The sequence below is a fragment of the Bidens hawaiensis genome, unplaced genomic scaffold (assembly GCF_021521415.1).
Source record: "Bidens hawaiensis isolate Kalapana, Puna unplaced genomic scaffold, B.hawaiensis_p1.1 tig00011901_1, whole genome shotgun sequence".
NCBI lineage: Eukaryota > Viridiplantae > Streptophyta > Magnoliopsida > Asterales > Asteraceae > Bidens > Bidens hawaiensis.
Window position 1 is genome coordinate 94090 of NW_027491954.1, and position 144179 is coordinate 238268.

The window sequence follows — 144179 nt, forward strand, 5'->3', positions numbered from 1 at the left end:
TAACATTATCTTTCCTAACACATCACACACAAACACTTAAATTAAACTCTCATGTTCTCTCTTGCTCCTTGCCGTTGTTCTTCCTCTGCCGTCTCCTCTCTCTTTGCATTCGTCTTCCTCCCTGTTCTGCCCTGCTTTTCCGGTAATATATAATATATAATATAATTTACTTATTAATTATGCTAACTTATAATCAAGACTTAAAACAAATCATTAAAACGATAATCTTTAATTATAGGTTAACTTTGCTTGTTTGGTTCTTGCCTTACCTATCTTCACATCGTTTATCAAGTGAGTAATCTCGTACCTAATCCCTTTTTATTTTTAATGTTTTGGGATGTTCATGTGTTCATACAAACTTAGAGTCTTAAACTTGTTTATAAACTTTAGTCGCGCAGTATCCCATGTGTTGAGGACGTTTACCTGGCTGTTTATTTTGTATGTGTATCATTAACCGCTTTGTTCGGCCTATTCCGAAGTTTTCATGGATCCATTGGATGAACACGGGAGACCTATCGTTTACGGTTTTCTTTGTTTACACTTGCACAGATGTTTTTCTTGTTTTTGTGCTCATTTGGGAGTACGGATTGAACTATGAACTATGATCTATTTAGGCTTGATTCACAATCTGATTACACCCTTGTTAAACACCAGACATACACGTGTTGCGCGCAGATTTTATTGTTATCTATGTATTAACTATTAAACTTGATTTCTCACCAACACGCAAGTGTTTGACGTTTATTTTAACGCATGTTCAGGTTTGCAGTAGCTGTTTTGGAGCTTGTGGACACGTAGGAAGTTTTCTTTATTTTGGACCTAGATTAAAATGTATCAAGACAAGTTATTGCTGTTTTATTTTTATGATTTATAATATATTGATTTATGATGATTTATGTTATCTTGTGTTTACTCTGCGCGTGCGCGAATGAATATATTTATTAAATATTGACACCCAATAGTGTCACGATTGATGAAACAATATGTGGCGCCCCGATGTATAATCCGCCTTTGGTCGGGGTGTTACAGATTGGTATCAGAGCTCGTTGACTTTAGGATAGGTGGTTAGACGTAACGGCCTAGAATACCTAAGAGTCCCTTCTCGCGCATGAGAGAAATCTCATGTTTGCGCGCTTATTGTTAATTACTCGTTATTTATAAATATGCTTGCGCAGACGCAGTATATGATTTTATGTTTTATCCTGCGATATTTCGATTTTTATTGATTTTACTTACATATTCGTTTGTTGGGATTGAAAATCCGAAAAGTCATGGTGATACATGAATTGTCAACCTCCAATACTCATTTTCTTGTATGTTTTATATTGAAGATTGAAAAGTCATGGTGATACATGAATCGTCAATCTCCAATACTCGTTTGCTCGTATATTTTAAATTGAGAATTTGGAAGGTCATGGTGATACATGAATTGTCGATTCTCGATTCGAATTTGTTACCTTTATTAAGTCTGCATTTAAAGTCATTTATTTTACTTTAACTCTTGATAGTATCTAACTCTGCGAAACCAAGCTTTATAAGATTATACTTTGCGCTGAAACCAAGATATTAACAAAACTAAAACTTTTATAGAATGCCTCCACTATCTCGCCGTCATCAGAGGAGAGAAGCCTCGCACAGGCGTAGACAGCAACGTTCCCAGGAAATGGCCACCGCAATAGCCCAAGCTTTGAGCCAAAACAATACCAACACCTCCGGTTACAACATTAAGTCCTTTAACGCGGGTAACCCTCCAAAGTTCACAGGTCTTGAAGGAGCCACCGTGATGCTCCAGTGGCTTGAGAAAATAGAAAACACTTTCCTCCATACCCAATGCCCCTCAGACAGACGAACCATATATGCCTCCAGTGTCCTGGAATCCAGAGCGCTTACATGGTGGAATGGAGTAGCCCATGCGCGTGGCGCAGAAGCTGCTTCCAGCATACTCTGGGAGGAATTTAAGGATCTCTTGACGCGAGAATTCTGCCCTCCCAACGAAGTAAAGCGTCTGGAGGAAGAATTTTGGAACCTGAAGCAATATAGTGGAGAAGCGCGCGAGTACGCGACGCGCTTCCACGAGTTAAGCTTACTGGTCCCTCACCTTGTTACCCCTTCCCGCCAAGCAATTGAGAAATTCCTTGGGGGTCTCCCCATGGAAATTCAAGATTCTGTATGGGCCAGAAACCCAGTAACCCTCCCTGACGCCATTGAGTTGGCCGCTGTGCTCAGCGACAACCATGTCAGAGCAGGAACCCTGTTCCTGCGGGGAACTGAGAAGACCAAACCCACCAAAACTGCCCCTGAACCAACACAAACCAAACCAGAACCCTCAAACCATAACCAGAAACGTAAGCGCAGACAAGCTTACGCGCTTACCAACTCGCCCATTGTCCAGCAACCCACCTACCCACACCCAGTTTATGCGCCTAACCCACTGTCAGCCTACCCGACACCTGTAGTCCACAACTATGCCTTAACCAATCCAGCACTCCTTGCCCCGCCAGTCAAGAAACCTTACACCGGAAACCAACCCTTTTGCCCAATCTGTAGACTTCATCACCCAACCCAAACCCCGTGTCGACAATGTAACCGTTGTGGCCGCGTTGGCCACTCTGCTGAGTACTGTAGAGTCCCTCTCGCTAACCCAATCGCGCAAAACCCTCAACCAACCTACCAAAACCCACGACCCAGATCGTGCTTTAACTGCGGTGATCCCAGTCATTTCCGGAACGCGTGCCCTAGACTACAAGTTCAGATTACGCAAGCGAATCCGGTGAACCAGATTTCGAACCAAGTGACGCGCGGACGAGCTTTTAATATAACCGCGCACCAAGCGCAAGCGAATAATGACGTAGTTAATGGTACATTTTTACTTAACGGAAATTATGCTTCTATACTTTTTGATACTGGCGCCGATCGAAGTTTTATCTCTCGCGCCTTTGAGCAGAAGCTTGCGCGACCGCGCGATAACTTAAAAGAAGATTTTTCAGTTGAATTGGCTAATGGTGAAACTATTTTAATAAACTCTGTGATCAAGGATTGCACGCTTAACCTTAACGAAAACGATTTTCTGATCGATCTCATCCCCATGCCTCTTGGAAGCTTTGATGTTATCATTGGTATGGACTGGCTTTCGAAGAATCGCGCCGAAGTTATTTGCGCCAAGAAGATGATTCGCATACCTCGAGAAAATGGTGATCTTCATATCTACGGCGAGAAACCCTTCTGCGGTCTTAAACTTATGTCTTGCGCCGAAGCCCAAAGACTCATGCGGAAGAAGTGTATTGCATTTTTAGCCCATGTGGTTAAACCTGCTGAAGAAAAGAAGCTTCGCGATATCCCTGTTGTGCGTGACTTCCCTGAAGTTTTTCCCGATGATCTTCCTGGTATCCCTCCCGCTCGTGAAGTCGAGTTTCGTGTTGATCTTGTCCCTGGTGCTTCCCCCGTAGCTAAATCTCCTTATCGTCTTGCGCCCGCTGAGATGCAAGAATTGGCCAGCCAACTTCAAGAGTTGACTGCTAAAGGATTCATTCGCCCTAGCTCTTCGCCCTGGGGTGCTCCGGTGTTGTTCGTTAAAAAGAAAGATGGATCGTTTCGCATGTGTATTGATTACCGCGAGTTGAACAAACTCACCATTAAAAACCGGTATCCCTTACCGCGTATTGACGACCTCTTTGATCAACTCCAAGGTGCCTCTTGTTTTTCCAAGATCGATCTCCGTTCGGGTTATCACCAGTTGCGAATCCGCGATGAAGATGTTCCGAAGACTGCTTTTCGAACTCGTTATGGCCATTTTGAATTCTTGGTCATGTCCTTCGGTTTGACCAACGCACCCGCCGTTTTCATGGATCTAATGAATCGGGTGTGTAGGCCTTTCTTGGATAAATTCGTGATCGTGTTTATCGATGATGTTCTGGTGTATTCTAAGACCAAGGCCGAGCATGAGCAACATCTTCGGTTGGTGTTGCAAAAGCTTGGAGCCAAGCAGCTATTTGCCAAGCTTTCCAAGTGTGAATTTTGGTCTGATGAAGTACAGTTTCTTGGTCATGTTGTAAACAAGATGGGTATTCATGTCGACCCATCCAAGATTGAAGCAATCAAGAACTGGATTACGCCATCTACTCCTACCGAAATCCGTTCCTTTCTGGGCTTAGCTGGTTATTACCGGCGCTTCATTTCGAACTTCTCGAATATCGCTTTGCCTTTAACAGCTCTAACGCACAAAGGTAAACCGTATATTTGGGGCTCGAAGCAAGAAGAAGCCTTTCTGACGCTCAAACGTTTGTTGTGTGAAGCTCCTGTCCTTGCGCTACCTGAGGGTAATGATGATTTTGTCGTGTATTGCGATGCATCCAACCAAGGTCTCGGTTGTGTTCTTATGCAACGAGGCAAGGTTATCGCTTACGCATCAAGGCAACTCAAGATTCATGAAAAGAATTATACAACTCACGATCTCGAACTTGGTGCAGTTGTTTTTGCCTTAAAGATCTGGAGACACTACCTTTATGGTACTAAGTGTATCCTTTACACCGACCATAAAAGCCTTCAGCATATCTTTGATCAGAAGGAACTTAACATGAGGCAACGCCGATGGAACGAACTCATCAGCGATTACGATTGTGAGATCCGGTATCATCCTGGTAAGGCTAATGTGGTGGCCGATGCGCTCAGCCGAAAACCCTGCCAGCTTAACTGTATCTTGCCGCGCACCCAGCTTCACTTTGCGCCGATTCAGAGCAATCTGGAATCACGCATTCGTGACGCGCAGCGCGCATCCATCAGTAATGGTAACCTTCGCGCCGAATTAGCGTGTGGCGCGGAAGCGCACTTTGTCCCTAATCTGAGTGGAATTCTCTGCTATCTTAATCGCATCTGGATCCCCTTTGATGAGAATCTTCGCGCTGATATCCTGAGTGAAGCGCATAAATCTCGGTATTCTATTCATCCTGGCGCTGATAAGATGTACAAGGATTTGCGCATTACTTATTGGTGGCCCGGTATGAAAAAGGATATTGCTGTGTTCGTAGCTAAATGCCTGACTTGTTCTAAGGTAAAAGCTGAACATCAACGCCCATCTGGTTTGCTCGAACAACCAGAAATTCCTACGTGGAAATGGGAAGGTATAGCGATGGACTTTATTACCAAGTTACCTTTGACAGCAAGCAAACATGATAGCATTTGGGTAATAGTGGATCGTTTGACTAAGTCTGCTCACTTTCTGCCCATTCGTGAAAACTACCGTGTTGAGCAACTCGCGCAGCTTTATGTCAAGGAAATTGTTTGCCGCCATGGTACTCCTTTGAGCATCATATCCGATCGCGATGGCCGTTTTATATCTCGCTTTTGGAAATCTCTCCAATCTGCGCTAGGAACTCGCTTGGACATGAGTACTGCATACCATCCTCAGACTGACGGACAGTCTGAGCGAACTATTCAAACTCTTGAGGATATGCTCCGATCTTGTGTTCTTGATTTTGGAGGTAATTGGGATTCACACCTACCTTTGATCGAGTTCTCTTATAATAACAGCTATCATTCCAGTATTGGTATGGCCCCATTTGAAGCACTTTACGGTCGTAAATGCCGCTCCCCGATTTGCTGGAGCGAAGTGGGTGAAGTTCAAATCACAGGACCCGAACTTGTTCAAGAGACAACCGATAAAATCGCCAAGATCCGTGATCATCTGCTGACTGCCAGAAGCCGACAGAAGAGTTACGCAGATCGCAGGCGAAAGCCTCTCGAATTCCAAGTTGGTGATCTCGTTCTCCTCAAAGTGTCGCCCTGGAAGGGTGTTGTCCGCTTTGGGAAGAAAGGTAAGCTTGCTCCTCGATATGTTGGACCATTTAAGATTCTCGCGCGTATAGGAAAAGTTGCTTACAGACTTGACCTACCGCCCGCGCTCAGTAATGTGCATCCAACGTTCCATGTATCCAATCTCAAGAAGTGTTTAGCTGACGAGAACCTTCACATTCCACTTGATGAAGTTCAAGTTGATGAATCTATGCATTTCGTTGAGAAGCCTGTTGAGATTATGGATCGCGAGGTTAAGCGAACCAAGCGCAGTCGTATCCCTATCGTGAAAGTTCGCTGGGAGTCCAAGCGCGGAGCCGAGTTTACATGGGAAAGGGAAGATCAAATGAAGATCAAGTACCCGCACCTGTTCTCTGCGCAGCCTACTTCGAGATAAATTTCGGGACGAAATTTCTTAAAGTAGGGGAGACTGTGACATCTGCCCCGATCCGACCCGACCCAGGTACCCGTTTCTCTGACCCGATCTCTTTCTTTTGTGATTTAATATTTATTTATACTTATATTTTACTTTTAATAATAATAATATATTTTCCTTCCCGCCTCTTTCTCTCTTCCTTTCCGCCGTCCCGTCCCTCTTCTTCTCTCTTTCCGCCTTCTTTTCCCTCTTGTCGCCGTCCCGCCCTTAAGCCTTGTTTCCCCCTTTTTCTTCTAACTCTTTCCTTGTCCTTTGTTTCTTCCCGCCTAAGGTTGTCTGCGCAGCTCCACGCGCCAGACTCCTTACAAGGAAGCCTGCGTGAAGACCACCTGTTACTACGATACGCGAGACGAACTGTCCCCGCAGCGCGCTAAGGATTTTAGTTCTTTCCGCGGCGCGCTATGGATACTGTTCTTCCCGCGACGCGCTAAGGAATATAGTTCTTCCCACGGCGCGCTTAGAAATGTAATTCTTCCCGTGACGCGTTAAGATTGGTTCTGTCTGCCTTCGCGCTCGCGCACTTTTGCCTTCGTGCTCGATGCCTTCTCGCGCTTAACCCTTGTGTATTTTCTTCTGTTTAACCTAGCCGTTTGCTTTTGTGTTATCTTATCTTCTGTGCTGTTGACCTAACCTATCTTATGTCTGAAAAGCCACTTTTGGCGCAGCATGCGCACCAACCCCATTGGTTGACAGGAAAAGTGACTGACATAATCTTTTGAGATCTGCTTTTCCATGCTTGACCAGTACCTTTATCTGACCCGCCCATGCCTGTTACTGTTACCTGTCAGCTTTTCCTTTGCCCCCTGCAGCTGCCATATCTTTTGATATCTTTTGCTTTTGGAATCTTTTACTTTTTGGAGATCTTTTTCTCTTTTCTAGGGATTGTGTTCCCTAGGGTTTTCCTATAAATAATAACATTATCTTTCCTAACACATCACACACAAACACTTAAATTAAACTCTCATGTTCTCTCTTGCTCCTTGCCGTTGTTCTTCCTCTGCCGTCTCATCTCTCTTTGCCTTCGTCTTCCTCCCTGTTCTGCCCTGCTTTTCCGGTAATATATAATATATAATATAATTTACTTATTAATTATGCTAACTTATAATCAAGACTTAAAACAAATCATTAAAACGATAATCTTTAATTATAGGTTAACTTTGCTTGTTTGGTTCTTGCCTTACCTATCTTCACATCGTTTATCAAGTGAGTAATCTCGTACCTAATCCCTTTTTATTTTTAATGTTTTGGGATGTTCATGTGTTCATACAAACTTAGAGTCTTAAACTTGTTTATAAACTTTAGTCGCGCAGTATCCCATGTGTTGAGGACGTTTACCTGGCTGTTTATTTTGTATGTGTATCATTAACCGCTTTGTTCGGCCTATTCCGAAGTTTTCATGGATCCATTGGATGAACACGGGAGACCTATCGTTTACGGTTTTCTTTGTTTACACTTGCACAGATGTTTTTCTTGTTTTTGTGCTCATTTGGGAGTACGGATTGAACTATGAACTATGATCTATTTAGGCTTGATTCACAATCTGATTACACCCTTGTTAAACACCAGACATACACGTGTTGCGCGCAGATTTTATTGTTATCTATGTATTAACTATTAAACTTGATTTCTCACCAACACGCAAGTGTTTGACGTTTATTTTAACGCATGTTCAGGTTTGCAGTAGCTGTTTTGGAGCTTGTGGACACGTAGGAAGTTTTCTTTATTTTGGACCTAGATTAAAATGTATCAAGACAAGTTATTGCTGTTTTATTTTTATGATTTATAATATATTGATTTATGATGATTTATGTTATCTTGTGTTTACTCTGCGCGTGCGCGAATGAATATATTTATTAAATATTGACACCCAATAGTGTCACGATTGATGAAACAATATGTGGCGCCCCGATGTATAATCCGCCTTTGGTCGGGGTGTTACAGTTAGTTTAAGGGTATTTTTGTTTTTCTCCTTTTAATTTTGAGTTAATGGTCATTTTAGTCCCTGTGGTTTGATATCTTTGCCAATTCAGTCCAAAGTTTGAAAATTTGTCAAATTAATGTTCAGTTTAATTCAGTTTTTTTTTATTTTTTATGTTTTTTGTTTATAACCCTGAAGAGCATAATTCAAGTCCAAACCCATCGAGCAACCTCAAATACTGGTATGCATTTACTCTGTTGACAACAGTAATCATAACCCCCCCCCCCTTATATTTAGTTTCTAGACATTTCCTAAAATCTTCTCCATGGTGGAATTCAATGGTAAAGTGGCCAAGATAATTCCCTGAAACCGAATTATACAGAAAAAACTAAAAATTATTTTGTAGATTAATGTATAATAGTTGATTACGACCCAGATTTTCGTTATGATATGTTAATCTCTAAACCCTAAATATTATGCATTCATCAAAGAAACGATTTTTAGTTTTTGCGTACAATTCGGTTTCACGGAATTGCTTTGACCACTTTACCATTGAATTCTACCATGGGGGAGAGTTTAGGAACCGTCTAGAAACTAAATACGAGAGGAGGGGGTGTGATTATTGCTGTAGATAGAGTAAATGCAGACTTGTTTTGGGCTTGGATAATGCTCTCTAGGGTTATAGAAAAAAACTGACTTAAATTGAAAAAAATTCAAACTTTGGACTGAATTGGCAAAAGTATCAAACCACATGGACGAAAATGACCAATAACTCAAAATAAAAAGGAGAAAGACAAAAATACCCTTAAACTAACGGCATAGCTGGATGCCGTTAGACGGATAGGACGTAATTGGCTAATATTTAAATCTATGAGGACTAAATTGACAAAAATACAAATTTTGGACTAAAGTGGCGAAAGTAGCAAACCACAGGGACGAAAATGGCCATTAACTCTATTTTTAATGAAAAAACTTATTTATGTCAGTGTAATCAAAACATATTAATCAATCATTTAATTAAATAATTAATTACCTAAATTATGGATATAAAAATTATGTGTGTATTTATGTCAGTATAATAAAATATTTATATATATAATGAGGTCATATCTACCCTTTTTTTATTAAATTAATTATAAACAATTTTCAATGTATGAGATGAATATGAATATGGTTAACATTAATTAACGATATTTACAGGTCTAAAGAGACAAATACAAGAATAAATTATGAATAAATAACAATTTTATTCTCACGTATTCATTTGACTTCCATGGATCAACGGAATTCTCATCCATTCCTTTCAAATATGTAATACAAAACGTGTTTTTATCATGCTAATTTTATATATAATGTTCTCTTTATATGTCATTTATATCTTATCATCTTTTTTAAGAATTCGCTATTCAACTAAAAAAATATAATTTAAAAAAATATAATTACAACTTATAAAATTATTAGATGCATCCTTTTCTTGAGTATTAAAAAATTGTGTAAGAATGCACCACGTATTTGTATGAATATTCCATTAGAAAATACAATTTGAACTTATTAAACTATTTAAAATATAAGTTTCTTTTTTTAATTTAATTATTAAATTTATATATATATATATATAAATTACTATTCTATGTGATGTTATTATTTGTTTTAAAATTCATATTATAATATCAAGAATTTTAATTTCTTTAATTTAAGTATAGAATTGTCATAATTAAAAAAGTGATTTTTTTTAAACGTCGATGCGGTCTACATGCATGCATATGTGTGAAATTATTAATCGGCATAATTATAAACACATATCGCGTAATTGTAAGCATGAGTTTGAGTCATATTTATTGGGTGAACTGTTTATATAAGTTGCAAGATATTTTGCACAATTAGGTACATGCATTGCATAATCTGTTCATAATTATGTAATATATGTCCAATGGCTTTGTACCTTTGTAGAATAAGAGGCGTTTCTATATACCACACACATGTATGTATTCTATCTATGGTAATTACGTACTAGCTAGAAGCCTAGAACAAGGATATAGCTGTTTTGCGTCATTAAGTGGACCCGGTTCTCTCAGCAACACCAACTCAAGCAAACTACTAGGTGTTGGCAACGTTGTTGAGTTCGAAATGGTTGTTTATACAAACCACTTCTTTCGTTGACCAAAAGTATGTAGGGTTTTAGTGGTGATGAGTCAAAATTTTATTTATTAAACCCGATTCAATAAATATGACAAATAATAATTAATCTTATTAATTAATAAATGCGCAGCGGAATATAAACGAATAATCAGCACCGAAACTAACCCGATAGGATCCGGTTACAAAACGCATACGAGCACGGTTATAAATATAATAATTATAATCTATCTAATATACCGATGAGATAGATATACCTTGCGGTTAATGAATAACTGTTCAAGACACCGAGGTTCAACGAACTTATGCTAGGTGACGAACTAATTAACGAGAACAAGCTGTTGGCGGTGGCGCGGAAGCGGCAGCGGCTACAGCAATAGCTTCCGGTTACTGGGAGGAAGCAGGTGGTGGCTCTGAGCGATTAGCGGAGACAGCTGCTAGCGCGGGACAGTAGCGGTGGCGTGCAGCAGCCGGGTAACAACGTCCGGAGGCTGGTGCGGGTTCACTCCAGCGGTGACCGATGGTTAGCTTCGTAACAGCGGTGACCGGTGGTCTGTTTGGTACGTAAAGCAGATGTGGCAAACCCCTTTATTCTTGGAGTGGCTGGTTCGTTTTTACGGAGGCAAACAGAGAGCACCATGATGTGATGATGGAGTGCTTATGGTGGCTCCTTTTTTCTTGGAGTATTCACCTAGAATTCGTTTTAGGGTATACATAATTAATTTTAAAAAATCATAATTATAATACTTGCTAAACAATATCCGGGCCTCAAACCCGACTCGATCTATCACGCGTTTAAAACCCAAGCCAGTTTATTTAATTAATAAATAAACATAATATGTATTTATTATTTATATTTAGTACAAATAATAAAAAAAACATATTTCGAGTATGTATATAATTATACCATATAATTATATAAACATAGTCCGTTCCGTTAATTGTTCGTCATTGTCAGTTAAGCGAGTTAAGCGAATTTTATGTTCGTTGCCCAAAGTATAACTCTTACGGGTCATACCTCGGTCGGCAACGCTAAATTAATCGGACCGGTCCATAATTTCCAACAAGTCACACCATAAAATGATAATAGTTTTACTCTTATGCCACTCACCCTACCAATCTACCATACCATGCAATAACCACATGATGGTAAATAATCATAATTTCACCTGATAAAAATTTCGTACCTTTTTCTATATATTAATCTTAAAACATGTGAAATGAGATTGATTAATTCTAGCAGTTTTGTTTCATTAGTACATGTTTGAACAAGACAAGCAAACTTTAAGATCTTTGAACTTTGAAGGTGACAAAATAAAAGATGTTACAGATTTAATTGCTTACTAGTAAAACAACTAATTAAGGTTTTTTTTTCAAAGTATAAAAATATGAATAAAGTCAGAAACCTTTCTAAGCATGCATTTAATCTTGTTTCTTTGGTTGTGCCATGTTACAGTCATCTAGGCAGTGGGTAATAGCTAATCAACCATTAGTTTAAACGTCATGGGTTATAACTAGGTTTAAATAGATTTCTTTAAAAAAGAATGGTAATTTGTGAGGTGTCGGATGGGGAGAGTTTGGCGCCGGAATAATTAATATTTGAAGTGTTGTTGTATGGCCCCTTGTTAATTGGTGAGGTGGTTGGATGACGCCTGCTTCGCCATACCTCAACGAACGGTCTTATTCATCTAACAAGATTATCCCTATAAACCTTTCTAAGCATGCATTTAAACTGGCTACTTGTTTATATTCTCTGCAAATATCCAAACACGTTAACTAATTACATCCATTCAAGCAAAAATAAATATCGAAATTAATCGAATCAATACGTTAAATAGAACAATATACTTATCATGTTATTAATACATATATATTATACAAGCCATTAAAACAAAATCACAGTTTACTGCAAGGTTTAATGTGCTGATCAAGTCATATCCAATTATCCATAACTCTTCCAGAAGGACATATATAGTCACATAACACTACATGGTTGAACTAACTAAATAACCTAGCCGGCATTTTACCATGCAAACTATATATTATACTATAAATAACATAAAGACTTTTTCAAGTTGACCAAGCTGTTTGGCTTCTTCAATACCTTTACTCCCACAAGTATCATATATAAACAAATGCTCACTAGATAATTAATTTGCACATATCAAGAGAATCAAAGATCCAAATATAAACGTCGAACATGACTACCGCTACCGCCACCATTGCCGCCACAAAGTTGCAAGGAATGAAGGGCTCAAATCCCTCACCTTTGATAATAAACAAGAACTCCTCAAAGGTTATCAAGAAAAGTAACATCAATAATCGGAACCATAAGCAAGTAAGTAGACGTGAAGACCCTAAACCTCCGGTGATTATTTATCTGAACTCACCGGAGGTCGTTCATGTGCATCCCCATGAGTTCATGGCCACCGTTCAAAAACTCACCGGAAAACTGACCGCCCCGTCTTCACATGTTCCAGCTGGTACTATCTAGTATATGTAGCATTCACATCGATCAGACTTCATAGTTTTTGAAGCTTGAACATTGAAGTTAAACGGTTCAGGCTTATTATTATTGTTATTTGTAAACAGTCAAACATCAAAATTGGTTTTTAATATTTGTTAGAAACTTAGAAGATAGAATAGAAACAAAATCCTAATCAAATGAACAAAAGATGTATCGATTTACTTTTGTCTCTATCATATAACTTGTGATTAATTATGATGATTTACTTATTTTCTGAGAATTTTGTAAAATATTTTACATAATAAAAAAGTACTTCTTGTGAATAACTTGAAGGTTGTAACTTGTAAAATGAAATCCTGGAAGTTATGTCACTTATAATAATTTATAAGGATTTGGTGAATTTTACCTATAATAATAAATTTTAATAGTTGGAGCGAATGCTAACCATCCCATCCTGTATTACAGACTTACAGTATTACTCTTTGATTCTTCAATAGTTCAATCCAAAATTCTTCACTATCTTTCACGTAAATGAGTATAGATCACCATTTACTATCTTATCATGCATGATATGTCAGCCAAGATATATGTAATCAATGAGTCAAATATATGTAATTAATACGTACTCATTACACACGTGTATAAAATATGAAGGTTTGGCTGGAGGACGAAAACGATAATGAAAACGAACAAACATTTCTAGTTGTGATTTAATAAAGATTACCATTGCGGGGAGGATTATTTCGCTATTTATAGACAATAAGATTAAGGGATTTAAAACGAGCAGTTCCTCGGTAATGGGCACACCCCGACAATCACCTATAAAAGCATGTGTAGTGGGAATCTTGAGAAGATTATATTACCGACGTGTTACCAAGAAAATTACGAGTCAATATTCCTTGGTGATATGACTCTCATAGAAAGTGAACCAAAAAGCTTGGGTGAAAATCTTATCAAAAATCCAACCCAAATTTAGTGACGAATTACTTAGGGATCTACCGCTGGCAGGAAAATGTCACCAAAATCAACAAAACCCAAGTTGTTGGCGGACTTTTTTAGTCTTATTTTGTTCCCCGAGTGATCACCCACTTATTACTGGCGGAATTATATCATTAGTAATTTCCCGTCCATGTAAATAATTTGTTTATTAGTGTGGTTGTGGTGACCGACAACCGACGGTGGTAGGTAATGGAGGCTCTTAGTGGCAGTGGCTATGATGGTGAATGAGTAGTTGTGCTTGTACATAATGGTTGGTTAATTGGCTGCACGGTGTTGTTTAGTGACAACTTTGGTCATGGTAATTGTCTTGTTATTTGAATCACCAACATCGGGAAGCCAAAACAATACAACAACAACCATAGCAAATACATGTAACAAATAATTAGTTATTCATAAGAGAATAATGAGATATAAATAAACCTTAGTTCTATCCCTGAGAATAGATAAACTACTTCTAGAGTGACTCGGCTCCTAAAACACAAATGAACAGACAAATTATAAACATAACTAAAGATATATAAAAAAAAACTACCAATAACAAAGAAGTGATAAAAGAACAACAAAGTAAATGCCTATATATGTAAATAACATTAGAATATAGTCTACACAAAACTAAAAACATATCTAAAATATATATAAACGAAAACACAAAAATTCTATGTGTCGCGATGTGGTCGTTCTCACATTTTATGAAAGCCACCATATTTCTTGATTTTTAAATGGAGACCTCTCATTGATTTAACCCAAATTCACGAGTATGGGTCTTACCAAAACCAGATAGCTCTTAAACAGGTTATAACATCTCATTAAACTAAAAATTAATCTTACCAATTATTTGATATGAAAATCCTACAAAATAGGAATATACTAAAATTTAATATCCAATTTAAAAAGAAAAATATATTATTTATAATTAATAAATAATTTTATAGTAAAAAACATAAGCTGGTCATGGGTCACCAAATCCAAATTGTTTTTAAACAGGTTATAACATATCATTTATTTATGAAACCCTTTCATCATCAAACCTTAAGCATATTATATTATTAACTTTCTTACAATAAAGAAAATTAAAATCCAAAAAATAAATATTAAAAAACGAAAAATGTAGAACAACAATTTTCTCAAGCCATCATATTGCTTTATTTGTAAATGAAGGCTTCTCACGCATTTAACCCGAATTCACGGGTAAAGGTCTCACCAAACGCAGATAGCTCTTAAACGGGTTATAATATCTCATTATATTAAAAATTAATCTAATCAAATATTTGATATGAAAATCCTATAAAATAGGGATATACTAAAAATTAATATCCTATTTTATTTAAAAAAATATACATTATTTATAATTAATAAGTAATTTTATAATAAAGAAAATAAACGGGTACTAGGTATCACCAAACCCAGATAATTTTTAAACCGGATTATAATATATCATTTATTTGCGAAACCAATTCATAATCAAACCTCAAGTATATTACTTATTAACTTTATTACAATAAATAAAATTAAAATCCAAATACACATATATAAATATTAAAAACGAATAATGTAAAACAACCCCCGTAATACGGGGGATAAAATCTAGTACCCAATAATCTAAATCTATTATGTTTGTTTTATGGTAGAACCAATATAGTGATGCTTGTTGGTATAATAACCATTGAAACAAATGGGGTGAAATTGAACAAGTTTATTATGTGCATTAGGTAATAAATGTCACGTTACTGAGATAAAGAAAATTAGTAGACGAGTGGGTTTCTATGATCACCGGGTGTCACTTTAAATAAACAATTTTTAATATTACACTTGCAATAGATGAACATGTATCGAGCTAGGATCGGTTTAAGCTCAAACATACAGTAGTTTCTAATCACAAAATAATTATATATAAACAATTTTGGTTTCCTCGTGCCTGAAGCTGTGGAGCTACTTACCCGTGTTCAGCGGGTCATGCATAGTAATGTTAAGACTCCAAGATCAGCAAATATAGTTTTTAAAATATTGGGTTTTGCGATTCAAAAAGGAGTAGCGGCGCAGCTTGTTGCCCGCTTGCCTTCTGTTTCGATGTAATCCAATAAACAATCATATATATAAAATATTAGAGGAAATATAGTCTATTTACTTCAAAAAAAATTACATATACAAAATGAGTATTTTATACAATACCCGTGCTAACTAAAGAATATAAACAAATCCTATGTAACGGGCTAGTATGTGTGTACTTATCTAGTGTGATAATTGAAGACTAATTTCCACTTAATTTCTTAATATATATGTTTTTTTTTAATATAAAGATATCTCTAGGAGATATATGACTACAAAATAAAATCACAGTTTTACTGCAAGGTTGAATTTGTTGATCCAGTCATTTTCGAGAAGGACATAACACGACATGGTAAATAACCGAGCAAGCATTTTATCATGCAAGCTATATATTATTTATTATAAATTATAATTATAATAACTCGCATAAAGACTTTGACTTGGCTACACCTGGTCTGGCTTCTTCAACACCTTTACCTCCCACAAGTATCATATATAAGCACATGCTCACTAGATTTTTAACTACCAAGAGAATCAAAGTTCGATAAATGTCGGACATGACCACCACCGCAGCCACCAGCACCACCAGCGCTGTCGCCGCCACGACGTTTCAAGGACTGCAGGGTCCAAAGCCCTCACCTTTGATGATAAACAAGACCTCCTCAAAGGTTATCAAGAAAAGTAACATCAATAATCGAAACAATAAGCAAGTAAGTAGACGTGAAGGCGCTAAACCTCCGGTGATTATTTATCTGAAATCACCGGAGGTCGTTCATGTGCATCCCCATGAGTTCATGGCCACGGTTCAACGACTAACCGGAAAACCGACTACTTCATCTTCGCATGGTCCAAATGATACTATGGAGTATAACATTGACATGAGTATGTGATAGGCATAGAATTGGTTCGTTGTGTTTGAAACTTGAACATTTAGTCAGGCAGTTTAATTAGTGTATTTTTTTTATTTGTAATTAAAGAGTAGTAAACAACATCAGAAATTTTATTTAAGTAACATAGGATGTTTTATGTTTATGTTAGAAATTTTTTTTTTTTGGTGTTGGGATTTTGTAATCTTTTTTTATTTAAGTAAATTTATATACATACATCTATATATATGATTGTTTGAAAATGAGATTATAAAATAATATGAAGACAACAAAAGGAAATATCGAATGTAAAAGTGTGTTATATATAAATCTTTAGTTGTTGCTGGTTTTTTGTTCTAGTTAGGTTAACAGCTTCTTGCTGGCTCTGTTCTATGTTTATATAGATTCATCATTCATCTTCCGCCTTTCTTTTTTTGAAAAAAGAAGAAAGTATATCAATCTTTAGTAAGAAAAAAATATATACTTATGGTATAAAGATGTAATCACTAAAGAGAGATCACACCCCGTTTTTGTCTTTTTTTTTGTTTTGTCATTCACGACGATTGACGAAAACTGGCTAAACCTTAAATAATTCACAGGGTGTTCGATATTGTGAGGCATAATTCACCGAGGCTTAACCTGGGAATATGGCACAGAGTGGGATTTGGATCCGCAACGTTGAACAGAAGGAAGCCGTTAGATGAACTCAGGTATCATATTTCACACCTAAAAACATGTGTTGTGATGGTATGTATGGTGGTAGGATAAGGTGAGGATACATGGATTATATACGATTTAATATTAAAAAAAAACACATCCGCTAGTTGCTTTGCGCACCCTCCCCCTCCTTGTGTCTGTCGTGTGGCGGCGTTTCATGCCTCAGTTTCCTGCATGGCTGGGCTTCACGCCCCTTTCACGATAATAACCATTCATCCCTAAAACGCTAAATCCCAACCTGTGTTTCTAATTTCATTAGATAACTATGAAGATATTATCTAACAATAAAATATATTCGTATGATTTAATCATATCTAAAAAGGTATTTCAAGTATATGAAATAGAAGTCGGTCTTGTTCAAATACAGAAGTCCAACTAAATTAAATGTGATCCATTTAATTTTGATAGCAAATAGCCAAATAACGTATACCACTATACCACAATTACAATCTCATGAACACCCTCAATGATTTAACTTTCTTACAGATATATATTATATATATATATAGGGTAAGTTTAAAAAGAAAACTCGTGAAAACCCTATGTAACATCGTTTTTTTTTGTTACATGTAATATATGTTGTAACATTTAATACAAAACATTGAAACATAAAAAAAAATGTTTTGCTATTTTTTAACATTTTTTTACAAATTTTTATATATGTTTTCAGGAGAGAGAAAAAGTTATATTTATATTTACATTTTTTATTAACTTTAATTGTGGACCACAAGATTTAATCTTTAATTAAAAACATGTGATTGAGAATGAGTTTCTAGAGTTTTCACAACTCAAATGAGTTTTCATTTTATATTTAAGTATAAAATGAAAACCCATTTGAGTTGTGAAAACTCTAGAAACCCATTTTTTTTATGTTTCAATGTTTTGTATTAAATGTTACAACATATATTACATGTAACAAAAAAAAAAAAACAAAAACGATGTTACATAAGGTTTTCACAACTCAAGTGGGTTTTCATTTTAACCTTACCCTATATATATGTATATATAAATAAGCAATTCAACAGATTTTTATTTGTTATTGTTCTCTTAGAGTAATTTAATATCTTACTAATATATTAAAGCAAGATGATTCTCTCCACATGTCCTTATTTTAACCTATCCACATAGGATTCCATGTAATCACATTTCCATATATTCATAATTATTTTTAATCCACTAAATTAAAATAAGCATTCCAATTTAATTCAATTAATTCTGTAATTAAATCTATTTATTTAAATTAATGCAATTAACTCCATGATTAAGTCTATTTATTCCAATTAATAACCACCTTGTCAACGATTTAATTTATTCTTGAGGAAAGAAGAAGAGCCGGTGAATGGTGATCAAACCGAATGTTCTTTAAGTTTTATTTATTTATTAAGAAATGACATGAAAAATGCTATAAAAATATAGATATCTCTGAAAATTATTTATAAAAAACACTCTAAAAGAAAAAAGAAAAAAACGTTATTTAGAACAATTATGAACATTTAAAAAAATTAAATAAAGCTGTTTACAAAGAGATTTCCGAAAACTTAATGTGATACAGTTTAAAGTTGATATGTATTTGTAAACTTAGTTTTCAATTAATATTACAAAATCTTTTACTAATATGTGTTTTTTTATTTTTTTTTTCAGGTCTAATGGTTTATTTATGTTTTATTATTTCTTATTCATTGCATTGTTTATTTATAAAGTATTTTCTTTTTATGTTATAGATATAGTTTAACATATTTTGTAACATCTGAGGGTAAAAAACTTATGTCAAATATTTGTGTTGACTGAATGCGTAGTTTATATTTTATATTGTTTGTTGATATGTTTTCCACACGTGTGTAACACGAGCTATTATCATAGTTTTATAATAAAACTCAACATATATAGTCATGAATTGAGTGATTCAATATTCAATTTTAGTAAACATGGCTTGCAAGTTGCAAGTATCATGCATTGTCTTATTTTGAAAATTCTTTGAGTATTAATTGCCAACTAATTCTAGCATAAAGTTTATTCTCAAGCTTGGTCGAGGATCCCTTGGCTTTGACGCAGCAATGTGGATGCCTATTGATGATTTGCCTCACTACCAAATTTAACTAAAGCATCCCAATAATATAAATTTAACAGCAACAGTAATCAATCAATATATATTGTTAACACCAATGCCAACAAATTATCAGTATTTTTATGCTTTTGAGTATTTAGTACCAATTGTTGTTTCATTATACTATGATGGTACTCGCGATATTCAAAGTTGATTGAACAAACGGCACAATGCAAAAATATCTTAGTCATCAGTGCGTTGTTGGATATGATACCTTTTCTAGACGTGCTTTCTTATTCCACGATCAAACACAGATCGATGACCGAATCAAAATTTCTATAATTGAGTTTCAATTTAGAACTATGATCTTCAATTTACTAGAGTTTATGTTAAACCAATGACAAATTTCAAAATACAAAATTGAACATGATTATTACAATTACACATACGTATTCAAGAAAAGAGAGTAACACATGCCTTGACAGGTTCAGGGTGCGATAGGGGAGGGGAAATTAGAAGCTATCGAATTTAACAGGGGCAAGGGACGTAAATTATATACCCTTGAGTGATTTTCACATGCTTATAGTTAACGAGCTATATAAACTGCCGTTAGGATAAAGGTCCTAAATTGCAACAAACTAATTACATAAAAAGTGTTTAGTGTAGTTAATAAAGATAAAGATTGAAACCTGCACATAAATATTTAAACATGTAATTTACTCTTTATTCTTTAAACAATATACAAATCAATTAAAAAAAGAGAATCATATACGTAAAAGGTTGTTAACATGTAGTCAATTATAAATACAAAACAACGATAAAAATAAAAAACTTATAGTTGTTACTTAATTTAAAGATTATATATGAGATATTTTGAACTTGAACTAGTCTATCATCTTTCATATAGCATATGCAAATATTTATACCAATTTACATTTCTTTACTTAAAATTGTTTCAGTATATATCTTTTTTTTGAACAACTAATTCTAATTTCCACCATTTGGCTTGCATCATAGTATTCAGTAGGTAACACCAACGTCTTTACCACCACACCACAAACAGATTAAAATTGTTTCGGTATTAAACACACATATACACCATTTAAATCATTAAATGCATATATTTTAGATTTGATTTAAAAATATATAAAATCAAGTTTATTACAAGAAACTTTACTATAAAAGTAGGTAACGGAAACCAGTAACGGCGTTAGTGAACCCAGGCCGAGGGAAGACAAACCAAAACCGTTTTAAAATGAAAGCCCAAATCCCGCTTTTTTATATAATAATAATAATAATAATAATTTCCCACTCAGTCTCATTCTTTGATGCTTCAAATGTAGTCCTATTACTGTCTCACTCTCAGGCAATAATAGATCGTTGACTTACCATTGACCGTCACTCAGCAGAAATGGCCAAAGTAGCAACCCGAGGTCCGATTATACCGCCGTCAAAGTCTCATCTCTTTTCCGACGGTGCATCCACCGCCGGCTCTTTTATAACCACCGGCGCCACCAAAAACAAAACCAAAACCAAAAGAAAGACGCCTTCTGAGTTAAGAGTGAGTATTATTATTATTATTATTATTATTATGCAATTAGGGTTTAAATACTTCATATAGATTCAAGCAATACTATTAGGGTTTATGAATTTGTGAGATTCAGGAATTAGGTGCAGATTAAAGATGAGTAAATTAGGGCAAATAGCTTAATTGCCAATTGGATTGATGTGTTGTGAGCCATGGCTGAATAAATTAAGTAACTAGATGTAAACCTGACAGTTAGAAGATAATGCAGCCATTGACAGATACTGTGATTCATGTTTTGTTTAGCTAAAAATATTACTTTAATATTGACGCGTGTGATGAATTTATTAAAATTATTTAACATAAAAAGTTAGAAACTTTTTTTTTTCATTTTATGGATGCATACATTTTGTGTCATTTATATATGATTGCTTGGTAGTGTAGTGGAATGAAAGATCACAATTGTTAAGTTTTCTGAGATAATGGATCCAATAAATAATATTACTCATTGACAGACTGAGCAGTTAAAGGGCAAGAATGTTGTTGAGCAAATGGATGAATCTCCAGCATCAGAGCCTGGTTCGATAAGGTATCAAGTCCACCACTCATAACCTTTGATTTTTTTGATAGTTTTATCTTTTTATGTACTTAACTAACAATCACTTTTTTTGGATAGAAATGCTAATGGAGTAACATCTGAGCCTTTTATAAGACCTAAAAATCCCAGATACATTGACACTCGTGTGGATGAACTGTTTCCCAGTAGGAAAAACAGTTTGAGGCTTAAAATGCCATCCGTGAAAGAACATGCTAAGGTACTTGTTTGCTAAAATCTTGCTTAATATAATGGCCTTCAAGTTTCTAATTTTCTCTTATTATTTCAGGAAAGGATTGATGTTGATCATACTGATAGCTTAAATAATTCTTCATCTTCTGTAAAGCTTGCTTCTGATAGGCAAAACAATGATGCACAATCTTCCGCAGCAATACAATCGCATATCACATCGAGAAAATGTAATGCAAGCACGTTTCGTAGTGTTGTGGAGTTATCAACAGGGGGTGATATATCCTCTGACTTTTCTATTAATATGGTACTTTTCTTTTTCCTTTTTTTTGGGTCTAAATGCGTATGCTTTAATCGATGATATGGACATGCAAAAGTCAATATTACCCTTTTTATAGGACGAAGCCTTCAAAGGTCTTGCTGCTCGTCCATCTATCAATGCCTTAATAGCACCAGATGGAAATACAAATTCCACATCAGCAAATTTTTGCTCAGAGTTTGATATTTCTGGGCATAAAGTACCACTGGATTTCACATTGAAAACTAGCATGCGCGTGTTTGCTTCATCCTCGGTTAATTGGTAAGTGTTTTTGAATTCTTACAAAGTGAAAGGATCTATGTTTAAGTTTTTAAACTAGAATGCATATGATCGTTACTTTTTATGATTATTTAGGTTTCACCGGATGATGAACTATGGCACATTTAACGGACAAACCGGTCAAATTTCTAATGCAAAAGCTTTGTATTCTTGGGTGTATCCACAGAGTTCTTTACCTCCTGTCATATCTGCATTAACTTTATCTTCAAAAGGGGAAGGTATTAATATTGCATAGGTTATCTTGTTTTCAATTTGTTTAACCACAATTGTTTTATAAATATTAACATATAGGTCAAATGGATTTCTTGACCAAACGTCAACTGGCATGGGAAACCTCATTTCGCAGCCTTTATATCATCATGCGGAAGAACATTTGCAGCTTATTTTATGGTAGTTTTATATGATAGAATAAGTATTACTTATTAATTATTGTTATACATTTTTCTGACATAATTATATTCTTGCAAGTTTACAGTCTGCACAGGACAGTTTGTGGCAATGTTCACCAACATCAATGGCTTTACAGTAAGTAAACCCGTGTGCAGTGCTTATGTGTCCCAATCAACAAGAAACTTAAGGTCACTGTTAAAAGAACAGGTATGTTTCATTGTTTCCTTAATTTTTTTTTTGTTTTTTTTGTTCTTATCTGGGTGCTAAGTCGATTTTATGAATTTTAAGGATATATCTTTTACTATGCCTCTGTGCCACTCTAAAGTGGAACAAGTAACTACAGAAGACCTCATTGAGCTCTCAGAGATTGAAAAGCATAATCTTGGAAAGGTATGATCCGACCCATGACCCATGACTCATTTGCATGTTTTTGCAGACTAGGCGTACAGTGTCTCTATCTGATGTGGATAATAGCCTGGAATCTTTATTGGTGTTTAGTGACAATAACGTGCACGGGCTATATGAATTTTTGCTTAATTACAGGTTAGCACAAGTTCCCAGTTGAAAAAGATAAAGACTTGTGTAGTTAATCTTTTCTTACCGCTTAAATCTTTGTAATATACTTTCTGTTTCAGGTTTCTTTTACCATCTTTGAATGCTTTAGACGTTCCTTTACTTTATTCACCAGTACCGTTTGAAAATGCTGCTGTTTCTGCACCAGTGGTTTGTTTGTTTATAACTTTGTAGTGTTTAATGTTATCAAACAACATGCTAACATTTTCTGTCTTGGATAGGTCAAATGTAAGGAAGTGAGGAAAATTGACCATATGTCTGGACTAACCACAATACAACCTAACCATGATTCATCTTCCACTTCCCATTACACTATTGAAATCAAGGATACTTATCTTCCTCCATGGATAACTAGCAGTGTGTGTGATGCAATAAGATCCAGTGGTGATAGTAGCTTTGAAGCAAGGTATTATACTAGTAGTGTGTGTGATTTGTTTTTTGGTTCCTTAAATGGTTCCTAAAGTTGGTAAGCCTTTTGCAGTTTTGTGACAGAACCGATTTCAGTTGGTTTGAACGTTGGTCTTGATGCGGTTAGCTACAAGCTTGAAGGGTTGCAAGAACCGAGTTGCCCATTTGGTGTTACAAACACTGTTGTTTCTCATCACCTGAGCCGTGGCTTTCTAAAAGGCTTAAAATACTGTAATGATTCTTATGCTGTTTCTCTCTCACCGGTTTGAGGTTATTTTGTTGCAAAAATGTTGTTAATGTTTTCCTTTCTTAAACCTAACCAAAATTGCAGTGGGATCAAAGGTATCCTGCTTTTGTTGCAAAATTTTTTTGTTCATGTTAAATCATGATTGTTAGTATAGTTAAGCGCAAAACGAGGTTATCTTTTCTTCCAAGAAGAAATTTCCCAAATAATTATTTTATCCCTAATTCATTTTCATATAACCTTGGTTCATCTGTAATAATTTGGTTATAAAAATTGTGTTAAGTTTTATAAATTAGCTTGTGATTACTTTCTTTTACTATAAACTTCCAATTAATCTTTTCTTGTTTTATTTGCGACATCGATTGTGGTTCTTCTGCATGAAAGTTTTATGCACTTTGGGTGGTGGTGCACCTGGCTATTGATCTGCAGGTGATATTGGCATTGACTGTATGTTTTTGTATTCATCTTGTGAGGTGTTTGGTGGTTTGATTGTTAGGGGATTGCATTACAAACATGAATATTTGTAGGTGGTATTAAACTCAGACGCCGTTGTTTGTAGAATTAATAAAAGAGATGTATTACATCAACAAAACTTTTTTCAAGCTATAACACATGAATATTTGTATGACACCAAAATATGTAAATATAATATACAGTGTGCACTTACATTTTGTTGGTTTGAGCTAAATTCCAACATCCTTTGTTTCCTAATCCACCAGAAAACCAGTTGAAGGGAAAAACCATTCACACAACTCATTCATCCAACAACAATCCCACAAATTAAATAACCACAAACAATGTGTAGTTTAGGATATTACAGTTTCACCATCAATTTGGTGAAAGGTGTGTTTTGTGTTCTGGTAACACACCTCCATTGCCCCACCAGAGATCCCTTGTCCAAAACCACCATCAATCCTGGATTACTTGGGGTCATACCGAACATACACCTAAGCAACACGAAAATGGACCTCTTTAGTTGATAGAACTATGAATTACCGGTTTCCGGGTGACACATTGTTGATATTACATATGTACATTGATGTTTGATGTGCACACATGACATGATAAATTTAAAAATATTTGATTTTTTTTTCAATTTTTATTTAACATATAATTAGTTATTTTCTAGTAATATATAGCATTCAGTTAAAATATACATTTCTAATATAAATTTTAGTATGGGTGTTTAATGTTCAGTATTGTTTCCAACCTAATACTTACCAAGCCGAAACACTTTAAAACCACACCAAATTGCATATTTGGTTTTTGGTTGAAATTGAATTGGGTTTTCGTTTTCGCTTTTAGAAATCTGAATTAGCTTTTGATTGATTAAACATGATAACAAGTAATAGTTATTTAAGTTTTGTTGTTTTTTCAAAATTTAATCAGAACTTTGGACAATCTTAGGAGCTGTTTGGTAGCCTCTTAAGGGTAATTAAGAGGTTACCTTCTAATCATTCAGACTTAAGGCTACTTCTTAATCATTAAAATGTTATGAGCCATTAGGAGGAAGAGGCTACCAAACAGCCTCTTATTTAGCCTAACACAATCTGATTAAATAATAAATTTATGAAAGCATTTATTTAGTTGAAAACCAAATCATCATCATCATCATCATCATCATCATCATCATCATCGTACTCAGTATATCCCACCAATAGCAATGCTATGGTAGGGTCTGAGGAGGGTAAGATGTAGACAGCCTTACCTCTATCCTATATGGATAGAGAGGCTGCTTCCGGTGAGACCCCCGGCTCGATAGTAGTTTTGAATCAAGCCTTGGACATAAGACACATAACACTCAATCATCGGGACACCGGCTGATTGGTGCATGTGCCCTTGTCTTTCGGCTATCAACGCCACCACATGATGCCTGATTAACCTTCCGCCACTTTTAACGTTATTTTCACGTGATTAGTAAAATAACGTCAAAATTAGTGCAATTTTACTTTTGCCCACCCAAGGGTTCACACATATATACATTATATGTGCGCACCGCAAGCAGGGCGTTAGTTGAAAACCAAATATTGAACTAAATTCGAATTCGGGTTTTGGTTGGGTTTTTTAACTTAATAAGGTTGGTTTAAAACAGAATAAAACAAAAACCGAGTCAATAAACACCCCTAGTCATAGTATTGTGTATTAAAAAACTTTATATTTAGTAACTTCAGTTTTTAAAAAAATATTTAGGAAACAGAACTTCATATTGAGGAAAAGTAAATTGTTATATAAATGAAAATGAAAAGCAATAAAATTCAGTTTTTTGTGAGATTTGGAGTCAAATATCACATTTCCAAAAGTTCTTTAAAAAACTAAAAGAAAACTACATAATTTATGCAAAAAAACTCATTTCTACTTACTTGGTTTGAGTAGCATTTCTTCTCCACAAGACAAATGATACAACACTTTGGCCAAAAGTCTTGAAATAAGATTTCTTCTTAACAGGCATCCTGCTTGTTGCTGACATATCTTTACACAAATTCTGAGCTATCTCCTTCAATAACACCAGTTGAGCCTTATCTGTTCGCATATTAATAATTGCTTGTCTCATCGATTCGCGATCAGCTTCAAGCGCATGGAGTCTTGCATAGAGTTTCATAACTTCTGGATCTTGAATCTCATTATGAAACACTGAATCCTTTGTGGTGCTAATACAATCATCGTATGTGTTGTTAATGTTAATGTTAGCTTTCTGCTCATAATAATATGGTGCTGGTGCATTATAATGAATCGAGTCAACTGTGTATATTCTGTCCCGACTCATTTCACTTCCAAATTCCGAGCCGTTTTCGACCCTTTTAAGGTTGGAATCTTCTTCTTTAATCTTTGCAAAGAACGAACCCATGCTATCTGACGAGAAAAGAGTCGACGGCTTCTGTTTTCGTGGGGAGTGATCGACGATTACCTATGAGATAGAATGACATAAAATTTGGTTTATTTTTATATCATTATCATGATTAAACGATACGATGTTATTAGGTTTTCAAAATGATCAAAATAGCCATTTTAACCGTTGATGTAAACAAATTGTATTTACCTTTTTATTTACTAAAATATTATTAGACTTTCATTTTCTAGTTAAGAAAAATACGCATTTTACTTTTATTTTTCTTCGCTTTGAATAATGTCAATCAATAACATGTCGTTATGTGTCAGACCCTGCGCAATAGATAGAATCTAGTGTGTTAAAAAGGACCTCTCGTGCCAGTGAGATCTAATATGATATGCTTTGCCATTTTGAATCTGTCGCGTTGAAATGTACAATTTGTTGTACCAGACTAAAATTTATTGCGCATAATGATACATGTCGCGTCATGATTTATTGGTTATTTAAAAAATTCCATTGCTAATCTTAAATATGGATAATTTGGTGATTTCTTTCTTTTTTTAGTTCTCATTCAAAATAACTAGGTTGTTACCCTGCGTTGCGCTGGGCTATTCTGTTGGTCGGGCGTCGTTTTCGTAAGTTGCTGCAAATTCGTTGGTATCCGTAACGTTCTTTACGGTACCAAAAGTAAACCCAAAAAATAATTCCTCAAAATAACGTATTTAAAACAAAGTAAAAAAGGAAACATCACACCATCTTACTTTTTCGTTGGTTGATCTAGTGTGAAATCTATTTAAAAAAACAAAAGAAAACCATAAAAAACAAAAATAAAAAAAAAAAAAACAAAAGAAAACCATAAAAAACAAAAATACAAAAAAAAAGACCTAAATAAGGTTTGAACTTGCGACATCCGAGTTAAAACAATACAACACCACCACAACAGCTTCCTTTTTTGTTACTTTAATTACTTCCAAATGAATAAATAGTTAAACATATTTTGAAATATTAAAAAAAAAAAAGAAACTTAGTGAACATGGCAGCCACCGATAGAACCAATAACAAAAATACTATAGCCTGAGGTTTTCCTTTAATACGTAGTATAATTATTTTGACGATACCTCACCTTCTCGAGGACCGGCTGATGGCGCGGGCTTCGTTCCAACTGGTTGATTCGGTGCTCTATATCTTTTATAGAACACGGTGTTTGTGTTTCGCTAAATGCGTATCTATCAATGTCGATTATTTCAGTTTCTGACTCCGGGTACATTTGTTGCTCATTTGTATGGCATTTTAGAGGCGGATAATCATCAAACTGGACGGATTGAGTATCCGAATTCGAAGCAATACTATTACTATGTTTAATCACACCTTTTACACCTTCGGCTTCGGCTTCGGTTTCGGTTAGCCCATAACTCATCATTCGGTATTTATACGCTTGCACTTCACACGTTAACGATTGAATCGTTTGTTCTCGTTTATACAACAACTCTTCCAACGCCGCAATCTCCTGCTGATCATGGCTCGATTTCTGCTCCGCAAACCGCTTAAATTGTTGTGCCTCCATCTCGATACTCGCTTTCTCACGTTGCAACCGAAGGATCATCGACATGGCCTCGTTTGCGGCAGAGGAAGACGCGTTACGCTCTTCTTCTAGCTCAACCGCGAGTAGGTTAATAGATTGTTGTTGGGTTGAAACCATTTCACGGAGTGCGGAGCACTCGTTCTCTATATCGACCCGGGCCACCTGTACCTGGGGTACAGGAAGGCCCGGGATCAAGAAACTTTGGGTCTCGAGCTCGAGCTCGTCGAGCTTTCGCTTAACCGATCGGAACCATGTTTTGGTGCATGATCGGTTAGTTGTTGGGAAACAATAGTTGCAACCATATTCACATTTTGATTCCATATATGAAATATATTATAAGTTATAATGAGTTTATAAATATAAATTTAGATAGAAAATGATATTGAATTGTTATGTTATGTGATATATAGTTTTCCCTTTTACTAATAATCCGGCAAACCATCAATCCTTCAATATCAAGAAAGCGACTACAGGACCCTGAAATTTGAAGAAATAATAAAGAGAATGATTAATGTTAATAAATAGTTAGGGATTATTATTATTTTAATAAATGTGGGTGGGTACCTTGAATGATTTGTCTTATAAAACAGGGGCCTGAAGGGAGCTTAGGTCATGATTGTTGAAGATTGGAGGTGGAATTTCCCCAACAACATGGGGAATACTATGAGACCAAATATGTACGACATCAATATAAGTCAACGGTGGATCTTTTTTTCGAGGAAAGAGAGGGAAAACAGCAACATTTTTCGATTAATTGATTGATTGGACGAAATCGAAATTAACAATTTAAATTCGGTTTTTGAGTTTTTGAATCTTACAGTATACTAATTTAAATTCGGTTTTAGGTTCAAATAATCGTCTAAGCGAATATTTGTATAAGCATGCATGCGAACAATACAACTTCGCTTATATTCATAAACACTAAGGCTGTCACTTTCACCCGAAACCCAGCCCGAGACTGAACTAACCCGACCCAAAAACCCCGATCATGAGAAGACTAACCCGAACCCAAACCGAAGTAATTTGGGTTGGTTCTCGGGTTTTATTTATAAGTTTCGGGTCAACCCGAAAAACCCAAATAAACTTTTAGTTTTGAAATTAAATATATTTTTAGGTATGGTAGGCTTAGTCTTAGTCACTAAATTTATCAGAATCTGGCACTAATCGACTATTATCATTCCATCTATTATGGATCGACTGTTTATTGTTCTTTTATGTTTTCCGTTTATTACTAATAGCAATCGTAATCGAACAACCAAATCACGTTTGATTGAAGACGGTTATGGTTTGAGTTCGTGTTACTCTTATTTTGAATTGCTTTATCATGCTATGTCGGCTTACTAGGTTAGATCCCGTGTTACATACGGATGGAAAATATACAAAACTTCATATATATATGTGTGTGTGTGTGTTATATACATTTGAATGAATTGTAAATGTTAGATGATCTAGCATTATTATTATTATAAGGTATCACATTGTTGTTATAATTAAAAGAATCTAACATACAAACACAAATAGAGAAAATTAACAATTTAAAACATAATTCTAAGTTATGTCACATATTTCTAATTTATTCTATGAAATAAAAAAAGACATATTAATTTAAACTTCATCATCTACTGAGGTCATTTGTTTTAAACTATGAAGCGTAAACATATAGATGCAGTAACATAAGTTGTGTCTTATAAAAACTATTTTTATTGAAATTATAAACATGTAAGTACACAACATAAAAAATGCTAAAAATATGAATATAGCAATGAGATATAATTATAATATATATTAAACCGCGTGTTCAATAAAGCAACAATATAATACAAACCTCGTGACTTAAATCACCATTTCAATAAAAACATCCATACATCCCGTTCAAACGTTCATAAATAATTTCCCAAAATCCAAAAAAAAACAAAAAACAAAACAAAACAAAAACAAAGTCTCAAAATTTAAAAAATAATAATGAACACATTTAGTTGTCTTTATTACTCAATAAATGATTATTATAACAATTTATTTTGAAACTTTCTTCAACTTAGGAGTTAATGTATAAATTAATGTTTAAATTAACATGTGAAAATTATATAAATGAAAAATTGATGAGTTGGAAGCCTACGTATACATGCTAATTGAATGTCATGTGAAAAACATGTATTGCTTTAATGGTATAGTAAGAAGTAAGATTAGTTGATTATATGTTGTTTTAATTTTGGCATTGTAGTTTTTAAATTTTGTTTTGTTTTCTTTTCTTTTCTAGGATACTTGAAACCCGATTAACCTAACCCGAAAAAACCAAAACCCGAACCCGAAAAACCCGTAAGAGATTTGAGACCCGAAACCCAAAATACTAACCCGAAAAACACCCCTGATAAACACAAATATTTGGTTTCCAAATATGTAAGTAGGTGACAATGAATTTATCAATTTACAAAAGCTATTTAATATGCATACTTCATACTCAAATCAAAAGACAATGTAAGCACATATTACACATTATTACATTACATTAAAGGACGTTTTGCGATCTGGTGTACGAAGCCTTACTCTACACTTTGTGCATGAGACTGTTTCACACGCCTTGAACCTATAACTTCAAGGTCACAAAGCAACAACCTTACTAGTTGCTTCAATGCCCGTCCATGCACTCAGTAATAAAAATAAAATTCATGATCTCATTCTTTAAACAAACATTCAATTCGAACAACACTTGTAGGAAGAGATATATGAGCTTTGGCCTTCTGGTTCGAAACATGACTCAAAGGGGTTTTTTCACAGTGGGTTTGGGACGGGTTGAGGCATTTCCGAACCCATACCCGCTTAGTAAAGCCCGTCCCAAACTAATCGGGTATTGAGAAAACCCGTCGGTTTCGGGTATGCCCTTTACTTTATTAAATATGCACGTCATTACTTATCGAGTTTTGACAAGTTATAACTAATCAACTACGAACAAATGAACAATAAAATGATAACATGGATAAATGGAAATACTATTTCAAGAAATACTTCTTATTAAAATACATATGATTGAAATATATTAAATATAGGATCCCAAACTTAAGATATATAACATAAAAATGTATAACATATATAACATAAGAAATTTCACTTGGTTTCTTTTATAAAGAAACTAGGCTTTATCCTCGTATTACGGGGTTGTTTTATATTTTTCGTTTCTAATATTTATATATACTTTTTGGATTTTAATTTTATTTATTGTAAATAAGTTAATAATATACTTAAGGTTTGATGATGAAAGAGTTTCATAAATAAATGAGATATTATAGACGGTTTAAAAGCTATCTGGGTTTTGTGAGGCCCATCACCCGCTTTTTTTAATATAAAATTGTTTCTTAAATATAAATAATATTTTTTTTTAAATAAAATCGGATATAATTTTTTAGTATATCCCTATTTTATAAGATTTTCATACCAACTATTTGGTGAGATTAATTTTTAATTTAATGAGATGTTATAACTCGTTTAAGGGCTTTCTGGGTTTGGTGAGACCCCCTGTGAATTCGGGTCAAATGCATGACAAGCCTCCATTTACAAATAAAACAATCTGATGGCTTAAGAGCGGGTGAGAAGCAACAAGAGAGTTTTTAAATATCTTGTTTATATGTATTTAAGATTAAGATTAACAACGCTAGTTACTAAACGTTTAATACTTTAATTCATAAAAAACATTCAAACGATTACAATGAAGTGGCAGGGAAACGGGCAACAAGCTGCGACGCAACCCCTTTTGGAAAACAAATTGAATCCTACTAAAAACAAAGTTTTGATTCTTAGGAGCCGAAGAATTACTATGCAAAACCTGTTGAACTCTGATCAGAAAGTCCCATGGCCTCCGGGGCTAAGAAAACAAATGTGTCAAAGCTCAAAGGGATAAACACGTGTTAATTCTCTAAATAAGCTTTCTCGTGTTTAGCAACCTTACCCGATGCCGCCCTCATAGCAGCCTGACCTGCCACGAACCCGATGTCCCTAAGCCCAACAAGAGGGGACACCTCCGTGAGGTCCACACAAGCGTGTTTCCCTCCTACTCACCAAAAAACAAGTATATCGGCTGGTCGCAAAGCAGACATTCCTTCAAGTGGATCGACAAGAAAGTTCATTGGAGCCTCTTTTTTAACAAAAATTCTTGCTCGTTTAAGAACATCACATAAAACACCACTCATCAAATCATGTTTGTATTTAAACCCAGGTAACTTCTTGCTGTGAACCGAGTTATTCACACGTTTATGCCTCGACCATCCTTATTTTATCACAATTGATATATTTTTAGTTTTGGATGTGATGATTTTATTTACATATTTATCATGGCCAGTAACATGGCAAATCATGGAAATTAAGTTAATATATTCTTAGTTTTGGGTGTGGTGATTTTATTTACCGATTTATCATGGCCAGTAACATTGCAAATAATTGAAATTAAGTTAATAAGCATTTTACTTAAAAACGTATTGTTATTAAAAATGATATAAAAATATATTTCATAATTATTCTTTATAGGTTTTCATCTTTTCAAAATGAATTATTAGGTTGATGGGTGAGGTTATTCCACTAAGGAATGAAAAGAATTTGTAGAAAAAAAAACTCTTAAAAAATATTGAAAAATTAATAAAACAAAATCATAACTTAAAATTTAATAAAAAAAAGAAACATGTAAAAACACAAAAATATTTCCACCGTTTTCCTCGTTCACAAAAAATAAAAAAATAACCCTCGAAAATGACACAATGTTGAGGAAAAAAGATCACCGTGTATTTTATCATTGTGTTTTTTGTTTATTTTCATCATTAATTATGTTTTTTTTCTTGACATTGTGCATTTTTTTCTTGATATTGTGTTATATTACTCAGCATTGTGTTATATATTGTTCGGCATTGTGCTATATTTTGTGACATATTGTGTCTTTTTTAATTTATCATTGTGTCTTTTCAACGTTTTTTTTTTATTTTTTTCATTTCTTATTTGTATTTTAAGTTATGATTTTATTTTTTAATTTTTTAGGGTTCTTTTCAGAACCGTAAATACTTCTCACAATTCTAATTTTTTTCTTCCTTGCAAGTTTCAATTTAACTTTTCCCATAGATTGATATCTTAATATAAAATAAAATATGATCATAATTCACCTATTTAACCACTCAACTACCAACTTCAAATCATTTAACATTTTATTTTTTTATTTTCTTGTGTTTTGGTCACCGTACTTTCTAAATTGGAGAGTCTTGTTGTCTTATTTTAGTCAGACTATGTTGTTCTAACCAAGCACACGCTGGCTTAAAAGTTTTACATGGGCGTTACCCCGTGAAGCAATACCATCGGCTGCCAGTTGACAGCTGTTGTGCCAGAACAAGAGCATAACACTTTGATATAACACACGATAGGATGAAAACTTGGTTGGGTTCGGAACTTAAACTGAAGTTCAAATCTTTCATTAACATAATCCAACAAAAATGTCACTAAGTAAACATCACACTTAAGTCACTACTAGAAAATCCAAACTTTCTTACACTAGGCCACAATAATCAACCCAATACCAAGTATTAACACCATGTTAAGGACAAATAAAAATTTAGGCCTATCCGAACAATATTTTATTAAGAAAATACAAATAAATCAAACTACCTTCTATAGAAAGGGACATAAATGATAGTAGGTGTATACAGTTAAATTTTAAAGTTACTGTTCATCAGATTTATCCAATACAATCATTAATTTAATGAACTTTATTCATGAAGGCAAAATAAAAATTTAAGTCTATCCAAATAATATTTTATTAAGAAAATCCAAATAGATCAACTACTTTTGATGGAAAGGGACATAAATGATAATAAGTATATAAAAAGTTACAATTAAATTTAAAATCATAAATAATAAATAATAAGTATACAAATTTAAAAGTTACTATTCATCATATTTAACTAATACAACCATTAAGTTAAGAACATTATTTTTGTAGACCAAATAAAAATTAGGTCTATCCAAATAATATTTTATTAAGAAAATCCAAATAAATCAAACTGCTTTAGATGGAAAGGGACGTGAATGACTCAGAGTGGTTTATCTAGAAATTAAATAACATCCTGCTACGTATATATTGAGGCACTTTTAACGTTTTTATTAAGACATGTAATGGTTTATAAAAAAAACAATCATTATTTAATCGTTTTCTTTTATAGAAAATGCAAGTAGGAAGTATGTGATTGGTAGAAAAAAGATATGGTCTTAGAAAAAAGTCCTGTTACCCGTTAATACCCTAAAACTCCTGGCTGTCGTCGCCCCACTCATTTTCAGTGTTACGATGTCGAACATGGGTCGCCACCACAATACACTTAGTCTAATAAGTGTATAAAAAACAGTTAAATTATAAAAGTTACTATTTATCATATTTAATTAATATTAATATAAGAAATCATTCTTAAAGACCAAATAAAAATTTAGGCCTATCTAAATAATATTTCATACAGGAAAATCAAACTGCTTTTGAGGGAAAGGGACATAAAATAATATTCTATTACGCGTGTAAATCCATTTAAAGGAGTCTCCTGCATCATCATTAAATGTGCTACTAGTAACTTGTATACACATTTTGTTTTTATTTTATGATTTGTCTCTTTGTAACTTTAAGTCACCCACACGACTACTTGTATAGTTTCTTCCAATGGGGAATGACATGACAAAACTACTATGAAGAACATGCACAACATTATGAAAACAGTAAATGAAGAAGCGTGGATCGACTTACTTATATACGATCAACGTTCCTCGGGTATGAGTATGCTGTATCACCGATGGTTTTTCCGGAATGAGTTATTCCACCTACAAAATGAGCAGCACCGTGAACTTACCCCTCAGAAAGGGACAGAGGGGTCCTCTTTGGGGTAACCCTCCGGTGTGAGAATAAGATATTGTAGGAGAAGATGATAAGAATGTGAAAGTGAGTAAGGACATAGAATATATTTTCTTGCTTACCTCCCACTGTGGAGGTGGTGTGGTATTTATAGTATTAGGGTTTCCAATGATTGGGCTCAGACCCAATTAGGGCCTTTTTGGCCTCCTCCTATTGCTTCGCGCCACGTGTCCTTAGGACACCTGGTGCTTTTTCATTGATTATTCTCTGACCAAGGTATTTCACCTGACCCATGTGCAATCACGTGGTAGCACATGGGCTTTGCTGAGTTGTCCACCCTTCATTGGCAGCTGTCAACATCAGCATATTCTTTATTCCTTAAAGGATACCTTCTGGAATGTTGTCTGATGAGCACAATCATGGCTGTCCTTATCCTGATTTGGATAAGGACGTGGTTGATTGTGTGCATGTGTGATATGCGCATATCCTGGGGATGCGCGAGGTCTTCTCTTTATTCTCACGCGCAGATGTTTCATGCGCAGATGTGATATGCGTGAGCATGTGATATGCGCAAGCATATGTAATATGCGCGAGCATATGTGATATGCGCCACGCGCAGATGCGCCACGCGCAGATGTGATACGCGTGAGCATATGTGATGTGTGAGCATATGTGATGCGTGAGCATATGATATGCGTGAGCATATGTGATATGCGCCACGCGCATAGGTTTTGGCTTTGCGTCTTCATGACATCCTGATTTCAAGCCGCTTGTCTATATCTTGTGGGTTGACCCGCCCCGCTCGATGTTAAGGCGGGTGCATACCTCTTCAAGCCCCCCCCAGTCTAATGTGTGTCTTGTCTCGCGCGAGCGAGGTAAGATAGATATTAGACTTAATGGTTTGCTTTTTTAATAGGGTTTATCTTTTCTTTTTCATTTCTCACAAGTGCGTTACGCGAAATTCTATCCTTTTGGTTGAAATGAATCGTCCATGTACGTGGTTGGTTGGTGCTGACATGCGTAAGAGATGGAGACGTTATGTGTCAGACTTTTCGTGTGCTCGAGGTGCTACAGTGGCCTTTCATGTCTCCTCATACAGTGTCAGGAACACGTGTCGCGCTCATGTTGGCCTGCACCTGCGAGTGGGGGCGCGTGAGCGTAACTCTGATCATTACTTGTTTCTTTCTCTCTCCTGGGCCTATAAAAGCAAGCCTTTTGAGTGGTTTTTTCTTCATCTTCATTGTTATTTTCAGAGCTCTTTCTTCTTCAATTTTCATTCCGATTAAGAGCCTTTATCCTTTGCTTCCAGATTTCCGTGCTTAAAGTAACCATACTGTTTGATTCACAATTGTATGTCTGATAACTCAGACACCACAATTTCCCCCAGCAAACGCCGTGTAAAGTCGTTGGTTATGTTCACTTTGAAGAAGACCGGCAAGGGTAAACGGGCTGCCTAGGCCTCGTCGGAGGAGGTGGGGAAGAACAAAACGGTGAAGAGATGGGATGAGATTCCCTGCAAATTGAAACAGTCTGACTTCGATAATCTCGTCGCCTCTCAGGGTTTTCTCCCTGAGTACAGCTGTCTGCTCCCGGCGACCGGGCAAACGGCGGCAGATCCGCCCACCGGCTATATCTCTTTATACTCTCACCTTTTCACTCACTGTAACCTTCGTCTTCCGATTACAAGGTTTATGGGTGCGCTCCTTCAGTTTTATGGGATTCACATATCCCAAGTCCATCCTTGTGGACTAGTGCGCATGACTCATTTTGAGTTCATGTGCAAAGCTCAGCGCGAGGAGCCCACCCCTCGGCGCTTTCAATATTTTTACAAGCCAAAAATCCAAGATTCTTGGTTCTCATTCATACCGCGCAGTCAGAAGGTTAAGTGCTGCACTGTTTCCTTCAAAAGCCTTCATGACCGGGCTGAAAAATTTTTTTATATTAAGGCTGGTGTGATTCCCATCCACATGACCATGCGCTCGATCACTTCTGCGCCCGCGGATGAGAATGTTCTTAAGAACCCAACGGGCGCATGGGTTAACAAGTTATCTGCTGAACCATCCCCCGCCAAGAATATTTGCGAGGAGGCGCTGGTGGGGGTTGGTATGAGCAAGAGGTGGACCGACAGCGCGACTGAGCCTGTCGTCCATGTTGATGGCTTAGGTGAGTTATTAGCTCATTGCATTATTTCTGCGCGAATATAATTCGTTTTGCTGATATCATTTGTCTTGTTTTATGCAGTAAGCAAGGAACACGTCCACGCCGCCTATGACGAGCATATGAAGGGCGGCTCTGTCGCGCTGAGCGCTGGGGAAGTTGCTTTCCCCGATCGCTTCGATGATATGTTCATCCCTGTCGATTTAGAATTTTGCTTTGACAGCGATGCGCCTGGTAAGCCTTTGTACTTATGCTTATGCCTTTAGAATAGCAAATTTGGTTAACATTTCTATTGCACGTATTGTAGATGCGCTCGAGAACTATGAGTTGGAGCTTGCGGAAGAGAAGGTAGAGGATGAAGCAGCTGAGCCGCCACAACTTAAGCGCAAAGCTAAAGGCAAAACTGGCGCAGGGGTCAGTAAAAAACAGAAGAAAAATGATGCCCCTGTTGCCCAGAATCTTCTTCCTACCCAAGCGAAGGGACTTGAGAAAACCAAGGGATTTACCTCCAAGTTTTCCTCGTCTTCTTTGCCTCGAGGTGTGGGCAATCCTCCCGTCCACACGAGGTATGGTGCTGCCACCTCATCTCTTCGCGCGGCGGACAAGGGAAGCGGCGCTGCGCCTGCTGTTTCATCTTCTCCAACATGTATACTTTGTTTATATTTTGTGGTTTTATGAGCGTGATTCCGATAGAGTTATTAATGAAGCTTTGTTCACTCAAATGTTTGTAGAGCCGGCGACTTTGGTGGCTCAACCTCAGGCGCAGCAAGGTACCGAGGCTGCGCCGAAGGTTGCTTTGAAGTCCCCTGTTTTACCCTCGAAAAGGGGGAAAATGGACTTCATGGCGATGCTCAATTCGCGGACGGCGGTGCGCCAAGGTATTTATTGCGCTTTGATTTTCTGATTTTTTCCTTTAGATCAAGTCATGAATCATTTCTCCTTGTTGGCTTTTTCATAGGAATTATAGCTGGCACACAAGCTGCTGGTGGCACTGCTGGCGCCGGCGCCGGCGCCGTTAGTTCTGCTCCTGCTCCAACAAGCACTGAATCTCCTCTCATTGGGATTACTAAGGAGCAGGAGACTATTTTACGTGCTGATCTAACGGCGTCAAGACCTCCCTCACCTCCTCCTGCGCGCAACCCTCGTGAGACTGTTTTTGATTTTTCCAAGTCGCAGGAGAAGAGACCTGTTACAGAGTATGATGAGGTCAATTCTGAAGGCCCTGATCGTGGCCGCGCAAGCCCTGTAGCGCCACGAGATTTCGTGGTGCAGTCTTCTTCTCGTGGGGCTGGCGCTGACTTTTCTGCCGGCTCTCCGCAGGTATAAGTTTGTTTTGCTCCGCTGTGCGGACTTCCAGATTAGTGTTTAGATGACTAAAACGTTGCTTTTGCGTTGCTTTGTGTTTGCAAGAAGCCGATCACATATACCGCCCGAGCTGGAATATCACTGAAGATAGCTCATTTCAATCCATGGCGTATGTGAAGACTTCTGGGCTCACTCTGTTCCTCCGGCTGAGAGGAGGTTTCAAGAGGACCGCGCTCGCGTGGACTTGCTTAATGACCACCTTTTTGCTGGGTCTGCATTCTTTGCTGCCTCCCAAGAGCTTCGCAATGATTATATAAAAGTGCGTGATGCCCTTGTGGAGGCCAAGCGAGAGGCTAAGGTTTCAGCTTGGAATCTTTCTGATGCTCGAGAGAGGGCTGAGAAACTCCAAGCGGAAATTAGCGAGCACCGGGCAAGTGCCAACGCTGCTTTTGTGAAGCGCGGGCATGAGCTGCAAGCTGCGCGGGAGAAGCTGCAGGTGACACGTGCCTTGGCATTTCATTATTCCTCTTTTGCGCGACGTTATCGCGCATTTATTATTGGGAATTGTGAATGAGTTTTTTAGCCTTTACGTGTCAGTATGTGTTACTCTGATATCCATTATAATCCCATGCGCGACCTCGACCTGAGACCTTAACAACTATGTTTTGGCATGTGCTTTGCCTTAGCTGTGCTTAGGTATTTTTATGGTCTAGCTGCGCAGCATGTAGGATGGATGTTGTGAGTAATTTGAGCTAAGGCTCATATTATTGGGCTAAGGCCCTGAGCTAAGGCTCATATTATTGGGCTAAGGCCCTGAAGTTTTAGAGTTAAAACTTTTTAACGCGTTTGAGCTTGAAGCTCGCGCATGTATGTTTTACTTCGTTTTATTTTTAGTTTGATGTCAATACAATGTTGTCATATTGCTCAAAATTAATAAAGGGAAGTGTGAAACATGTATGCAAAAGGTAATAGAACACACATTAAGAGAAAATAGCGCGTATCATTATTCATAATGGCTTAAAAAGCCTTGATTACAAACTTGACAATTTTTACATGAAACATTTTCTAAGCTGTGCTGCGTTCCATGTGCGCGGGATCTTCTTTCCATTCAAATCTTTTAAAGCGTTTGCGCCTTTTCCCAATTCTTCCGAGACTTGATAAGGTCCCTCCCATTTGGGAGACATCTTTCCCGGGGGTATCGCGCGACTGGCTTCATTGTTCCGAAGGACAAAATCATTCTTCTTGAAGTGGCATTCTTTCACGCGCTGATTGTAATATTTTTCTAGTTTTTTCTTGTATTTGGCTTCACTGATGATAGCCGCCTCTCTGCGCCCTTCAAGTAAGTTGAGATCCAACCTCCTTTCGCGCTCGTTATCCGTCTTACTCATCATGAGCACTCTATAGGATGGGCATCCAATCTCTGCTGGAATCATAGCCTCCGTTCCATAGGTTAGGCTGAACGGGGATTCGCCGTTGCTGGTTTTGCTTAATGTCCTGTGCGCCCACAGGACATTAGGTAGCTCCTCGACCCATGAATGGGATTCTCTCTCCAACCTTTTCTTCAGCAAGCTCTGGTTCGCGCGTTCCACTTGGCCATTCCCTTGAGGGTGGTATACTGAAGTAAAGACCTGGTTGATGCGCAATTCTTTGAGCCAATTGGATATCTTCTTGTCAGTGAATTGTTTGCCATTGTCGCTCACAATTTCCATGGGCAGGCCAAAACGGCATATGATGTGGCTCCAAATAAATTGTCTCATTGCCTCGGCTGTGATTTTTGCCAGTGGCTTGGCTTCAACCCATTTTGTGAAATAATCTATTGCCACTACCAAAAATTTTAACCGCCCTTGCGCTTGTGGTAAGGGACCCACAATATCGATTGCCCATTTGTGGAAAGGCCATGCGGAGGTCACCGGAATCAAGTTGTTCTTTGGCCGCATGGTGTTTAGCGCATAGCTCTGACACGCTTTGCATTTTTGGATCTCTTTTAACGCGTCCAAGTACATGCCTGGCCAATAGTAACCTGCGTTCATTGCCTTGGCAACCACCATGCGCGGGCCAGCATGTATTCCACAGATTCCCTCGTGTATCTCTCTGATCACATAGCTTGCTTCCTCGGCGTCTAAGCATTTCATGAGCGGTCCAAGATAAGAGCGTCGATATAACGTACCATCAAGCAGTTCGTAGTTCTGCGACTTGTGTCCTATTTTCCTCGCCTGTGCGCGATCGTCTGGTACTTTTCCCTCCTTCAAGAATTCCATTATTGGAGTTATCCATGATGAAGGTGTTGTATGAATTACAAGGACAGACTTCGCTTCCACCGACGGGTTGCTCATTACTTCCACTCTGACATCTTTGCCGAAATGATCGAAGCTGGTTGATGCCATCTTGCTCAGCGCGTCGGCAGACTTGTTTTCACTGCGCGGAATATGTATGATTCTGAAGAAGTCAAATTGCTCGGTGAGTTTCTTCGCCTGCTCTAAATACAGAGGCATAGTGTTCTCCTTGGCATCATAAAGGCCATTGACCTATGCTGCTACCAAGTATGAATCGACATGAGCCTCTAGCTTTTTAACTCCGAACTTGTGCGCGATGCGCAGACCAGCCAGCAGGGCTTCATACTCAGCTTCATTGTTGGTGCTCTTGAAATCCAACCTGATTGCGTAAGTATACTCATGATTTTCTGGATCCACCAGTTTGAGGCCTGCGCCGGACCCCTCGTTGTTTGAAGCTCCATCAGTGAATAATCTCCAAACATTTTCTTCATTATTGGCTTGCAGAGGGTCTACTTCGCGCTGAGCCTCTTCGACTTTTCCTTCAGGGATTTCTGCAATGAAATCAGCTAGACTTGTCCCTTGATTGCTGGACGAGGTTTGTAGGTGATCGTGTGCTCCCCTAATTCCAGCGCCCATTTTGTCAGCCTTCCTGAGAGCGCAGGACGTCGCAAGACTTGCTGGATGTTGTAATCAGTCAGGACTTCAATGGGATGACCATTGAAATATCTATGAAGCTTGCGCGACGCATGTGTTAGTGATAAAACTAACTTTTCTATGATGGTGTAGCGCGTCTCAGGATTTGTCAGCACCCGATTTACATAATAGATTGGTGTTTGGATTCCCTTGCGATCCACCAACAACACTGCGCCAATGGCGCGCTCTCCTGCTGACAGGTACAACGTTAGAGTTTCGCCAGGTAGTGGAGCTGTGAGCGCAGGCAGATTTATCAGACATTCTTTTATCTCACTGAAAGCTTGCTCGGCCTCAGGCGTCCACTTGAATTGGCTTTTCTTTAAGCAATTTCTCAATGTGTTAATGAATGGGGTAGATTTGCTTGCATGGTTCGCTAGGAACCTGTTAATTGATACCAATCTACCATTCAACTTTTGAACTTCCTTCATGGTGGATGGCGAGGGCATGTCGAGGATAGCCTCCACCTTCTCTGGGTTCACCTTGAAACCATCCTTAGTGACCATTACACCGAGAAATTTCCCCTCTTCTACGCCGAATGTGCATTTGCTAGGGTTGAGCTTCATGTTTACTTCCTTTAAGCGCCGAAGGGTTTCTTCGATGTCTTTGAGCATTTGTTTTTCCTCCCTGCTTTTAATCACCAAATCATCCACGTAGACTTCTAAGTTTCTTCCAATTTGCTCGTTGAAAACTGCATCCATGAGTCTTTGGTAAGTGGCTCCTGCATTCTTCAAACCAAAGGGCATTTTTGTGTAACTAGAAAACACCCTTGTCAGTTCTGAAAGCAGTCTTGTCCTCATCTTGTGGTGCCATTTGAATTTGGTGATAGCCCTTATAGGCATCCAGGAAACATTTGAGCTTAAATGGCGCCACAGAGTCCACCTTCGCGTCAATGTTTGGGAGGGGGTAACAATCTTTTGGACACGCTTTGTTGAGGTCCTTGAAATCAATGCACATTCTCCATGACCCATTGCTCTTCTTTACCATCACAGGATTGGCTACCCTATTTGGTATCGTATTGGGCGGATGATATTTGCGCGCAGTAGATCTTCTACTTGCTCATTCATGGCCTTTGCCTTCTCATCTCCCATGACTCTTTTCTTTTGAGCAATTGGCTCTACAGACTTGAATGTGTTGAGAGAATGCTGCGCCAGGTCTCGCGGAACCCCAGTCATATCAGAATGTTGCCACGCGAAGACCGATATATACGTTGTGAGCAATCTTTTCATTTTCACCCTTGTGTCATCTGATATCGTAGCTCCAATTGTGATTGTTTGTTCTGGGAATTTTGGGTTGAGAATCCATTCCTCTGGCGCGTTGTTTGCCATTGGAAGCTTCATTCTCCCTTCTCGAGGTATACTTGTTACTGCGCACAAATGATCTCGGTATACAAATGTTACTCCTGTTGGTGTTGGGAACCCCAACGCGCCGTGCGCTGGTGACGGTATGGCGTTGAATTTGGCAATCGTTCCTCTACCCAAGATCATATTATGGCATGAAGTGGTGGGCAAGACCAAGAAGTTGACAATTTCAGCTCGCTTGTGTTTCTCATCCCCCATAGTTAGTTCGAATTGTACCTGACCTAGGGGGTGAATAATTTCGTTTGAGACACCCGAGATTGGTGCATTCACAATTTCGAGCCTTGCTTGGTCTGCTGGATCCAACTTCCTGAAACATTGCTCATACATGATGTCTGATTCACTGCCGGTGTCCACCAGGACTTTAGACACCTCATAATGAGCGATGTGTGCAGGGATGACTAGAGGACTGCTGATAGACGGGCCTCCTCTGATTCTTGGGAAGATTACTTGTTGCTCGCGCCAATCCCCTTGGACTTGCGCGCTTCTCTTCCTCGATCTTTGCCCTTGCCTTCCTCCTTCAGCTACACAGATTCTTTTGAACTTTTTACTGGCTGGGGCTCCGTCTGGTTGTTCATTCTCTGGTCTTGGATTTTTTACCAGGTGAGCCAACTTGTCTGATTTTAATTCTTTTGCGATCGTATCCTTCAAATGGTGGCATGCATCGGTGTTGTGCCTTGTGGATTTGTGAAACTCACAATACTTGCCACTGTTTGATGGTCCCTTATGGAGTAATGGCCTGGGGCTTTTAAACTGGACATTCTCTGTGTTTAACACTTGCGAAGGCGTTTTGGTGAGGGGGGTCCATATTCTTGGTAGAGGTCTGTTAGGCTCTCTGGCGCCTTCCTTCCTGTCCCCCTCTCCGCGACTAAGCATGTCTTTTTGGGGCTGGGGTGAACTTTGTTGCGCTTGCTTTTCTGCGGGAGAATAATTGGTTTGTTGCAACCTGGACCATACGGAGTTTTGTTTGCCCCTCCTTTCATTGTTGCGTGGTGTTTCCGTTTGATGCCCTCTATCTCTTGCTCTGTCTTGGGCAATTTGTTTTTCATTTCGCGCGAAGACCCGCGATGCTTCCATAAGCTTAGCCCAAGTGGTTGGCATGCCATCTCTGCTCACGAGAGCTCTGCGAGTTGATCACTGCACGCACCTTGTATAAAGGCCACGCGCAAGAGTTGTTCAGTGATACCTCCAATTGCAAGAGATTCCTGATTGAAACGAGTTATGTAGTCTTCAATGGTTTCATCATTCCTGCGCACACAGTGCATGATGTCATCGGGGTCGCGCGTGTGTCTGCGCTGCTGTACAAAGTGAGCCTGGAACTTTTCCAATAGCTCTTCGAACCCATCGATTTGTCCTGTCGGCAAGCTTTCGAACCAGACACGCGCTGCGCCCGTGAGGCAGTGAGCAAACATGTGACACCATGTTGGCATCGTCCAGCTTTCTAGGTTTCCAGTGTTGTAAAAACCTTGCAAGAAATCGTCTGGATCTGTTGTGCCATCGTACTTGCCTAAACCACTTGGCATCTTGGTTTTGTGTTGAATGGGAGCCTTCGCGATGCGCTCAGTGAATTTTGAATGTTTTACCAAGATGGCTGGCCTATATGGTGTGGTTACGTCCACTTGCTCTTTCGCTTGTGGGTTGTATGGTGTGTATAGATCCATATCGGCTTTGGCTCCAGGCGCTATGTTCATGTGCGCGTGGAGCTGTGACCCTCCTGCATGTGTATCTTGCGTCTTCCTCATGCTGTGCACCTCTTCCTCATCACTAATATCAGCGTGTTCGGTGTGAACAGAGTGACCATCTTCCGGCGCGCGCGCCTTTTTTGTTGTTCCTTGAATGGTTTGTTTATCAAATGCGAGCCTTTGTGTCAAGTCGGCTAACTTTTTGTGTTTTACCAGTTCATTGTATTTGTCCATTAAACGCCGTTGTTCGTTTATGAGCCATTCTTTTGGGTCATTGGTTTTAACTTCCGGACCCATTGGTCCTTTTTGTTTTGCAACAGTCAGATTTTGGAACGTGAGATCGTCTGGAGGAGTTTCAGTCTGGCTATGAGGTGTTGTGATGAAGGGATGGTTACTGGTGGTGCGCGCAGTATCACGCGGCGCCCTCAGAAACTGAGGTCCCTCATTAACCTCCTCAAGCTCATTATCCTCCAGAACTTGATCGCTGTTTCGAACACCGGAAACCATGGTGAAGATTTTCAGAGAGAAAATTGGTGAAATAGTGGTTTTGTTGCCGTGGTCCTACGGATGGCGCCAATGAAGAAGCGTGGATCGACTTACTTATATACGATCAACGTTCCTCGGGTATGAGTGTGCTGTATCACCGATGGTTTTTCCGGAATGAGTTCTTCCACCTACAAAATGAGCAGCACCGTGAACTTACCCCTCAGAAAGGGACAGAGGGGTCCTCTTTGGGGTAACCCTCCGGTGTGAGAATAAGATATTGTAGGAGAAGATGATAAGAATGTGAAAGTGAGTAAGGACTTAGAATATATTTTCTTGTTTACCTCCCACTGTGGAGGTGGTGTGGTATTTATAGTATTAGGGTTTCCAATGATTGGGCTCAGACCCAATTAGGGCCTTTTTGGCCTCCTCCTATTACTTCGCGCCACGTGTCCTTAGGACACCTGGTGCTTTTTCATTGATTATTCTCTGACCAAGGTATTTCACCTGACCCATGTGCAATCACGTGGTAGCACATGGGCTTTGCTGAGTTGTCCACCCTTCATTGGCAGCTGTCAACATTAGCATATTCTTTATTCCTTAAAGGATACCTTCTGTAAGGTTGTCTGATGAGCACAATCATGGTTGTCCTTATCCTGATTTGGATAAGGACGTGGTTGATTGTGTGCATGTGTGATATGCGCATATCCTGGGGATGCGCGAGGTCTTCTCTTTATTCTCACGCGCAGATGTTTCATGCGCAGATGTGATATACGTGAGCATGTGATATGCGCAAGCATATGTAATATGCGCGAGCATATGTGATATGCGCCACGCGCAGATGCGCCACGCGCAGATGTGATATGCGTGAGCATATGTGATGCGTGAGCATATGTGATGCGTGAGCATATGTGATGCGTGAGCATATATGATATGCGTGAGCATATGTGATATGCGCCACGCGCATAGGTTTTGGCTTTGCGTCTTCATGACATCCTGATTTCAAGCCTCTTGTCTATATCTTGTTGGTTGACCCGCCCCGCTCGATGTTAAGGCGGGTGCATACCTCTTCAGTAAACAACCAAACTTTTTTATCAAAATAAGATGACTATAGCGCAATAGTCATATCACGTCTAAAGGTCAAGATTGGTCAAAACTTTATCAGGTGCTGTCAGTTGTCACACAACCTTATAACAATCATTAACGCTACGATTTCATTGCTTGTGAAGCTTTTCATAGTTACTAAAAAGGAAGTCTTCGAGAAAATATGTCAAAACATATTAATAATTGCTCTAGGACTTGCGAGTAAATAAGCGATTGCCATGACGAATCAACTTCTAGGGTTATAGTTACTGCTCTCGGATATACAAAGAATTGGAACAGATACCTTATCATCAGTCGGATACGGAACACGCTACTTAAAAGCTCGAAGCATATTGTATTTTAAACAAGGTTAATCACAAGAGCAGTTCGTTGGGGCAACTAAGGGGGTGTTTGGATTCCTTATTTTACCTCCTTATAATTTTTCATTAAGTTAATAAGTTATAAAAATGTAATTTATAAAACTTTTTCTCTCACAATATAAGCAATCCCAAGCACCTTAATACTTTTCAAAATGGTTAATGACAAATTGGTAGTGCACTTTGGATTTATTTGTTTGAATCGGGTAATGTTTTTAGACCAAAATGGTTGATTTTCAAGAAAAAGGATTGTAACTTTGTGAGTGAGTAGAGAGAGAGAGAGAGAGAGAGAGAGACAAAACATGAATGGTGCCAAAATTCTATTCCAACGTTCCTTCATCCTAGTCAAAAAAAGGCATATCTTTCAATCAAATCAAAATCTCCAATTACCTTCTCTTCTTAACCCCATGTGCCGATCATTAATCAAATCTTATTTTCCATTGAACAGTCCTGGATGACGTTTGAATCTACTTTGCATCAATTTCTGGCCTTTAACACATGTCCATCGCGGTAAACGAACCGAATTTTCAATGAACAGTTCGTGAACCATTCAATGGGAAGTTCATTTAATAAATGAGTGAGCACGAATAATAATTTTTGTTTGTTTAGTTAAATGAACAAACATTAACAACGATTGCGTTCATTTATTTGTGTTCGTGAATGTAAGGTTATGTGCTCATTTATGTTCGTTTCTTAATGCTTGTTTGTTAGGTTTGTTTTATTTTTTATAATTATTATATTTGTAAAAATCAACATAGCATTTAAATTGTATAAACATATTATTTATATTCAGTTCGTTTCATTAATGGTTTGTTTTATAAAGTCTAGCTTTAACTAACAACAATTAATCTAACTCGTGTTTCGTTGACATTATCAGAATAAACCCGTCAATTGGGGAGGATTATGCTCTATTATTATTATTATTATTATTATTATTATCTCAATTGCTTAACCTTATGTTTAGTTTAGGTAATTATGCTCAATATTTAAGAATGCTGCTTTTTCTGTTAAGTAATACATGTCCGTATGCGTTCATGAAATGAACAAACGCGAACAAAATTTTTTGTTTGGTTAGCGATCATGAATCGTTCGTGAACAATTCGTTTAGTGTACATGTCTGGTGCGATTCTTACTTTGCCAAATTCATCATGGTATTAGCAGGATCCCGTGTTTTTTCTTATAACGAGTTTTACCTAGAAAAAAGATTAAAAAAAAAGTAGTTACTAGTAAATTTTGATCACTTGTATAGCAAACGGGTAATAAGATAAAAGCATCTAATCTAACTACATATTAAAGCAACATGATTTTTTCACATGGTATTATTCTAGGGCTTCCACATAGATGCCATGTGAGCAATTTCCTATTTTATCATCTATTCTTCCAAACACAATATGGAGCATGAATACATTTTGTAAAATTTTAAAAAATAAATTGTGTGATACAAGTCAAAAACCCAAGACCTCATGTTTCAAACTAAAGATGCTTACCAACTCCACTTAAATAGTTATTGTGTTAAATTTCTTGACTTCTAAATGATAATTGTTAATTCACTTATAATTAATGTATTACATATAAATTTTTTTTATTTTTATTATATTTTTCACCCGTGTGAAACACGGGCTCTAACCTAGTATAATATTACTGCATGGACTCATACAAAGAGGCTAGTTTTACATGATACAAAGGCTTTAAAACATCAACCAACATCTCACATCTCAAAAAACAAACACACTCGTGACCAGCTTAATTAGTCAAGTTGAATGTTCTGACATGAAATTTTTTATTAAACTCAAAACCGAATCTGAGACATCTGAATAAGGCTCGTTAACGAAGAACCCATGTTGTTTGCCATCGAATTCAACGTAACGTGCTATCTTCCCAAGCTCTTTTAGCCTATCCGCGTACAGTTTCACTCTATCTTTCATAATCTCATTCCCTCCAGCCATTATGAGTATCGGGTCAAGCTTGACTAGCTCAAGATTTGGACTTTCAAGCCCGATCGGGTTTGCGAATGGGTAATGACATTCTCCAGAACCTGTCATTGAAGTTAGTCAAAAGTGAAGTACCATTCACAAACAAATTAGAGGGAAAAAAAGGTGATTTGATAAGGTTTAATCATGATAATGCATAATTATCCACTAAATTATAATTAAGAAAGCATATTAAAATGAAAAATAATTATAAGTCAACACAACACATCTTTATATTGACAAAGACATGTTGTGGGACTCACCATATCTGGTTACGAAAACTGTGTATGATCGAGGATGAATTTCATTTCGCTTTTAGTAGTAAATGACCAAAATTCATAATGATCCAAATTCATGAATAACCCGGATATTTCGTTTTCACAAATAATGAGATTGTGTATTAGTGTATATATATATACTTATTATTCGATCTTAGTAAATTAAAATTAATTATTGAAGAAGCACGAAACGTACCAGGCATAGTTCGGATCATCTTCTACGGGATGATGTAACCAAATCTCGCTCTCCGTTCAGATCTGCAATGATTTTTGGGGGTGTGGAGGTGACTGCTAAGAAATCTCGAGGATCTCTTGTTTACAGACACAAAAATGGTTATAGTGGTGGCTCTTATTGAGAACAACCTTTAATAAGGAGGTGGAGACCTCCTTATATAGGGAGCCTCATGGCCACCATCATGGTACCCTAATGGGCCTAGCCCAGTTAGGGTTACCTCCACAAAACCCCCTCAGCCCAATAATATTGTATTAGTCCATATAATAAAATAAGCCAGACATAATAAATTAAGGTCGTAAGCCGGGTTTAGTACCATACCCCTACAAGCCCCCCAAGTCCAGTGTTGCTCCTAGCCGTGCAAGCGTTTAGGTGGAGCGCTAGACTTCATAAGGTGTGTTAGGATATGAGGCGGTTTTTTCCCCTTTCTTCGGCCTTGTCTTTATTGTCTTTTAGTTTTGAGAGGTTTTCTTCATGATGGTGACATGTTTTGATCCTTATGATAATAATGGTGCACTGGCATGAATAAGATATAGCACGCATCATAACAATAGTGGCGCGGGGCCTGATAAAAGATAGAGTGCGCATCTCGATAATAATGTAATGCAACTTACGCGCGAGGCAGCTTACGAGCTATAAAAATAATGAAGCTTGCGCGCGAGGCGACTTACGAGCTATAAAATAATGGAGTATGCGTGAGTTGCGGCTTATGAGCTATAATATGATGATAATGACTGGCCCACAAGGGCCTCTTCTACGCATGATGACTATCCCAACTTGTTTTCAAAATAATAATGGAGGCACAAACGGCCAGATAATAATAATAATGTCATAGGTGCTTGTGCGACTCGTAGCCGAACCTGCAAAAACATATCAACTAAAAGTGGATGTATTACAAGGTTCCCATCATCGGGCAAATTGAGGTGTGCCCAACCTACGTTGGCGCGTGGCCGTGTGGGATATTATTAGGCTCCCGACCTTTATGTTTGGCGCGTGGCCCTGTGGGATATTATTAGGCTCCCGACCTTTATGTTTGGCGCGTGGCCATGTGGGATATTATTAGGCTCCCGACCTTTATGTTTGGCGCGTGGCCATGTGGGATATTATTAGGCTCCCGACCTTTATGTTTGGCGCGTGGCCTTATGGGTTTATGAGGATTCCCAACCTTTAAGTTTGGCGCGTAGCCGTATGGGTTTATAAGGATTCCCAACCTTTAAATATGGCGTGTAGCCGTATGGGTTTATGAGGATTCCCAACCTTTAAGTTTGGCGCATGGCCGTATGGGTTTATAAGGATTCCCAACCTATATATTCGGATGTCTTCCATCCTTAGGCGAATTATGAGGTGTGCCCAACCTAATATTCGGCGCGTAGCCGAGCGGGTTTATTAGGATTCCCAACCTATATATTCGGATGTCTTCCATCCTTAGGCGAATTATTAGGTGTGCCCAACATAATATTCGACGCGTAGCTGAGCGGGTTTATTAGGATTCCCAACCTATATATTCGGATGTCTTCCATCCTTAGGCGAATTATGAGGTGTGCCCAACCTAATATTCGACGCATAGCCGAGCGGGTTTATTAGGATTCCCAACCTTTAAGTTTGGCGCGTAGCCATATATTTTGCATTAATATAAGCACTTTTTGTGCCATTTCATGCAAATCCTATATACTCATACATCAAGAAAACACCTTCATTCATCATACGAAAGACATCCAGATCGCTTCTTCAGTCCCCGATGATGGTGGTAGAGTGAATTTCATCCATGCGGAAGCGTGACGAGCCCCGGTAGTAACCCGCAAAAGTTGTTTACGGACGCGGAATGGCGCGAATCAACCCGCTATGGAACTCTCTCGTGATCTGCGGGAGCCAGAAATGACCCGCGATACATTCATGATGGCTGAAGTTAACTTGTGGGAGTGCGCATGCGGCTCTTTATGGTTGCTAGTTGATCCTCGTGAGTGCCCAGATGACACGCCGTTAGTGTTTCATGGTGGCACTGTGCCGGGGCTGGAATATCTGAGCGCTTATGTCACCCGCGGGAGTTGAACGTGCATGCATGGCGGAGAGTTGAGCGCGCATGCATGGCGGGAGTTGAGCGCGCACGCATGGCGGCGAGTTGAGCGCGCACGCATGCCGGGAGTTGAGCGCGCATGTATGGCGGGAGTTGAGCGCGCATGCATGGCGGAGAGTTGAGCGCGCATGCATGGCGGGAGTTGCGTGCGCATGCATGGCGGAGGGTTGAGCGCGCATGCATGGCGGAGGGTTGAGCGCGCATGCATGGCGGAGGGTTGAGCGCGCATGCATGGCGGAGAGTTGAGCGCGCATGCATGGCGGAGTTGAGCACGCATGCATGGCGAAGGGTTGCGTGCGCATGCATGGCGGAGAGTTGAGCGCGCATGCATGGCGGGAGTTGAGCGCGCATGCATGGCGAAGGGTTGCGTGCGCATGCATATGCATGGCGGGAGTTGAGCGCGCATGCATGGCGGAGGGTTGCGTTCGCATGCATATGCATGGCGGGAGTTGAGCGCGCATGCATGGCGGGAGTTGAGCGCGCATGCATGGCGGAGGGTTGCGTGCGCATACATGGCGGAGAGTTGAGCGCGCATGCATGGCGGGAGTTGAGCGCGCATGCATGGCGAAGGGTTGCGTGCGCATGCATGGCGGAGAGTTGAGCGCGCATGCATGGCGGGAGTTGAGCGCGTATGAGCGCACATGCATGGCGAAAGGTTGAGCGCGCATGCATGGCGGAGGGTTGAGCGCGCATGCATGGCGAAGGGTTGAGCGCGCATGCATGGCGGGAGTTGAGCGCGCATGCATGGCGAAAGGTTGAGCGCGCATGCATGGCGGGAGTTGAGCGCGCATGCATGGCGAAGGGTTGCGTGCGCATGCATGGCGGAGAGTTGAGCGCGCATGCATGGCGAAGGGTTGCGTGCGCATGCATGGCGGAGAGTTGAGCGCGCATGCATGGCGAAAGGTTGAGCGCGCAAATCAAATAGAATGCAAATATTTATGTTATTCAATTATTTATCACTGTTAGGTATATAAAAAAATACTATGTATACACATATATACTAAAAGTTCAACAATATTGTTATATGTAAATGTTAGGATACGAATCCTTATGTATTTGTATTTGAAGTTAAACCGTATTTGAAAATATAAAGTTTTATTTAGTTTAAATAACTTGATAGATCATTTTCTTTCCCATACTCGTTTAATTTAAAACCTAGAGGAAAATCAAACAAATTAGTTCAAATTATTTCAAACATCCATAGCTTGTGTACTTTGTTTTGTTCTTTAAAACGTGTCAACTGTAAACTTATTGTCATAGTATGTGTCAATAATCATGATCAAATTCCCTTTAGCATAATTTGTTAACCGACTCATGCTAAGGTGAATATCATAAGATTCCGAGTTGTGTTAACCTGAACTTGATGCTAATTTTCTAACACGAATGAATTTAAAAGTTTTCGTGTAACATGCTGAGACTTTTACATAATGCATAGAAGATGATTAAAATATTGGATGAAAGGAAAAGTATGATAGTTACGTAACTTTTTATTGATATGAACAGTCAGGATCAAATATGTTTATTTCAGAACCAACAATATGCTAATATTTAAAAAATTGCTTGATATTATAGGATTGATTGTTATAATTTTCAATTTTCATATATAAATTAAAATATATGAGAAAGTTAACGTACATATTAAATTAACATGCATAATACTTACGTGTCAAGAATATCTGCAGTCAACAACTTCTCCGACAACCCTTCTTCCGACCTCGTCCTTTCCTTTCCCGCCAAAAAACGGTGCCATCATCACATACCCTCTTATCTTCACCGGGCCAAGCTCCAGCGAGCCGGGTCCCAGTCGGACCGTCAAGTAGTGCGCTATGTTCCCACCGGACGAGTCTCCTATGATAAAAACCCTATCAAAGTCAAACAAGTCAACCACATCCTTCATATCACCGTTAGTCTTTCCCGCCACCGTTTGAAGCCACTTCACAGAGTTAAATGAGTCGTCCAGGGCCGCCGGAAGCCTATGCTCCGGTGAAAGACGGTAGTCTGGAGCCACCACAATGGCGTTTAAGGCGGAGGAGAGGCGGAGGCAGCAGTTGTGGTAATTTGGCCATGCGAATGAGCCGAAACAGAAGCCGCCGCCGTGGAAGAAGTAGATGACCGGAAGTTTGCCGGTGGTGGTGGTGGGTTTGTAGAGGCGGAGGTGGAGGTTATGGAGTTTGTTGTAGCAATAATCTTCATACATGACGGAACCGTCATCGTTGACCGGGAAGGCGGACAAGTCAATGTTTTCGTGACGATTAATGGAACCGTCGCTAAAGATTTGTACAATGCCAAGACAGTCTTCCACATGAGGAAGAGAACCCATTTGTGGTTTTTTATAAGTTATTGGAAATGTGAATACTTAAGAGGATTAAACGAGGGTATTTATAGACGTGAGTAAGGGGGTGTTTGGTACAGAGAATTGGAGGGTGAGAAATGGAAATGGAAACAATTCTCTTGTTTGTTTACGAAAGAAAGATGTGAGAAATGGAAATAAACCATTTCCATTTCTCCATTTCCTTTTCTCTAAAAAAAGCGGAGAATTGATTTCTCTAGGGTTTCATTTCTCCATTTTCCTCCTTTTCATTTCTCCCATTTCTCCAGCCTCTTCAACGATCGCATACCTCCACTGGAATCATCTTCTTTCTCCAGCCTCTTCTGACCTCCACTGGAATCCCAATCCAATCCAAGGCACCCCTTCTCTGGTACGCTCTCTTTCTCTACTCCTCTGATCTTGTGTGAGTCTGCATATTGAAGGTATCAATTCGTTTTTTTATGCTCATTACATGTTAACAAATCCAAGGCCCGAACCCGTGTGTTAACAGCCCAAACCGGTATCCTAACAACTACCTAATGAAATAAAGCTTAAAAACCGGTTACATCATTGTAACCTAAACAAAATCATGAACTAACCAAGAAATATACAGTCTAAATGCTGATATAATCAAGAATATTAATGTGCTAAGTTCGTATTATAACAGCCCTCAAAACAGTGGCCACTCTCATGGCCAATCGGTTAATATTTTCCATGTGAAATAGTTTGAAAAACAACTCGTCTTGCAACCATTGAACCCTGGAACTTTATCACATATTTTCCAGCAACTAGGTATCCTTTTTTGTTTGTATAAAAGTATTTTGACGAAGCTATAAAAGTATTATAAAAACCGCGCCTTAAAATACCCTGAAACGACAGTTAAGTGGCTCGTTTGATCAAGAACTGAACCCTATAGTCTAAGTACCGTTATGATATCATTTTAAAAGCCCACATATATTATTTTAAACATATAATCTGACCCGAACTTGTTTGATGTGAAAACATACATTTTAAAACCGAACAAAAGACCTAACGGGCCCAAACGAACCAAAGCCACTATTAAGGTTCCGAGAACCCTATTATCAGTATGAAACTTTTATTAAGTCATTTGCAATATATTATAACTGGCCCAGGACCGTGTTGTGGTGAGGAATCAGTTTTAGTCAATAAATGTGGCAAAGGGCATTCTTGGAATAAAATTATGACAGGTATATAACTAAAACTACAAAACAGAAAATATTGATTTTAAAACAGAAAGCTGTAAGTTAAACGTGTTTATTTTGAACCCTGAACTTGGTATAAATCAGCCCTGAAAGATACCTATAAACCGTGTGTTAAAAAGCATCCGAACCGGCACTTTGGTAACCCGTTTTAATAAGAAACGACACCTGCAGCCTACATGATATTATGACATATTTTTGCAGCCTTAAATATACCATTTGGATTATATATAATCTGATCTAAAACTACTCTAAGTGAAACATCGTATTAAAGCCAAACTAGAACCCGAACGGGCCAAAAACCGGACTCGTACTCGTTAGTGCAGCTTTAAAATATTTTTAAAACCTACGTAATCTAAAACAACTTATTTTTATGTACTAATACAGGTCGTAACACACTTGTTAACCAAAGATGAGTTTTGTTAGAAATGCACCATAAATGTGCTAACGGGCCTAAACCGAAACAAAGCCATATTTCGGTTCCGGGCAGCCTAATATCGGTATTAAACTTTTTTTGTAAATTATTACCACGTATTTTAACAGGTCCCGACATGTTTCGCAACTAAAACCAATTTCTAAACATATATAAAAAGGCAAAGGGCATTTTCGGTAATAAAGTGAGTTGGGTATAAACTTACAAGTTTGAAAAAAAAAGTATAAGTTTATAACAGAAAAATTAGACTATGAACCTCTTAAAACTTACAACGTGCAGCCCTTAAAACCAAAGCCAAACTTGTTGGCGTTTGGTAACCCGTTTAAGTGAAAACTAACTCAAAAACCAACCCGACATGCGACTCTATTAACTTTTGAAAATTTAACAAAATTTCCAGAAGTTAAGTGTACATATTTAAGGTCTTAAACTTGGTAAAAACCAGCCCGATAAATTAATAATAAACAGAGTACTAAAAAGCAACCGAACCGGCATTGTGGTGACACGTTCGATAAGAAATAAGCCGTGCAACAAAAGTAACAACATGATATCTTTTTGCAGCCATAATATCATATTTTAATGACATATATAAGTTTGGTTCCTCTGAACATGGTGCGCTTATTATAAACTATTGTGGATTATATTTTGGAGTTATTTGTTTTTCTTGAATTTTCTTATATTTTTATGTGTAGATGGCAAGATCACCTTCCAGAAAAAGAATAGTTGCCATAGGTGCATTTTATGTCATTTATGTTACGATTCGTTGGTGGATGTTGTGTACTTATCATTTGCGTCGGTCGATTGAGTCAATGACTTTACGTACAAAATATTTAATGAGTTACCATAATAGGCGTGAAAACATGGTGAGGATGGTTTATGAAAGTGATGTTACGAGTGTTGTTAACATAAGAATGAATATACATGCATTTACAACACTTTGTGATATGCTAGAAACTAGAGGGGGACTAAAGAATAGTAAAAACATGCTAGTCGATGAGCAAGTTGCTATGTTTTTACATACCCTTGCTCATAATGCAAAGAATAGGATACTAGTCAACAGATTTCATCGGTCCGGGGAAACTGTAAGTCGGTATTTCAAGTTAGTCTTAAATGCTATATGTCGATTACACAAAGAACTCTACAAGTAACCCGTGCCAGTGCCAGATAATGAAACTGATGAAAGATGGAAATGGTTTAAGGTTAGTCAAACACATTTTTTATTAAAGATATTTTTTGCTAACATACATTAGTAAGTAATGATTTCTTTTAACTCAGGGTTGCTTAGGAGCATTAGATGGAACATACATTAAAGTTAAAGTCCCTGCTATTGATAGAAAACCTTATAGGACAAGAAAAGGGCAGATTTGTACTAACGTACTCGGAGTATGTACGAGAGATCTTTTATTTACGTATGTCTTAGCGGGATGGGAGGGTTCTGCAGCTGATAGTAGAGTTTTGCGTGATGCAATCAGTAGACCTTATAGGACAAGAAAAGGGCAGTTTTGCGTGATGCAATCAGTAGACCCAATTTCATACGAACAACAATGAGTGAAGACCCTCTTGATAACGAAATCCCAGTAAATCACACACAACCTGCAAATGACCATGACAATGTTATTTCTATGATCGAGCCCTCACAAGAATGGACCGATCGTAGAGACCTTCTTGCTAATGAAATGTTTAATAGTTGGACTGCGATGCGTGCGCAGCGTGCCAATAATGTTTCTTAATTATGTTTGACAATTATGTATTTTTTTCTGTAGAACCAAGGATGTTTCTTATTAATGTTTATTTATGCACTTTATTTGTTTCTTATTAATGTTTCTTGTTATATTTGTATTTGTAGTTACATGAATTATGATTTTTAATTGTATAATTATGCATTTGTACGTAGAAATGGCAGATTCAAATATAGTGAGAGGAGTTACTCGGAGCAAGCATACCTGGACAAATGATGAAGATGCAAAGCTAATTGATGCATTAATGGAGATACATGCATCCGGAAAGTATGCTGGTGCTGACAATGGATTCAAACCAGGTTATTTAAATGGTGTTCAACAATTGCTAGATGTAAGTCTTCCTAACTCTGGCCTCAAAGCAGAACCACATATAAAGTCTAGGATGAAGACATGGAAGACACACTTTAGCATTGTATATGATATGGTGCATACAAGTGGGTTTGGTTGGGATGAACAAAAATGTTGTATTATTGCCGATGATAGTGTTTGGAATGAATACGTGAAGGTATATTCTAAAAAATATATTTTTTAGATTTTAAAATTTTAGTCTAATTTATTTGTAATTGTCTTGTAGTCTCACAAAGGTGCTGTGAATTTTCGTGACAAGTCATTTCCTTTCTATGACAAATTGTGTACCATATTCGGTAAGGATAGAGCTACTGGTAGTAAAGCAGTTGACCTTGGAGAAGAAGATGTTGTTCAAGAGACGCAAAAAAGCTCACCTGTTGATATTGAAGACTTTGATTTTGTTGATGAAGCCGTTCCAAATGTTGATAGATCTGAAGGACAAACAGGAAGTGTAACAAGCAAGCGCAAAAGAGGTAGAAGCACGGATGCAGATGAGATATATCGAGAGTCTTGCAAAGATATCAAGGAAGTTTTGCTTCGATTTGGGGAGATGGTGGGTGAACAACTTAGCAAAGAAGGTATGGAGGCTCGTGAAATCTATGAAAAGGTTAGTGATGAGTTGAAAGCTTTACCAGGTATCACTACGAAAAAACGGTTCAAAGCAGCTCATTTGATTGGTAAAGATGTGGATCTAGGACGTTCTTTTCTTGCGTTGACAATAGAAGAGAAAATTGAGATGGTCGAGTTGTATACCGATGGTTCAATGGGATAGTTGTGTATGGTTGAAGTATGTTTTGTATGTGAATTGGTTTTAACTATGGTTGATGTTTTTTGCTTAAAAACTATGTTTTGTATGTGATATGGTTTGATCAATGCATATTTTGGTTGGAATTTATGCATCTTTTTATATGTTTTTTATTTTTTAATAAATATTTGTCACACCCGGCCCTAAACGGCGGAAACAGCCGGGCGCGCGCGAGTGGGGATTGATAGTCAAGCACAGGTCATTGCAAACATTCAAGAAAAATAAAATTTCCATTGCGCATGAAATGTCTAGTACAAAATACATTACATTGTTTAGAATTACATAAAAACATCCAAGTATGAAAATCATTGAAGATTTCCGCGCCATATCCCCTCACACGGCGGGAACAACCGCGCGTGTGGAAGGGATAGAACTAAAATCTTCCAAAAAGCTAATTTTATAGATGTTCTGCGTGAAGTGCTCTATGTGTGACTCCTTGCGCTACTTACCTATCACCTGAAAGACACGTAAAAACATTTGAATCAGTATAAACTGAGTGAGTTCACAAGTTTTGATGACTTGATAAATCGTATTGCAACATAATCTTGATAAAGCCATATTGAAACATATTTCTGATAACATTGTTTAAACATATGCTTGATAAAACCGTCCCGCGGGTCACGCGCAGACATTCCTGAAAACCGTGGCGCTGCCACTACAACAATTTAGATATACCGTCCCGCGGGTTACGCGCGGACGTTGTGCCGGAAAACAAGGCGCTCGTCTTTGTAAGAGGTGCGACCTCTACGAGCGGGCTCAATCCCATAGTACTACCCTGTGACATACTAGGCACTCGTCTATGCAAGGGGTGCGACCCCTACGAGTGGGTTGATCAAACACAGTAGTCCCTACCCTTAGAGTTCCAATGGTAAAGTGATCACTTACTCGTATCTTGCGCACTCACATCGAAAACCATAGATAACCGTTTGCATTGCTCGTAAATATACCATGATAAAACATAATTTAAACACGTGTCCCTCGCCCCGAAAACAGTTTAAAAAAATAGTAAAAATAGTGAAAATAGGGGCTGTGAGACTCACCTGTGATTCTTGTTAAGTAGTGGTTTAGATTAAACGAGATTCGGGTTCCTTGGTGTTTAGCCTTGAAATTGGAAGTCTAAAATATGATTAAATAACAAGAAATATGTATATTAAGATCAAGAAATCGAAGAATATAAGGGCTGGTTAGAAAAGTAATCTCAAGACTAAGGTTTCGGCTTACCTAGTGATGGAAACGGAAATGGAAACGGATGCTTGGGTGAGAATTACAGATTTAAGAGAGTTTGGGGTGTGTTTGTGTGATGTTTTATTCAAGGATTAATACGTATTTATAGGCAGATTCAAGGGAACACAATCCCTTGATTTAGGGGATTAAAATCTTATCATATCTAGGTGTAATGATGACAAAGTATGGGATTTATTATTATTTATTCAGGGATGGGGGTGATAGTCCTAGGGAGTGGTTAGAAAGATTCTGATTAATTTTGACAGGACATGCAGGACTATGGTTGGTGGGAGTAGGTACGGCTGACAGCTGACATTTCGTGTTACAGTATACTTTTCCTGGTACTGTTGTTAGTGTGTAGTCAAAAGGTAAAAATATCTGAAACACGCTACTGGTCCCTTCTGGGCGGGGGAAATCCCCTTACATTTGAGAAATAGACTTAAGTGTTTTGTGCGTGTAGCCTTGCGCGTATAGTTTTCTGCGTGTAGGCTGTTTCTTTGCTGCGGGTAGGTGCGTAACCTTCTCGCAGTCAGGGACGTTGAGTTTCATTTGTAGATTTTCCATGAGGTCTTGGTATTTCAACATAGTGATCAGTTATGTTGAAGTCAATTCCATCATGGAGCTTCAGACAAACTAGCTCTCAATGTTCCCGCCATGCGGGGAGGTTAGCCCCCTTTCCGCACGCGCATAAATGATTTGGGATGCACCCGCCTTAGCATCAAGCGGGGCGGTCCACCCATTAGGCATGACAAAAATTTAAGTTATATGAAGACAAGGCCAAAACATTCGCGCATGGCGCATATAACATATGCCCGCGCTGGTCCTAACATGGCGCGCTCGCGCAGGGCGCATATAACATATGCCCGCGCTGATTCTAACATGGCGCGCTCGCGCAGGGCGCATATAACATAATTACCTAATAATTAGGTTGATTACTTGGTTTATGGGATTGGGAAATTACTGGGTGTCACATTGTCCCCCTGTTAAGAGAATTTCGTCCCGAAATTTAGGAGGCGTTGCTGGCGGGAGCTATGCTTTGAAAGAGGTGTGGGTATTTCTTGCGCATTTGGTCTTCTCTTTCCCAAGTGAATTCAGGCCCACGCTTTGAGTTCCATTGAACCTTTACTAACTTGATTCGGTTTCTTCGCAACTTTTGTTCTTTCCAATCGGTTACTGCTATAGGCTCTTCTACGAAGTGTAGTTGTTTGTCGATATGAATCTCGTCCAATGGTAGAATTAACGTTTCATCAGATAAGCACTTCTTGAGGTTGGATACATGAAACGTGTCATGAACTCCACTAAGTTCGGCGGGTAATTGGAGCTTATAAGCAACTGGACCGATCCTTTCCAGGATCTCAAATGGTCCGATGTATCGCGGATTCAACTTTCCTCGCTTGCCGAAACGGGGGACTCCTTTCCATGGAGAGACTTTCAAAAGCACTTTATCCCCTACTTGAAATTCCAATGGTTTTCTTCTCACATCAGCATAGCTTTTCTGTCTGTCGCGCGCTGCCTTAAGGCGATCTCGTATCTGGAAAATTTTGTCCGTTGTTTCTTGGATCAATTCTGGACCAGTCATTTGCTTGTCACCTACTTCAGCCCAACACAGCGGGGACCTACACTTGCGCCCATACAGGGCTTCAAACGGCGCAGCCTTGAGGCTTGTGTGATAACTGTTATTGTACGAAAATTCAACCAATGGGAGATGAGTATCCCAGCTACCTCCGAAATCGATTGCGCACGCGCGCAACATATCTTCTAATGTCTGAATCGTTCGCTCGCTTTGTCCATCCGTTTGGGGATGATAAGCCGTACTCATGTCAAGACGAGTACCTAAAGCCCCTTGTAACGATCTCCAAAATCTTGAGGTGAACCGACTATCTCTATCAGAAATGATGGACACCGGGACTCCATGTTTTGAAACTACTTCTCGAATATACAATCGGGCTAACTTTTCCATCTTATCGGTTTCCTTGATCGGCAGGAAGTGTGCTGACTAAGTTAGCCGGTCTACTATAACCCAAATCGTGTTGTAACCCGCAGGTGTCCTTGGCAGTTTGGTAATGAAGTCCATAGAGATTTGTTCCCACTTCCACATGGGAATTTCTGGCTGTTGAAGCAACCCCGACGGTTTCTGATATTCAGCCTTCACCTTTGAACACGTCAGGCACTTACTGACATACGTCGCGATGTCGCCCTTCAGATTGGGCCACCAATACAGCGCTTTAACATCTTGATACATCTTGTCTGCGCCAGGATGTACTGAATACCGCGTTTTGTGAGCTTCGTTTAACACTTGCTCGCGCAATCCTCCCTTGAGAGGGACCCATAAGCGGTTAGCAAAATATCGAGTGTCATTCTCTTTGAGTTCCAAATCCTTAACCATACCCCCAAGGGATTCGTTCTTGACAAACTCTGATTTCAAGGCTTCTTGTTGAGCTTCTCGGATGCGGGTAGTGAGATCTGTGCGAATGGTCAATCTTAGAGCCTTAACTCGTAGCGTCCTTGCTCGCTCTTTCCTACTTAGAGCGTCCGCTACCACATTCGCCTTTCCAGGATGATACTTTATTTCACAATCATAATCATTCAATAACTCAACCCATCTTCGTTGCCTCATGTTTAAATCCTTCTGATCAAATATGTGTTGAAGGCTCTTGTGATCCGTAAAAATCAAACACTTTGTACCATAAAGATAATGGCGCCAAATCTTTAGCGCGAAAACAACTGCTCCAAGTTCCAGATCATGCGTTGTGTAGTTCCTTTCATTGACCTTGAGTTGACGCGAGGCATACGCTATGACTTTGTTTCTCTGCATAAGGACACATCCGAGCCCTTGATGTGAAGCGTCGCAGTAGACGACGATATCATCCGTCCCCTCGGGCAGAGACAAAATTGGCGCACTACATAGCTTCTGCTTTAACATTTGAAACGCTGCTTCCTGGTTTTCGCCCCAAACAAACTTCCTATCTTTCTGGGTTAGCGCGGTCAGAGGTAAAGCTATCTTGGAGAAGTTCTCAATGAAACGTCGATAGTAGCCAGCTAGTCCTAGGAATTGCCTCACCTCAGTTGGGGTTTTTGGCGCCTCCCAATTCTCGATGGCTTTGACCTTGAAAGGATCGACGTGTATTCCTTTCTCATTTACAACGTGACCATGAAAGTGAACCTCTCTGAGCCAAAACTCACATTTAGAAAACTTGGCATACAACTTTTCTTCCTTCAGTAACTCCAAAATCAATCTCAGATGTTGTTCATGCTCAGCTCCGGTTCGGGAGTAAATCAGAATATCATCTATAAACACAATCACAAACTTATCCAAGTATGGTTTGCACACACGGTTCATCAGATCCATGAATACGGCCGGCGCATTAGTTAGCCCGAAGGGCATCACTAAGAACTCATAATGGCCGTATCTAGTTCGGAAGGCTGTCTTCGGCGCGTCTTCCTCATGGACCCTAAGTTGGTGGTATCCTGACCGTAGATCTATCTTCGAATAATAACTGGATCCCTGCAACTGATCAAATAAGTCATCAATCCTCGGTAAGGGGTACCGATTCTTGACCGTCAGTTTGTTCAGTTCCCTGTAGTCAATACACATTCTGAACGAACCATCCTTCTTCTTCACAAAAAGCACCGGAGCTCCCCAAGGTGAAAAGCTTGGGCGTATGAAACCCTTATCCAATAGTTCCTGCAAATGATTGGATAGCTCTTGCATCTCAGATGGAGCTAGTCGATAGGGTGCTCGAGCTACTGGCTCAGCTCCTGGGACCAAGTCGATTCGAAACTCGACTTGTCGCGGCGGCGGTAATCCGGGCAGATCTTCAGGAAAAACTTCTGGAAATTCGCGCACCACTGGTAAGTTTTCAATCTTTCGCTCATCTCCTTTCTTCTCTACTACGTGCGCCAGGAAGGCGTAGCATCCTTTCCTCAGGCACTTGCGCGCCTTTAGACACGAAATGAGTTTTGTCGCAACTCCACTTCTTTCCCCTTGAATTACCAAGGTTTCCCCGCTCAACAGCGGGATCCGAACCTGCTTCTCATGGCAAATAACTTCCGCGTGGTTTTCGACTAACCAATCCATGCCTACCACAATGTCAAAACTTCCCAAGTCTATTGGCAATAAGTTAATAGTGAATCCGTGACCTCCCATGACCAATACACATTGCTCAGTCCTCTCGTTCGCGCGTATCTGTCTACCATTGGCTAGTTCTATAGTATAAGGCGTGTCTAGCCTACTGGTTGCTAGGCCTAGGGAGTTTTTAAACTCAGTGGATATGAAACTTAGGTCAGCGCCAGTATCAAACAAGACAGATGCAAAATGGTCGTTAAGTAGAAACGTACCAGTTACTACATTCGGTTCTTCTTTGGCTTCGCCCGCGCCGATCACAAAGGCTCTCCCGCGAGCTTGGTTTCTCTTCTGCGGGCAATCCCGACTGAAATGCCCTGGCTTCCCGCATGCATAGCAGTTGTCGCTTCCCCCAGTTTCTTGGGTACGGCAATTCATCGTCTTGTGCCCTGGCTTGTTACATTTGGCGCATACAAGGCTTGCGCATTCACCCTCGTGGTGGTACTTGCATCTGCTGCACCATGGGTGAGGCCCGTTGTACACTTTTCGTGGTGGCTCCAAGGCTTGTATCGCGTAAGCCCTTACGCTCTCCTGTTTCTTGAATGGTGGCTGCTTGGAGTCGGACCCTCGGTGGTGAGAGTTCCATTTCCTCTTGAGGTCAGAGGTTCGCTACTCGTTTCCGCGCGCAGTTAACGTGCCCGCACGGACCGTATCTCTTGTAAGAGTGATGGCCCGCGCTACTGCCTCATCAAAGGTTGGAGGCGCTGCGGCATTGAGCGGAACTCTAATGACATGAGGTAACCCAAAGATATACCTCTCGATCTTCTTCTCCTCCGTGTTCGCCATATCTGGCACCATCTGGAAAAGTTCGTTGAACCGGTTGTTATAGGCGTCGATATCGGTTCCTACCATGGTGTGGTTCCAAAACTCCTGCTGCAGACTCTGAATTTCGGCGCGAGAGCAGAACTTTCTCATCATCATGTCCTTCAGCTCCTCCCAGGTCTTGTGGAGAGCAACTTCTCGCCCTAATGTTTTCATTTGAAGCTTCCACCAAGACGAGGCTGCTTCTTGAAACATGCAGGTCGCGTAGAGGACCTTTTGATTTTCACTACATCCGCTAATGGAGAGAACTGTCTCCATCTTGTCGATCCAGTTGTAGTGCCCAATGGCCCCTTCGGTGCCCTTGAATGGCCAAGGCTTACAGGCCATGAACGTCTTATAGGAGCATCCTTTGTCCAAAGCTCCTGATTCGGGTTCTGGGGTTTCGGTCTCCTGACGACCCTGACTTGATTCGGCCTTGCTGGCCTCATGTGTCGCGATCGCCTGCGCGATTATTTCTGCAAGTTCCTCGGGTGTCATGGTAATTCCCTTGGCTCTGGTTGGTGGCATTCTCGCTTTAAAAGAGTGAAAATATATCAAACTTAGCGCATGTACCCTGAGCACATAATGTTCTTATCCTTATTCACTAGACACTGTGTGACCCGTGTTCCTAAGTGTGCGTGTGGTTTCTTTTGAAAATATTTTCTTTGAAAAATATTTCATGTGATTCCCTTACGGTTATAGTCTAGGTTAAAACTTCTTTCCTAGTTCGCTATAACCAGAGCTCTGATACCAATCTGTCACACCCGGCCCTAAACGGCGGAAACAGCCGGGCGCGCGCGAGTGGGGATTGATAGTCAAGCACAGGTCATTGCAAACATTCAAGAAAAATAAAATTTCCATTGCGCATGAAATGTCTAGTACAAAATACATTACATTGTTTAGAATTACATAAAAACATCCAAGTATGAAAATCATTGAAGATTTCCGCGCCATATCCCCTCACACGGCGGGAACAACCGCACGTGTGGAAGGGATAGAACTAAAATCTTCCAAAAAGCTAATTTTATAGATGTTCTGCGTGAAGTGCTCTATGTGTGACTCATTGCGCTACTTACCTATCACCTGAAAGACACGTAAAAACATTTGAATCAGTATAAACTGAGTGAGTTCACAAGTTTTGGTGACTTGATAAATCGTATTGCAACATAATCTTGATAAAGCCATATTGAAACATATTTCTGATAACATTGTTTAAACATATGCTTGATAAAACCGTCCCGCGGGTCACGCGCAGACATTCCTGAAAACCGTGGCGCTGCCACTACAACAATTTAGATATACCGTCCCGCGGGTTACGCGCGGACGTTGTGCCGGAAAACAAGGCGCTCGTCTTTGTAAGAGGTGCGACCTCTACGAGCGGGCTCAATCCCATAGTACTACCCCGTGACATACTAGGCACTCGTCTATGCAAGGGGTGCGACCCCTACGAGTGGGTTGATCAAACACAGTAGTCCCTACCCTTAGAGTTCCAATGGTAAAGTGATCACTTACTCGTATCTTGCGCACTCACATCGAAAACCATAGATAACCGTTTGCATTGCTCGTAAATATACCATGATAAAACATAATTTAAACACGTGTCCCTCGCCCCGAAAACAGTTTAAAAAAATAGTAAAAATAGTGAAAATAGGGGCTGTGAGACTCACCTGTGATTCTTGTTAAGTAGTGGTTTAGATTAAACGAGATTCGGGTTCCTTGGTGTTTAGCCTTGAAATTGGAAGTCTAAAATATGATTAAATAACAAGAAATATGTATATTAAGATCAAGAAATCGAAGAATATAAGGGCTGGTTAGAAAAGTAATCTCAAGACTAAGGTTTCGGCTTACCTAGTGATGGAAACGGAAATGGAAACGGATGCTTGGGTGAGAATTACAGATTTAAGAGAGTTTGGGGTGTGTTTGTGTGATGTTTTATTCAAGGATTAATACGTATTTATAGGCAGATTCAAGGGAACACAATCCCTTGATTTAGGGGATTAAAATCTTATCATATCTAGGTGTAATGATGACAAAGTATGGGATTTATTATTATTTATTCAGGGATGGGGGTGATAGTCCTAGGGAGTGGTTAGAAAGATTCTGATTGATTTTGACAGGACATGCAGGACTATGGTTGGTGGGAGTAGGTACGGCTGACAGCTGACATTTCGTGTTACAGTATACTTTTCCTGGTACTGTTGTTAGTGTGTAGTCAAAAGGTAAAAATATCTGAAACACGCTACTGGTCCCTTCTGGGCGGGGGAAATCCTCTTACATTTGAGAAATAGACTTAAGTGTTTTGTGCGTGTAGCCTTGCGCGTATAGTTTTCTGCGTGTAGGCTGTTTCTTTGCTGCGGGTAGGTGCGTAACCTTCTCGCAGTCAGGGACGTTGAGTTTCATTTGTAGATTTTCCATGAGGTCTTGGTATTTCAACATAGTGATCAGTTATGTTGAAGTCAATTCCATCCTGGAGCTTCAGACAAACTAGCTCTCAATGTTCCCGCCATGCGGGGAGGTTAGCCCCCTTTCCGCACGCGCATAAATGATTTGGGATGCACCCGCCTTAGCATCAAGCGGGGCGGTCCACCCATTAGGCATGACAAAAATTTAAGTTATATGAAGACAAGGCCAAAACATTCGCGCATGGCGCATATAACATATGCCCGCGCTGGTCCTAACATGGCGCGCTCGCGCAGGGCGCATATAACATATGCCCGCGCTGATTCTAACATGGCGCGCTCGCGCAGGGCGCATATAACATATGCCCGCGCTGATTCTAACATGGCGCGCTCGCGCAGGGCGCATATAACATAATTACCTAATAATTAGGTTGATTACTTGGTTTATGGGATTGGGAAATTACCGGGTGTCACAATATTTGTTATGAAAAAAATACTTGTGCTAATGATAAAGTTGATATAATTCTCTGTTTATTTCCTATGTACCAAACAAGAGAAATGATTCTCAGCTATATTTCTCTACTGAAATCTCTGTACTACCAAACAGAACAGTCAATTCTCATTCTCCAGACCAATTCCCTTTCTCTGCAATTCCATTTCTCTATTCCATTTCTCTGCAATTCCATTCTCTGTACCAAACACCCCCTAAGTGTAGTAATAGAGATTTTAGAAGGGTATAAATGTAACTGCACCAAATTCAAATATTTTGAAATTGTCCGTCGTTTACCAAAATAAGAAAGTAATAAAATGTACTTTGAACCAACGTGTTAGTGATAAAATATAGCATAAAAACATAGGTGACAAATGTAAATTTTATCCCAATTATCTTTAAGTTGATATCGACATATAAAGTATAAAGTACTTTAAGAAATTTAATGTAAATTTTATACAAATTACCGTTAAGTTGATATCGACATATAAAATATGAAGCACTTTAGGAGATTTAATGTAAGTCTTCATATATAACATTTTATAGGATATTCGAGTAACATACATGACTTTATCAAACATGCGTTTTAAAGTGTACTGGAGAATAACTTTTGATGATTCATCACGCAAGACTTAAAACTAGATCTATTATAAGATTAGACGGGCATTAACGGGCACATCAAATATCAAAATTACAAAAATTGTACATATGCCCTTACTAATACTGCTTTTAAAAGGGTTATATAACATCTTTCCACGCTCAAGGAAGTAATAGGAACTGGTTGTTGGTTTTCAAATCCGGTTAAAGTTATATATTGATAGGAGATTGCGTTCTATTATTTTGCAACAACGATATATTAGCACCCCAATTCGAGTCCCTAAAATATTGTTCTTGTGAATTTTGATTTATATCAATTAGTATTCTTAAATCCTTGGTGAATTTGACATCAACCCCAGAAAAAATGTTGAAGCTTATAAGAATTGCTTGGCATCTAATGCCACAAACGTGTTTTAGGTTCATTGATTGTGGATGAGAGAAATATATTGTTAGGCTTGGTTAGGTGTGAGCAATCACTAAATAAGTAACCTCCTATAAAGTCTCCACTTCAGAAAGCAAAATCAATTATATATTTCTAGTTTGCAGCGAACAACCTTGATGGTACTGAGGCCGAATGTTACACAAGATGATAATATGCCAAAACGACTCATGCCTAATTTTGGGTGGCGGGGCAAAATGTATCAAGGATGATGAATCCTAACGGGTGGGGAAGTCCGTAACACCCTAAGCAAATAATACATCAGTTATGAATATGAGAGATGTTGGTGTTTATAAAAAAACATACGTCTTCAAATATCATCGATCAAAACATTTTGGGTACAATATTGATTGTGAATGAAAGAAAGCTTCGTAGTTAAGAATTAGATGAGAACAATTTAGGATGGATGGCCCGTCTTCATCCATAAGTTGTTAGTGCAAAGTGAATGATAATTACTGGTATGAAAGGTTGAATCGAATTACAGTAAGTGTATACGACCATTTCCTATGAACATTTCATAACCTTTTGGTTGAAATAAATTAGGATGGATAGAGACATTTGTGGAGTAGCCACCATATCTTGAATCTACAAATAAAAAGGATATGAGGCAAAATTGGAATGCAAATCCTTTTAAACCTGTCAACAAAATAATCATTAAAATATAATTGGCCCATCAACTTTTCTTCTCATTGGTTCGTCACATTATTATAATTTATAGCATAATGTATTATATACTCAAAAAATTATGTGACAAGAAGGGATGAGATCGGTACTGTATCCACCTGTACTCGAAAGTATCCGTCCCAAAAATCTGTAAATCTTATTACCCGTACCTATATCCGAATTTTATGGTACGGGTACGGGTACTTTAGGTACAATACTCGGTCTGGTACCACCTTTTCTTTTTTTAAAAAAATCTCTACTAAACTTGATATTGATACTGGTACAATACCAACAATCAACTATCTATAATACCAAAACCAGAACCGTAATACCACAATCAAAGCATAATACAAAAACTAACAATGAAACAAATCAACCATAATATAAAATTCATTCACGGTGGTTGTTACTACTTATTGATTGAAAGAAAGAGAGAAGAAAACTATGGTTTGATTAGATCTGTTAGTACTTAATATTTGGATTATCAATGGTTTTGAAAAGTCCGCTTCAAGCCTTGAGGATATCCAGTAAAAACACGGTTAAAGTTATGAGTTTTAGAAATCCCAACAAAAAAAACCCTACATATTCCTAAAGGGTATCGAGTACCCGTAATACATACCCTTGCATGTACCCGTGCCTAAAATTAGTAAATCTACAGGTATAGGTATGGGTGCTGAACTGATACGGGTTTAGGTATTCGAGAAAAAAAATCTCAACCCTAGTGACAAGGGTAAGCCATTTTCCTTCCTGCTTAAAATTATGAATGTTTTATATTAGGTATTTTGAATTCAAATAATTGATGACGCAATTATCAATTATAGATATACTAGCTTGACACAGTGTTCCCCTATTCATTTTTTAATATTTGTTGGAATTAGTTGTGAGTAGATTATAGAGAACTGCAATGATAAATGTATAAAAATATTATTTAATTGAGTATGGAATGTTTTTTAGTATAATTATAAAGATTGAGATGAAGGACGAGTTGAAAATGCTTTTAGAGATTCCTATCCGATAGGAAAAAAAAAAGAACCTCCCTTTATTAGAAATTCATAACCGAGAAAAAAAAAAGCACCAAAGTTACACCGTGGGTTTCTTAACTATGCTGCCCAATTCATTTTAAAATTAACTAAACATGTAAACTAACTAAACAAAAAATTCGGTTTTATTTAAAAAAACAAGAAAAAGAAAAACTAAAGCGTCTAATTACAAGTACGGGATTATATTTCTAAATCGTTATATATTTCTTTTAGGGGACTATACTTTTTAGAGAGAGTATTTTTACATATAAAGTTAGCACTTGTACTTTTTAACACGATAATAATTAAAATGGAGCAGAAATAATCAAATATATATCGAACAGTTGATATTTCATAATCCAATCAAATGGCTCGTTTGCAACTCCCAATACTCTTTCGTCTGCTTCAATATTATCTTTCGTTCTTCCATGAGTCTTTCCCTGAACTTTTGTTTGCACCTTCAAATACCACCAAATATTGCTTAAAAAAATTAATTGTATCATTGAAAAGCTTTCACTACTCGTCTATACTTTGATGACTTACACCTTATCGCGTGCAACTCCATTTTTATTATTATTATTATTATTATTATTATTATTATTATTATTATTATTATTATTATTATTATTTGTTTATTTTACGTATTTTCTTTAGTTCAGTGTTTGAACCTAACATGTAACAAGTGGTGACATTTTCCGTTAGGTACAAGACTGGTCAAGCTTAAATATAGATAACCACATAAATCAAAACGCATCCACCATGTGTGGTCTAGGGAGTAAGAACCAAACAAGGTCCCATTTTTAATAAGTACAATGTATTTGTCGTATATTGTTACTATGAACCAAGCCTCATTTTTTATAAGTGCAATGTATATGTTGTATATTGTTACATGTTAGTAAGGGGTCCTGTATGGCTCGGGTGTGGACTTGTGGTGTTGACATCAAGGCCAAGTGTCATGAGTTTGGTGGTCTTATATTGGGCTCAAGTGACCATATTTTAAAAGAACATATAATGTGGTGATTAATTAGAAGTTTATAAATGAAATGGTTTAAACCTTGTTAAAAATATTAAACCATGTCAAAATTTAGTAAATTGTGATTTTAAAAGTAAAACCCACATAACGACATATATTGGGATAGAATTTGGAATAATTAATTTAATAGGTTTTGGTCAAAACAATCCAAAATATGAATATGATAGGTTAATAAACACCGAGATTATTCAGATTAAAAATGTAATATATTGCTCTGAAATATTATGTTATTGAACATGAAGATCTAAGTAGTTGTCAATGCAATACAGCTTAGTGTCGATGAAGATGAAGATCAGCAGTAGGAACTTGAAACGCATAAGTTCTCTGACTGAGTTACTAATGACGGAGATAAACAATAGGAATTTCAGAGTTTAGTATATGAAATGTACATAAGGTCATAAACTATGAGGTTGGCCCGTGTGATGCAGCTACATGTATTTGTAATATGGCCCAAACCAATAGAGGGTTTTTCCCGCACGATGCATTGGAAAACATGTATATATCACCTTACATATTTATATGTAAACACATATAAATGGAAAACAAAATTCATAAAAACTATATTTGCTAAACATAAACATAAAATACGATTAAAAAAAATAAATATCTACACTACGTCGCCGGAATGTCCACTGAAGTTACCAATCTAAACACATTTGAAAGACATTCACGATACCAAAAATTTTTTTATTTTGAATAAAACTACGTTTTCAAAAAAAAAAAAAAAAATTGGAATGCAGAAATCTTTTTTAATGTGATAATGTATTTAAACCCTTTTAAAAATGTTAACGAACACAAATTGTAGAAAAAAAATAAAATTAAATGATCAATAACTAAGTTATTTATTTTAGTATGTACATATATAATATAAATATATATTAAATTAGAAAAAGAAAAATAAATAATAAAAACAATCGCATTTACCGTTGTTGTAAGAGCAAACCTAGTTCAGACATGCACACCGATTGATCATACACGCCACTCTGCAATAGCAGACAAACAAACAAACAAATCAAAAATACCCTGCAATGTTTTCCACAACTCTTTAACCTAAAATGACTATTTTAACAATCAATGAATAATGCTTTTAATTGTCAAATAGATACTAATACTAAGACTATGAATTATAAGTTAAACTGACCTCTCTGCAAACTGGACACTTGGAATCTGAGCTTGCATACTTGAGCCCTTCAATGATCAAAACACGAGCCGCTAAACAAGCACAAGACTTGCAAAATATATGTCCACACCTCAATGCATATGGTTGGAAAAAAAGATCCTGAACCAACAAACTTGAATCACAAATTACATAAACTTAAAGACATCAAATTTATAAAATGCGTTTATATACCAAGCAAATAGGGCAGATGAGACTGCAATCCAGTTTTTCAGAATCCAGAAGAATCAAAGTGAGTACTGAGCTCTCACCGGTTAACTTGAGATTAAAAGAGAGTTGACCGAAAAGATCATCAGCAACTAAACTGTCTGAACCATTAATATTGATACATAAAGCTACTAATTCAATCAACCATGGTGATAGCATAATATCCAAATGCCTGGCCTGCAACTTGGACTTGAAGTTCATACCTTTTGCAGACTCGTGCGCCTATCAAAATTGGAAAATATTAATCAAAGATTAAAGAATAAGAAGTACGAAAGAAGCCGGATTACTAACTTACTTTATCATATTTCTTGAGGATTTTCCTAAGTGCGATAGCATTCATAACCACAAACTGGATTAACATTAGTCCTTTGCTCATCAGCTGTTCTTGATCATCTTTGAAACACTGTAACATGCATGATAAAAATCTTGGCAGACCGGACGTAAAATGAAGACGAACAAGATGCTCGACTTTTAAACTAATATTGTCAGCCATCTTTGAAGTTGCCAATGTTAACTCAGAGAACATCCGGTCACACCCTAATATTATCAATCAAATAGATAAATGAAACAGTATTACTAGTCAATTGTTTACATATTGAGGGAAATCAATTTGGGGCTTAGGGTTAGGGTTTCAATAATTGCATGTTATAGCAATTACACAAAGAGGCTAAAAGTAACAAAAATCTTACTATTACAGTGTTGATTAGGAACGCTTTGATTCCGATCATCTACTAAATTCACGTCGCCGTGAGAATCGATAGAAGCTTCGTCATGTCTATGCTGCCTGCAAAAGTTCAATTGATGCTTAAACCTTTTGAAATCAAAGCTACACCTGGTGTTGAGATCATCTTCTTCTTCTTCTTCTTCCACCAAATAGGTCGTTAACGACTCTTTGAACTCCATTATCTAGTTCGAATCGAGTAAGTTAAACGCATATGCTGTCGATGAAGTGAAGGATGCAGTCGGAGAAGAGGACGAACGTCAACGTAAAACTGTAAATCGTTTTTGTCTTCAGAGTATTCTGCTCTACTGACTTGTACGTTGTGAATTAAAATTTGTGCACTGTAGTGGTTAGAGCAAAACTATGAATAACGGCTAGTCTACTAATATAAACGGTCAACGGCTTTTGGTGTTATAACTAACGAATTTGGTTTTAGTTAATTACATAAATAGTCCTTTTGGTTTGTTGAAGGTAGAGTTCAATGATGCATTCAACACACGCTCCCATATAGAATCAACATCAAGATCGTGAAGTCTTGTCTTTGGAGGCGAATAACTTGCCTTGTGGGTCGTGGTTGGCCTACATTCACTATTTGGTCATCTTTGAGTCGTGACCGGGCTTTACCAGCATTACATTGTTCAATTGACTCTAGGTCGTGACTGAGCTTGAGTCATGGTTCTTGTATGTAAGCCTAGTAGCCTACCATTGCTTGGCATCTTTCCTTAGGCCAAGTTATCAAAGGATTCAACCGACTCATTATATTGGGCAATCGGCTTCAGGACATGACAGGGTTTCTATCACAGTTTGATGATGTCACCCCATCATAATTTAACCCAAAATCACAAGCGAACTTCAAACTAAAGTAAAAACACTCAGCCGCATAAAAACAATTAGAATAACAAGAAAACCCTAGTCGTAACCGTTCACTAACCAATGTTAGAATCTTTAACTATTGTGGTATACGCAACTATCAACGGTGACGGTCCTTTACGGTCGAAAATGATGATCAATACTTGCATGATTGTTTTTGTGGTATCCGATGATGTAAAGAGATTCAAATAAAAAAATATAAAAAGATACATAATATATAAAATAACAAGAAAAAAAGTTACAAAACTAAGCATTGACTGATTAAAAACATTAAGTAAATTAGATGAGGAAAATGGAAAAATATGAGTTGTAGTGAAGCTGAAATGTGTGACACACCCGACACAATAGCATACGGTTAATGTGACCCATACCCAAATTAATTAATTAATTAATACCCACGGTGGCCGTTAACTCACCGCCGAAAACTCACTTCTCCGGCGCCGTTAACCGTCAATGGCACGTTCGTTTTTGTTACTGTACTCACTCTCCCGGCGGCGAGTCTCCGATTCACTCCGCAGCCTGTTCTTCATCCCCACCGCCTTAGCTCTCACCACCTCTTTATTCATTCTATTTTACATTTCTTCAACCTCTAATCTCTTCAACCCTCATCCTCACCGTCAATCTCGTCATCATTTCCTTCAAAACCACCCAATTGAAAGTCAACCACAATCAAGTCTTGATTTTGACTCACCCAAAGAGTCAAAACCCTTAATTGGTATGAAACTATGAACATTTTTTATTTTTTTTAATTTTAAATGTTAATACTTTATTATTGTTATTATTAAAAAAAAGGAGACACGGTTAATGAAATCTTTGACTTTTAAAGTCAAACAATGTGTTTTTTTCTGATTTTAAGCTGTTTAGATTTAATTGTATGGATAATTGATTAGATTTTTATTCTTGATTACAATTTGAAACATTTTTGTGTCAAAATATGAGATAAAAAACTGTTCTTGATGTATGATCTTGAATATGCTTTGATTGTTTTTTAGGAAAAACGGCTGCGAATGATATTATCTTCCACGATGAAGACATCTTTACGCACGACTACCTCAAAATGAACAAATCTTTCAAGATATTCATGTACCCGCATAACAAAAACGACCCGTTTGCTAACGTTCTACTACCCGTGGATTTTGAACCTGAGGGCAACTATGCAAGTGAAAGTTTCTTCAAGAAAGCACTTAACAATAGTCATTTTTTGACCAAAGATCCTTCGAAAGCCGATCTTTTTTACCTACCCTTTTCAATTGCAAGATTGAGACATGATCCACGGGTCGGAATTGTTGGTATCCAAGATTTTATTAAAGATTATATTTATAATGTTAGTCATTACTACCCTTATTGGAATCAGACCGGTGGTGCTGACCATTTTTATGTTGCCTGCCATTCGATTGGACGGGTTGCTATTAATAAGGCGGAAGAAATCAAACTTAATGCTATTCAAGTTGTGTGTTCTTCGAGTTATTTTCTTTCTGCATATGTTCCTCATAAAGATGCATCGTTGCCTCAAATTTGGCCTCGGGTAGATGACGATCCCCCAAATATTACATCATCCCAAAGGTAACATCTTTTTTTTACATATGTTCTTTATAAAGGTCTAATGGTTGATCTTTTAGGCTAATTAATATGATTTTGCAGCATTTTTATTTTTATTTTTGCCAGTCTTTCTGGTTTTCTTTGCATAAATCATAGATGGGTCAATCTCGCTTTATGAGCGCTATCAAATAATTATAGAGAAAAAAAGTCTCTGTCATAAACACAAATGTAGACAATTATTCATGAACTAGATAATTGAGTAAAAGTTTTTCTTATAACTATTGTTCTTTAGGTTGTTGTTTGACTTTTATCTTATGTTGTTGTTTGAAAACCATGTTAAACATCGTGTCGTGTTGTGTCATTCGTGTTACTGAACAGGTTATATTTTATCATGTTAAACATGTCGTATCATGTGTGCCATGTCATGTTCGTGTTTGGTACCTGTGTTATTCGTGTCGTGTCTGACCCATTTAATACCACTAGATATGTTTTGCCGGCCCTACTATTGATATTTTTTATTTTAAAATTCATGGATAAGACTTCCAAGAAATTTTATTTAGAATTACACTAAACTTAATAAACATATATAAAGATTTAGCAAATCCCTTATTGGTTTCAATTGTTTGACCTCAAAAATCAAAATTTACTTTTTAGTTTCTTAATTACCGTTGAATTTCTTTGAACCACGAGCACATATACGCCTATATTTTCAAGAAACAACTTATATTCTTGATCTTTTATCATTTGCAGGAAAAAGCTAGCATTTTTTGCAGGAGCTATCAACTCCCCTGTCCGCCAAAAGCTTGTAGAAACATGGCAAAACGACACATCAATATTTGTGCATTCGGGTCATCTAAACTCATCATACGAAGAAGCACTTCAAGACAGCAAGTTTTGTCTTCATGTCAAAGGGTTTGAAGTCAACACAGCCCGAATCGGTGATGCATTATATCATAGCTGTGTGCCTGTGATCATAGCAAACCACTATGATCTCCCATTTGCCGACGTATTAAACTGGAAAAGTTTTTCAATAGTTATTGCAACATTAGACATCCCGTTTTTGCACAGGATTCTTAGTGGTTTAAGTGCCAACGAATACGACAGTTTGCATAGTAATGTGCTCAAGGTTAGGAAGCATTTTCGTTGGCACGCTAATCCGGTTGATTATGATGCATTTTATATGGTTATGTATGAGTTATGGCTTCGTAGAAGCTCTGTTAGGGTTCCATTGAGTTAGGTTTTATATGTAACTGTAGTTGGTATAATTCTTGATTTAATTGTAAATATTTGTAATAAATTCTGGAGATATAATGGAGAATGGAAATAAATATATCCTGAAAACAAATCACGAACACATCTTAAAATCTAAAACAATAGTTAGCCTAACTTGATTTGACCGGTTCGGTGGTAATACCGAATCCAAACGGGTACAACGGGTCATAATGCGGGTTGCCAACATTTATCGGGAGCTGATCAACCGTCTTGAACCACGTACGCGCAAGCTTACCCGTAAACCCATAATCACCATACAAAACATCAGCCACGCCTTGACCCTCACTGCCCGGAAGCCAAGCTGCCACCAATGCATCCATGTTAGAAACATACGGTTCGATCGCAACTGGTCGGCCCGTTATCAGCACCACAACACACTTCACCGCTCCACACACGTTTGTGATGTTGGTTGGGCCTGGTTCGGGTAGGGTTAGGTTCAAGCTGTCCCCAGCTGTCTCGGAATACGGCTGCTCGCCCGTTACAACAATGGCGTAAGAGAAGTTATTGGATTTGATGAATTCGGGTGTCGGGTTTTGTTGATACACAACTTCGGTTGTTGGATCAACCGTGTTCTTGATGGCAGATAGGATTGTGGTACCTGAAATGATTTAAGTAAAGCATTAAGTGTTGTGGATTAACCAAGACTGATAGAGGTGTGAAACTTTGACATGACATGAAATTGAGACGAAATCCGCGGGCTTGGGCTTTGTTTAAATGGTTAGGAAGGTTTGCGCGCTGGCCCGTTTAGTTTTGTATTAAATATAGTGTTAAAAGGATGTATTCATGTTAACATGTGAAAACTATGCGGTGCTCATGCTCGCATTCATATATCGTGTCGAGTTCAGCCTGTGAACACGACCCATTTAACACCCCACTCACCGCCATCAATATAATATGTACCTATTGTAATATTTCCGCTTTGTCCGTTCCACTCAATGGTCCAACCACCACACTGGTTACCAATGTCATCAGCATGAGTCCCGGAAACGAGTATTTTACCCGACTTTTTCGGGAGTGGAAACACTGGTTTCGAGCCCATTTTACCATTCTTCAACAACACTAACGATTTCCTTACCGCTTCACGGGCCAGCTCGCGGTGCTCTTGACTTCCAAGATATTTAACCATAGTCAAATCCGCTAACGGGTTTTCAAACAAACCCATCACAAACTTGACCCGTAGAATCCTCTTAACCGCATCATCTATCCGGCTCATGGGAATAAACTTATTCGTCACTAAATAAGTCAACCCGTCGATGAATTCAGTATAATTATACGGGACCATGATCTGCAATCCAAATATTATTCTAGTTCAGTTTCCAAACATTGTTTTTTTTTTTCTAACAAATAATATTTTCGGGTTAAACGGGCTGGGCAGGTTAAGAACTAACCATGAGGCGGGTTGGTTATTCGATCGATTCCTTGCCAATCTGAGATCACAAACCCCTGAAAAGTATAAAACATGATAACAAGAATCAATGTTGATTACTTTATGCAACATTTAAACAAAATTTGTTAAAAGAAAATGTGTTTTTACTCTGAATTTGACTGTGTTTTTCAAGAAGTTAGTGACAAGTTGATGATCTGCGTGCATTTTATCATCATTTACGCTGGAATACGAGATCATGATGGTTGCAACACCTTTGATAACCGAATCATAGTATGCTGGCATATGAATGCTGAATAATCCATGTGGGGTAATGACGGTGTTGTTCTCGTTGATGCCTTTCGTTGTCCCACCGTCGCCCACGAAGTGCTTGGCACAGGCCACCACCTTTTCTCTTAACAATATCAAAAATTGAATAAATATTAGCCCAGAAAAATCAAATTCATATTGTGAGGTATTCAAGATAAGAATGTTGATTAGAGCTTAAACAGGTTGAAGCCTAAAATAAACTTGTTACCAAACGAGCCCGAGCCGAAAGCTTCACTTACCGAGCTTGAATAATAAGCTCACGGACCTAAATAAGTCGATTATTTTATGGATTCTTAATTAATATGTTAAATAAAGTATTGTATAAAAATTAGGAAAATTGGATTTTAATAATCCCAACTTTCTGTTATTGGCCAATAATAATCAAAACTTTGTTTATTCCCACCAGTGGTCTCAAATTTAAAAAAGTTGGCTCTCAATGGTCCCTCATTAAAAAAACCTAACGGCGTTAATCGGAAGAATGATACGAGTTGATTGATGTAAAACTTAGCTTGAAACGATACTCCAGACAACTTAATTTTTGTTAATTTAAATTCAAATACCCGATTTGAAGCACTAATCAAGCCATTTGAAGCATCATTTCGAGCTAAATTTTACGTTAATCGACTCATATCCTCTTTCCGATCAAAAGGCCTAATAAATCAATTTGAAATTCGGAAAAAACTTAACGTCGTTAGGTTTTTTTTTTAACGGGGGACCATTGAGAGCCAACTTTTTTAAATTTGGGACCACTGGTGGAAATAAACAATGTTGGGATTATTATTGGCCAATAACAGAAAGTTGGGATTATAAAAATCCAATTTTCCTAAAAATTATGAAAAAAGTAACTAAATAATGTATAAGAAGTTTATAATTACAAAATACATAGATGAGTGTATATAAATTAATAAAGTTATAAATGTGCACTCCTAGCCAAGCCAGCTTTAACTTGGAAAACGACTCACGAACCCAGCTAACGTAAATTATAAATTTTATTCAATAAATTTACATTTAATTATTATCATATATTAAATTGTGACAAAATAACTAAAGAATACACATTATGATGTATAAAAATTTATAGTTATAAATGTATGTAAATTAATTAATAACATAAAAAAAATGAAAAAGGAGTTGATCCAACTCTTATAAGTTAAACCAGCCGAGCTTTTATAAGTTAAAGTGTTAAACGATCAGAGCTCGAGCTCGGCTGGTTTACCCCTAAATTAACATTAGTACGTTATTGGAATTGGTTCAAAGGGTTTACTTTCCACCAACAAAAGGTACGCCTTTTCGGGCATTGGCGGGAATATCTCCTTGTAATCCGGGTATGAGTTCGGTCATTTGCCGAACAATTGCCGGATCTTCACTGTAGCTTTCGTAACAACGGCCCCATCTTGGATCTCTGCAAACCTGTGGATATTGAAATTACAAATCTTAAATTTGCTGATACGATGATTCGAGGATGGTGATGATGATGATGATGATGATGATTGTGAATATGTTTATTACCGCGATACACGGTGCAAATGCGTAGTTAATTCCGGTTGCTTTGACTTCAAGTGCAGTTGCTGCACCTATTTTCTTGATGAGTTCTGGGTTCCTACAAAATGAGTTTTTAAAATTTGTGAAATACCCTAAATACCCTTCAATACAATGAAGGTTTGTGGTTGATATGAAGGGTATAGAGGTAATTTTAGTATTCGTAAATGAGATAAGAAATTAGAGGTGTTTGAAAAACCGATGAAATTGATTGAACCGTCTAAACTGAAGCAGGTCGGTTGGTTTATCAGTTTTAAATTGTAATGGTTCGGTTATGGTTTTGTTTAAAGTTTGAAAGTATTGGTTTAATCTTTATAATTTATACTTTCTTTTTTGGGGGAATATGCAATTTTGTATATGTCATGACTCATGAAAAATATTATAATATTTTATAATACAAATTAATTATTTTGAAAGAAAATTGAAATGAAGAAAAAAAGAAAAGTTTAGTAAAAACGTCTAACTGGTCGGTCCAACCAACCTTTCAACCCGAAAAATTCGGTTTGGGCCAGTTGAGCTGGACCGTGAACAGCCATAGGTATTTCACTTATGGCCTTATGGGTGTTTACGGTCTAATTCGACCAGGCCAACGGTTACAAAGGGCAAAAACGTAATTTCAACTAGAAAAACTTAAACTTGCCTTGTTACTCCAAGACCAACATTGTGAGGAAAAATTGTAGCCTTATAAACATTGTTGTTACCATGGAGAGCATCAATGCCATAAATCATAGGTATGCCTAAACGGGTCGCCAACGACCCATTTTGAAACCCGTTTACCATATTAATCCACGTCTCCGGGGACGCCTCTTTAGCAGGAACACTCCCGCCACCGCTCAATACACTCCCTACCCATAATCCAATTACATAAGTTCAAAAAAATAAACAAACATAAATATGAATTCTTGAAATTAAGAAAGTAACATAAGTAATTTTATGTTGATTACCAATAAAGTATTTTTTCATGACATCAGCAGAAGCCACTGCTCTTTCGATTTGTGTCATTTGACCGATTTTTTCCTCCAAAGTCATTCGATTCAGCAAGTCTTTTATTCGAGTATTCAAAGGTTGTTTTGGGTCTTTGTATTTTAAGGTTTCTGATGTGGTAATGGTAGTCCAATAACAACACAACATAATAATCACCAGAGCCGATGGAGAAAGTTTTCCCATTTTTCACCTCCTATATATATCTTCAAGTAACAAAACTTAAAATATAAGTTTATAACCATATAATTATAAACTGCAGCAAGTTTCATATATATTTATTTATTATTTTTGATGAAAACCTTAATAAAAAGTTTCTTGTTTTGTTAAAAACCAACAAATCTAGAAAACATTAAAGACATAAGCCAAAACTAGGTAAATGACTATACTTCATGCACAAATATCCCATTAAAAGAACATTTGGTAAATAAATAAAAGTACAAGGGTATTACTGTCTTTATGATCTACACACTTGCACAGCCTAAATTTGTAAAAGTTTACATGAAATTCAAGATTTGTAAACAAAAGAATCATAATCTTTATACTCCCACCCACACCCCATGATTTGTACACAAAGTAATTATAATCTCTGTCAAGAGTTTGATTGCGCACGGCTGCTTAACGGGGTGACTAGGATGCGGCTGTTTAACGGGCCATGTTCGCGGGCTGAACTTGACACAAACCCGAATCATGGTCACGGGCATGAGCACGACAAAGTATTCGCGGTTGACACAAGATTGTTTAACCCAAAATCTTTGTATACTTTTTTTTCTCTTTTGCATATTAATAATTTAAAATTCTAAAGCACATGTTATTTTAAGGTTTTGAAGCAGTTACCTTTATTAAACTATCCAACTTACTTCTATATTTTGGCATAAATAAAAGACCCAAATTGTTTTAATTAGGTACATAAAAAGATTTAAACAAATAAATTGAAAAAGTAAATAAATGGGTTAAACGAGTCAACCCTCAGGTAAACATGTTCATGGGTCAATCCAAAACGAACCCGAACCCGTTTATACCAAATCCAACACAATGAATTTCGTGTCACATATTCAAACAACTTATGCTAATAACTTTATAAGTGGATGAGCATAGTCAACTTCTTAAAATATATTTCAAACTAAGAGTAAATTTGTAATTATGAATATCATAAACATCAAGAACTTTGAGCATCAAGAAACAAAGTAACAACAAAAAGATTATATTTTTAACAAATGGATAATCTATAAAATGATTAATCAAACACCTAAACTGACCCCATATAGTTTTATCAACATGCAAGAAAGAAAGAAAGAAAGAAGTATAGCTTACAGAGATGAAGAGATTGATTCCGAAAGTATCGAACTGAAAAGCGAAAATGGTGTGTTTTGAGATGAATTTGGATTGGAGAACATTGGGTGGTGATTCTAGTCTTTATAGGGGAGCGTGTGTGTTTAAGGGTTTATAAAATATGAATTAATTTAGGATTCAAAGTTGTTTACATGTTTTTGACTTCATGTTTAACGTCTACCTTTTTAAATCAAACGAGCTTAGTTCCAAAATCGTTTGTTGAGATTTTGGCATGTAAAGTTATACTTTTGAGTATTGGCATGAGTATAGTTCTCTTATCTAAAGTTTAAAGTGCAAAAAAGAATTTAAAAAAAATGTATAAATGGTCACATTGTACAAACCGGGAAATTACAATCTCTTTTTAAACTTTTTAAATGTTGCACCATACATACTAGGGATTGATCTTGGGTATACACCAAAAGAGGAAAAGCCTCTTGTCACCCAATCAAAGATTCAAAGCCTTAATGACAGGTTACATATAGTTGTACGTAGTAAACAGTATTTAGATATAATAAATTTTTATTTGATATTGATAAAAGGCTCTATTTACGTAAGTGTTCAAATAATTAAATAAACATCCTTTACTATGGAAACAAATAAGTGCTCAAATAATTAAAACAAGCATCCTTATCTATGAAAACAAACACAAACGTACGTTATTCCAAGAACTGTTTTATTTTTTAAGCCACTATTAGATTAGATAATTTAGAAATTGTCGATGATAAAATATATAGTTTTTACACATTACAATTAAGAAAAATAACAATTTAAAACATAATTCTAAGTTATGCCACATATTTCTAACTTATACCATGAAACAAAAAAGACATATTAGTTAAAACTTCATCATCCACTGAATTCATAGGTTGTAAACTATAAAGCGTAAGCATATAGATGTTGTAACATAAGTTGTTTGTTATAAAAACTATTTTTATTGAAATTATAAGGCATTTAAGTACAAAACATAAAAAATGCTAAAAATATGAATATAACAATGAGATACCATTACAATGTTAATTAAACCACACGTTTAATAAAGTAACAATATAATCCAAGCCTCGTGATTTAAACCACCATTTCAATCTAAACATCCAGTCTAAACGTTCAAAAATAATTTCCCAAAATCCAAAAAAAAATAAAATAACAAAGTTTCAAAATTTTAAAAAATAACAATGAAAAGAATTAATTGTCTTTATTACTCAATAAATGATGATTATAACAATTTATTTTGAAATTTTCTCCAACACTCGTTTAAAACATCCACTCTTTCTTCACTCGCTAGGGAAAGATAAAGGATAGATGACTGAAAATCCCGCTTAGAGATCGCAAAAATCTAGTCAAAGTAGAAGTTTCCATCCGTCGAGGCCTCGTTTTACCTGTCCTTGGGACTGGAACTGATTGGTTGCTTGTTGTGACAGCCAAAGTCTGAACATTGTCCCACTTCCCTCATCAGGTTCCTCTCTGTTCATCATGGGGTTGTTGGGATAAAGGTGGGTTTGAGACGCGCGGGTACTCTTGATGCGAAAGGATATGGATCTAGAAGCCGAGATCAAAGCGTTAGTTCAAGATAGGAGCCCATACAAACCAAGGCTTCTAAAGTTGTCGGAGGGTCTATCATCAAGAATGGCCTAAGATGGTCAGAAGCTTCCTAACAATGCTAGCCACAGCGGAATACTCTGGCAAAACGGGTCGCCATCTCGCGGAATCGAATGCCCTAAGAGGAAGATTTTATTTGCTTTCTGTTTCGTGGAATTAGGAGTTAATTAATGTTTAAAATTGGTGTTCAAATTAATATGTGAAAATCATATAAATGAAAAATTGATAAGTTAGAAGCCTATGTGGACATGCTAGTTGAATGCCATATGGAAACTTTGTATTGCTTTAATAGTATAGTAAGATTATTATAATGTATCACATTGTTACTTAAATTAAAAAAAAAAACAAGCATACAAAGACAAATAGAGAAAAATAACAATTTAAAACATAATTCTAAGTTATGCCACATATTTCTAACTTATATCATGAAACAAAAAAAACATACTAGTTAAAACTTCATCATCTACTGAAGTCATATGTTGTAAACTTTGAAGCGTAAACATGTAGATACTGTAACATAAGTTGTGTGTTATAAAACCTATTTTTATTGAAATTATAAAACATTTATGTACACAACATAAAAAATGCTAAAAATATGAATATAATAATGAGATATAATTATAATTTTTATTAAACCGTGCTTTTAATAAAGTAACAATATAATTCAAATCTCATGACTTGAACCGCCATTTTAATCCAAACATCTAGTCTAAACGTCATAAATAATTTTCCAAAATCCAAAAAAATAAATAAAATAACAAAGTCTCAAAATCAAATAACAATGAAAACAATTAATTGTCTTTATTACTTAATAAATGATTATTTTAACACTTTATTTTGAAACTTTATTCAACTTAGGAGTTAATGTTTGAATTTAATGTTCAAATTAGCATGTGGAAATTATATAAATGAAAAATTGATGAGTTGAAAGCTTGTGTGGTGTGTGAACATGCTAGTTGAATGCTATTTGGAAGCCTTGTATTGCTTTAATAATATAGTAAGATTATTATAATGTATCACATTTTTATTTTAATTAAAAGAACCCAACATACAAGATAAATAGAGAAAAATAACAATTTAAAACATAATTCTAAATTATGCCACATATTTCTAACTTATATCATGAAAGAAAAAAAGACATATTAGTTAAAACTTCATCATCCACTAAATTCATATGTTTTAAACTATGAAGCGTAAACATATAGATGTTGTAACATAAGTTGTGTGTTATAAAAACTATTTTTATTGAAATTATAAAACATTTAAGTACACAACATAAAAAATGCTAAAAATATGATTATAACAATGAGATATAATTATAATTTTTATTAAACCGCGCGCTTAACAAAGCAACAATATAATCTAAACCTCGTGACTTAAACTACCATTTCAATCCAAACATCCAGTCCAAACATTCATAAAAAATTTCCCAAAATTCAAAAAATAATAAATAAATAAATAACGAAGTCTCAAATTTAAAAAAATAACAATGAAAACAACTAATTGTCTTTATTACTCAATATATGATGATTATAACAATGTATTTTGAAACTTTCTTCAACTTAGGAGTTAATGTTTAAAATTAATGTTCAAATTAACATGTGGAAATTATATAAATGGAAAATTGATGAGCTGGAAGCCTATGTGAACATGCTAGTTTAATGTCATATGAAAACTTTGTATTGTTTTAATAGTATATTAAGATATGCACATGTGATCCTTACAGAGCCGATGAAGTTTCTGATTCACCACGTTGTGGATATCCTATGCTTTCTTTTTAGGGGACTCGCGGCTCATAGCAGGTACGCTTTTGGATAGTATTTGGACCGTTGTAACGCAACCACCACCCTCTTGGGTACACAATTCTATAACTCTTTAAGGGGAGTGTTCACGGAAGAAAGAAAAGGAAAGAAAGAGTTGTTTGTGTATGTGTTTGTGTGATAAAGACGATGTAAGGGGCGGGTCCACACAAACAATGATGTCCGTGATTTGATGATAGACGGGTTCAAAGAAGGTTAATTGGTTGTTGATCGGTGATTTGGTGTTTAGAGGGTTCAAAAAAATCTACTAAAAGTTCATTATTACCAATTCAACTATGAGCGCTCATTCCCAAAAATCTACTAAAAATTCATTATATTTCTTTTGTTTTTTTCCGAACTGTTAACTTTTATAAACAAACCAACAAGAAGAAGCACATCCCTCTCCACAAGACGGAGAGGAGCCCAAAAACTAGCAACTACTTAAACTTGAAAGAACACCACTTAGACCAATTTAATGATTTACAATTTGATATATTTTTAAACCATAAAAAGCCTAGAGACTTGATTTCTCCAATTATGTCTTCAACCTTTATACTTTTGCCTTCAAACAACCTCTCATTCCTAACTTTCCAAATACACCAACAGGTGATGATCATAATACCGTAAAAAACATTTTTTTCCAAACCCCCCAAACCCGAATTATGGTGTGCCTCTAACAAATATTTCCTTTGTTAACCTTATACTTCAAGCTTGCATATCTTTAATTATAAGTTTTAAGACAAAATTGTAAATATCATGTATTCACAAATAAGTATATATGATACTATAAGTTTTTATTGAACAAATATGATATTCCACTAAGTTTTAGAGAGTAATACAATAAAAACCTTTAATGTATATCATGTTTTCTTTTGACCGTTGAATTCTTGTAAAAAGATTGTGACCATGAGATTGGGTCACCAAATGGGGATTCATACCAATTTCTTATGCGAGCTAACAAATGCATTTCTTGCATTGATTTAAAGATTTACTATACTCCCTTCCATGAAAGATGGATCCTCCAAGATGATGAAATTAATTTGTCAAATGCATCTATGATCACATAATTTACCATTATTAATCGACTAATAGGCATTTTACGTCATTTTCTTATAGACTGACCATATAATATTTATCGTCCGTAATACTTGAAATGAATATAAAAATAATTTTTTTACTTTTATTACAACTTAATTTAAAAGGTTCTAGTTCTACAATTGTTTGTGCGGTTCACACTTGTGAAGTGAAGAAGAACGCCATCAATCCATCATCGTATAAAATTATAGTGGTTTTAAAACAATGTTGTTTGGATGATGATCTATGAAGAAATAGAAAGCTAAAAAATCTTAAAAGGTTAGTTAAGAAAGCAGCATTAACTTTCGGTATATAAAGCTCAACCCGCTAATTATTAAATATAACCTCTTGATTGAACTCGTTAAGCTCGAAATTTTAACAAGACGGTCTATACGTGTCTTTTGTATATTTTTGGAGCCCGGCTCTCTCCCCTCCCTCTCCGCCATTTCTTTTTTCCTTTATTTTTTTTTCTTAACCCTCACCCTCTTCATTCAACCAACACCAACAACCATATATGTTTCCGGAGTCGGACGAGGAGATGTCGGACGGGTAACGGTCAGTCGGAGTTAAACCATGTATGTTTCCAGAGTTGGACGAGGAGATGCCGGACGGCACTAACGGTCAGTCGGAGTTAAACCAGGTTTCGTTTTATCTTTATTTTTTACATATTAGGACATAGTTGTAGATGTTAGGACATAGATTTGGTGAATGATTTACTTTAGAAATTTGTCTAGGCACCGACCTTTTGACAGTAACCCTAGTTCACCGGGCCTCCTAAACTTAAAATAGATTTTCCGTATTGTTACCGTTAGCGCTAAAATTTTTATTATATTATTACTATTAAAATATTAATATTATTATTAAGATATTGTTGTTATGAAAATATTATTGTTAGTAAAATAAAATACTATTATTGTATTTATTAAAATAGTATTATTATTATTAAAATAATAATATTTAAATACTATTTAAATATAAATTATTATATTTTTATTATTATTATTAAAATAATTATAGTAAAATACTATTAAAATATTAATTATTATATTATTATTATTTTTATTCTAAAACATATAATTATTAGTATTAAAGCATTAATTTTTCTATTATTATTAGTACTAAAATATTATTATTTTTAGGTACCTGATGTATGCCAGAGAGTCAGATGTCGGGGTTAGGCGGCGACGCAAGACTTTCGGAGGTACGTTTATATAGCGTATTGTATAATATAATATAATATAATATAATTATTATATTATATTATGTTATATTCTATTATGTTATATTGTATTATGTTATATTTATGTTAGTGAGTTTTTCTAGAAAAGCCCACCAGTGTTGTTTTATTATGGTTTTTTTTTCCTTTTTTTTATTTCTTTTCTTTTGTTTTGTTATCATTAATGTTATTTATGATTATTATTAATATTAATAATATTTAATTATCAATAACATATTATTATTGGAAATTCGATAAAGGGCATTTAGTAGCAGGACTTATTTGGGAAAATTGACAGTGCGAAACGAATTTTTAAATTATTGGCTGCTTTCGTTATGGGCATCTTCAATCAGTTACAGAGGCTTACTTGGGAAAACTGGCATTTCCAAACGAACTTTCAATTTCTTGGCTGCTTTCGTTATCGACATCTCAAATCTGGCTCTTCGATTTCTTCGAACTCCAGCGGTCTTGACCGCCGGTCACCATTGACAACCGTAGTTGTGTTCACTCGAATACATATCAGTCGTCACTAAACTTAAGCTTAGGCATGTTATTAGTTTTATTTTTAGCTGGGGGTATTCTAAGTTGTTCATGTTGCGTATATTAAAGAATTATCTGCTTATATATATATGTATATATATATATATAGTAGATGTGCGGTTTAAGAATTCATTGCATAGAGATAACCAGCACCAGATCGAGACGCTAGTTTGATGAGTTTGAATCTCTCGGATCCGCGGTATCCGCTAACGGAAGCGAGAACGGGAGCCCCTACTTTGGAGAGATAGGTGGAAATTCGGTCATTGCTCCAACATAACGAGCACAGATTGAGATATTAGTTCGCACTTAGCTGAACCGGTTGACACGTATGCAGACGTGGATTTAGGTTCGGTGTTGACCCGGATATTAACACGTTTGTTTACAGCATTCGTTGACGCGTTTGCATAATACACAATGAAAGCACAAACTCAAACAACAATCCATACAATAGCAAATGTCTTCGTTATTTTTCTCTTCTTCTTGTTTGACTGGTCGTTGAAGAGAATTGCTATTGTATGGATTGTTGTTTGAGTTTGTGCTTTCATTGTGTATTATGCAAACGTGTTAATATCAGCGCCAGCACGGAGCCTAAATCCACGTCAACATACGTGTCGACCGGTTCAGGTAAGTCCCGGCTAATATCTCAGTCTGGTGCTCGTTGAGCTAGAGCAATGACCGAATTTCCACTTATCTGTCCAAAGTATGGGCTCACGTTCTCCCTGCCGTTAACGGATACCGCGGATCCGAGAGATTGAAACTCATCAAACTAGCGTCTCGATCTGGTGCTGGTTATGTAGGCGCAATGAATTCTTATAACGCACATCTACTATATATGTATACGTATATATATATACGCCGATAATTCTTTAATACATGCAACATGACCAACTTATAATACCCACAATTAAAAATAAAACTAATAACAAGCCTAAGCTTAAGCTTAGTGACGACTGATATGTGTTTGAGTGAACAAAACTACGGTTGCCGGTGGTGGCCGAAGGTCAAGACCGTTGGAGTTTGAAGATATCGAAGAGGCGGATTTGAGATGCCGATACCGAGAGCATCCAAGAAAGGGTTCGTTTGGCACTGCCAGTTTTTCCCAAGGTAATCACCGTAACTGATTCAAGATGTCCATAACGATATCAGCCAATAAATTGAAGGGTCGTTTTGCAATGTCAATTTTCCTATATAAGGCCTACTACCGAACACACTTTGCCGAATTGTGAATAATAATATATTATTCATAATTAAAATAATATTAATAATAATTATTATAAATAACAAAAAAAAGAAAAGAAAAAAAAACAAAAAACATAACAAGACAAGCTGGTGGGTTTTTATAGAAAAGCTTCCTTATACGCCGCGTATAGACCTATACGCGGCGTATTAGTTTGATTCCAACCTGCCCTGCAAAAGCTGGGCAAGGTTGTCAAATCATACCTTATACGCCGCGTATAGGCCTATACGCGGCGTATTGCTTTTGCTGAATTATTGGAGCCCGGCTTCCCTCCCTTCCCTCCTTTCCTTTCTTTATTATAAATGGAGACGTTGTATCTCTCAACGTTCAACAAAAAAACAACACAACATTTGTACTATATATACCTAGAATGTCTTGGTTTAACCATTTATTTCCAGAGGAGGAGCCGGGTTACGCCGCTAACGATCAACCTAGCACGTCGTGGTTACCCGACTTTAACCAGGTTTCGTTATATATTTATTTAGTATGAATTTGGTAGTTTTTTTTTACTAACACATGCTGCATTACGTTTTGTTAGGAGTATGTCAGGTATGATACCCAGCCCCAACAACCTTACTATCAGCCCGAACAGTTTTATGGTAACATTGGCTCGCCGGGCTTGCCAAACTTGAACCAGGTTTCGTTATATAGTCTTATTGTAAATATATGGTTATGTTATTATTATTTTAATATTCTTATTTATTATTAAAATATTATATTTTATTTTTTTATAGGTATTATTGTTATTCATTATTATTATCACTAGCACTGTTATTTGAATTTCTAATTTATGTATGGTAGGAGTACTTCGTGTAGGATTACGGTAGTCAGCTGTAGTACCCGTCATCTGTCGTCTGGTCGGATTATGGAGGTCAGCCAACGTCATCGTACTAGCCACCGGTAGCAAATGATCCGTTTTATGGAACCGAGTCTTCATCCCACCACGGGCGAAATGATAAAGCCGGGCCAAACCCAAATAACGAAGATGGGTACGATGACGACTATATACGCGAGGTGAAGGTTTCATATAAAATAGATGTTGTAAGACACCGTGTGTTTTGTTTAAGTTAATATTGTTTGTTTGTATGTCATTTAATAAACGGCTTAAGAATTAGCGTAAAATGTTTCAGATTTTTGAGAGCCGCGAGGAGCTGGAGAAATGAGTAAAAATTAGAGGACGGGAGCATGGGTTTGTTGTTGTGGTCCAGCGGTCAAGGAAAAACGTCGTGGACCTTGCATGCAATCATGGAGGCGAACCCAAAATAAAGGCGACGGTGAGACGTACCGGCAGCATCAAAAAATGCTGTCCGTTTAAGATCCTGGGCAGGTACGACTCGAGGGGTGCATGTTGGAGGGTTCAAGTGGTAAACGAGACTCACAACCACGATCCTGTTGAATTCGAGGAGGGGTGTGCGTCTTTTAGAAAAATGAACACCGACCAGCTGGTTATGGTTGAGAGTTTATACAGGGCCGGCGTGAAGCCGCAAGAAATCAAAGCAGCCCTCCGCAAAATGTTTCCCGATGTGCAACCTGTAATAAAAGATATATACAACAACACCGCCAAGATTAGGTGGGATGGGCTACTAGGCGACACCTCTATGAAAGTAGTTCAAAACACTTGTAGTTTTAATGTGTACTTGTCGTGCTTGTAATATTTACCAAAGTTTTATTTCATCCAATGCAGGCACTGGAAAACTTTCTCGCAGGCAACGGTTTCACGTTCTATACCCGGGAGAGTGATACCGACGACAGGAAGGAGGAAATTTTCTTCTGTCATAGTAAGTCGCATAAGATGTGGCGTGCATTCCCCGAGGTGCTGATGATTGACACGACGTACAACACCAACATGTACGACTGGCCGTTGGTTCAGTTTATCGGTGTGACCTCGACATCACAGTCGTTTTGTATCGCCGCCGCGTTTGTGATTAGGGAACGGCAGAGGAACTTCAGCTGGGCTCTGGAGAAACTTAAACAAATGCTCGACGACTGCATGGAGCCACACGTGATCCTGACTGACGCGGACCAGGCCCTCATGAACGCATGCGACGCGGTCTTCCCTAATGCCACCAAAAATTTATGCAGGTGGCACATATCCGAGAATATAAGGAGAAAATTTAAGGACCTATATAACACGGAAATGGGGACGGACTTTGCGTACTGGTGGAAGGTCCTGTATCAGTCGTCGACGGTGCAGGAGTACGACCACCGTCGCCTCAACATGGAGCGTCATTTGATACGGGACGATAAAGCCGGTGAGTCATTCGTATCACCTGACAGTTTTTAATAGCCTAAACATGCGTCTTAATAACGTGGCCTTTTATTTTTTCAGAGATCTGGCAATATATTCGCAAGAGCTGGCTGAATCCATACAAACACAAGTTTGTAGCCTGCTGGATCGACGAACGCCGAAACTACGGCGAAACTACGACGAACCGAGTTGAGATCCAGCACGCAAACTTGAAAAGGTACCTCAATGGAAGCAACAACTCGCTCGACACAATTGCCAGGCAAATCCTTAAAATGGTCAACTCGCAGATGAAAGAAATCGGTAAATCTTTTGAAGCCTCCCGTTCGAAGGTCATGGAAGGACATCGACAGCACGTCTGGTTGAAGAAGCTAATAAACAAGGTGTCGATTCACGCTCTGGGTCTACTTGTGAACGAGTATGGGTTGATACACAAGATGCGTGACGGCGGCGCTTCATGCGACCACCATTTGTATTCATCTTCGGGGCTGCCATGTGCTTGTCGGATTGAGGGATACATAGTTAACGACACGTGTATCCCAATAGAGGATGCTGAATCGTTCTGGAGGAGGCTTAATTTTGATCCGCCTGTTCGCCGAACGAAGAGCCAGACTACGCAGCAGGTCTACGGGACATCACAGATACGCTATCGTCCATAGATGACCCTAATCGAAAGAAAAGTTTTTTCGCCAAGCTCTTGTCTGCTATTCCAGGGAGATCTAAAAAGAAGGAGCCAGAAAAAAGAGAGGATCCTCGAGGGCGTCCCAAAAAACAAGATCCCCCGAGGCATAGCGCATACACCCCCGCTCCAGAAACCCCCACCCCATCCTCGCTGACTCGTTCGTTGTCCCAGTCAGCGTCACGGTTTAAAACTCCTCGTGGACGACCTAAGACATCGAAACCTACGGGAGCTCACCTCGGGTTTCCTTTGATGGTTTCGCCAGCGCAAGTACCAGCGATAGAAACGTTTAGGAGCGTCATTCCTAGCTGGGCCCAGCCGTTCGTCGCAGACATCAAAAACGTACGCCCAGACGATAACTGTGGTTTTCGATCAATCGCAATGGGTTTGGGGATACATGAGAAAGTTTGGCCGATATTAGGAGGGCGATGCAGAACGAGCTGGAAACGAACGAAGGGTGGTGGAGGGCGATGTTCAACAAAGAGGATGACAGATTGTACGGCTGGGTTCATTCCAGCATTCCGTATTCCAACACGGTCAAACCGGCGCCGCCGAGTCGTTGGTTCAGCTTACCTGGTCACAGGCACGTGGCTGCTCAGACATACGCGTGTGTGTTAGTCAACCTAGCTGGCAATCAGACCGAATCTTACTTCCCATTGAGAATCGGTCCTGATTTGGTTCCGGATCCACAGGTTATAGGCATCGCTAACTGGGGAGGTGATCACTGGATATATATCAACCTGGTAGGGGATTTCCCAATGCCTACGCCAAACCTTAATTGGGAAAGAAGCGCCGTACCGACGGCGCTCGAATGGAAAACACGGTTCGGACAGAGTTTGAAGGAGTACGAAGACATACGCTAGGTTTGGCGAAAAGGAAATCCTTTAACGTAGATCTAGACAGCTTGTAAAATACATTGTATCAATTGACAAAAAGTCTATAATAATAATAAATATTAAATAATAAATAATAATAATTTTAATAATAATGAATAACAATAACTAAATAACAATAATCAAATAACAATAATTAAATAACAAATTAATAACTAAATAATAAAAATATTATTAATAATAATAAATAATAATAACTAAATAAAAAATTATTATTAATATTAATAACTAATAAATAATAAATACTAATAAATAATGAAAATTAAATAAAAAAAGGCATAATACGCCCCGTATAGGCCTATACGCGGCGTATTGACCCCTTATGTCAGTCGCCGGCAGCTCAACAGCCACATAATTTCAAATCTCAAACTCCCGCCCGATCAACCGAGCATCCCAGCATCCACACAAGAGCCTATATCGGACGGACACCGACTGGAATACCAAATAGGCCGACGAGTTTTCACCCGACACCGACACGACATGGAGGTAATTTTTTAATATTATGTTGATGATGATGATTATGTTAACATGATGATGATGTATTGTTGATGATGTGATGATGATGATCCTGTTGTTTGGATGGATAAAACCGTCGGCCGGAGTCAGGCCGTCGGTTTACAGGGACTATCAGACGCGACGTATATCCCTATACGCGGCGTCTGATATATATTTTTTTATTTTCTGTTTTATAAATATTATTGTAAATATTATGATTAATATTTATTATTAGTATTTATTAATATTATTATAAATATTATTATATTATTATTAATATTATTAATATTAATAATATTATTATTAATATTGTTGTTGTTGTTGTTATAATAATTATTATTATTTGTTATTATTATAGTTTGTGGACGACGAGATTGAGGCCGAGCTCGAGCAGGTGGGGCGGGCCCAGGGCTATGTCCGTGGCCGGGGCCGGGGCCAGGGCCGCGGACCTCCCGAGGGCAACGACATGTTGCTCATCTACCTTCACGTGCAGTTTGATGAGGGTTCTCCCGTCCACACACGATACATTCGTCTACGCCAGATGCACCCGTTTCCCAGCACGATTATATCCTGGTCGTTTTTAAAGTCTTGTGACGCGCACCAGCGGGTGGCTGCGTACACTGGACAGGATACGCCCTGTAGTCGATGCTTCAGTATGCCACTATCAGCCCACCGGGAGCTGACACTGGAGGTTTACAGCACGATACGCGTTACGTAAGTTTACTCCACATTGTTATATTATATTATATTATATTATATTATATTATATTATATTATATTATATTATATTATATTATATTATATTGTATTATTGCAGGCCCCGTGCGCTTGGTACGCTAGAGATTCAGATGAGGGTGCCAGGCGCCGATACGACACAGTCGGAGGTTTACTTCCGCATGTTCGGGCATGACGTCTATCTCTCGATGGAGGAGTTCGCGGTTGCTCTGGGCTTATACACCGCGCAGGAGGTACGCAACCCCATATACACGGAGAGCATCCACCAGATGCCAGAGGACGAGCTGCGGGTATGGTGGCGGGCCATCAGCGATCACGACTTCGGGGATAGGACCTTGGGCACTGGTTCCAAGGTCTCGGCTATTAGGGACCCGCTGCACATGTACGTTCTTAAAATGTATTCTATTGTTTAGTATAACGTATATTATATTATATTATATTATATTATATTATATTATATTATATTATATTATATTATATTATATTATATTATATTATATTATATTATATTATATTATATTGTTAATAAATTATATTATCTTATATTACACAGGTACCTTTACAGGCTGATTGCGATGTCCATCGCGGGTCGCAATCAGGGCGCGGAGCGCTGCAGCCTGCGCGACCTGTTTTTTTTTTTTTGAAGTGTCTACTGACTCACAGGCACTGCAACCTCGCTAGGGGGTTTGCAGACTATTTTGTTGGCTACAAGTTCAGGCAGGGATGAGGGTCCTTGATGGGTGGCGGGTACGTCACCCAGCTTGCGATATCTCTGGGCCATGGAGCCCTGGTGGACGGCCTGCGTATCACTCCGACCCTTCCCAGCCCGCTGGACCGCCTCCATTGCGGCGGCATGCGCATTGTGCGTTCGTTCCCCGGGCCCAACGGCCCCCGGGAGCGACTGGTGGCCGGGGCGGGGGCACGTGCGCCTTACGTCCCGGTGCCTTTAGTCGAGCCTCCCCCGCTCGTGGCACCGGAGGTGGAGCTTGTCCATGAGCCTGTCGACGCGGGGGAAGGGGCCGACGGGGATTCAGACGACGGTGGTGCCGGACGTGAGGATCCGGGCGCATCTCAGGTACGTTTTAATATATTAACGTTTTATCGTTTCTTTTAATTCGACTTCGTATTAAACGTATTTATGTGGTTTTGTTGTTAGGGGCCGACGCAGCACGTTCCCCGCACATATCGCGCGGTGCGTCTGGGTCCCTCCACCGACGCTAGGTTGGAGGCCCTGGAGTTGGAGATGCGGCGGATGTCGCCCCAGTTTGACTGGCGGATGAGCCAGATGTCGCGCCAGATCGACTGGCTTGTTGCCAGTTGGGTAGCGGAGTTGTCTGGACAGCAGTACACCATGCCACTACCATCGCCACCCCCTCAGTTTTGACCACGAGGCGAGCACGTCTGGCGTGAGACGCGGACGGGGCGACGACGTGGATGCCCCAGACGGTTCGGGGCCGAGGCGCAGGGGAGAGGACGACGCCGACATTGGCGATGCGTTCAGGGGGCTCGTGGGCCACGACGACGACATGGGCATGGACATGGGGGACCTCACGTAGATTTTATGTTCTAGTTGTCGTATTTTCTTTTATTTGTACAGATTTAACAATGATTTTTGGTATATATATGTGTTAACTGTTTTTCACCGAAAGGATATTAAATAATAAATAATAAATAAATAATTAATTTATAATGATAATAATAATAACAATAACAAAGAAAAAAAAACATAATAAGACAAAATTGGTTGGATTTTCTAGAAACACCGGTCTATACGCGGCGTATATGCCGGTGTTTTAGCAATTTGGCAGTGTCCCTAGAAAATCCGTTATTACATCCTTTGAGGACACTACCTACACACATCCATTCATACTTCATACCAAACATTATTTTTTATTTTTCTAAGTGAGTTGGCTTTATTTTGAAAATTACACTACCTACGAACATCTATATTTTCATAACTTTAATAGTCTTTATGAACGAAACGAAACTTGATAAGAGACAAGTAACTCAATTAGCGAATTCTTATACTGGTCGGTGTAGGATTGTGGAAGACGCGCGCAAGAAAATTGTCAATAAATCTAAAACTTGAATTTGAAGTTTTTTATTTTTATTTTCATTCAATAAGAAAATTGTAAGATGTTAATCTTATAGTTAATTACAAAATCTTATAGTTAATTACTTGGTCACATTTAATTTCTTAATTATTGTACTTAACTATCCTCTATAAGATAAACCTATTGCAACTTTGAAATATCGTTTTCTTAAAGAACTTATTTCTCCTTTTATTTTCTTCCAGTTCCGTCTCACGTGACACAAAATAGATTGCAATTAACAGAGATACCTATTGTCACTTTTTTATCTTCATTTCCTTTTCTTTCTTTCATTTAATGAAACTCAGGAACAAAGATGTGCATCTTGATCAAATAATCCAGTAAACAAGGAAAGAAAACAAGGCAAACATACAACTAAAAATTTTTTCTTGAAAAATGAAATTGCTAATTATTGACACACTTGACAAGATAATTCCATATGTCTCTCTTCAAACCGTCAAAAGAAACACAAATCGCAATTATCGCATATATGCAATTGTTAAGGAGAAACAAAATGTGTAGATTTTCTTCACAAATGGGCATAGTCAATATCCATACTCATGGTCTACAAAGGAAATCCATTAAGTCACTAAAATACAGAAGCATCATGCAGCACTTCTGCTTTACGAAACCAAGTACTCACGTCACTTGACACACTATCAATGGTCTTTTGGCAGAAAAAGGACCACCTTTTGTTTTTTCCTTCCCTTTCTTATTTTGTATAAAATAAAGGCATGCCATGTAATGACTTAAGAAAACTATCATATAATAATTTAATACTAAAGTTTATATGTTTGATAAATAGACATTGAATATTTGAATTCATATATTTTATTTCATCTTTGATAAAAGTATTGGATGTTTATAGCAATGAGTAATTAAACTCTTCTGAGTCGACCAAGAAATGACCTTAAGCATATTTCACAATGTGAATATTTTGTGAACCCCGTTAAAGATGTGGTCATGTAACGCTGTTTTCTTTCTTTAACAAATTTTCTGTTGGAAGTAATTTCGGACCCTAAGTCATAAGTCGGTGAACTTGAGGGATCAATGTTGACAAACTGGTCATAGTTGGTTATGTTTCCTAATTGCATTGTAATTATAATAGGTAATGTCATGTCTAGCAAATTAAGTTAGTCTATATAAACCACGATATGTTAGATATTATAGAATGATGTGAACATGATGTAATCGAGTTAGGATTCATCAAGAGTCAAACCGAGTTATGGTTTAAGATATTGTAATAAGTTTTTTGAGTTATAATTCCTGATTATTATAAACGAGAGTTAGACGTTTTATTCGTGTTGATTATCGATCTGGGACTTGAATCTCCAAGAATTATTCGATCTTACTCAAAGAAGTCTGGCGTTTCTAGCTCTCAACAATGGCCACATTCGCCCCAAGGATCAAATATAAATTTTATGAAAAAAATTATTTCAAAATCGAGCAACTTTTATTTAAAATTTTTTGTAATATATAATTTACCTTGAATTAAAATATCATTACATTTTCTTGATTACGAAGTTAATCTATAATCACAATAAACCAAACAGGATTAGTTTATTCTTTCCAAAAACAAACTAGCATAACTTATTACAACATTAAACAAAATCGAACTCAAATAATATTAAAAGAAAAGTGGTCCTTTGTGCTAGTGGACCATGACTCAATGAGACCACATCTTGGCCAACAAGTCACTCTTTTTCTATATATAACACACACATTTCATAGAACCTTAACCAACAATGGCAAAATCCTTTAGCCAAAGCTCAACCGAAGATATTTGCAAGCAAATTCATGGTTCACCCGGAGATGTAAGCCTTTTGGTTCGGGTTTTGACCGGTCAACTATCGCGACATGAATGCCAAAAGGTCCGAGAAAAGTACATGGAGATGTACGGAGAGAATTTATATGATTGCTTACAAAACAAGACTCGTGGCGCGTCATCAAAAACGCGCACGATCTTGTCGTCACTGATGCTTAATCCGCATGAGCGCGATGCTATCGCGGCTAAAAATGCCATTTTTAAGGAAGTGGATAGTGTCAACTACAAAGCTCTCATAGAGATTTATGTTGGTAGGAAATCAAGCCATTTTTTCCTCATCCAACAAGCTTACCAAAGTAAATTTAGAAGGCATTTAGACCAAGACATTATGAGCATAGAGCCCCCACACTCTTACCAAAAGGTACATCTTTCTTTCCTTGTGCATGAATAGTTGTATCTTATGCATTAATTGTTGTACTATGTGAAAAAGACTTCATTTAATTTTTATTCATGAAAATAGGATGCAAACCCATTAACCAAACTTCTCTCTTTTTATGCATGATTGGTTGTACCTAGTGAAAAACTAAAAAGTATAAATTTTAATGCATATGAGAGCAAACCCACATGAGAAATGATTGATTAGAAATGGGTTTTGTTTTTGTGCAGATTTTAATGGCATTGGCTGCATCACATAAAGCTCATAGTGCACAAGTTAGTGAGCACATTGGCAAGTGTGATACACAAAGGCTATACCAAACAGGAGAAGGAAGATGTGGGGGAGTCAAGATTGATGAGGGAGTTGTGCTTGAAATTCTAAGTAAAAGAAGCATTGCACAACTCAACGTCACTTTTTCAATTTATAAGCATATTTATGGGCATGCTTATACAAAGGTAAAAGCTTTTGAGTTATTAACAAATGCTGTGGTATTATTTAGGTATTTTCCAGTATGATAAAAGTTAGCTTTTCTATCATAAAAGTTATATCTTTAATAAGGACGGAATTAGGTGACTGGTTACACCAGGTCACATGTATGGTCTTCGCCACACACACGAAACTCGCATGTGTAGCAAACTAACTATTTTACAATGTTTACGAGTATATAATCAAGCCTAGTTAACGATGGCTGAAATGATGAGATATGTAAGTCTTGAGAGTACTCATTGTTTTACTACTAAAACTATGTGTTGCGGAAATGTTAGTTAAAGCGTCACGCCACTGTCACGTAGGCAGTGGGCTTTAATTAACCAACCTAATAAAAAGTGTAATCAAGGGGTTAGTTAACTAGATAATAAAAAAACAAAAAAAAAATGCTATTGGTTGAAATATGGTGGACCCCACCTTTTTAGGGGCGTTAAGGGAGTGGCCAGCAAGGGAATGCAAACTCCTACACTATCTTATGGTGTGGAGCATGGATTTTTGCTAAGGTTGAGATGGAGCGGTGTGACATTTGTCAATTTCGGGCTATTTTATACTTGTATTCTTAATATAAACCCGACCCGTTTTGTATCCCGAACCTTTTGATATTATCAAAATGATTAATTGTATGTTAAATATTTTCATGCAACACCCTTTATGAAAGACCCATTCAACTTACCCTATACACACCCATCTTCTTCATTTGTGCTTGCTCATTTCTTCATTTCTCTCTCAAATTCTTGAATTCTAAGGTTGTTCTTCATAAACTAATCTATCATTTTAACTAACTTCTCAATACTTAAAGCTTGATGTTACAACATATATATAATATACACTCCTTGTTTACCTTCGGTCTTTCATTTCTCCGGTCTCGGCCGGTTGAAATGTCGGGCTAGTAAGGCAAGGTTACATGGAGGACTTTGTAGTCCTTGTTTATATATTTAACAAATCTAACCATATAACTTGTTATACTTGCTTAACTTCTACATATTTTAGTTTATTGTTCATATTTGTCAAGTTCCATAGTATTGGGTATGTGGTGACTAGCCTCGGTTTCATCCCGAGTTGAGAACCGAACCAAAAACCGAACTTTTGTTTAAAAGCATTATTGTTAACTTTTTGAATGTAAAACTTGAGTATTATTATTTATAAGTTATTCTACAAGTTCCATGGTAATTGGGTATGTGGTAACCATCTTCGGTCTTATTCCGAGTCAAGGACCGAACCAAAAACCGAACTTTTGTTTAAAAGCTTTATTGTTAACTTTTTGAATGTAAAACTTGAGTATTATTATTTATAAGTTATTTTACAAGTTCCATGGTAATTGGGTATGTGGTAACCATCCTCGGTCTTATTCCGAGTCAAGGACCGAACCAAAAACCGAACTTTTGTTTAAAAGCTTTATTGTTAACTTTTTGAATGTAAAACTTGAGTATTATTATTTATAAGTTATTTTACAAGTTCCATGGTAATTGGGTATGTGGTAACCATCCTCGGTCTTATTCCGAGTCAAGGACCGAACCAAAAACCAAACTAAACCGAGTTCACTCGCTTAAGACACACAAGTGTGTTTTTAGCCACCAAAACTCATATTTTTTTTCAAGATTATATTTTAAATCAATTTTAGTTAGTTTCTAAACATACTTGGCATGTCGGTAACCAACTTGATCTTATAACAAGTTCGAACCGATAAGGTCGTATACTCGCTTAACGAACGTTAAGGTTCTTCACAATAGAACTACATACTTGGTTTAAGTCTATTTTGATTTTATTGAGTTATCTCATAACATTTATTATTTTGGGAAGTTAACTGTGAGCTTGGTCAATTATCAAGTCTCGAACCGAAAAACCCGAACACTCGTTTAAACCTCGTTTTGGGTATTCTTATAACCAAGGGTTTTGCAATATCGCATTTTAACCCACATTATTACTTAATATAGGTTGAGTTAAAAAAAAAGAAAAGAAAAACTAATGAATAGAATACCGAGACCCGGTTTCGAGTAAACTTATTTTACAAAACTCGTTTCTTTAATTTCTCAAATATTTACATTTTAAATCCTAAACTTTATTTATTTACTTTATTTTTCATGTATTTTATTTTAAACCATTCCAAGACTACCTACTAACACAAGACCCGTTTAATATAGGTCTTGCTCGTTAAACCGATCTCTCCGATTATTCACGACACTATCTTTCAAGTTACTTGTTAATGTGAGTACTTTTTCATCCCCCGTTTTCCATCTTTCGTTTTGGGGGTGACATTGCATACTTATTCAAATTCAAATGATTTATACTTGAGTCTTAAACCACAACACGTATTGTATATGTTTACTTAAATAAATGCTCGATTTGGTGTTATATGCTTTACATGATTATGTGCAAATTCTTGAATGCTAAGGCGGGTAGCCTCTTGAATGCTAAGGCGGGTAGCCTCATCAAAGTATGATCATACGTTAATTCCGAGTATATATGGTATCCCCATATAAAAAGGTGTCGTCAATGTATTCTTATTGACGATTTCATTATTGTCGTCAATGTATTCTTATTGACGGTTTTATTATCTAAATTGTTTCTATTATTTATTGTTTTCATATACTAGTTGTGGATTTCATACTATATACTTATTGTCCAAAACTATGAAAATTGCTCACAAACCTTCGTGTTGACAAACTCTATTTTATGCAATGTTACAGGTTTGATGTTAGCTTGATTGGATTACTTGAAGAAACTTATTATCTTGGCTTTAGGATATTAGAAAATAAAAGAACAAGTTATTTGTTTATCTATCTATTTGGCATATTGTATGAACAATTGTTGTGTTATTTATGATGATATGGATTTAAATGAGTTGTTTAAATATTGTAACTTTATAGTGTCATTGTGCAATGAGCAATCATGTCGCGCCTCGATGTTTCCGCCTTCATTGGTCGGGGTGTGACAAGCGGCGCCCCCCTCCACCTCCATAACACTTGGTCTAAGAGCATTCTTATCCCATCTCCTATCCATAAACTAAAAATTACACTAAAACTCACTATATTTTCTCTCTCTATTTAATTAAATAATACTTTTTATACATTTTATCATTACCTTTTCTATTTCCTTACTCGCAATCACTTTCAAAATATATTAAAAAATTATAAGGGGTGAACAGTAGTTTCTCAAATATACAGACTTTTTCTAAAATATAAAAACTTTTCACTCACAACACCCTGAATTACTCTCTAAATTATAAAAACACCCCTCACATTAAATGAGGGGTTGGATGAGAATGCTCTGATAAGTAGAAACTAACGGCCTTTTATTTATTTATTTTCTTTTTCAGCACTTCAAAAACAAATATGGTGGAGAGTTTGAAGATGCACTTAATGTTGTGGTGAAGTTCCTAAACAATCCCCCAAAATTTTATGCAAAGGTGATCAAATTTTCTTGATATTCAAGTAACTTTCAAAGAAGAGACCTTAATTTACTTTTTGTTGTAAAATAACTTTTGGTATATAATACTCCAAATTTATTTTAATAAAATTTAATAACAAATTTAGAGAAATTAGATCAAATACCCTTTATATTATCACTATAAAGGTGATTCTAAGATGTTTATCAACCAAGTTGTTGAGAATAAGGATTCAAGTCTTATTAAAAACACAGGTAAGTTTGTTGTTAAAAGTTTTGCAAAGTGCATAGTATGTTTCATGATTATGATTTGATCATTTATGTCCAGGTACTAGAAGCAAATATCAAAGGTAAAGCAATAGACGAGGGCGACTTGGAGCGTATAATTGTGAGTCAAAGTGATACCGATATGAATAAAATTCGAAAAAGTTACAAGAGCTTATATGGGACTGATTTGAGAGATGCCATAATTGAGAGTTTTCCAGTCGGGGATTTTAGAGACTTGATCGTTACGTTGACCATGAAAACAAATGACTAACTCGATCTCTTTTTAGTAATTTTATTAGAAAGAAAATTATATTAATTGTATCTTAGTTTAAAGTAAGGCGAAATCAGGACTTTTTACTATGAACTTGATTTGTTATATGACCAATATGTAATGTGTTATTATTACATACTTGACTGTTAAGGTAATAATAGTTTAGAGACTAAATTGTAATGTTAAATAATGTTAAAAAGTATAGGGTTCTTGTGAATAACGAAATAACTGGTTAGTTTCTTAGTCCAATTCTACTTAAAACATGTGGATGAATGAGAATTGGTTACACATTGATTTTGTAGTGTTGGAGTGTATGATCCATTTTAAGGGGGGTCGAGTGTGTAAACAGTGACGGATTTAGAAATTTTATGGAATCTTCGGTCCGGGTGGGCTGGGTCACATAACAATTCAACCTGACGACAAAATAAACGCGCTCCTTTGCCGCAGCCAGTAGGTGTTCAGCCCATTTCAACAATTGACGTGTCAAAACTAGCTACACTTTTCAAAGATCGAGTTAACCGCTTATAAACATGAAAACTTTCAGTATTCATTAAAACTATTTTGATTCATTTTATGTTTGGAAACCACAAAATATCATCTTTAAGAAGAAAGCCCATAAGAAGGTACATAATAACAAAAACAAAAAAAGCCCCAAAACAAGATCAAAACAAAGCACCAATCCTCAACAAGGGACCAAATCCAAAACCTAAAACATATCATTACCAACCACAGTTATTCCATCATAAGATCTTTCCCGCCTCATCTTCTCAGTCCACCGCCCGATCAAACCTGCTCACTTGGCAAGAGAAGCACGAAGTTTCTTGGCGGCTGCAACCATGTTCTCAAGAGCCGGCTTGACCTCACCATACTTTCGGGTCTTGAGCCCACAGTCAGGGTTCACCCACAAGATATTGGTCTCCAAAACCGCAAGCATTTTGTTAATCCTGTCATGGATTTCCTCCATGGATGGGATTCTTGGAGAGTGGATGTCATACACACCTGGCCCGATTCCAGCACCATACTTCACTCCCTCACGGAACACTGACAAAAGCTTCTCATCGGACCGTGAGTTCTCGATTGTGATGACATCAGCATCCATGTTGATGATGGAGTGGATGATGTCATTGAAGTTTGAGTAGCACATGTGTGTGTGGATCTGTGTGGTGTCTTGCACGCCAACGTTTGTGATTCTGAATGAGTGAACCGCCCAGTCTAGGTAAAACACATGCTCGGCTTTCCTTAATGGAAGCCCTTCTCTTAACGCAGCCTCGTCGATTTGAATAACAGTTATTCCTGCCTTCTCGAGATCCTCAACTTCATCCTTAATAGCCAAAGCAATCTGGTAGCAAGTTTCAAATCTGAAAAACAATTATAAATTAGTGTTGTACTAGGCGGTTTTAAAATATGTAAAAATGGTCCATGGTTTATATTATTATACCTGGGCTGGTCGTTACGAACAAAGGACCAGTTGAGAATGGTGACGGGACCAGTGAGCATACCCTTCATCGGGCGTTTGGTCATTTCTTGAGCCATGGTTGACCAGAAGACGGTCATGGCCTTGGGACGGCTGACATCACCATAGATGATTGGTGGTTTGACACAGCGAGACCCGTAAGATTGCACCCATCCGTTGGCAGTGAAGGCAAAACCAGATAATTGTTCACCAAAGTACTCAACCATGTCGTTCCTCTGCAACAAACAAGCTGCTTTTAGTTCTGTTTTTCATAAACAAAAAAAGACAAAAGAAAATACGAGAGGAACATAGGGTACCTCGGGTTCTCCGTGAACGAGCACATCAATGTCGAGTTCTTCTTGTAGTTGGACAACTTTGAAGATCTCTTCTTTGATGGCTTTAATATACTCTTCCTCGGAGATCCTATAATAATCACATGAATTTGTCAGAAACTGAGAACTTAAGCTTGTAATTAACCTAATCAAAGATTAAGTGTGGATTTGTTATACAGATTACTGACTTTTTAGCCTTGTACTCACGGCGAACCCTTCTGAGCTCGATGGTTTGAGGGAAAGAACCAATGGTGGTGGTGGGAAGGATTGGAAGGTTAAGTTTCTTTTGTTGAGCATCCAGTCTGGCACTCACATTGGTGGCACGACGATGGTCAGAACCCCTCAAAGCTGCAGCCTGATAAAACAAAAAAGAAGATTTTTCATAAATGTGACAATAATGTATAAGAACCGAGATTTAATGATTAATAATTTAACATCACTTACAGCCTTCTGGACAGCTTCATTGGTGACTCTTGGTGAGCTTTTCCTTGAGGCTTGAGCAGCAGCATTGGCAGCAAAGAATGCCTGAAAAACCAAGACAAAAAGTTTTAAGAATGTCTGTAATTATAAACGTGTAACGTGTTTAAGATGAATAAACAGATAAAAAATATTAATTTAAATACCTCATCCTTTTGACCAGCTAGAGCCTTGGCCAAAGCACCAACTTCCACCACCTTTTGAGCAGCAAATGCGAGCCAAGATTTGATCTCGTCATCCAACTTGGTCTCGTTCACAAGATCAACAGCGGTGTGTTGGAGTGATGATGAGGTGGACACAACAAGCTTATCTGTATGTTGTCACATTTCACATATTAATTAATAAAAATAGTTAAGCTATTTGGCAAAAAAAGAGGTGTATCAATGAACATATACTAGTCATGAAATATAGTTTCTAAATAGTATTTAGCAAACAAGCTATAACTACCTTTGCCGACAATGGCCTCAAGAGACTCAAGAACTTTAAGAGATCCAGCAAGATCATTAGCCCAGATGTTCCTGCCATCAACAACTCCAGCAAACAAGTATTTGCCTGAAGGGAAGCTGCCCTTGATTAAATCAAGAGTCTTTTCACCACGAACCAAATCAAAAGTGTAACCAGCGACACCAGGCAAGGTGGTTAGAGTTTTGAATGCATCAGCAGGAATATCAGCAAAGTAGGTGGCAATAAGAACATTAAGACCAGAGCAAGCTGATTCAAGATCTGTATAAGCCTTGGTGAAAGCTTGCAATTGGTGAGGTTCAAGATCCTTCACAAGTGTAGCTTCATCAAACTGGATCCATGTGGCACCGGCAACCTTCAACTCAGCAATCACTTCCCTACAAGATTACTTCTTTGTTATTGTTTGATCCATTTGATAGCTTGAGTTAAAGATATAAAGAAATGATAAATTGAAGCATACTTGTAAATTGGAAGAATCTTGTCAAGGAGTGAAAGAAGATCAAAGGTTTTTTCAACACCCTTTGCGGGTTTTGATAGCAACAAGTAGCTGACTGGACCAACAAAAACAGGAACGGTGTCAACACCAAGCTGCGTATAAGAAAAGTCAACAACCATAAGACTCTAATGCACTTAAAAATCAAATCTTTTGTAAAAAAAAAAAAAGATCAAGAACACATACAGCTTTAGCCTCCTTGTACTCATTCACAGCCTTGTGGGATGCATACGAGAATTTAACTTCCGGGCCCAACTCAGGGACAATGTAATGGCTGCATATGACATCAAGACACAACAATCATTATTTAAGCATTTTATTGCGTATTAATATCATCAATAGCATAAAAAACAAGATTAAGAAACCAACTTACTAGTTGGTGTCCAACCACTTGGTCATTTCCATAGCAGGAACCGAAGCATTTCCTCTAGCCATTGAAAAGTAAGTGTCGAACCCAATCTCAACACCGTTCCAGTTGTACCTTGGTGGGACCGCCCCGAGCATGGTGGTGGTGTCAAGAACCTGGTCATAGTAAGAGAAAGTGTTGCTGGGAATGTACTTGATGCCAGCAGCAGCCATTTGCTTCCAGATGGATGATCTGAGATCAGCAGCAACAGTCTGCAAATCCTCTGCAGTGCTCTTGCCATCCCAAAAAGATTCAAGGGCAAATTTCAACTCTCTCTTCGGGCCCATACGGGGATAACCGACAATGTGTGACGCCATTGATCTGTTCAAATGTTCAATCACAATTCCAACCATGTAATCAATCATCACACAAATAAACAGCAGTTTAAACTTAAAACTAAATTAAATCCCAAACTGTATACATCTAAAATTAAACAATTTAGATCTATTAATGTAAAAGTTGATTGCTTTGTGCCTTTGTTCATAACTAATATATAAATAAATGTTTGGATGTCTTAAAAGATACCTAACTTCAAATGCACTACATCAATCTCAACAACCATCAACATAATAATAATAATTAATAACCTAAAAGTCTAATTAAAATCAGAATACAATAAATACCTAACAGACAGCCTCACTTTAGAAACCTGAAGCAGATTAAAAACTTCTTTCTTTCACAGTGAAGCATAAGCTCACTGATCCAAACAGTATCATTCAACCGAATCGATTTCAATCAAAAAGTAGATCTGTGGTTCCGAAAACCCTAGATCTTAAACCCTAGGTTGTGAAATGTGGATTAGAAGCCTCGCAGTTGCAAGATCTAGTGACTTAATAAATCAATTTATTTACTGTTTTACGTTTTACTGAGCCTCAATTAAACTAAACCCTAAATTGGCTAAATGTCCGTAGGGCCCACACTGATGACGTAAAAAAGTTAAATAAAATACGTCAGTGCACAGGTTGATGGCTAGATGTAAGTGTGATGTTAACAGATTAAAGCAATTTCAAAAGTGAAGATGTGATTGACGATAAACAGGATTTAATTAATTTAATACTAAAAGCAAATCTAGAGGCAATGGCGAGTTAAGTTACGGCGGACGTACCTTCTCCGAAAAAAATGAGATCTGAAAGGGTTTAGTGTTCGGAGATAGAGAGAATAATAAGAAGGGGGAGACGAGTTGGAGAGGATGGGAAGAGGGCTACTTATACAGGCTTTGGGGGTTGGTAGATCTGATCATAATTCATCCTGGTGGGGCCGCTCACCCACGCACCTAACATTTCAATTTCATCATACCATATGTAGTAAGTAACTCGAAAAACACATTAAAAAAAATAGAGAAAATTACTACGGCGTCTATATGGTTTTAAAACGGACACACAATGAGTTTCTGAAAATTTTTTAAAATAGTTGAGTCCCTTTGGTTTCAAAAACGAACCATTTGAATCCTTGCCTTTACTTAATTTTCAGGGTAAGCTTTTATTTTACTGAAACCACAGGGACTCAAATTGTTTGTTTTTGAAACCACAGGGACTCAAGTTGTTCGTTTCTGAAACCACGGGGACTCAACCAGTTCAAAAAAATTTTCGGGGACATATTTGTGTCTTCGCCCTAAAACCACATAGATGCAAACAGTAATTTTCTCAAAAAAATATGTATAGTAATATGTCACATCATGAAAATATCATTCTTTTAAAGCACCTAAAACTCATCTAACAAGAACTCTTAAAAACATCAAAAAATAAAAAAAAAACATTATCACATCATCACCACCACCACCACCACCACCACCACCACCATATCTTACACCCCCAAAACACCCAACCCAACCCAACCCCACCCAACCCCATAAGCTGCAATAGGGTCCCCTCCATGTCAATTTTTTCTAGTTTTTACTCAATAACTTCTTCTAAAAATGAGTTTTAAAAATCTTGTCCACGATATGTAAAAATTGATGATGTATAAAAACACATAAAAACAAATTATTTTGTATGCTCTTAGAGCATCACCAATTAGAAACCCAAAAATCATCTAAAAACATGACTTTTAAGCTGCCGCATCAGAAAAACATCCATTCTTCAAAATCTTCAAAAATATTTCCAATAAGTAAACCTAAAAACATTGCCATATCATCACCATCTTTTAAATTTATTTTTATTACCTATCTTTTTTTTAATAAACTATATAAAAGAATATTTATAAAATATAAATTTAAAACTTAATTGTTAGAAGTAATAAATTATTGGCAAATTGTAAATAACTAATCTCACCTTTTGTGTATTAGCCGATAATAATATTACCTTTAAAAATCACTACCAACGGTCCAACTATTTTTGTCTCAATTGTCTTCCGTTAAAAAAACTTAACGCCGTTACGTTTTTTCCGAGTTTCAAATCGATGTTTTAGGGATTTTAATCGGAAGAAGGTGATGTGGTCTAAAATATACATATAAATATATAAATATTCCCTATACTTTTAGGTACTTTTGAGCCAAATTTTTATTGGATATTATTATTATTTGGTTCATGTGTGAGTTTTAATGATTTAAATAGACAACAAGCTAAAATAATAAAATATGATCAGTCTTTTATTGGTTTAAATTAATTACTCTTTATCAGTTATTCATTAACTATTTTAATAGTATTACTATTATTATAATTTACTAATGCTACGTATGTTTACTACACAACACCAATAAATGGAAAAGTTATTTGAGGGATATTATAAGACATGGCTCATTGACCCCACTAACATGGAACCATAACAATAGGAAGGATCTTGGAGATAGGTCTTTCGGAAGTGAAGGTTGGGAGATGCGAATATTATTATTAATTCTGCTTGATTTTCTTTGGATTTAGACATAACTCACGGCCCTTGAAAGAAAAGAAAGAAATCAGCCCAAAGCAATATTATATATATGGATTCGTTTTGTGAGAGTTGGGAGATATATTTGGGATTAAGAAAAGTAGCCGCCAAGGGTTAGGATTGAGATCCGAACAGAAGACTTTTAGCATTATTATTATTCTGGGGAGTTCGAACAGACCCGAGGGGGGCCGCCAATCAAGGAACAGAAGAAGAAGATAAGAGCAGGTACTTTGGTTCAGGCATCGAGCGTCCGGGTTCAACACCTACTCATCCAATCATCTTTATTGGTCGGTTTAAATCCATTATTTTCGTCATGAATTTATTGTTTGAACCTATTTATTATCTTTTGGTCTTGAGTATGGTTGTTGGCTAACCCCTTATACTGCCTAGGTTATGATAAACCTACTTTGATGTTTTGATTTGACCTGGGATTATTTATCGTTATGGTTTTTATGTTTTAGTAAAAGATTTATTTGTATTAAATTGATGCATATGGATGCTTAGGATTGTTTGATGAGTTTTGTTCTATAGTTTTCCTTGATTATCGTTTGTCATATGATAGGATTGCTATTAGGTCAATTACTTCGTGTTTTGATTATTTTATGGTTGATTTCATGATAAGATCATATGAATAATATTGTCAAATAAACCTACGTCTGCTGCTAACCTAAAATCTGTAAAGTGCTAGGTTATCGATAGATCTTTATTATTTAATCTTGCTAGATTTAGTTCTTCGTAAGGAGTCCGTCTAGGGTTGATTATTTATTATTGTCTATTAAGTCAATTAGATATTTTAAATTACCTTTGATTTCCTCGCTGTAAGGTAGGATTTCGTATAAAGGAACTAAATTATAATTAATTAGGTGACCGTAAGGGAACTTGATTTTTAATACTGGTGTGCGTTAAAATTTATTAGAAACCCATAGGTGTCTTCTTGAGAAGGGTCAGGGGTCCTGTTCGGGTTTTCTTTTAAGTGTCTATTTTACGATCCCAGTCCATAACTAAATATTTTCCCGGGTTAAGTCATAACTGAGATTTAGGGGATTCTAGCCTAGGTAGTTTTCTCATCATCATCTTATTTTAAATAACAAATTCTTGCTTTTGTTTAAATTACTTGTTTTCTTAATTAGTTTTTAATTATAGTATTAAATTAGTATTTTAAATAAAAACCCCCAAAACAAATATAATTAATAAGTCGTGTTTTGTAGTCGAGTCTAATTAGCTAATAAACGTAATTTAGAGAGTCTCGTGGGTTCGATATCCGGACTTACTTAGCTTTACTAGAGTCGACCAGTTCACTTGCCGGTTAGTAGTTTAGTCGAGTTTTAGAGAGTCTAGAGTATTACTTAGTGTTTATTTTTAGTTAATTTAGTTAACAATTATTAAACTACTTTTAGCACATCAGAAGGATACGAGCCAACTGATGTAAAACTTATCTCGAAACAGAGATTCAAACGACGAAGCAGTGTTTTAATTCGGGTGTTTGAATTTCCAATTAACAAAAACCAATCCATTTGATGCATCGTTTCAAGATCAGTTTTACATCAGTTGACTCGTATCCTTCTTCCAATTAAAAGTCCTAAAATATCGGTTTGAAACTCCAAAAAAATCGTAACCTAGATAAGTGTTTTCTAACGGAGGCGTTGAGACAAAAATAGTTGAAAAGTTGGACCGTTGGTAATAATTTTTAAATGTGGGATTATTATCGGCAAATACACGAAAGGTGAGATTATTTATTTCCAATTTGCCCAAATTATTTTTCGAAGTAGAGTAAGTCTAGAGTAGAAAGCTTGTTCTTGCCGGTAAACATACTTATAAATCATAGTATAAATAATAGACTATTTAACTTAAAATTTAAATTGAAAATATTTTTTTATAATACTTACAGTTTATATTTTATAAGCATATTTATAATATCAAACTATATATATTTATATTATAACTATATATATACATATATATAATTCATACAAAAATATGTTTTTTTTTAAATTAAAGCCTACTGGTCCACCCATTTCTACTTTACCTCTAAAAATTTTATTATTTAAGATTCTTACACAAGAACTTGTATCTAGGAATTTTTGCATTGCAAATTTGCAATGGTGGGGATGGAAAAAAAAGCCTTAGCCTGATGGGTATACCTGAAATCTGAAACAAATGGAATAGGTATACCCGTAACCCGATGGGTATGAGTCAGGTATGGGATTAGAATTTTAATTTTTTCACGGGTACGGGCCGGGTAGGGGATTAGATGATACCTGGCCCGATTACCCGAAAACACATACCCGTTTACCCGAACCATATACCCGAATCATATTACCAAAAAATTCTTTGTATTTCGTAGATTATGAAGGATGTATATAAAAATTATAATGATATTATTTATTTATTTTCATGCTTATATATATGGGGTGCATTATATCTAAATTTGTAAAAAAATTTATATGAATAAAAGGTATAAAATAACCATAATGCTAAAAAATGTACTTGAAAGTCCCAACGGGTATACCCGATACCCGCGGGTATGCCCGATACCCGACGGGTAATTACCCGACAAATACCCGACGGGTAATGGGCCGGGTATGGACACGATTTTACAAGCGGGTATGGGCATGGGATTACCAATAGCCGGCCCGAACCCGACCTGTTGCCATACCTATGCAATGGTGGTGTAGTCCAAGAATCTCCACATACGTCACAAGAACCTTCAAGAATCTCGTATTAGAGACGCTCTTATTGTTTTAAGGGTGGGTCTGGTAGCGGTAGCGATGCAATCTCGGGTTTGACAAAACTGAACCTCAAATAGGGTAGCCATGCCGGTTATCTTGAGTTAACAGTCAGGAGAGAAAAAAACTATAAATTTAACAAAAAATTCAGCACTTTTTAACACAAAAAATCTATCTTCTCTTCTCAGTTCATTCAAAACAGCTAAACCCTCTCAAAATCTCATTCTTTTTTTACTCTAAACAAATGACACCTAGAGTACGACCAAAAATGTGTACTGATGATGCGAAGTGGCTTTGGCATGGCTTGAATGAATGTGTTGGAGAACGGCGTAGCCGACAATCACCCAATCATGGGCATAAATTTAGCGGAGTTCCAACAAAATGCTGGTGCTTCTTGACACACCAAAACTTTTCAAAGTGAAAGGATTTAAAATTAAAGGTTACAAAATTCAACTAACTCTACAATCGGGCACTTGACGAGCAAACTGGGACAGAAGAATTTTTCAAGGCACGTCGTCAATACGAAACCTTTTATATGGAACCAGGGGCGAGCATAAATGCGTAACACCCACAAAACATACTAGACCTGTCACACCCAAACCCGTGAAACTCATTCACTATTAACTAGGGTCAATTAGTCTAGCATATGAATATGTATCTTATGAAGTGAATTAAATATGTATTAAATAATGTATTAATTGTATGAACTTTATTAAATTAAGGCAAATCAAGAACTATTGCATAGACCAAATGTTGTCCAACCTCTTAAAATGGTTTCTTAACTTATGATAAAATTATCCTTTTATACATCTAACATGTATTATGTAGTAATAGTGTAGATAAATATTTTTAAATGGCTATTAAAAACAAGTGATGAAAAAAAAAAAAAGAAAAAGAGAAAAGGAAAAGGTAAAGGAAAATAAAATAATTGTCACAATTATCCAACTTATTTATTTGGTTGAAATGTATATTTTGTATACTTTGTTATTTAATTAATTTATATTCGTTTGTTTGAGTACGTATTTTGGTCACTTCAATTTTAAGGAAAATTATCAAAATGATCATAGTCCCGTAACTAGCTTTTAAAATAATGATAGAAAGTGTCTAAAAGCTAGACACTTCATGACGAGAACTTCATAACTTGACAAGGGTTCATGTCCTTAAATTAGTCGTTACATAATAGTAATAGATGAAGGTTTTGTAGCGGTATAGGTGGTGGTGGTGGTGGTGGTCTCCTTAGCAGTAGCTGTAGTAAAATGTATTATTTTCAAAATAATTTGTTTAGTATTTATTATGGTTTAAAGTCCTAAAAAAATAGTACTGATACCGACAAAAGGTTGGGAAAATCCCAATACGGGAACCATAGCTTTCTCAAAAGCTAAAAAGGTCGGTATCCGATTCGGCAGGGCCATTTACTAATTCCTGGTAACCCCCCCCCCCCCCCTCCCCCCAACGAAAAAAAACAAAACAAATGTAACTAACTCATTCTAACTTGCATGTATCTTTTTGGTTTCTTTTTAATTTTTTGTCCTTTTTACCAAATACTTTTCATATAAATCTTGGTTGAAACTTGAAGGATCGCTCTTTTTAGGGGGGCAACTTCATAGAATAGTAACCAATTTTCAAAAGTGTTCCAATTAATTCACTCAACTTTAAAAGTGTTCTAATTAAATCACTCAACTTTCATATTTTATTAAATTAAAGTTTTAACATATTTTCTTAGTCTTTTTTTCTTTTTTTTCACATAGGAAATATTTTTATCTTTTTTTTGAAGTTGACGTCGAGTGGCAACGTTGATTTTATTTTTTATTTTTAAATTTTAATATAATTAAAATTTTTAAAATTTTTTAAATTTAACTACATATATTGCGAATTTCGACCCCCACATATTATCCTTCATTTTTTCTCGACGCACAAAAAAATCGGTGAGACTCGATTTGAAGATTTAGTGACCCGATTTTGGGAAAATATGCACAAGTGACCTAATTAAAACACTTTTAAAAATTGGCTACTATTTTATGAGATATTCCCTTCTTTTTAATGTGTCTAAAAATACATTAAAGTATTAAACTTGGTATACTTTGATTTATTTATTATATTAACTAATTCCTTTTATTATAAGTTAAACTATAGTAGTAATAATACCAATAATAGTGTAAGGCCCCGAACCCGGTGACCTTACTTTAGCGTCGGATTTACTCATAAACACAGTTCTTCAAATCAGAGTTTATTAAAACTTTTCGCGGAATATAAAACATCAATCATTTGTTACAAAACATTAAATCTTTTCTTTGATACCATAACACAAAACTTTATATTTAAAACATCTTTACTTCTTTCTTCAGATGCCAGCCGTTCAATCCATGCCGTGTGTCATCCTCATGCTAACTCTATAATCAGCTCACCTGCGTGCATACTAAAAGTCAGCTACGCTGAGTGAGTTCTAGTTAATCGAACGCCATACAATACATACACATACACACATATCCGTAGATACATATCCATACTTCACTAGTTACCCTTCTGTTCTACATACATACTTGCTACCATACATACATACATATCTACAATCACTAACCTCAGTCTACCGAGAGTACGTTCATAGTTCACTGTCTATACCTGTACTCAAGGTCGTGAACACGTACAAGGTTCGCAGTCCTTACCTATGTTCACCATTTATGGTACGTACAAGGATCGCGGTCCTTCCCTATACCATAGTACATCCACAACACGTACAAGGTTCGCAGTCCTTCCCTATGTTGCAACCTAATTCATAGCACGTACGAGGTTTGCAGTCCTCCCCTATGCTACAAATACAGCACGTATAAGGTTCACAGTCCTTTCCTATGCTGACGCCTATCTACATTACGTATAAGGTTCGCAGTCCTTATCTACGTTTACATATATCATCTACTTCACGTATAAGGCTCGCAGTCCTTAACTACGCCATCACCAGCCGAGTCTATGTCCGACAGAAGCTAGAGGGATTTGCCATCCTAACTTACTATGTCGAACGTAGAACTCACATGCCATTCGTGTACCTATATACACATACTTACATTATAACATAAGAACACTCTAGGCATTCTTTACCTCATTCATTTAACAACCATACCCCTTGTCGTTACGTGCAATATCCGAAGATCGTTCACGCCCCGACAAGTATTCATTTGAAATATTCATACATCTTCGATATATAATATTCGTACCTTTATTTTTAACCTGACAGTACGCGCAATATCCGAATATCGTTCGCGTACCGACAAACAATCATTCATATCTATCACACATATCACATATGACATACACTTATTACTTAGGATAAATGTATTAACAACACATCGAGTATGCACACAGCCCCGAAAACATAACAAGGAATGGGGCTAGAAACTCACCTGAACTCTGCTTCTTTCTTCTGATAGCTGTAAATCCCTTCTTTAACTGAGCTCGGCTGACTGTACAAGTTACACGTATCAATAATCGCCTGATCTAATCTGGTGGCCTAGTATTAGCTTACTTTTACTTATCGCTTAATTTATTTCCTAATCGAACTTGACTTTAGGCGAAGTTAACCCTCGGGCGAACTTAGCTCTAGGCAAAGTTAACCTTAGGCGAACTTAGCTTTAGGCGAAGTTACCAGCTAGGCGAATTTAGCTTTACAGCGAAGTTGCCATCAGGCGAACTTGGCTTCAGGCGAAGTTGTCATCAGGCGAACTTGGCCTCAGGCGAAGTTACCAGTTAGGCGAACTTAACTTTACAGCGAAGTTGCCATCAGGCGAACTTAGCTTGCAGGCGAAGTTCATCGCTTTGAAGGCGAAGTTGCCCAGTTGCAGGCGAAGTTGTCCAGATCAGCCGCTGTTCGGTTTCTGTCCAGCATTTTGAGCGATTTTAACACCCTTGCTATGGTTCAATATCACCCACTACGCTTCCCGACCATTTTCGGTCGCTTATACACTAAAAAGCTTGGATCTTTAAACTTCAAAGATCAAGAATCATACCTTTTTGAGCTTGTTTGGATCTCGTTTAACTTGTTAACACAACTAATCGCTCTCTCTCTCTCTCTCGGATCTGCCCGTTCCTCTCCTCGGCCCGGCGGCGGTGTAGATGGTGTGTGTGTGTTTTTGGAGTGTGTGTGTAGAAAGTAAGGAAATGAAGATATTTTTGGGTTTAGGGGATATTTATATCCCTGAAATCCCATGGACCTAAGGCCCATTCTCATTTAACCTGTCTCCATTAATCCAACACTAGCCCGACTCATACCAACTCCTACTCTATTATTTATTTCCTGACAACCCGAGTAAACTTTCCCTCTATTAGTAAGTAATATAATTAATATCACTTTGAAATTTCGGGATGTTACAAATAGCGTACTAATAAAAATTATATATATAACAACAAAAATAATAATAAATAATTGGTTTGTATAAAAAGGAATGCCTTTGATTTAAATATTGATTATATGCTTGATATCAAAATTACAAAGAAAAACATGTGAACACGTATTTGAAAAACATGTGAGCACAAATTTAATTTAAAAACAACCAATTTTTGAAAAACATGTAAGCACATATTTAATTAAAAAACAATCAATAACTTACTGTAGATATGTATTATTGTAATGTGATATACCATAATGTAATCAAATACGATATGATATAATATAATATAAAAATAATAACAAACAAAACCGTATATAATTATTTATAGAAAACAAAAATTGAAAATCTTTTAAATTCATATAATGTATCAAATAGAAAATTCGTTTTTTCTCATTTTTAGTGTTTTTGAATTCACTAGAAGAACCATGAATGATAACATGAAAAGAAACCGTCGAATGTGTAACATACCTGTAAGACACTCTGTTTATGAAAAGATATAGCATTTCAATAAAGTTATATTAATTATGAAATAATAAACAATTACTAAACATAATTAGGATTTATATATCTTTCATTTCGATTAACTAATACATTTTTAATAAAAAAGCATTTACATAGCAATCCACAAGACTGAAATAATTTTAAAACAAATTAAATGATTGAGTTACTTGAGATTAAAAAAATCTGAGTGATTTTCATAATAATTAAAGACATTAGTTAAAATTTTTGGATTGAAGTCTTAAAAGTTAAAAATATCATAAACTAAAAATGATTAAAAGATAAAATAAAAGAAAGAAGGTGAAGAGGTAGGTCCCAGCAGAGCCCAGTTGGACCCGCAAGACTCACCTTAAACAGGGACGTCTGCGCAGAGACCAACTGGATCCACAGGACCAACCTTGCTCAGAGACGTGACGTCCTTACGCGCAGTACGCAAGCTGGTCCCGCAGGAAATGCCTCCCAATGGTGAAGGACTCCGCCTGTCCCCGCAGCCTCGGATACAAGCCATTAGGGAAGGCCACCCGCGCAGCATGGCTACACGCACAAGGCACTTAGCTCTCAATCGTTCAGTGTCACCTGAAGGAATGAGCCAAGCCGGGAGCAATCCCGCACAGAGGCGGGAGGGGGAATACTCCCGCCCAAATAAGCCAGTCCGTATACTGAAGGATCTTTTACTGTACCTGACGAGGTATGGGCAAAAGATCTGATCAGAGATGCGACAGCTCACTGACAGCAGCATGGCAGACAGCACGCCACAGCACTGTGACCAATAGCCGCCGCCTACCCACCAACTCCTGCCATACCACGTGCCTAGCCTGTAGTTGGCAGAAGAGGAAGAGTGCACGACACGCCTGCTCTGTGTCAGCCGCTACCTATCCACCACTCACAGGCAGGGCACGTGCATAGGTTACAGTTGGTAGCGTGTTGGGCCGGCTAAACCCCTTGGAAACCTACCTTCGGCTATAAATACCACAAATGGTATGATCATCTCATCTCATCATATCTTATTACATTATCATCATAATATACCTGATATCTGCTCTAGCAATCTCTTAATATACTTTTATATTTAAAGAGCAATCTAGTCTGATTCTCACGCCGGAGGGTGGTCACAAGGAGGAACCCCCCCCTTCTCAGTGACGAGCTCACGGTGTCTGTTTTGCAGGTTATCAGAAGAACCATCTTCCAAGGGTCTAACCCCTCGTGGGAAACATCTCTCCAACCCCCAGGTTACCAGTAACCTGCCCGGGGTCCGGTTAGTGTTTCTTCATTGGCGCCATCCGTGCATAAAGCTAGAACTACAATTTTCTCCAGTTTTTTCAAAACTTTATACAAAAGATGGTTAGAGAAATTCCGGTAACCACAACCCCAGCTATTGGGGGGAATACCGGCAACACAGTTTTTACAAACACTACTCCGGCTACCGAAGCCGGAGCAAGTGAAGTAAATTTTACGAACACTACCCCACTTACTAAAGCAGGGGCAAGTGCAGTAAATGACCGCCTACTGGGATCCACCGATACCCAGTTTGAAAAACGAAGACTCCCCCGCCAGACTCTCGACGAAGTCAAGGCATGGGCGGAGGCACGACAAAAGGAATTCCAGGCTGAGTTGAACGAACGCTTGCGTTCCGTGCAACAGGCCGACGAATTCGAATACTGGGAGGATGACTCGGAGGAATCCGACTCCAACGCGAACCCTCGTCATAAGGCAAAAGGGAAGCGTAAAGAAACGGAAACCCAACCGAAAAGGCATTTTGGACAAGCCTTCAAACCAAAAAGCATAGATGGAAGTCCACGAGACTTCTCTAAAACGTTCAGACCAAACGTTACAAATGCAGGAACGTCCAAATTTGCAAGGGACATTGCTGAAGCAATTGCCCCGAAAAGTGCTAAACAAATGCCTAACATAGGCACATATGACGGCCTATCTGATCCAGACGATCATTTGAACAGGTTCATAGCGGGGGCAACCGTTAGCAATTGGACGGAACCCACGTGGTGTTACATGTTCCAAATGACGCTGGTGGGGGCTGCTAGGGCTTGGTTTGATCGTTTACCGGTTAACCACATTTACGACTGGGCAGACTTCCAGCAGAAGTTTAGCCAACACTTCAGCCAGCAGCGAAAGTATACCGAGGAGCAATGGACAATCCTCAAATGCACACGGGAAGAAGATGAATCTCTGCCAAACTTCATCACTCGCTTCAACTCAAAGAAGTTAAGTTTGGGCAATATCAGCGAGGATCTTGTTCGCGCAGCCTTCATCCAGGGCGCGCAAGACCCAGAGCTTATCCGCACCCTAACGGGTAAAGATGGAATGCCATCCACATGGGATGGCATCATGACAGCAGCCAAACGCTATGCGGAAATGGAGAAGCAACTGGGTAGAGACCTTCCGCAGAACACAAACCTTTACACCCAGAGGACGAGAGAGGACAACGTCCTCACCGCCCGATTGAACAAAAAACGGAAGCAAGGCATTTGGCAGTCAAGGGTAAACTTTGACACCTCATCCGGCTTACAGCACCGATTGGGTGAAAGGGATAATGTAAAGCCGCACCGGAACTCCAGATGGACGCCACTTACCAAAAGCGTCACTGACATATTTGCTACTGAGGAGCTCCCATGGCCAAAGCCTCCAGTAATCCGGCATCGTCACGATGCTGATCGGAGCAAGTACTGTGACTATCACAGAACAAAAGGCCACAACACTGAAGAATGCATAGACGTAAAAGACATGGTCGAAACATTCGTCAGAGATGGGACGCTCGCGCACCTCGTGGCGAAATAAAAGCTAGGCAGGCGAGTGCGTATAGAACCCCAGCTGGGGAAAACACGAACCAATTCCAGCTTCAAAAACGAGACTACATGCTGCGTAAAGAACGAGATCCCGAACCAGGTGCGTATCGGCTCGATGGCACTCCCATCCCAACATGGAAGGGAGTTCAATTACACAGTTTGCATGTAATCAATTCCAATTTGTAAAGAGAAGGCCAAGAGCCACTTCTAATGGAAATGATTCTCTTTAAGAATATCGAAGCTGATGATTTTACATTTATACTTTTCTGGACACTAATATGCCGGCTTTCACCGCATAATTACGTGAAGTCATTGCATGGGAAGGCGGTCCTACCCGCACGAACCCAATAACGTGACAAACCTTCACGCAGGTCAGTTGAAGGGGAAAAAGTTCAGCACCCAAAAATGAAAGTGCCGGTCTATCCGCATGAATCATTAAGGAAACTGAATAATAACCTGTCAACAACCGCGCGTCGAACGGTTAAAACTATCCAACACTGGTGACGACATTCACATTACGTGAAGTCGTTGCGTGGGAAGGCGGTCTTACCCGCACGAACCCAACAACGTGGCAAACCTTCACGCAGGTCAGTTGAAAGAATTCATCCCATTAAATGAAAGTGCCGGTCTATCCGCATGAATCATGAGGAAAATGAACACTAACCTATCGACAACCGCGCGTCGAACGGTTCAAAACAAAATTCTTAAAAAGATGAGAAAAACTTACACGCAGGTCAGATAAAGGTAAAGTTCTGCCATCCTACTAAGTGCAAGTGACGGTTCTACCCGCACAATCACGAAAGAGGAAGCAAAACTTCACACCTATTATCAACCACGTTCAAAGGTTAACTTATCCTCAAAAGATGAGAAACCTACACGCAGGTCAGATAAGGGTAAAGTTCTGCCATCCTACTAAGTGCAAGTGACGGTTCTACCCGCACAATCACGAAAGAGGAAGCAAAACTTCACACCTATTATCAACCACGTTCAAAGGTTAACTTATCCTAAAAAAGTAAGAAAAACCAGCACGCAGGTTAGATAAAAGTTAAAGTTTAGCCATCCTACCAAGTGCAAGTGACGGTTCTACCCGCACAATCACGAAGGAGGAAGCGAAACTTTAACCCACTATCAACCACGTTCAAAGGTTCTTATTCTGAACACTTGGAAAATTGCTAATTTAAACTAAGTATGCAAGTCATAAGTTTATAAAGCAAGGAACCCAAAGAAGGAAATAACAGTCTTATACGCAAAAAGATTAATATTCCAATGATGTATTACAACAGTGGCCGGGTAACTACCCGCCTAAAAGAAATCTATACAAAGCTAAGTCTATCCTAGCGGTGGGAAGAGATCTTCAGGATCAGGCTTCAGGGCCACCTCCGCTTGGACCAGCACCGTCTGAGCGTGGCTGCCCAAGGAAAGCCTTAAGGATGTTTAGCCCATCATCAGCAGCAGCAGCCTCATTCACCTTCTCCACCACTGGATGCGGGAAGGCAGCGTACTGGTTCACAGCTTGGTCATAAGCAGCTTCAGTATTAACATTGAATAAAGGGAAGTTGGAGGGCGGAAAGCCTCTCTCAGCAAACCCTAGACCAAGCAGGAAGCCAGTCTTCTCCCCATCCTCATGAGAAGCGTTGAGGGCTGCGCTCATCGCATCATCATAAGAGGTCTCTGAAAGGACCCGACGCGCAACCTACAAAAGAATACAAGTTAGAACATTTTCTAATTACGAGCGGAAAGCGTAAAGATAAAGATACCTGAGGCAACGCTTCTCGAAGCAGCCATTGGAGGGTAGCTTGACTTTCTTTGTAAGCACGTTCGGCTCCGTTTTTATCAAGGTTGGCAAGTTGAACTTCCTTGGCGGCAGCCTCTTCGACGCTTTTGAGTTTCCTTTCAGTGCGGTCAAGCACCCCCCTCTGGTCAAGGATCTCCTGCAGCTTCTTGGCATCTTCCATTGCCAAGGCGTCATGAGCATGCTGAAGAGCCTTTAATTTGCATTTAAGCTGCTCATTCTCTTCGCGAAGCGGCTCAACAACAGCTTCAGCCTTGGCAGCCCTCTCAGTTGAGTTTCGCGCAGTCTCCTTGGCCAGCCGAAGCTGTTCATTCACAGCTTGGGCAGCCTTGGAGCGGGCCTCGAGTCGCGCTTGGACTTCAACCTCGAGGGCCTTGAATGCCTTCTCCTTCTCGGCTGCGGCAGCGGCCAACTGCCGGTTCTCCTCCCGAAGAGCCCGCGCTTCAGATACATCTTTGGCGCGAGCTGCTTTTAACTTGTCGTTTTCACGACAAAGCAGCTCGACGCGGGGCTGCGTCCGGGCCTGGAGAACCCGAAGCTCATTGGTTAGCCTACCCTCTTGGTAGCTAGCCATGGCTTCCCCCAACGCACCATGAGGAGCAGCGTGGCGAGCCCAGTCCACGCACTCCACAGGGGTACGAAGGGTTGTTCCTCGGCGTATGTTCCATCTTGGAACATACACTTCATTGGAATCCGACACTGCAAAAGAAACAAAGGCAGTTAGGAAAAGATGATAAAAATATATAAGGGAAAAAGAACCCTACGTACCTGTAGGGTCAATAACAGGCCGATAGCCGCCAAACCCATCACCTGAACCTAAAGGAAATCCATCCAACAGGTCAGGCAGACGGGAAGGTGGCATAGATCGGCGGGAAGCCTGGCGCATACCTGATGGTCCGGCCGTCGGTGCCGGTGGCGCAGGTATAGTGGCAGCCGCTGTGGTAGCCATGTTTGGCGCCACCTCCTCAGCAACAGTAACCGCCGGCTCCGTGAAAGATGCTGTAAAAATTGCACTCACGGCCGGCGGAGACACCTTCTCAGCTGGAACAGCCTCAGGAAGGCTGGAACCAGCGGAAGCAGGCGTAGACGCCTGGGTCGACGCCTCGGGAAGGCTGACCGAGCCTACCGTCATTGGCGGGGGAATACTTGCTCCAACTCCACCCTGGAATGCGTCAACATCCACACCTGCACAAGCAAAAGTGTTAGAAAAATTTATTTGAAACAACAAATCTAGACAAGAATTATGGGGGTACTCACGGGGTTTCTTGAGCTTGAACGCACGGACGAGCGGGGGCGAACCCGATGGAGCCGGCCTCTTGACACCGGTAACCGTCGTCGTCGCTGCCTCCCCGGAGGTAACACCTGCAGCCTCCGGAGCGGTGGTCTCCTCACCACCGGGCTTCCCCGCCACCTCTGCATTATCTGACTCCGAGTCAGATAGGACTACCGGGTCGGCCGTAGAGGCCACCTTCTCCTTGCCCTTCCCGACGGCAGCCTTTTTCTTCCGCACCAGTGGAGGACCTTCTGCGGATTCCTCAGAAGAAGAAATGTCATGAACTCCAGCAGCAGGCACAGCATTGAGAGGTTCAGGGTAGAAGATAGGCTTACCTGGCCGTCGGTGGCTCAGGATCTCTTGGCCTGGCGGGTAAACCTCCACGAACCGACCCGCGGTCTGCTCTAAGATGGGCAACTCGTTCTCGTCCAGAGCACGAGTACCCATCCGCGCGGGACCATCTTCCTCCCGCGGGTTCAGGAGCGACTGAAGATCGTTCCCCTCTGAAATCAACAAGAAAGTTAGTAAAAATCGAAGTCAGCAAAATGAAACAAGACGTACCATAAGGGACAGAGTTCGAACCATATTCAAGGACGATCGGAACCTTATCCGCATTCGCCGCCTTCCACACCCGGCTCATCCCCAACATCACCATCGCCGACTCCGGAAAACGGAAAACCGGGGACTGGACCCGGGAAATCTTCGAGAACCATTCCGCCTCCTCGTAGTTGAGGGCGGGAAGGTTCGGAAGCGCCTGGCCATTCTTGAACTTCATGGCGATGGGGATGGCGCGAGCGGATATGAAGAAGAACTCTCTTCTCCATGAGCGAAGACTCCGCTCGGTGGTACAAATCTTTAAACCCTTGATACGGGTTGTAAGAGTGTACCACCCTTGGATGCACCTCCATGTATAGAAGGTCATCAGGCGATCAACGAGGGGCTCAAGGCCCAGTATCCGGCACACCCACTCAAAGTGCCGGACCTTGGCAATGGCCATGGGGTGCACCTCTGTCAGGTGCACACCGTGCCTCTCTAGGACACGGTACACAAACTTTGTCAACGGAAACCTAAGGTTCCCGTAGACAAAGAATGCAGCATAAACCCCGATCTTGCCACTAGGGGCATCGTACACAGTATGGTGGGGTTCAGGAAACTCAGGCTCGAGAGACTCGAGCATGAACTTCCTGATGATATACTGGTACAGATCGACAGGAAGAGAGCACTGGCATTCGCCAGCAGTCTTCTGGTCATCAGCATCATGAGAAGACATGGTGGAAGAAAGACGAAAAGAGATTTCAGGGTAATGCTTTACTGAACAGAAAAATTCGCCGGAAATTACTTGAGAAGAAGAGATGAAAGTGGAAAGTGTGAATTGCAAATAACCCTCTCCCCCTTTATATAGTAATCGCAATTAATGCGGTGAATTTAATGCGGAGGAGAGAGAAATCAAATGTGCAATGAAACTATGACACGTGGCAAAAAGCAAGCTGGCAACAGCTGTTGAAAGGACGTGTGCCAGTAATTTCGCGGCCACGCGCCCGAAAAATCGCTCCCACGCGCCTGAAAAAGCGACTGGAATGACCATGTTCTGTCACGTCACCATAACTTCCTGCACATCCTGACACAGTCAGAAGAAACCGTCGCACGACGTTTCAGAGGTTTATCTTTTCACCAACTCTTCGAATTTCAAAATTCAAAATTCGAAAGTATTAAAAAGTAAGCGGGAAAATACCCCTTACCCCTTGGCAAGCAAGTAACCGTAAGACGGATGCGGGTACAGTGTAAAGGCAAAACCCTTCACATACCTAGCACCCGCAGGGAATTGAAGCCAAATAAACCTTGGCAAACAAGTAACCGTAAGCCGGCTGCGGGTACAGTGTTAAGGCAAAACCCTTCACATACCTAGCACCTGCAGGGAATTGAAGCCAAGAACCTTGGTGAACAAGTAACCGTAAGACGGATGCGGGTACAGTGTTAAGGCAAAACCCTTCACATACCTAGCACCCGCAGGGAATTGACGCCAGGAATACCTTGAGAGTAAAGTAACCGTAAGACGAGCGCAGGTACAGTGTTAAGGCAAAACCCTTCACATACCTAGCGCTCCGCTGGGAATTGAAACCAAGAAGGATCTTCTGGGCAATGCTTGCGGAAACGGAAATAGCATCCCCGCATAGCGGGAACATCGAGAACTACGTTGTTTGAAGCTCCAGGATGGAATTGGTGGTCTTAACATAATTGATCACTATGTTCAAAACTACCAAAACCTCATGGAAAATACATACAACTGGGACTCAATGCTCCTGACTTGCGAGGAGGTTACAGACCTACCCGCATCATACCCAAAGACCAAGCAGGAAACTCGGGCATTTCTGCAAGTGACAAGGACTTCCGCGGAAAGAATCCCCATGGAAAACCTTACAAAACCCTTTTCAAAACCCTTTGCTCAAGTCCAAAAGTTCACCTCACTTCATTAAACACTCATGAGAAGAACATTGGACTGGGGGGACTTGAAGAGGTAGGTCCCAGCAGAGCCCAGTTGGACCCGCAAGACTCACCTTAAACAGGGACGTCTGCGCAGAGACCAACTGGATCCACAGGACCAACCTTGCTCAGAGACGTGACGTCCTTACGCGCAGTACGCAAGCTGGTCCCGCAGGAAATGCCTCCCAATGGTGAAGGACTCCGCCTGTCCCCGCAGCCTCGGATACAAGCCATTAGGGAAGGCCACCCGCGCAGCATGGCTACACGCACAAGGCACTTAGCTCTCAATCGTTCAGTGTCACCTGAAGGAATGAGCCAAGCCGGGAGCAATCCCGCACAGAGGCGGGAGGGGGAATACTCCCGCCCAAATAAGCCAGTCCGTATACTGAAGGATCTTTTACTGTACCTGACGAGGTATGGGCAAAAGATCTGATCAGAGATGCGACAGCTCACTGACAGCAGCATGGCAGACAGCACGCCACAGCACTGTGACCAATAGCCGCCGCCTACCCACCAACTCCTGCCATACCACGTGCCTAGCCTGTAGTTGGCAGAAGAGGAAGAGTGCACGACACGCCTGCTCTGTGTCAGCCGCTACCTATCCACCACTCACAGGCAGGGCACGTGCATAGGTTACAGTTGGTAGCGTGTTGGGCCGGCTAAACCCCTTGGAAACCTACCTTCGGCTATAAATACCACAAATGGTATGATCATCTCATCTCATCATATCTTATTACATTATCATCATAATATACCTGATATCTGCTCTAGCAATCTCTTAATATACTTTTATATTTAAAGAGCAATCTAGTCTGATTCTCACGCCGGAGGGTGGTCACAAGGAGGAACCCCCCCCTTCTCAGTGACGAGCTCACGGTGTCTGTTTTGCAGGTTATCAGAAGAACCATCTTCCAAGGGTCTAACCCCTCGTGGGAAACATCTCTCCAACCCCCAGGTTACCAGTAACCTGCCCGGGGTCCGGTTAGTGTTTCTTCAGAAGGGACGTGATCGCCACGCGTCCTGCAAACGACGGTGTTTGACATTTCAAATTTCTAACATTCATAGTAAATCTGTAACTCGGTAAAATCACCGGTAAAGTTACAAACATTGACTAAGAACTTTTATATTAAGAGTTAATTAAGCCATTTGATATTATTTCGATATTTTCAAATTTCAATCCATGTCATCCAATATTATTTTAATCATAAATTCATAATACAATTATATAAAAATAAGTTAGATAACTTAAAAACCGAAACTAATTTGTCAATGAGTTTGTGGTGGAGTAGTAAGAAAGAGACTTGGTGTTTCATTTGACCCATGTTCGATTTCTCTTATAATGTGCTTTCTGAGGCACCAGGTGATGATGGAGGACTAGACGAGTATGTTGTTTTCACTAGTTGCATCCTTAAACTAAACAAGTTTTGTTTTATTTCAATGTTGTGCATTCAGCGAGTGTTCACGGACGCTGGCTTAAGTGAGGGTTTACCCCGGATCAGAATGCGAGTGTATCCCAATATGATAAATTTAGCTAATAACCCATTTAAAAGATTTGTTAACTTAAAAAAAGAAAAAAAATCAAACTGATTCTATAGGGAAAAAAGTTGAAGGTGATAAATATATCATCCATATCATGAAAATTTTTCAAACATATTTAAATATACATACACACTAGGTGTGATTTAATTAGGTGTTTGATCATGCCACTTACTTAGTGGGATAATCTATGTTGTTTTTATACGAAATGTTGTACATCACCTTTTAGTTATATAAAAAATTGAGATGTACAAAATATATCGTCGAGTTATGAGTTGACTTGAGCTTTATCTGATTTGAGTTCAATAAGATTAAGCGAGCTAGGCAAGCTTGTTTAGTTTCGAGTATGAGTCAAAACTGATAAGCAATCCTAGTTGTTAGAATGATAAGTAAAATCATTTTGTAAAAGGACATAACAAAAAGTATAAAAAAATTGTATAGAAGTTGTAAATAAATAACACATGTTTGCAAAATTTTGTAAAAATATATCTTAAATATATATAAACGAAACATTTAAAAGCTATCTGGTTATTACCTACATTCTTTAAAGCCATCAGATTGTTTTATTTGTAAATAGAGGTTTTTCTTGCATTTGACCCGAATTCACGGGTGTGGGTCTCACAAACCCAGATAACCCTTAAACGGATTATAACATCTAACTAACTTAAGGAAAATTGGATTTTAATAATCCAAACTATCAAGTATTGGCCAATATTAATCCCAACTAACAATGTAATCAGTGGCAATCCCAACTTTTAACTTTGTTACCAATAACAAGCCCGTACTAACGGATTGTTTACTCCGTTTATTTTTAATTACAAAAAGAGTCCATGTAATTATGAGATATTACAAATTTGATATGAAAGGCCCTTTTAACCTTTAATGAATAATCCCTCATATTTCCTCCCGTGACCACAACCACCAACAGCAACAATCACCGGCCACAACCCCGTCATGCACCACCATCTTCATTTTATTTCCTTTGCTTAAACCATCGTGCACCACCCCAACCAATTAAATCAACCACCGATGAAAGGATTTTCAGGTGAAGGAGGCGGCTTTCAGATTTGTGAAACATAAATCCAGATGAAGATGAAACTGATGGGATGGAATCGTTGGTTTTATAACACTTAACCGAAATTGTTACTTCTCCATGGGGACAGAATTGAACCAATCATTCTAGGCTGCGAAAAAAGCGGCGGACGCGGCGGCTGTTGTGTTAATCACAATCTTATGTTACATAAGAAGAACAGTGCGTTTCCACTCAAGTTAATTTTGATTTGTTTTTTCTGGTTACATGATGATTATTTTTGTAATTTGTTTTGTTAATCACAATCTTATGTTACAGATCTGAATTTGTGTGATTATGTTGCGATATTAGGGGTGAATTATGGTTACGTAATCATCGGGGTGGTGCACATTGGTTCAGACAAGAAAGAAAGAAAATGAAGATGGTTCATGGTGGTGACCAGTGGTGGTGTTAGCCGGTGATGGTTGCGGCCGGACGGCCGCTGGTTGTGGTCGCCGGAAACACACAAAGATTGTGAACTAAGTAACTCATTAAAGGTTAAAGTGTTTTTTAGTCAAATTTGTAATATCTCTAAACTATATGGACTATTTTTGTAACTAAAAATAAATGGAGTTAGCACTCCGTTAGTGCGGGATTGTTATTGGTAACAAAGTGAAAGTTGGGATTATCACTGGTTACATTGTTAGTTGGGATTAATATTGGCCGATACTTGATAATTTGGATTATTAACATCTAATTTTCCTTAAATTAATAATTAATATAACCAAACATTTGATATGAAAATCCTATAAAATAGGAATATACTAAAAATTATTATCTGATTTTTGTTAATATTATTTATAATTAAGAAACAATTTTATAGAAAAAAAATAAGCGGGTCAAGAGTGTCACCAAACCCAGATAGTTTTTAAACCGGGTTATAGTATCTCGTTTATTTGTAAAACTCTTTTATCATCAAATCTTAAGTATGTTACTAACCTTCTTACAATAAATAAAATTAAAATCTAAAAAATATATAAATATTATAAACGAATAATGTAAAACAACCCCGTAATACGAGAGATAAAAGCTGGTATATATATATTTGAGGGTTGGTGAGCATGGTTGGGCCGTCGTGGTGAGGTCCCAATAAGATGGTAGATACATGATATAAGTTGAATAAACATATTTGACTTTTATATTGTTTCATTAGTGACCTCGTAGTTGGATTATTTATTGTCTCGCCCTATTACGAATTTTGGTCTGGTACAAGGTCAAATATGGGAAGAGAAAAGTGCATTTTGAAACACACAAAACTTTTTGTTAATATTTTTTAATAGATTATAATTATCGATTGTGAAATAAGACTTGTAGGTTGGGAGTTTACTACAAATAGATAATCGAAGTCATGTTTTCTTAAAATAAAAACTCGGACTTGATAAAAGAAAAAAGACCGAATGGAATTAGTGACGTCCATGATCACCTGATTTGTATCTTATAATTGTAATAGCATAGTTTTCTTTTATTATTTGTTACATGTTTATATTTATCTACAAAGCTAAAGAAGAAACGAAAGTATGTACATGCCTAAATGGACATCGCAATGGTTTCTTTTATATCAAATCGGGCATCCAATGACTGCTACAATAAAAGAACGATGACCTATTGAAACTCAAATATCTTCACATCAAGTGTAAGGGAAAACTTATACAACATGATAATGTTTGTTTTCTTCTCAAGTTTGTCTTTCTTTCTTTCTTTCTTCATTCTAATGACTAACGTTGTAAGTGTTGATAATGCATCCAGACAATAACAAATGAATAAACGTAAATTTAAACAAAATAAACTTAGACACGATTACTCAATTAGTTAAATAATAATAATAATAAGGATCACCTATGATTTCTTACAACTAAGTAAGAACTTGATATATCCTTTCATAAAAAGATAACCAAATTAAACTGATTAATAGATAAAGCCCGCATATAATAGTCGACCTATAACAGAACCTTGACTTGATATATGTTCTTTCACCAGGTTCAAGATCGAGTGAGAGTCTACATACAAACATAATTGAAGTTTGCGATATTTATGATCCCGCCATAAAGTTAGCAAAACTAGGGACCTTAATGCTAAAGAAGGTTGAATGACTTTCTTCATGGAACTATCACACATATGGTGTTAAGGTGCTTTAGTTAAGGGAACATTCTTAATAATGTTTGTATATCTGAATGTGCAAGGGAGCAAGTGATGACGCTTACTACGAGCATTTTGAGAAACCAAGATATCAACCCATGGCCAGTTAAAGAGCCGACTTGCAATAGGTTTGAATGAATGAAATGAAGAATGCGTGTATTGTTTTCGTCTAGTATATGTTTAAAGGTTAAAGATACGAAAGCCCGCATTTATTATCTATAACACCCCAAGGATTTCAAAATCTTATTAGGTATTGTCATGGCCGTCTTTCAAAACCATTTAGAGTGTATTTTGGAAATGGGCTAGGGACTGTTGGGAATATTTTTGATTTGACACTGTATTTTGTTGAATGTTAGGTAAAAGAGAAGCACATAACCGGGCCGCAACGATTGGGTCCTTCGCACTACACATATTAAAGGTTGCGGCTGTCAAAAGATGATGATGGTTCAAAGGTTCATGACCTTTAAGTAAATATCATGACCATTTAGGTCACAAAGACATATTATAGTGGCCATAATTTAATTTTCTACACACATACCAAAACCTTTGTAACCAGGGAAACTTAGTAAGCTTAATCAACTTATTACCACCATACAAATATACAATGTTGATAACGTATGCTACCTGTGAGCTCTTTGTATGTTGTCTAAGTGATTGGAAACAAAGAGCATGTTTAGAATTGAGTTTGAAAAATGCTTACTGTCTTATTGGCTTTTTCAAAAAGCTATTTTAACAAGCCAGGATTTAAGGCTTTTAGAAAACTGTTTTTCAATCCTTTCAAAAACCTAAAATAAGAAAGATTTTTGATTGTCAAACACATTTTAATTTATTAGCCTTTTGAAAACACCAATAAGCATTTTTCAAACTCAATTTCAAACACCAATAAGCCATTTTAAAAAGCCAAGATTTGATGCTTTTAGCTGTTCAACACAAGGCATTGCTTTATTGATATATCATTCGTCTAAAGCAATAAGTTATAGTTTCGATTATCACTTTCGGTTTATTTTAATAAACAAAATAAGTTGATTACATTTTCCCGTGGTTTATTTCATAGATACATCATAGATCTTGTGACATCCCATATGGAATAACCAGGCTTTTACTAATATCTTATCTTTACATGAAAATTTACCATAATACTCATTTAAGAATCCCAAAGAATCAAAGCTGTAAAGGGCTATTCTAAGGGTATTTTAGGCATTTCCCTGATGATAACTCGCTCGCGGAACATGCTTGTCAAACTATTTGTCCGTATCTAAGCCGTTACAATCCTCGCGACCCTCATGACCTTCACATGTCCAGGCCTTTAATAATGGCTATATAACCACATTCAATGAACATTCTCCATACTCGTCTTTCAAACATGTCAGAGCCAAACAATGAGAGCATGTCACTAAACGATCAGCTAAGGGGCACAGGTATGCAGGCTACTTCGTCAAGTAGACCAATGATGAACCCGAACATGCACCAGGGCTCAAGATCGCATGGCATGGTGGTCTCTTGCGGTGCTTGTAAGCATTTAAAAAGGAAGTGTGTCAAGGAGTGCATCTTTGCCTCTTATTTTGACCCGGAACAAGGAGGAGCACTATTTGCAGCCATTCACAAGGTGTTTAGCGCCCGCAACGTGGCAAAGCTATTAGAGAATCTTCCACCGCATCAACGCAACCAAGCGGTTCAGAGTCTTTCGTATGAAGCTCAGACTAGGTTGCAGGACCCTGTTGGTGGTTGTACCTCTATTGTCTTTAATTTGTCACAACAGGTACATGCTAATACTATAGACATTCTATCTTAAACAAACATAAACACACAAACTTACCACGTTTGTCATTGTAGGTGGCATCTTTGCAGAAGGAGCTAGCAAGGGTGGAAAATGAATTGAAAACCGAGAGACTCAAGGCGGTTAACACACTGCAGGGTGCACCACAACAACTAGAGCCCATGGCCAACCTTGCAGTCCCCCCTGGTCACCATCTAAATAACTACCAGCCCACGCATCCAGATGGACCATTTGCTCCAAACAACATGGTCAACATGAACATGTTTGACCCTAACCTGAGTAACCTTGCAAGTCAAAATCCGAATGCTGTTTATGCAGAGCAGATTGTGAATCCGCCGCCGGTTACTGAACCGTTTTTCAACGTTGACGAGTATTTCAACGATGTGGAAGAAACCGGGGACACTTTTGCGTTTCCAGATCAAATGTTTAATCTGGATGAATTTTCAAAGTTTAGTAATAACTAAACAAGTTTGTTGTTCTAGTAGTATGGCAATCTACCATAAGTATAAAAACGGCAATAAAAAAATGTTTTAATGGCTTTTGACATGAAACCGCATTTGTATGATTTTCTATTGTTCTACAAAGTAACTTTTATGACTTATTAATTTATACAAAAGTCACCATTAAAACAACTAGAAATATGGCAACTATCACCACCCCTCCATGTTCCGACGCCGGTCATATCATTCAGGCAAGGTTTTTCCGACCACCTCTAGAATAGAGGTGGTCAAAAAAACCGGTCCGGGAACCGGTTTGCCGGTTTAAACCGGAAACCGGTTTTTAAGAAAACCGGTTTTTTAAAAACCGGTTTGCCCGGTTTACAAACCGCCGGTTCGTATATCGGTTACACTTTTTAGAGCCAAAACCGGTTAATGAACCGGTTATAAAAAAAACCGGTTTTTTTTAATAACCGGTTATGGAAAAACCGGTTAACCGGTTTTTTTATAAACCGGTTTATGACCGTTATAAAAAAACCGGTTAACCGGTTTTTCCATAACCGGTTAACCGGTTAAAAACCGGTTTTTGTCCGTTGTATAACGGCTATATAGCCGTTTATTTTTTGACCGTTTTTTTTTTTTTTTACCATTTTACCCCCACAAACATCTATATATAGTTTAGGTTGGGTATTGGTTAGATCACACTCGATTATACAACTCCAAACGCTCTAAACGTTTATTTCATACGCGATTATTTTGTTATCTCACGCTCAATTATACCACATTACCACTCCATACGCTCTTATTTCGTAGTCGATTATCATGGCCTCCCAAAGTGTTGCTTCATCCGTCAACATGGGTGCCTCGAACACGGGAGAAACGGTCGTTCGGGTCATCCCCACGAAACGAAACCAAGATGTTTGGCAACATTTCGACCTATGCGAAATGTCTAACGGTAGCCAAAAAGCTCGATGCAAACATTGTTTGAAGTTTTATGGCAAAGATGCAAACTCCACTTTAAAAGCGCATGTACAAAGGCCCTTTTGCAAGGCCTTGAAGGACGAATCGGGAAGTAGTTCGCAGCCGGAGATGACGAATCAAGGAACGGTGTTTACGTACGACCTTGAAGCGGTACGTCAACAGTTTTCAAACTTTGTGATTCAACAAACACTTCCTTTCAACCACTTCGACAACCCTCAATTCACGGAGATGATGCAAAAGTATGTTCAACCACGCTACCAATACGTAAGTCGTTCGACCCTTAGAAGAGATTGTCTTAAAGCATGGAAAAACGCTAAATCCGAACTAATTTCATACTTTTCAAACTTACAAACTGGTGTAAACTTAACAACGGATGTGTGGTCGGTACCTAATGGTTCGCCCGACTCATACATTTGTGTGACGGCTCATTGGGTTGACCCCGAGTCGTGGCAAATGATGAAACGAACCGTTGCGTTTCAATTGTTTGATTACCCGCACACGGGTAGAAATATTTTTAAACTCTTGGATAAAGTCATTCGACAATACAAGATTGAACATAAAATCTTTTCAATTTCGTTTAATGTTTGTATTTTTGAGTTACGAATATGCGATAACGATTTAATGTTTGTATTTTTAATGTAAAAGCTCTAAATGAAAGTTATGTATTTTTAATATTGCCTTGTAGTTACCGGTTTGTTTATACTGTGAAAAAATAATTGTTATTTAAAAAAAAAAAAAAAAACGGTTAACCTAAAAACCGGTTATTAAAAAACCGGTTAATAAAAAAACCGGTTTATTAACCGGTTCTAACCGGTTTCTAAACCGGTCCTAACCGGTTAGACCGGTTAGGGTTTTCAGATACAAAAACCGGTTATTAACCGGTCCGGTTATTAACCGAACCGGTTTTTTTCCGGGCCAAAAAAAACCGGTCCGGTTAATAACCGAACCGGTTTTTTAAAAAAAACCGATTTGTGCACCTCTACTCTAGAACATTACTCAGAAAACGTGATTCATCAAGTAAAAAGCACCTCTCGATTTCAAACCAAAAGTAGTCATCGGTAGTTGAAAGTTATTTTTGGCATAAAAACAATTAATTGTATTCACATATTTGATATATTTTATACATAATATTATATCTAACAGCTAGAATTTTGTTTTATTTTTGTAAAGAAATGGTGTTTTTGAAAAAGTATTTGTAAAAAATAGGTATTCTTTTTGTAGTTTGGTGTACCAGGGGTTTTAATCCACAGATTCTCTCTCATTAATGTCACTGAATTTCAATATTTTTTTTTTCCAATTTTCATTAATGCCCTGCTTGCGGTGCGCCCATATAATGTATATATGTGTGAACCCTCGGGTGGGCAAAAGTGAAATTGCACTAATTTTGACGTTATTTTACTAATCTCGTGAAAATAACGTTAAAAGTGGCGGAAGGTTAATCAGGCATCATGTAGTGGCGTTGATAGCCGAAAGACAAAGGTACATGCACCAATCGGCCGGTGTCCCGGTGGTTGAGTGTTATGTGCCTTATGTCCAAGGCTCGATGCAAAACTACTATCAAGCCAGGGGTCTTACCAGAAGCAGCCTCTCTATTTTTACGGGGTAGAGGTAAGGCTGTCTACATCTTACCCTCCTCAGACCCTACCATAGCTTTGTTATTGGTGGATTTACTGAGTACGATGATGATGATGATTTAATGTTTTAATTAATTTGTAACAAAGAAAAGTTTGCCCTTGTCCTACCTCCCCAAATAGTTTTTGCTATATATGGGATTTCATTGGGTACATTTAATGTTTTAATGTTTAAAAAAATCTAGATACACAGCTTAGTTAAAAGAAATTTGCCATACATTTCGAGGTAAATTTTAGAGTAAATCGTTCTTGTGCCATGTAAGAATTTCAATTTTCATCCCAAAGTTCAAGAAGTGATGTCTCTCATCCCTATTGTTCATGCGACTATCAAAACTTGATCCAAGGGATGGATGACTAAGGGAGAAACCAGAAAGATTAAAATCATCGGAAGCGGCTGGGGGTAGGGTACGAGAGAAAGTCATTTATAAAGGGTAAAATGTTAAGTTTACGTAAACTTAACATAAATCTTAAAGGAAATCCATCTCGGGTGCCAAAAGCATGAAATCGCATGAACAATAAGAACAACATTTGCAACTTGTTGAACTTAGGAACAATAGGTGAAATATTTGCATAGCACAAAGATAATCTGTTTAATTTACTCAAATTTTTCATGAAAAACATAGTAGTATCAGATAAAAAGTAATTTTTCCAGACACGCAATACAAAACATACATTATTTGGATATAACTTAAATCTCTATAAACTTTATCGAAATGTAGAATAAATGTGAATAAAACTGCTATTTAGATAATATTACCAAAAAAATATTAAATGTCAAATGAAACCGGAAAAAGAAAAAGAGAAAACAAATTTAAATTTATAAGATATGAGGAAAGAATCTGTCGTTTGAAACCCCTGATATGCTAAAATACAAGCAACTACAAATTAAAAACCATCCATTCTTACAAATACTTTTTCAAAGACACCATTTTTACAAAAACTTTATGAAGAGGTAGGTCCCAGCAGAGCCCAGTTGGACTCGCAAGACTCACCTTGAAGAGGGACGTTTGCGCAAGGACCAACTGGTTCCGCAGGACCCACCATGCTCAGAGATGAAGACCTTACGCGCAGTACGCCAGCTGTTCCCGCAGGGAAAGCCTCCCAATGGTGAAGTATCTCGCCTGTCCCCGCAGCTGCGGATACAAGCCATCAGGGAAGGCTACCCGCACTAATATCAAGGCTACACGCACAAGGCACTCAATAATTCAGTGTCACCTGAAGGAATGAGCAAGGCTGGAATACTCCCGCCCAAATGAGCCGGTCTGTATGCTTCTGGAAGATCTTTTGTACTATACCTGCCAAGGTATGGACAAAATAGACAAGATCTGACCAAAGCAGCCCATGAACCAATCACAGGGTGACAGCTCACCGACAAACAGTACGAGGAGCATGCTCTAGTACTGTTTGTCACTATTAGCCGCTGCCTACTCACCAACCCTTGTCGTGGCACGCACATAGCCTGCAGTTGGTGGAAAAGGAATAGTACACAGCCGGCCTGGTCACTATCAGCCGCTGCCTACCCACCAACCAGCATGGCACGTGCGTAGCCCATAGTTGGTAGAACAGGAATATTCTACAGCTGGCTGTACCTGCTTGGAAACCTACCTTCGGCTATAAATACTCCAACACCTTGGAACGGTAGGATCATCTGGTATTTTTACCTTCACTAGCTATTTCTCTCAATATACACTTATATTCAGAGCAATCTAGTCTGATTCTCACACCGGAGGGTGGTCACAAGGAGGAACCCCCCCTTCTCAGTGACGAGCTCACGGTGTCTGTTTTGCAGGTAATCTGAAGAACATCCTTCTTTGCCGGACCTAACCCCCGTGGGAAACATTACTTAACCCCCAGATTATCCGTAATCTGCCCGGGGTAGATTAGTGTTTCTTCATTGGCGCCATCCGTGCATAAAAGCTAGAACTAATTCTCAGTTTTTTCAAAATTTCAGAAGAAATGGTTAACGTTACTCCGGTCCCAAGGCCAGTAAGTGACCAAGAAACCCCGGTAACCACAACCCCAGCTACTGGGGGGAACACCGGCGGTTATACAAATTTTACGAACACTACCCCGGTTACCCAAGCCGGGGAAAGTGCAGTAAACAATATTTCACTGGGGTTCACTGATGCCCAGTTGGAGAAACAGGCGAGGCTCCCTCGCCAAACACTCGATCAAGTTAAGGCGTGGGCCGAAGCACGTCAGAAAGAGTTCCAAGCTGAGTTGGATGAACGCTTGCGTTCACTCCAACAGGCTGACGAATTCGGAAATACTCGACAACAGCTCAACATGAACAGTGAGTGCGAGTACTCGGACAATGATCGGGAGGAATCCGACACCGACGCAAACCCTCGCCACAGGGCGAAAGGGAAGCGTAAGGAAACGGACTTCCAACCAAGAAGGAATTTTGGAGAAACCTTCAAACCAAGGAACGCGGGAGGAAACCCACGTGACTTCTCCAAAACCTTTAGAAAACTGCCGCAAATGCGGGAAAGTCCAAGTTTGCAAGGGACATCGCGGAAGCAATCGCCCCGAGAAGTGCCAAACAGATGTCCAACATCGGTACTTATGATGGTCTATCCGACCCAGACGATCACTTGAACAGATTCATAGCGGGGGCAACCGTCAGTAACTGGACGGAACCCACGTGGTGTTATATGTTCCAAATGACGTTGGTTGGAGCGGCCAGGGCGTGGTTTGATCGTTTACCGGTCCACCACATCTATGATTGGGCGGACTTTCAACACAAGTTCAGCCAACACTTCAGTCAACAGAGGAAATATACTGAAGAGCAGTGGACGATCCTCAACTGCGTGAGAGAGGAAGATGAATCTTTACTAGACTTCATCACTCGCTTCAACTCCAAAAAGCTGATTCTGGGCAACATAAGTGAAGATCTTGTTCGCGCCGCTTTCATCCAGGGCGCTGAATACCCGGAGCTTATCCGCACCTTGACGGGTAAGGACGGCATGCCATCCACATGGGATGTCATCATGACGGCGGCCAAGCGCTTTGCCGAGACGGAGAAGCAACTGGGTAGGGATCTTCCCTAAAGTACACATCTCTACACGCAGAGGACCAGAGAAAACAATGTTCGGATCGCCCGGCAGAACAAGAAGAGGAAGCTAGGTATTTGGCAGTCAAGGGTAAACTTTGACACTTCATCCGGCTCTCGCCCTCTTGTTGGCGGAAGGGATAACACGCACCCTTCAAGCCGAAAACACCGGTGGACGCCACTCACCAAAAGCGTCACGGAGATATTTGCCACCGAAAAACTGCCATGGCCAAAAGCTCCAATGATCCGACAACGAACTAATGCGGATCAGAGCAAATTCTGTGACTTCCACGGGACAAAGGGTCACAGTACAGAGGAGTGTACATCCTTGAAGGATGTTGTTGAAACATTCGTCAAGGATGGGAGACTTGCACACCTTGTGGCATCAATCAAGAATGGAGGAAGGAATGATAACCGGTATAAAGGCAATGGACGAAAGCCCGTTGACATCAGCATCCACATGGTTCATGGCAACATCAGAGGAAGAAAAAGACGAACGACAGAACCATGCGAATGGAAGGAAGCTGAGGTACGCTTCCCGCGAGTGCCAGGAGGACCCAGCAAGGAAGGCCCCATCGTCATCAAAAGCCAGCTGGGGCATTACATAACTTCCCGCACTCTTGCGGACAACGGCGCCTCGTCAACGGTTATGTACAGGCAGTTCTTCGACAAGCTAGACGACGAAGACAAAGAACGCCTGGAAACGGTCTACGCCTCAATGGAAGGATTCGACCGAAAATAGAGTTGTATCTAAAATAAATTATTTTTCTAAGCACGTAATATAAAACTACTTTATTTGGATACAACTTAGATTTCAATATAACTTATATCAAAATGTAGACAACTTTTTTTACAACATTGCATATTTAGAAATATATAAATTACTTCCACAAAAAACTAAATTATATGTTAAATGAAAATGAAAAAGAAAAATATAAATTTACGAGATTCAAGGAAGGAAACTAAAATACAAACAAACAAAAAACCATCCATTTTCACAAATACTTTTTCAAAAGATACCAATTTAACAAGGGGGTGTTGGGCTTTAATACTCCCAAGTTTCACCCATTGGCTGATAACACTTCCAACTTTCACTTTGTCACTCGTCACTCCCAACTTTTACCCTATTTGTTAATGTCGCTCGCTCGCTAACGGAACACTATCGACATTAGTGGAGATGCTGACGTGGACTTTTTTTAATTGAGTTGGCCTGCTTATGTGTCATATGTGGGTCCCACATAGCTACTTCATCTTCTTCATCAAATTAAGCCATCTGCATCTCCACTAACGCGGTTAGTGTTCTGTTAGCGAGGGAGTGACAAAAAAATAGGGTCAAAGTTGGGAGTGATGGGTGACAAAGTGAAAGTTGGGAGTGTTATCAGCCAACGGGTGAAACTTGAAGCCAATATAACAAAAATAAATAAATAAAATTACTGGCTAGAGATTATATTTAAAACTTAACTGATTATTATTTTTTTAAAGGTTTGCTTTTTTTTTTCAAATTCAAAGCTATAGGTTTGCCATCCAAACAGTTTTTTTCTTCAAAGATGGCATTTAAAAATAAAAATATGATCTTTCAGACTCGTACCTGGCATATCAGCACATATAATCCCCAAGGAAGTGATAAAGGTACACCGAGCTGCATTCAAGGAAATATGTCAAACAATATTAATACTTTTTATTGTTTCGTGTTGGATACAAATATGATCTTTCAAAAGATCCGACTTACCATAAGTTTAAAAGTGGCATACCACTCCCAACCGAAGTAATGGATAAGATGTCAAGCCAAATCCAACAAGTGTATTCTTTCAAAAACCACCCTGTCAGAGTACATTCAAACCGTAATATTAAGAATACAAATGTACACAAATAAACAGAATTGTGTTTTCAAACAAAAACCTGAACCACTCTTCCACCATCAATAAAAGAGTGAATAAATAGAACTTTCTTATTAAAAAATTATTCCAACCTAAAGTGGCTCTGCTGACGAGCCCGAGAAGCAAACAGCCCCGAAAAAGCATGATAGGAACCTGCAGTATCAGCATCTAGTTTTAATGAAAGTAGCAGCCCAACACCAAACATTGAAAGACTATATTTCAAAGTAATTAACAAACAGCGTATATTTCACAGCAATAACTGAAACCTGAGTGATTGCCCCAAAGCTTCCAAGAGCGATATTGGTAATAAAAAGCATACCTTCACCAAAATCTCCAAAACGGTTCCTCCTTAATTTGTTACCCAAAAAGTCGAGTAGCCGAAAAGTTAATCCTTTATGAGCTTTACATAAACAGGCTCAACGTTTTATGGTCCAAGATGTTCCATAAGCTTAAAAGAGACAACTTGAAAGTTATTATATGCTGACCCAATTGGAGAAAAGGTTGGCTGCTGCGCGCATAATGAAAAAATAGTGCATTAGAACAATTTTTTTTTTGTATTTAAAGTTTCGGAAATAGTACAGAACAGATTTTTCCAGCAAATAAGCAATCTAAAGAGTTATGTTTGTAACTTTGTATTCAACATTCGAGTGAGAAGTCACACTGTATACTTCCGGACGATCACACCTATAACAACTTTGGTTGGTCATGAGTGTTACTTCCCTCATCCCATCGTTAAACTTTTATGTTTACATGTTATAAACATTATATAGAATTTCTTACAATACTAAAGCCTTAATAAATTACACCTCATGAGATTTAAAACTAAATAGAACGTTAATGAACAACCAAATGTTAATAATTTCAACTATTCGAATAACTATTAGTCTATTAAGCCAAATGTACAATAATATTTATCCAGTAAATCAAAGAATCATAAAGCCTTGTTTCTATAAATCAAATAACCAACAAAACAAAACTAACAAATTGGTTTGAAGTTGTGATAAGGTTTTAGCATGAGTTGAATAGTGACATTGTGTTATGTGATTACCATGTATTTCTTGTAGAAATCTAAGTAAAGTAAGATTTTGAAGCAATAAATTTAACAAATTTACAATGAAGGATTGCCCGGCTTACAAATCCACAATTAGGTTAAAAGGTTGAAGAAATGGGAGAAAGTAACTTACATGACAGTGGAAGCGAGATTTGTTTCAGTCCACGATGTGCGACACAGAAGACCAGATAACCATGTTCATGTGGCAGTGGATGATACATTTGATCGAGAGAGCTGGGGTTTAGGATGAGAGCCAACAGATTTTATAAAAACTCATATAAGATTTTATAAATAACTAACGGTTCTTATAAAAGAACTTAAAACATGTTTATATAAATAAACAAAGAAAATGCATAAGGAATGTTCCTAAAGAAGTAGATTTAAACAAAACTAAGTAAAAAATGAGGAAGATACCTAAGATTTTGAGAAACAAAGGCTCTTTTACTATTGCAAGTTAAGATGCCTTGCAAATCTTCTATTTAAAAATATTTGCTTCCAACACTTTGACTAACACTCGCATAATGAAAAATTCAAAAAAACTAGAGCATATTCTTGAGTGATCAATTCCTATATACTTTGTAATAGAAATCTCAAGAGAAGAAGCAAGAGAAGAAAATATCAAGTGAGCCAAATTTCATACCATTCTTTCTTCCACTTGAAAAACATTTGTAACAGGTGATCACTTCCTTAACAGTGAGAAACCAGTTTGCTTCCAGAAGATTAACAGAAAAAGTTGTGGACCCAAGGTTGACCTTAGTTTTCTTTTGTAGGTCTAATTTTTTGGTGAGCAAGAAGAGAAGTTATTTACCTGGCATTTGGACCAGTTTTTTCATGATAGTTGTTTGCATGTTATAATACTTTTGACGCCTTAATGAACAAAATTTTGCTTCAGTTATGAGCAAGCCTAACAATTTCAATAAGGTTTCCTATATTTTCTTGTCTGTCTTGTTGGATACTGTCTTGAGAGTCATGTAGCTGACAAGTATTTAATACATTTTCTGTAACTAACAAGTGTTCATTACATTTTCATGCAAGTGAAAAGGTTAGGGATTTTTAAGGAGGCATATTAGATTTCCCTTGGCTATGTCTTGGCATCTTGGCTTGTCCTGCCTCTTTTAGTTGCTTCCTAGGCGGTTCATGTCCTATATCTATCATCCTCATTTCCTTCTTATTCTACTACTAGTATGAACTTTATGTTTATTTTCCTACTTATGAAAAAAAAAAAGGTTTGTTGAGTCGGGTCTCATTAGATGCAGCCTTGCCGTCTTCTGGATAGAGGTAACGTTTACCCTGTCTCATTCTCCCCAGACCCTACCTACGGATGGGACTTTACTGGGTATGTTTGTTTTTGGGAGAAAGACGCGTGTAATATTTCTTATCACCTACTTACTCTTATCACCTTCTTACGTGTCTAAGACGTTAATAATCACATTGCTCAACGAGACAGATGGCAAATAAGATGAAAAATCAAACCTTTGATGGCGTTATACAATGTGAACGCAAAATAATCATGTATTACACATTAATATCAACCAGAAACAGATGCATTCAACTCACCCCTTACGTGAGCGTTGAAATAGTGCAACAAACTTCTCAATTACAATAGATGCCAGCAAGTCCTTTTAAGCTTTCGTATTTATATTTGACTCTCAGATTCACCATCTTATCCCTCGACCCTTTCATGATTTTCCACTTCAGTAATATTGCCATTTAACACACCATTAAACTAACTAAAATCTACATGTGACCAGCATGCACAAAGAATGTATACTATATTAACAAAAATATGGAATTGATAAAGATATTACCTTAATCAGAAATAAGAGATCTGAATACTGTCAACGTCATTATCGGTGGGTTTGCCAGAGGCCCATTTTAGAATTTCACTCAATGCATCGCTGTCATCGCCCGACTAGAGCGACGTCAGAATCTTCCACCCTTTTCCTATATAAGCCATAGCTTCAATGTATCTGAGTATCCATCCTCCTCTGAACTCTTTCTTTACACTTCACCAAGAGAAACCGGTTTCTGGCTGAGCCTGAGGTTAAACCAATTGATGAGTTTGCAGGGAGTTTCACCAAGAGATTTCCAACCAGATAAAGATTTTCTTTGGAGAAGCGTACCTTATCTTCTTGAAAATTCAGAACTGGCTTTGGTACAGGCGACACGTCACTTGCCTATCATCATTTTGCTGTTGAGCAAGAAGTGGGATCTTCAACTTGTCAATTTTTCGGTTTCAACGGTAAGACATAATTTGAAAGTTTGCTCACATAAGCCAAGCCGCACGTGAATTAGTCGAGATTGGCTTGCTAAAAGCTCAAATTGATAATAGCTTAAATGCGCTCGCGCCTAAAAAATAAGCATGTTTAATAAACGAGCCCAAGCTTCACTTAACAAGCTCGAGCTCGGGTGAATAGAATGAAAAAGTGAAATAAAGTCAGATATGAATGGTGATTGAAAGGAATATCATCCTTACCGATTGCTGCTGCTGCAGGAATGAATCCGTGATTTTTGGTATCCAAATGCTGTGATTGATTCCTCATATTATATCATACTGAGTGTATCTGTTCTTACCCGCAATCATTCACCAAAGGATGAGTTTCTACTGATTTTGATTTTGATTTTGATTGAGAGAGATGACACTGAAGCTATGCCTTAAATAGCGAGTGGAAGATGCTGACGTGGCTCTAGCAGTGCATTCACAAAGGATAGCCCTTAGCCTTTTAGGTGTGAAACAAGTGATTAGATTACTACTTAAGCACTTCAACAGGCTTAGTTTAGCAGGCTAGTTAGACCATGTATAACGGTAAAAGCCCCAGTCTTCGATGTCTTACGACACGTGACGTTGC

General features: G+C 38.1%; 7 protein-coding genes and 3 pseudogenes across 8 annotated transcripts; 5 read left to right on the forward strand and 5 right to left on the reverse strand.

Annotated features, from left to right (window-relative positions):
- The first annotated feature begins 20827 nt into the window (after positions 1-20827).
- LOC143539520 (uncharacterized) lies at positions 20828-24048 on the forward strand. The gene is made up of 13 exons (XM_077032812.1): positions 20828-20977; positions 21457-21530; positions 21618-21756; positions 21826-22032; positions 22124-22305; positions 22399-22541; positions 22615-22713; positions 22799-22920; positions 23002-23103; positions 23150-23256; positions 23349-23436; positions 23508-23692; positions 23768-24048. The coding sequence occupies exons 1-13, from the start codon at positions 20828-20830 to the stop codon at positions 23961-23963; spliced, it is 1794 nt and encodes a 597-aa protein (XP_076888927.1). The 3' UTR covers positions 23964-24048.
- Positions 24049-24698: 650 nt separating this feature from the next.
- Positions 24699-28668, reverse strand: LOC143539495 (myosin-binding protein 7 pseudogene; annotated as a pseudogene).
- Positions 28669-52827: 24159 nt separating this feature from the next.
- Positions 52828-53495, reverse strand: LOC143539497 (strigolactones hydrolase CXE15-like; annotated as a pseudogene).
- Positions 53496-57022: 3527 nt separating this feature from the next.
- LOC143539498 (uncharacterized) lies at positions 57023-57985 on the forward strand. The gene is made up of 2 exons (XM_077032793.1): positions 57023-57370; positions 57440-57985. Exons 1-2 carry the CDS (start codon positions 57023-57025, stop codon positions 57983-57985), a joined length of 894 nt encoding a protein of 297 aa, XP_076888908.1.
- A 12114-nt stretch (positions 57986-70099) lies between these two features.
- Positions 70100-73093, reverse strand: LOC143539521 (putative E3 ubiquitin-protein ligase BAH1-like 1). The gene is made up of 6 exons (XM_077032813.1): positions 72880-73093; positions 72486-72727; positions 72158-72412; positions 71948-72085; positions 71731-71789; positions 70100-70231 (listed from the first exon to the last, which is right to left on the reverse strand). Exons 1-6 carry the CDS (start codon positions 73091-73093, stop codon positions 70126-70128), a joined length of 1014 nt encoding a protein of 337 aa, XP_076888928.1. The 3' UTR covers positions 70100-70125.
- Positions 73094-74219: 1126 nt separating this feature from the next.
- Positions 74220-76570, forward strand: LOC143539523 (putative glycosyltransferase At5g03795). The gene is made up of 3 exons (XM_077032815.1): positions 74220-74496; positions 74774-75344; positions 76071-76570. The coding sequence occupies exons 1-3, from the start codon at positions 74235-74237 to the stop codon at positions 76555-76557; spliced, it is 1320 nt and encodes a 439-aa protein (XP_076888930.1). The 5' UTR covers positions 74220-74234; the 3' UTR covers positions 76558-76570.
- A 132-nt stretch (positions 76571-76702) lies between these two features.
- LOC143539522 (uncharacterized) lies at positions 76703-80992 on the reverse strand (annotated as a pseudogene). Its single transcript, XR_013136458.1, has 8 exons — positions 80769-80992; positions 80465-80669; positions 79795-79885; positions 79570-79695; positions 78127-78363; positions 77992-78035; positions 77475-77935; positions 76703-77190 (listed from the first exon to the last, which is right to left on the reverse strand). The product of XR_013136458.1 is annotated as an uncharacterized LOC143539522 (transcript).
- Positions 80993-91026: 10034 nt separating this feature from the next.
- LOC143539499 (protein FAR-RED IMPAIRED RESPONSE 1-like) lies at positions 91027-92503 on the forward strand. Its single transcript, XM_077032794.1, has 3 exons — positions 91027-91203; positions 91284-91851; positions 91929-92503. The coding sequence occupies exons 1-3, from the start codon at positions 91027-91029 to the stop codon at positions 92501-92503; spliced, it is 1320 nt and encodes a 439-aa protein (XP_076888909.1).
- Positions 92504-98481: 5978 nt separating this feature from the next.
- Positions 98482-103526, forward strand: LOC143539524 (uncharacterized). The gene is made up of 4 exons (XM_077032816.1): positions 98482-98922; positions 99168-99392; positions 102740-102829; positions 103136-103526. Exons 1-4 carry the CDS (start codon positions 98482-98484, stop codon positions 103343-103345), a joined length of 966 nt encoding a protein of 321 aa, XP_076888931.1. The 3' UTR covers positions 103346-103526.
- Positions 103527-103971: 445 nt separating this feature from the next.
- LOC143539554 (5-methyltetrahydropteroyltriglutamate--homocysteine methyltransferase-like) lies at positions 103972-107320 on the reverse strand. The gene is made up of 10 exons (XM_077032838.1): positions 106936-107320; positions 106749-106836; positions 106530-106657; positions 106055-106446; positions 105754-105917; positions 105575-105655; positions 105319-105485; positions 105116-105221; positions 104784-105034; positions 103972-104703 (listed from the first exon to the last, which is right to left on the reverse strand). The coding sequence occupies exons 1-10, from the start codon at positions 107283-107285 to the stop codon at positions 104139-104141; spliced, it is 2292 nt and encodes a 763-aa protein (XP_076888953.1). The 5' UTR covers positions 107286-107320; the 3' UTR covers positions 103972-104138.
- Between the last annotated feature and the right edge of the window lie 36859 nt (positions 107321-144179).

Coding starts and splice junctions, on each gene's coding strand:
- LOC143539554 (XM_077032838.1), bottom strand. CDS start 107,285: ATGGCGTCACACATTGTCGGTTATCCCCGTATGGGCCCGAAGAGAGAG. Junction 106,447..106,529: donor AAGATTCTTCCAATTTACAA/GTATGCTTCAAT, acceptor GTAATCTTGTAG/GGAAGTGATTGCTGAGTTGA. Junction 104,704..104,783: donor GTTCGTAACGACCAGCCCAG/GTATAATAATAT, acceptor ATTGTTTTTCAG/ATTTGAAACTTGCTACCAGA.
- LOC143539499 (XM_077032794.1), top strand. CDS start 91,027: ATGAACACCGACCAGCTGGTTATGGTTGAGAGTTTATACAGGGCCGGC. Junction 91,204..91,283: donor TAGGCGACACCTCTATGAAA/GTAGTTCAAAAC, acceptor CATCCAATGCAG/GCACTGGAAAACTTTCTCGC. Junction 91,852..91,928: donor GATACGGGACGATAAAGCCG/GTGAGTCATTCG, acceptor TTATTTTTTCAG/AGATCTGGCAATATATTCGC.
- LOC143539524 (XM_077032816.1), top strand. CDS start 98,482: ATGGCAAAATCCTTTAGCCAAAGCTCAACCGAAGATATTTGCAAGCAA. Junction 99,393..102,739: donor ATGGGCATGCTTATACAAAG/GTAAAAGCTTTT, acceptor TTTCTTTTTCAG/CACTTCAAAAACAAATATGG. Junction 102,830..103,135: donor CCCCAAAATTTTATGCAAAG/GTGATCAAATTT, acceptor ATTTATGTCCAG/GTACTAGAAGCAAATATCAA.
- LOC143539520 (XM_077032812.1), top strand. CDS start 20,828: ATGGCCAAAGTAGCAACCCGAGGTCCGATTATACCGCCGTCAAAGTCT. Junction 20,978..21,456: donor AGACGCCTTCTGAGTTAAGA/GTGAGTATTATT, acceptor ACTCATTGACAG/ACTGAGCAGTTAAAGGGCAA. Junction 22,714..22,798: donor CATTTGCAGCTTATTTTATG/GTAGTTTTATAT, acceptor GCAAGTTTACAG/TCTGCACAGGACAGTTTGTG.
- LOC143539523 (XM_077032815.1), top strand. CDS start 74,235: ATGGCACGTTCGTTTTTGTTACTGTACTCACTCTCCCGGCGGCGAGTC. Junction 74,497..74,773: donor AGAGTCAAAACCCTTAATTG/GTATGAAACTAT, acceptor ATTGTTTTTTAG/GAAAAACGGCTGCGAATGAT. Junction 75,345..76,070: donor AATATTACATCATCCCAAAG/GTAACATCTTTT, acceptor TATCATTTGCAG/GAAAAAGCTAGCATTTTTTG.
- LOC143539521 (XM_077032813.1), bottom strand. CDS start 73,093: ATGGAGTTCAAAGAGTCGTTAACGACCTATTTGGTGGAAGAAGAAGAA. Junction 72,413..72,485: donor TCCTCAAGAAATATGATAAA/GTAAGTTAGTAA, acceptor CAATTTTGATAG/GCGCACGAGTCTGCAAAAGG. Junction 70,232..71,730: donor GGTTTGCTCTTACAACAACG/GTAAATGCGATT, acceptor TGGTATTTGAAG/GTGCAAACAAAAGTTCAGGG.
- LOC143539498 (XM_077032793.1), top strand. CDS start 57,023: ATGGCAGATTCAAATATAGTGAGAGGAGTTACTCGGAGCAAGCATACC. Junction 57,371..57,439: donor TTTGGAATGAATACGTGAAG/GTATATTCTAAA, acceptor ATTGTCTTGTAG/TCTCACAAAGGTGCTGTGAA.